This window comes from Callospermophilus lateralis, chromosome 4 (genome assembly GCF_048772815.1).
Source record: "Callospermophilus lateralis isolate mCalLat2 chromosome 4, mCalLat2.hap1, whole genome shotgun sequence".
Taxonomy (NCBI): Eukaryota; Metazoa; Chordata; class Mammalia; order Rodentia; family Sciuridae; genus Callospermophilus; species Callospermophilus lateralis.
The window spans coordinates 68,581,392-68,725,570 of record NC_135308.1 but is presented as its reverse complement, the minus strand read 5'-3'; the positions used below and the strand labels follow the sequence as shown (position 1 = coordinate 68,725,570).

Below are 144,179 nucleotides of genomic sequence, written 5' to 3'. Positions count from 1 at the left end.
AATAGCAGGGAACAATGGCACACACCTGTAATCCCAGCAGCTCAGGAGGCTGAGGTGGGAGGATTGCGAGTTCAAAGCCAGTCTCAGCAATAGTGAGGCGCTAAGCAACTCCGTGAGACCCTGTCTCTAAATAAAATACAAAATAGGGCAGGGGATGTGGATCAGTGTTCCCTGAGTTCAATCCCTAGTACCCAACCCCACCAAAACAAAATAATAGCCAGAAATATAACCCATTAAAAGTAAGAATCCACCCATCCATATATGTAAGTGAATGCATGAGGGAGAAAGAAAATAAACTCTTCCCTATGGTGGAAAGCCAATTAATTAATAGAGAAGAAATTATTGAATTAGAAAGTCACCACGTGGCAACCATCATAATAACAATTGATTTAGGTGAGGAACATCCACCGATCATAAAACTTTGAGTCATGTCAGAAATAATCTCAGAGTCTCTTCCCATAAAACACTTATTGGGGGGAAGTTGTCACTTTGCAATAGAGAAGTCTGGAAGATGTTGTCTTAACTGAGCTAACAGAGTTTACATCACCAGTGAGGAGGCAAATTGACATCCTGATGCACTTATTGATGTGAGAGGCACTAAGAACACATCAATTTTTTGTGGCGTTTCTGCCAAAGGTGCATAATCTAATCATGAGGAAACATAAAACAATCCCAACTTGAAAGATAATCTACAGAAGAGCTGGACTGTATTTGAGAACATGCCCATGGCATGAAACACAGACTGAGCAACTGTTCCAGATTCAGGGAGACTAAATTAATGCAATATGAACCTGGATTTTCTTTTGCAATAAAGGACACTGGGAAGTTGGTAAAGTTTTTATAAAGCCTGTAGTGTAAATACCAGCATTGAGGTCAATGCTTATTTCTTGTTTTTTATAGTTGTACCACAATAGTCTTACAGAACGTCTTGTTTTTAGGGAAAAAAATATGTCTAGGGGTGAAGGGACATTAGATCTGTAATTCGCTCTCACACAGTTCACACACATACAGGGAGTGTGGGGGAGAGAGAGAGAAAGAGTAAGAAAAGAATAAAGCAAAAGGGAGTGATATTTTAGCTTTGAGAAATATGGTCTAAGAGCATCTAAGTATTCTTTGAACTATTTTCACAGTTTTTTTTTTTTTTTTTGTATGTCTGAAATGGTACCTTATGTAGTTTTAGAGGAGATCTTAGAGGTGAGTTGTCAAGTCCTCTTAAGGGATGACACAGATCATTCCTGAGACTTCACTGGAGTGAGTGGTGCAGTTAGTCTGGGAGTCTCTTTCCTGTGGCATATATCCAGATAGGGCAGAATGCCTCTTGCCTGTCATTGCCAATCACTTTACAGGCTCTCTTTGAGATTTTAAGTCCTTTGTGTATAAACCAAGGAGTGGGATAGCTGGGTCAAATGAAGGTTCCATTCCAAGTTTTCTGAGGAATCACCATACCACTTTCAGAAATGGTTACACCAATTTGCTGTCCCACCAGCATTGTGTGAGCAAGGCTATTTTTACAAAGAACAATAGTACAGTAGGGATCTCTTCAAGATCCTTTCTGGATCCCTCATGGCCTTGTTTAACCTTAGATAATGTCAGCTATGACCAAAGAGGATATTTCGCAAGGTGTTTGGGATTCACATTGAGAGTTCCCAGAACCCTCCTCGATGCAGTGATTTCTGCATGCATCTGGAGTGGTGAATGTCTATTGCTTAAAGGATGGAGTTTTGAGTCCTCTCCCTGGCATTACTCTAGGCAGATTTGTGCCCTTGGGCAGAATGTTGAGTTTGTTGTCCTCAGTTTCAACACTCCAAAATGAGAACTTCCTCTCTCTCTCTCTGTTACTGGGGATTGAACCCAGGGATGCTTCAACACTGAGTCACATCTCCATCTGGTTTTAAATTTTTTTATTTTGAGACACAGTCTCACCAAGTTACTTAGGTCTTGCAGTTTCTGAGGCTGACCTCCAACTTGTAACTTTTTGAGAGTGACCATTTGTCCTCACCTCCTCCTAACTTCCACTAGCGAACCCAGACTCCTTACAAGTGGCTCATAACCCACCATCAACTGTTTCCTCTTTATGGAATGATGAAAAAATGAGAATGGAAACAGCCCCTCCCTCTCATTTTTTGTAATAACCTTTACCTATATCCACCATTCCCCTTCCAACTTGCCATCTTTAAAGTTCACTTTCTATGGAGACTTCCTGGATTAATTATGGATTAAAGCCACTTCATAATGACAACCCATATTTGAGTTCCAATTGTAATAGATTTTATATGCATAAAACAGGAGAATACTTGAAACTGTGCAGCACCAGCCTGGTATGTAACAAGTGTTCATCCCATTTTAGGATACTAGTCATGGTTTCCTAGGGAGCATCTACTGTACTATTTTATTTTTGTAAAAATAGTCTTGCTCACACAATGCTGGTGGGACAGCAAATTGGTGCAACCATTACTGAAAGCAGTATGGTGATTCCTCAGAAAACTTGGAATGGAACCACCATTTGACCCCACTATCCCACTCTTTGGTTTATACACAAAGGACTCAAAATCAGCATACTACAGTGATGTAGCCACATCAATGTGTATAGCAGCTCAATTCACAATAGCTAAACTATGGAACCAACAGTTTCCTTCAACAAATGAATGGATAAAGAAAATGTGGTATATATACACAATGGAATATTATTCAGCCTTAAAGAAAAATGAAATGATGGCATTTGCCGGTAAATGGATGGAGCTAGAGAATATCGTGCCAAGCAAAATAAGCCAATCCTAAAAAACCAAAGGCTGAATGTTTTCTAAGATATGTGGGGGCTAATTCACAATAAAGGAGGGGGCTATTAGGGAAGAATTCAAAGAATAGTGTTGAATTAGGCAGAATGATAGTAGAATGAATTAGACATTTATACCCTATGTGTGTATATGACTACACAGTGTGGTTCCGCATCATGTACAACCAGAAGAATGAGAAGTTATACTCCATTTATGTATGAAATGTCAAAGTGCAATCTCTGCCATGTGTAACTAATTAAAAGAAGCACCAAAAAAATAGTAGTCTCACTTCTTTTTGTTATTTTGTCTACCTGATTAATTGTAGAGTCAGTTTGTAAAGATGCATTAAACATTCTGTTGTAATTTTCAATGGATTTTAAAAAATTAATTTGGGAAATTGACTATAAAATAGAACTTTTTTCATCATGATTCAGATACTTCTATGCAAATCGTTTTCTTATTCTTCAGCAAAAAATGATAGTTTCAACATGTAAGTCCTCTTTCCTATTGAGTACATGACTAGGTATTTAAGGGTATTTTCTCTGTAGTAAGTGGCATTAGATTTTCTAATTGATTATTGCTGAATGATAAGGAAGCAAATGATTATTGTGTATTGATGTTTATCAAGCATTATTTGAGATCTATTGATTTTAATAATTAAAAAATGTTACCTTAGATTTTCAAGGTAGGTAATGAGGTAATCAGAACACAAAGATAGTTATGTCTTTTCCTTTCAAACAATTTTAACTCATTCATTTTGTATTCTGACCTGTCTGGACCATCCAATAAAAATTTGAATAACAGTAATCAAAGTGACCTTCATTTGTTCCTGATTTTAATGGGTAAGACTTCAGGTTTACACCATTTCTCATCAATAACCCACTTAAACTGGAGAAAATTTCCTTGTATTCTCCATTTTAACTTAGAATTTCCCCCCTTGTGGTATAAATATCTAAATCATCTTCCCAGTGTTGAATCATTTTTGCATGTCTGAGATAAATCTTATCGGTCATGAGATGTTATTCTTGTATTACATGTTTGGATTTGACTTGTTAGTGTTTTATTTAGGATTTTGCCTCTAGTTCATTTGGGAGATGGCTTATAATAATTATTTTGGTCAAATGTTGTTATTGGGATTATATTTGACTTTTAAAATGAGTTTTATATCTTTCCAAACTTTTCCTCTGCTCTGAAATAATTTCTATACCATAAGGATTATCTGTACCTTTAGGTTAGGACACATCTGGGTTTAACAACTTTTTGAAAAAATTAAATATTTTAATTCAATCATATCACACAGAGAGGTAAGCACCCAGTTTATAAGACTGTGTGGATGGATTATCTCAACATTAATACTCACATGACTACCACCCAGCCCAGGAGATAGGGCATCCTTCATACCCAAAAAGTCCTTCCTTTCTCCTCCCCGTCTACCTTCCTCCCCTAAAACAATCACAGATTCATTTTTCATAATTAAATAAGTATGGTTATTAATTAATGTTCTTTGCTTGGTAATTCTTTTTCTTAATATTGTGCTTGTGAGATCCATTTTGTAGTATGAAGTAGTATTCTGTTTGTTTTAACTATTTGACAGTATTTTATTGTGTAAAATGTGCTACAATTTATCCAATCTGCTACTGCGGAACATTTGGACAGTTTTCAGTTTTTAACTATTAGTAATCCTGCCTTGGACTTTTTAGTCTGCATCTTTTGGGCATGTGACCATGGTTCTACTAGGGGTGGGAATGTAGGCCTGGTGAGTGTGCCTATATTCATCTAAAATATGTGCATACTAACAACTACTCTGCAGAGTGATTATATAAATTCATATTCCTGAAAGCAGTGAATGAGAATTTTAGTTGTTCAATATGCTGATGCTTGGTATAATGAGTCTTTTAAAAAAAAATAAGTAATTGAATCATTTTGGCCAGTGTCTGGCATACCAATGAGTTTCAATTTGCTGCCCTTGATGATTAAGTGCATTGAATAGCCTCTCTAATGAAATGCCTGTGATATGGTTTGGGCCTTACACTACCCCAAAAGTGCATGTCCTAAAGTGCCTGCGAAATGGTAGAGCCTCTAGGAGGTGGGCCTTGTGGTAAGAAGTTAGGTCTTTAGGGACATGGATGCCCTTGAAGGAGATATTGGGACCCTGGTCCTTCCCTGTCTCTCTTTTTGCATCCTGGTCCCCATGAGGTGGGCAGCTTTGCTCTACTACATGGTCCCATCATGAAGGTCCACCTTACCACATGCCCAAAGCAACTGGGCCAAGTGACCAAGGACGGCAACCTCTGAAACCATAAGGAAAAATAAATCTTTCCTCCTTTAGATTAATTTTCTCAGGTATTTTGTCACAGGGAAAGTAAGTTAATTAACACAGCCTTTTGGGAACATTTACCTATCTCTTTTCTTTTTGGCTGTCTATTTTAGTAATGTGTAAGATTATTGATTTTCAGCTTAATTTTCTTTTTCCTCCTAATAAATTAATGTAAGACTATGTACATTTCCCACTAAGAACTATATTAGGTGCATCCCACATGTTTTAATATGTCATATTTACATTTTAGTTAAGTTTTAAAATTTCTATTATAATTTCTTCTTTGCTTATGAGCTTTTAGGAGAATACTTTTTCATTTGGAAGCATATGGGGATTTTATGTATACCTTTCTAGTTTAATCTACTATGGTCAGTGAACATATTCTGTATAATTTGAAAATATTTTGAGACTTGCTTTATGATTCAGCATTTGGTCAGTTGGGGCATATATATTTTATAATTTTCATATGCACCTGAAATGGATTCTGCAATTATTGTTTACAGTACTCTATATATGTAAATTAAGTTTGCCAATCATGCTAAATCTTTTATATTCATATTGATTTTTGTTGGCTTATTCTATTCCTAAGAGATGTTATAATTTTCCACTAAAGAGCATTATACTTATGGTATATCTTTATAAAAATTCACCAAAAATCTCCCAGGGACATTGTGGGTTCATTGATTTCTCCTTCAAGTCCTGTCAATATCTAATTTATACACTTTGAGGTTGTATTTTTGGATAAATACAAATTTATAATTTTTACATCTTTCTGATGAAATGACCTTGGTGATCACAATAAAAATGTCTAATGTTGGGTTTACTACTTAACAGCAGATTAGACACAGCTAAGAAGAGGATAATTGAATAGAAAAATTGGTTTGAAAAAAATTAAACATGAAAACAAACAGAAACAAAAGGACACACATTATCTGGAGGGAATGAGTACCAGAATGAGAGCACACTTTCTTGTATTACCTTCTTTAGAAATTGTCTTGTTTTATTTATGTTAGTTTGTTAATGCCATATTCTCTCTCTAGAATTAATCTGCAATATGTGTTCTTATTACTCTTATATCAACAAGTACTTTTGCTACTTGGTGGGTGATTCTAGGTCCTTAGAACACTTTAAATCTGCTTTTCTCTTTCTACCTTTTGCACTATTATTACTTGTAAATTCATTTATATCTATTTAAATTTAATGATTGTGTTTTTATGCAGATAGTATCTGCATAGATATTAGATATTTACACAGTAGATATTTACACCTCCCATGTATTCTCCTTTTCTATGGCTCTCATATTTCCCTAATCTCTGTACTTCCATTTGGAATCATTTTCCCACCTATTCAAAGAATTCAGTTTGTTGTTTATTTTAGTGGACATCAATTGTTAGTAAATTTTTTTAAAATTTTTTGCTTTGTCTGAAATATATTTATTTCACCTTTATTTTGGAAAGGTGTTTTGCTGAATATAGAATTACTAGGTCTTTGAGAATATCATTTAATTATTTTCTAGCTTTTATCATTTCTGTCAAGAAATATGTTATCAGTGTTGTTTTTGCTCTTTTGAAAATATTTTTTTTTCACAGTTGCAGTCAGGATTTTCTGTCCTCTTCCCCATAAGATTTACTATAATGGGCCTGAGGGGTAACTTTCTTTTGTTCATTCTGCTTAATAAAGTTTATGGCTTGATATTTTAATTCACTGGGAAATTCTCAATAATTGGGTCCTTGCACATTGTTTTTCCTGGGCAAATCTCCTGGATTCCAATAAAATGTTTAATATGTCTTTTCATCCACTCATTAGTCTTGTGTATTCTTTCATTTGTTGTTCATCCTTTCAGTACTCAACTTCATTTTGAATTTTCTTGGTCTAGTTTACAATTTACTAATTCTCTCTTTAGCTGTGTCTAAGAGCTGTTAAATCTATCCATTAAGTTCCCATTAAATTATTTTTTTGAGGGGAGAGAGAAACCAGGGATTGAGCCCAGGGGCGCTTAACCACTGAGTCACATCCCCAGTCCTTTTTATTTTCATTTTTAGATAGGGTCTTAACTAAATTACATAGAGCCTCACTAAGTTACCTGGATTTGAATTTGCCATCCTCCTGCCTCAGCCTCCCAAGTCGCTGGGATTATAGGCATGCAACATCACTCTTGGCTAAGTTTTTAATTTGTTATAGCACTTTTAAATTCCAAATTTCCATTTGAATCTCTCTTTATTAATATGTGATCTTATTTCAGTGCTGGGGATGAACCCAGGGCCTTGTGCATGCTAAGCAAGCACTCCACAACCAGGCTATACACCCCCATCTCTAATTTTTTTTTTATAACTCCAGTTCTCTGATAAAATTGACATTTTCCCTTTAATTTATTATATATATTTATACTTTAAAAATTTCTGTGTTTGAATACTCCACTATCTGAATGGCATATGGATCCTCTTCTATTTCTATAATTTCTCTTGTTTTTCACTCAATTTCTGCCCCCGCTTTTTTTGGTATGCTTGTTTATTTGTCAAGATAAAGGGGAGGAGAATACCAACTATTATGTATAAAACTTGGAGAGATTATATTATTTTCTAGATGTTATCTTCCTCCTTAGAATATTTTGTTGTTTTTACTATTGTGGTTCTTTGTAGGTAGTTAGACTAGGACTGACAAATTAATCCAATTAGAGATTTAAAGTAGGGCTTTAGTGTTTGTGAGGGAAATTTCTAGTTTTTGAAGATCCCAATTGAAAACCTGGGAGGCTAAGCAAAACATTGAGAAGTTCTGGACTTTAAAATTTGTAAAATTTGTTTCCCCAAACTTGATAGGTTGCTGAAGGTTTGAATCAGCTTCTCAGCTATCACCCTTGATCAAATACCACAATAAAAAAATGTCTAAGTTTTTAGACATTTTATTTTGAAGAATAACATCAAATATCAGAATCCCCAATTTGAACTTCTGAACATCCTTCTAGGATCTTATTCCTACAAATATTTCCAGCCCTCCTATCTCTCCAGTGTCTTTGCACAGTCTGTTTACTTTTATGTCAGTTCTTCTGGTTGTTCCAGGTATAGATTGGTCTAAAGCAAGCTGGTACACATTTCCATTGCTGGAAGTGGAAGAGTTAGAGATGCTATTTTAAGGCTGCCTCTTTCATTTCCTTTTTTATTTTTACTGTGATTTCTGCTATATTCAGATTTCCAACATCTTTTAAGTAAGTCTTCTAGAAAATCATCCATTTGATCTAGAGTTAAGGTTCAATGTTATAAATTTATATATGATATTCTCTCATAATTTCATAAGCATTAATAATGTTCTTTGGTTACACTTCCTTTTCATTCTTATTTTATTTTGGTATTAGGTATTGAACTCAGGGGCACTCACCCACTGAGCCACATCCCCAGCCCTGTTTTGTATTTTATTTAGAGACAGGGTCTCACTGAGTTGCTTAGTGAGTGACTCGACATTGCTGAGGCTGGCTTTGAACTTGTGATCTTCCTGTCTCAGCCTCCTGAGCTGCTGGGATTGCAGGCGTGTGCCACCATGCCCAGCTCATTCTTATTTTAAAGATATTTTATTTTTTTTATCAGAGTTGGCAAATGCTTACTTATTTTATTGTTATTTATAACAATCCAATTTCATGTTTCATTGAATAAATTTAATGTTTCAGACACTTTATTCTCCAGAGGATCTTAAGCCAAGTCAAGATGGTAATCTGAAAAACAACACAATAAATTTTCTTTGAAACTTCCCTTTGGTATAACAAAGAGTCAGTTTTCAGTCTTTATTCCATTGTTTTCTTTTAGACAACTTGCTTCATGGCTTTGACCTTATCTCTAAAAGGCAAACAATGAGATCTATTCTACAGGCTGTTATGAGATAATATACTAAAAAACTTACTTGTAGTGTCTGGCATGTGATTAAATACATAATAAGTGGGTGCTATTATTTTAACATATGAATAATTGAGCAATGATGTAGTTAGAATTTTCTGATTTGAATAAGTGTCCCTCAAAGCCTGACGTATTATTAAAGCCTGGTCTCCATTCAAGGTGCTATTGGGAGATGATGTAGCTTTCAGAAGCAGGGGGTGGGGTAGGTGGTGGGCGTGCGGGGTGGCTAGTAAGAAGTCAGATCATTAATGGTGATTTTGGAACTTGGGTCTTTTCTTCTTCCTCTTCCTCATTTGATCCCAGCCATGAGGTAAACAGCATGTTCTACTACATACTTCCCACCATGATGGACTGACTTACCTACCATCGGCCCAAAGCAATAGGGTAAATCAGTCATTGATTGAAACCTCCAAGGCTGTGAGCCAAAATAAACCTTTCCTCTTTATAAATTGATTATGTCAAGTATTATACAATAGTGGTGGAAACCTAACTAATAAGAATTATTATAAGGCAGATATCATAGCTGCTGACAAATATTTTAAGGGGTGGCAGGTAAAAAGATTATTTTAACATGATAGAGTATGGAAGGTAAGAGCTTAGATCTGTAATTAAACAGATTTGGTCTTGGATTCTGACTCTAACATTTAGACCTCTGTGACCTTGAAAAGGCACTTGACATCTCTGAGCCTCAGTTTTGTTATTTGCAAGATGTGGATAATAACAGGGACATTTTAGCCAGGCACAGTGGTGCACACCTGTAATCCCAGAACTTAGGAGACTAAGGCAGGAGGATTGCAAATTTCAGGTCAGCCTCAGCAACCTAGCAAGACCCTCTATCAAAATCAAAATAAAAATTTAAACAAAAAGAATTTGGGTGTAGCTAAGTTGTAGAGCAACCCTGGGTTCAATTCTAGTGCTGAAAAAAAAGGGAGGGGATCATTTGAGTTATGACTGTTAACATACACAAAGTTCTTAGTAAAGGATTTTACACATAATCTTTAATATATTTGCTATTATTATAAAATTGCAAGCTCTTGAAGACAAAACTAAGACTAACAAGTAGAATTAATAGAAATTTTGGCTTCATAGGAGAAAAAAGATGTTTCCAGAGAGTAACGCTGCTAATCATGGTAGGGTGCAGCGTTTGAAGTGACAAGTTACCTATCGTACTATGCGTTCCATCTCCAACTTGTTTTCAGCTCTGGGATTCCATGGTTCTATGAGTATCACTGGTCCAGATCCTTCTCCCTCCCCAGGTTCCTGGGCCACTTTTGCTTTTGCCGTCTCTCTCACCTGGCAATTCCTCAGCCGTGCTCTGTGCTCTTTTCATCCATTCAATCCCAACGCGGAAGCCCTGGGTCAGAGGGAGAACAGGAAGTGGGGAGCAGATGCAAGCAAGTCCCCCTCACTCTCCTGACTCCACAGTGCAGCAGGGGAGACATCAGTCCACTAAACTCACGACTGAACACCACCTGAGGGAAGCACCCCCAGTAAAAGGGAACACTGGGAACTGGATCCAGACCTACTCACAGCTTGCAGATTCCCGTAAATTCCAGTAAATGACTCATGACTTGCCATTCACACTGCGCTAGAGACTTGAAGAAGGGAGCAGGCAAGTCCTTTACTTCTGGCTCAGTCAGCTTGGATTATCTGCCTCCAGCCCTTTCCCAAGCATTGGCATGCATAGAACCATTTTACTTTTGGAGCAAATTGTCTTTGAAATGAGAAACCCATCCGAGGGGTTCTACTGAAATAGATAGAAACGCCCTCTGTCTACTCAAAAAAAATTTTTTTTGTTGTTTTTTTTTAGCATTACTTTAATTATTATTATTTTTTTAATATTTGGCTCACTCTTCCTAAAAAATAAATCCATATGGCACCACTGGGGGGCAGTATAATTGTCACGGCCATTACTATGGAGTGTTTTGCTTCATAGGTGGGATGATTTTCTGTGTGCACACACCTTCTGCTCTGAGTCATTCAAGACTTATTTTGCACCACCAATCACAAATCAACTGATGGAAGGGAGAGAGGCTTGTATTATTAGAGATGGATAAGTCAATGAAGGATGTTGAAGTCAAAGAAAATCCATCAATAGGGTGGATAATGCACTTACATCAAGGGTGTCAGGAGGCTATGGATGTAAGAGCCGACTCAGTAGGCAGTAGGGTGGGCTACTGCTTTGGAGCACTGGTTGTCAGGTGATGATCGACAACAATATGCAAAGATGATGTCTTACAGGAGGGCCAGAAGAAAGTTCCAGAAATAATCAAATGAGCAGCACACCAAAATTACTTTGTTCAGAGAAGAGAAGATGGAGAGGTCCTTGAGGATGTAGATGAGTCTAGAAGAGTGTACATCAGTGGTTACAGTGGACTCTGCAGTTTTGAGATTGCATCAACAGGGAAGTAAGTAAGACATTTCTGATCAGATTTGATGGCTGGATTCTGGTTCAGACCGGCAAAACAACTAATAGCAAGATGATCAAGCTCTATGTGGTTAGTCCACATCTTTGTTTAGAAGTACAGACATGGAGAAACCTTCAGAGAGGTTGTTCTAAACGTACCCCATCCCTCAGCCAACAAAGAGCCACCCGTGTCCTGTCCACCTGACCAACACCCATTTCCCTTTCAACTTTTCTCTGCCTGGATCTTCTGAAGGCTCTGAGGAGATGTGACCCCAGGTAGGAAGACGGGTAAGGTAGAGAACCTGTAGAAGTCAGGGTAATATTGAACTCACAAGCAAGGCAAGCCTGGGCCTTGAGTGTCCAGGATCATTCAAAAAGCCGAGAGAAGAACTGTTCCCAAGGGCAAGGTTGGAGGAGTCATGGTTTCCTGGCTCGTCTGTGGGTCCTCAGAGCCAGGGAAGAAGAGTGCTGCCGAGGAACCACTGGGTCTTAAGTCCATGCTTAGGCCTTCTTGCCCTCTGGTGGGCGTTTCTTTGTAATGAAATCTAAAGTAATCCTTTCCCAGTTTGACCAGACCATTTTGCCTCCTATCCCTTTGTCATTGCATTTCTATACAGTCAATGTTTCCTACAGGACTGGGGTAGATGTTGGAACCCAGGATGATGGAGACTGATCACTGCTAAGCTGGAGAGATCCTTAATACTGTCTCGTCTCTACCCTGCACTGCGCCCGCCCCCCCTCAAGGAAACATTAATTTTGGCCTTGAAAACTAAGAGACCATCAATCACAAAGGAGACATTTGAGATGGGTTTTGAAGGATGAATAAGAGTATTGCCAGGCATAAAGAGAAGAGAGGGGGCAGGAGTTTTAGGTAGAGGAAATAGCATGAGAAAATTCCAGATGCTTTATGATTTTGTTTTTGTAGTACTGGGGGTTGAACCCAGGGGCACTCTTACCACTGAGCTTCATCCCCAGCCATTTTTTTTAATATTTATTTTTTAGTTGTAGCCATTTTTTTAATATTTATTTTTTAGTTGTACCTCTATTTATTTATTTTTATGTGGTGCTGAGGATCAAACCCAGAGCCTTGCACATGCTAGGCAAGTGCTTTACCGCTAAGCCACAACTCCAGCCCCATTTTTTATTTTTTATGTTGAGACAGAGTCTTGCCAATTTGCCCAGCCTGGCCTCAAACTTGTGATCTTCCTACCTCATCCTCCCCAGTCATTTCGAGTATAGGCATACACTCGTGCACCTGCCAGATTCTTTAAAGAACACTCTTTGTTTGGAAATGGATAAGTAGTTCTGTAGGGCTATATCAAAGGCTAATATAAAGAAAGATGGTGGAATGAGACAGACATCATTACCCTAGATACAGGTATGAAGATATGAATGGTGTGACTACTTCATGTACAATCAGAGAAATGAAAAATTGTATTCCATTTTGTACTATGAATCGAGATGCATTCTGCTGTCATGTATAACAAATTAGAACAAATAAATAAATTAATTAAAAATTAAATCAAAGATAAAAAGGCTAATATAAAAATTAATAATGGGCTGGGGATGTGGCTCAAGCGGTAGCGCGCTCGCCTGGCATGCCTGCGGCCTGGGTTCGATCCTTAGCACCACATACAAATAAAGATGTTGTGTCCGCTGAAAACTAAAAAATAAATATAAAAAAAAAATTCTCTCTCTCTCTCACACACACTCTCTCTTTAAAAAAAATTAATAATATTTATTGAGCATGTACTAAGTATAATGTACTATTCTAAGTGCTTTAAGTACATTAAAGCAGGACTAATTCTCACAGCAACCATCTGAGTTTTATAATCCCCATTTTACAGATGAGGAAACTGAGGTATAAAGATGATCATGTGTAGAGGGAAGGTTAAGGATGGGGAGATGCAGCACAGTGGGAAACTGGAAATCTTGGGGTCAGATTGTGAAGGACTGTGTGTGTAATGCTGAGGAGTGTAATCCTGTCCCTTGGGTCAATGTTTCTTAGGCTCTGTTCTTGGGAACCCAGGTGTCCTATGCAGGTGCCTCAGGGGCTCCTGCTAGCATCCAGGAACTGGTGGATCAAGCTGTTTCTGTTACCTACTTTATTTAATGGGTTGCCACATAAATTATTTATAAAGGCAAGGACTTGTCTTTACAACTTGTCCTTACATCTTTAGATGTCCCTCTAAAGATAGAGACATCTCTAATTCCCAATCACTTATTCTGTAATGTCAATAGCTTAGGGCCAAGAAGGCTTCGGACCCATCAAAATAGACAGCATACAGGCATGCACAGAACTCACAGATACTGCTCAGGGCCCATGTGTACTTCCTGGTATACGATTCTCATGAGCCACATGCTTTATAAACTGTTTTCACATACATTATCTCACGTTGATTTTTGAGGAACTACCTTACTCTTTGGTAAGATGCTCCAGGCTCAAGTTGTGTATTTCCTGACTTAGTCCCTAGACTCAGCTACTTCTTCAGGGAGCCTGGTTCTTTTTTTTTTTTTTTTTTTTGACAATGATATCAGGAAGCAAGATCTGGGTGCAGGATGCTCACTGCTACTGGAATGGCATTGCTTCTAGGCTCTCAGACGGCAGACCAAAGAAATATGTGTGTAGAAGCCTGCATGTTCATGTCTGGGAATGAGTTCATGCTGAATATCCAACTCGAATCCATGGCCACGTAGTTTATTCTCACCTCTTCATCTTATTTATAATCTCTGACTTCACTAGTGTAAATGTGGCCCCCACACTCCATCCACTGAATTTCTCAGTTCTAATGTGAGTATACAGCACTCGTACCCCAGGGGACACCTCTCACTGGCTAGAGAACAGTGTTGATGTACAGACTCTTTTGCCTTAGGGACTCCATTCACCTCCAGAGTTACTTTGGTCAGCCTGTTCTTCCCGCCTCCCTGCAGTAAGACACTTTCATATATTTATAATCCAGTTATATTGTTTTATCACACTTAGCATTCCATCCTGACATTTACCCAGACTTTTAAATGATTTTTAAAACATTTGTATACATTAAGGTTCATTCTTTGTGCTATAAAGTTCAATATGTTTTGACAAATACTTAGGGTCAAAATTACACTGTTTCACTGGCTTAAAAAATTATGATTTATTTTCCTTCTAACCCCTGGAAGCAGCTGATGTTTTTTTAACCACTGCTACAATTTGGCCATTTCAGATAGGCTCATTTCACTTATCAGTATGTATTTACTTCATCTTTTTGCAACTTTTTAATTCCACTTTTTATTGATCACTGATTGATAATACATTGCATGGATATACCACTATTTTTAATTCATTCACCTATTACAGAACATCTTGGTGTTTCTAGGTTTGTGGATTATAAATGAAGCTGTTGCAAATATTTCTGTGCAAGTTTTTGTGTGGACATAGATTCCAAGTAAACACGCAGGAGCATAAAGTTTTGGCTGTTCTTTCTTTCTATCTTTCTCTTTCTTTCTTTCTTTCTTTCTTTCTTTCTTTCTTTCTTTCTTTCTTTCTCTCTTTCTTTCTCTCTTTCTCTCTCTCTTTCTCTCTCTTTCTCTCTCTCTCTCTTTCTTTCTTTCTTTCTTTTTTTGCTGATACTAAAGATTAAGCCAGAATGCTCTATCACCAACCTACATCCTTATCCCTTTCTATTTTATTTTGAGGCAGGTTCTCAAATTAAGAACCTGTCTTTGCTGACATGCTGAAGCTGTCCTTGAACTTGGGATCCTCCTCCCTGTAGCATTTAACTTTTTAAAGAACTGCTAGACTGTTTTCTAAGATGCCTGCACTCCTACCAGTAATGAATGACAGTTCTCCTTGCTCCACATCCTCACCAGCCATTGGAATTGTCAGATGTTAGGATCATAGACATTCAAGTAGTGCTGGTGTGTAGCGCCATCTCATAATCATGATAGCTTGTAATTCCCTAGTGACAAAGAATTTTGAGCATCTGTTCATATGCTTATTTGTCATCTGTATGTCTCCTTTGATGAGACGTCTGTTCAAATCTTTTGCCTACTTTTAATTGGGTAGTTGGTATTCTTGCATTTGGGTTTTGAGAGTTCTCTGTATATTTTAAATACAAATCCTTTATTATTTGTGGCTTTTGAAAATATATTGTCCCAATCTGTCATATGTCTTGATTCTCTCACCAATTGTCTTTTGCAGAACCAAAGTTTTTACCTTTTTTAAAATTTGTTCTTTCTAGTTATACATGGCAGAATATATTTTGACATGTTTATACAAATAGAGAAAAGCTTTTAACTTTAGTAAAGTTTGACTGTTTTTTAATGGATGATACTTTTTGTTTTTGTATTGTTTTGTGTGTTTTAAAGGATTTTTATGTAAATGTCTCTGAATAGAAATAATTTTATTATTAATGGAATTTGATCACACAAGATGCCTCATTTAAGTGGAAATTCACAGTTCTTATCCTGAGAGGCTTATTTAACTTACCATACCCTCGTGATTTATCCACATTGTAGCCTATTACAAGATTTTCTTCTTTCTCAAGGCTGAATAATATTTCATTTGTGTGTACGCTACATTTTGCTTATCCATTCATTCATCTGTAGACATTTAAGTTGTTTCTACCTCTTGGCTATTGAGAATAATGCTGCTTTGAATAAGGGAATGCAAATATTTCTTCAAAACTCTTCTTTCAATTATTTGGGATAAACATTCAAAAGCAGCATCACTGGGTCTTGTGGTTAGTTTTATTTTTAATTTCTGAGGAACTTCTATACTGTTCTTTAGTGGCTGCTCCATTTAAAATTTCTACCAATGGTGCCCAAAGGTTCTGATATCTCCATATCTTAGTCAACATTTATTTTCTTTTTTCTTTTTTTCCCTCCCTCCCTCCCTCCCTTCCTTTCTCTTTCTCTCTCCCTTCCTCTCCCTCACCTTTTCAGTGCTAGAGATCGAACTCAGTGCCTTGAGCATGCTAGACAAGTGCTCTACCACTGAGTACCCCAACCCCACACACTTATTTTTTGACAGTAACCACGTTAATGAGTATGAAGTGATATTTCACTGTGGCTTTGATGTGCATTTCTGTGATCACTGAACATCTTATAATATACCTGTTGATCATTTATATTAAATTTTCCCTTGGGAAAATTTCTATTCAAGTTTTGCCTACGTTTTCATTAGGTGATTGGTTTATTTATTTATTTGTTGATATCTGTTTGAGGAAGTTTCTGTTTTGGATATCAGTCCCTTATCACGTATATGGTTCCCTAGGTTGCCTGTTCATTGTGTTAATTGTGCTCTTTGCTGAACAGAAGTATTAGTTTGATGTAGCCCCATTTTTCTAATTTTGTTTTTGTTACCTGTGTGCTTTTGGCATCATGGTCATTGTTTTGTATTTTTTTCCTCCCGGTACCAGGGATTGAACTCAACCACTGAGCCCCATCCCCAGCCCTATTTTATATTTTATTTAGAAACAGAGTCTCACTGAGTTGCTTAGCTCCTTGCTTTTGCTGAGGCTGGCTTTGAACTCATGATCCTCCCACTTCAGCCTCCCTCTCGAGCCACTGGGATTATAGGCATGTGCCAGCGCATCCAGTTTTTTGTGGTTTTAATTGAGCATTTTGTCCCCCTTTATTTTCTTTTTTTAATTATTTTTTTAAATTTTTCCCTTCATTTTTTGTTCTTTCTTCGCCTATCAGTTATAATTTTTCCCTCACTTAGTGTTTGTACTGGAGGTTGCAGCATACATTCACCCCTACCCCAAGCCCCTCTCCATAACCCTGTCCTGCTTCCTGTACCTGAACACTCCCTCTCATTCCTGGCATCATCCTTGCCATTCACACAGATGCTCCTCGACTCTTGCTGGTGTCAGGTCTCAGGAGACCCAGCTTCCACTGAAAGTACTGTTAGTCGAAAAGGCATCTCCTACACCTCACCTACCCACCATCGTGGCCCCACCCAGCCTGCCCTCACCGAGCTCAGAAGGCTTGCATAAGCCTCCAGGTGGGCGCAGACACCAACACAAAGCCTGCTTTATATGGAAGTGTGGAATAGCCTGTGTGGTTTATTGAATACTGAGCTGAAAATGAAAACCGGGATGGCTGTAAGAGTTTGCCTTTGCACCATCATAAAATGGAAAAATAATGAGTTGAACTATCCTAAATCAGGGACCATCTGTCTAAATAAAATAAAATAAAATACATTATTATTATTATTTTGAACAAATGGCAGTCCATTAGACCAATAAGTTAGAAAAGCAAGCTTTTATTTTACCTTCACTCATTCCTTCTCTAATGCTCTTTACGTGTTTATGTAGATTCAAGTTTGTTGCAAGGAATGCTATTGGTGATAAGTGCTCTTTATGTTTTTATGATAAAGTCCTTGTTTCTTACTGGGCGTGGTGGTGTGTGCCTGTAATCTCATCGCCTCAGCGAGGATCAGGAGTTCAAAGCCAGCCTCAGAAACTCAGCAAGGCCCTAAGCAACTTAGTGAGACCCTGTCTCTAAATAAAATATAAAGAAGGGTTGGGGATGTGACTCAGTAGTTAAGTGCCCCTGGGTTCAATCCCTGGTACAAAAAAAAAAAAAAATCCTGTTTCTTCTTTATTTTTGAAGGACCCTTTCACAGGATGCAGAATTCTAGATAGGAGATTTTTTTCCTTAATACTTTAAATATTTCATTCCATTCTCCTTCCTTGCATGGTATCTGCTGAGAAGTTAGAGGTAAGTAGTTGTTCCTCTGTAGGTGAGATAGTTTTTCCTCTGGCCTCTTTCAAGGTTGTTTTTCTTACTTTTTGATTTTCTGCACTTCGAATATGATGGGTCTAAATGCAGGGGGGCAGGGAGGTTGGCACCTATCCTGCTTGTGTTCTCTGAACTCTTTGGATCTGTGGTTTGGTGTCTTACCAAATGCCAATTTGGGGAAATTCCCAGTTATTATTGCTTCAAACATTTCTTCTGTTCCTTCCTCTTTCTTCTCTTTCAGATGCCCCCATGACACAATGATATCCATTTGGTTCATGGATTTTTTTTTCCTGGTCTTTTTTTCTCTTTGCTTTTCTATTTTGGAAGTTTTTATTGCTCTCTCAAGCTCAGGGACTCTTTCCTTGGCTGTGTACAGTATAACAATGAGCCATCAAAGGTGTTCTTTATTTCTATCACAGTGCTTTTAATATCTAGCCTTTCTTTTTGGTTCTTTCTTAGAGTACCCACCCCTCTGCTTAATTGCCCATCCACTTTTGCATGCTGTCTACTTTGTCCATTGGAGCCCTTAGCATAATGATCTCTTCAAAATGTGTCTTCTAGTGTGCTTTATAGTCCTCTTGATAGGTGGACGTGATGTAGAGGGTAAAAGGAAATGTTGCAAGTAGGCTTCAGTGCGTGGTACTGAGGTGTGGGGAGAGAGAAAACATTCTGTAGTCCTATGATTAGATCTCAGTGTTTAGTGAGACTATGCCCAGGACTGTGAACTTCAAAAGTGCTTCACAGTCCCCCACCTACGCTTGGATGAGGTGGGATGAATGGGTCAGCTAAGTTCTGATAAAACCTCACTATTTTAGGCTCTGGTAAAACAGCTTCTCCTGAGGGCAAGCCTTGTTAAGAAGAACACAGTGCTCTGGTGTATTGCAGAATGGTCCCTTTCCCCCTTTTCCTGCTGGAAACACAAGGGGACTTTTCTCTGATATTCCCTCTGAGAACCTGGTAGAGATCCTGAGGTAAAACTCACAAAAGTGTGGTCATCCTGCAAGGCCTGGGCCACCCTGGAGCTTCTAACTCTCAGACATGTTCATGTTGAGCCTGCAGCAATTTGTCAGTTATAGTTTGGTTTTCCTACCCTGGCACTAGTTCCTGTGGTGGTTTGTGCTAGTGGGTTTCTGTTCCAGTAAATCATGATTCTCTATATTAGCATTTGCCTCTTAAATTTGGTGGGTAGAAGCTGATCCTGTCACCTCACTTCTCCGATGGGTCTGAGAAGAATTATTGATTTTTAACTTTGTTCATCATTTTAGTCACTGCAGTGAATAAAAGATCTAACATGAACATCTTTAAAGGAGGAAAAGTTTATTTGGGGGCTCATGGTTTCAGAGGTCTTAGTCCTTAGAAGGCCAGCTCCGTTCCTCAGGGCTCAAGGTGAGGGAGAACAACATGGTAGAAGAGTGTGGCAGAGGGAAGCAGCTCACATGATGATCAGAAAGCAGAGAGAGAGAGACTCCATTTGCCAGACACCCTAAAGCCACACCCCCAATGCCCACCTCCTCCAGCCACACCCTATCACCCACCTCCAGTCACCACTCAGTTAATCCCATCAGGGGATTAATTCACTGGTTAGATGAAGGCTCTCATAACCCAATCATTTCCTCCAAACCTTCTTGCATTGTCTCACACGTGAGCTTTTGGGGGACACCTCACATCCAAGCCATACATTCATTTTTACCAGTTAGGACCAAATGGCAACTCCCCAGCTCCTTGTATGCTATACCAGAAACCAGAAGTGTATGGTACTTTTCCCATCTTGGCATTCACAAAAGTCTGTTTCACACTCTCCTTTGATCTTTGTTGAAGTCCTTGAGCAGGTGTCTGTCATTTCTGCCATAGTTTTGGACAACAACTGAAATGTCTATGAATGTAAGCATCGTGTGCCTGCAGTCACCAGATCACGTATCAGCTTTCCTGGAGGATGTTTTCATAGATCTGTGGTAGCTCTCAACTGAGGGAGATTTTGCCCTCTAGGAAGCATTTGTGAATGTTTGGAAATGTTTTTGGTTGCCACAACTGGGAAATACCTACCGGCACTTGGTAGGTAGAGAATGCTACTAAAACCATCCCTCCTTGCTCAGGACAGCCCTCAGCAACAAAAAGTTATTCTGCCTCCAAAGGTTAATGGTGCTGATGTTAAAAAAATAAAAATAAAAAAAACCTTCCAGTTTAACCCTGAGTTTTTTTTTCCCTAGTCCCACTTTACCCTTCCCTCTATCTTCAATGTTGGTCATGCATTCTTACAACTTTGAGATTCAGTTTTGGTTTGCATCTTTTTTTTTTTTGTCTTGTTACTTCATTAGAATGCCAGTCAAGAATCAACATTCTGCTGAGTACCTACGGCTTACTTTCTCTTGTTACCTTGCCTCATTAATTCTCATCAACCGTGCATTGAGCCCTTACCATGCATCTAGTATACTCCTATACTTCACTATGGGGAACAGACTGCTATCCTTGTTTTTGTAGATGAGGGAGCTGAAGCTCAGAGAGGTTAAGTGATATGTCCCAAATTACACAGCTCATTACTGGCTTATCACATAACGAAGCCACCACTTTTCAATAGTATGTAAGCTACTGCTTGGTGTGTTCAGAGAAGCCACCATAACCTTCAGTTCTGCTGGGACTTGTGGGTGCCCAGATGTTCCAGTTGCCTGAGGTTAGCCCTGGATATCTGCCAAAGTTAGGGAAACTGATGCAGGATTGAGGAGGTGACACCACCACAGCAGAGAGAGGAATTGGAACCCCAATGTTCCAAGTCCCCACCCAGGTGCTCTGCAGGCCTCCCAGAGAGTATGAATGGGTTTTGATGGGGATAATAGTCTCTCCAAATACACTCACTGCTAGCCTTTCCTATTGAGCAATTCAGCTTTCAAATGCTTGGTACATTAGACCAAAGGATGGGTGTTTTGTCTTCTTTTTTCCCCTGCCTTTTTCTTTTTTAGGGAAAGCAATTTGCTCCTTTCTGATTTAGAATGAGATCTGGCAAGTAAGTGCTTGTTCTGCCTCCTTCCCTTGTTCCCCTACTCCCTCCCCACCCTTCAGTTAAAAAAAAGTCTTGGGGGGAGCGAGGGGGAATAAGAACACAGGATCCATGCTAAGCAAAACTATTTGCATAAGCTGTACACTTGGTTCTTAGAGCCCGGGCTGATCTAACCTATGACAAATTCCTCTGTCTCGGCTACCTGCCAGCTGCGTTTTCAGCGGGGCTGGCAAGACAACTGAAGTCTACATTCTGTACTAATTAACAACCTTCAGGGGAGAAGACCACCAATTGCAATGCCAGCACACTTCGCTTGTTAAAGGGGACAGGGGGCCTTGTTGGACAAGACCCAGGCTTTTTTTCTTTGGGTGGTGGGCGGGTAAGCAGGCCAGGAAGGGTGAGGGGTGGGCTGAGGGTGGGGGGAATGCAGTAAATAGACCAAAAAGACAAACTCCAAGTTGTAGGAAGAGTCGGGAAGGATCTCACATGCCAGAACACAGTAATGAACCCTGGGCATCTGCAAGGCAACTCTGCAGCCCTTAGGAAAGGGCTTGGGGGATGAGGGACTGTCTCCTGCTGACCTGAGGGCTGCATGTGTGTTACTAGGTAGCCCTGACCAGCGACATCAGGGCTGCCTTATCTGCTGACTTCATGGTGGGAACGGCGCTGGAGCCTGCCAGCCACACCCAGAGTGCAGATAATCATCAGCATGGGTAGCACCTTCTTCTGGGTGCAAAGAGCAGACATGCATCTGTACAAGCCACACAGGGAGAAAAGCTCCTCCACCTGGATCCCACTGATTTTGCTTTTCTTTACTGCCATGGGGTGGAGTGGAGATGATAAGAGGACATTCTTAAAGAACAATTGTGGTGGGCAAAGAGCCACCCATGATCTCATCATAGAAGCCAGCTGCTTGTTCTGTGCGCTGTTGGACCTTGGACTGTCTTGGGCCTCTTTGAATGACCTTGGTTACCCATTCTTCTTTCTTCTTTACCTAGATGGAGAAGGTCTTCAAGTAGAACACATGAGAACTTGAAGGGACTCCTAACTGTCATGTCACTGACCCTCCTGGCTCCAGGAACTGTTCAGTAGAAACTAACCCACCCACCATGGATGGTGACACAGTAGGTCTTTAGGGAGTGACATGGGTCCCCCACATCCTCCTTTTCCCAGTCCTATGTTCAAGGTGTAGGAAATCTGTCCATGGAGAGGATGCAGGCAAGGGCTCCTGGCGGATGCTCCTCCCCCAGGACCTCCTCCCACCTGCTCCACAGTGACCCTCCAGCAGGGAGAACTGAGCCTTGTGCCTTCTCTTCCCATTCAGCCCTCAGCACCCCAATCACCAGAACCCCTGGCTTGGAACGAGTGTCTTTCTTTCAGGCATATCCATTTGGACAGGGAGAGGTAAAAGGGTGGGGGGCAATGGTCCTTCCCCAAAGGAGAAGCTGGGAGTAGAAAGACGGGGTGCCCCTCTGCTCACCCCAGACCCTACAGGCCCCAGCCACCCCTGTATCACCAGCCCCATGCTTCATTAAGGGAGCACAATGTGTCCCCATGGTCGCCTGCCAGCCGGGATGTCCTGTGTGACAGCAGATGCAAAGAGAATGAACAGGCGGCTGAAAGGGCTGGGGACAAAAAGAGCACATTGTCCAGGGCTCTGAAAAGGCTGCCTGAGAGGGGACATATGCATCTGAAAAAAATACCCCAGTGGGTCTCCCCCCTGCTGGCCTCAGCCCGCCCTCACCCAAACCTTCAACTGATACTGCACAATGATGTCTCCAAGCCAGGCAGGGCCAGACCAACTCTGGGCTAAGCACAGGCATGGGACTAGTGGATGAGTGTGGAGGGAAGAGTCTCAGAGACACAGGTGCTCCCAAGGAAAATCTTTCTCCCTGTGCCTTGTCTGCTGTCAAAGAATCATGTCATTGAATTACAGGCATCCTTAGAAAGACCCAGCCAAACCCCCTTATTTAACAGGTGCAAAGACAGAGGCTCAGGATGGATGACCTGCCACAGGTGGAAAGTAGAAGCAGGCAATTCATGAACGCATAGATGCCTCACCTACAGGTCCAGGACACATTGGGGTGTCAAAGCTATATATCCAGAAGTAGATGTTGGAATTTCCAAAGGGTTTGATATTCTTGCTGGACCTCCCATCTGCTGCTCCGTCAAGGCCTGGGACCAAAACCCAAGTTGGAAAGTGATGGGTCACATCCATAAAAATCCCAAGGCTTGGTTGGATTTGCAAGGCTGGGTGCCAAGAAATTGAAAAAGGAAAAGGCGACTTATAAACAAGCTGTTATTTTCTGAGAAATGTCTGCATGCAAAAGGAAAGCACCCGGGTTTGTGAATCAAATCGAAAAGTCCAAGTTCTTTGCTCTGTTTTGTGAATTTGGGCATTTCATGAAGCCTCCCACAAACCTCAGCTCCAATAGTAGAAAATCGGGGCTAACAGCAATGCGTTGGCTAATGTCCTCGCCAATACCAATTCTGGTACTGACACTAATGTTAGCAATATCTACCCCACCATACCCACAGGGCCACTTAAGGCTTGAATGAGACACCATGGGTGAAAGAAAGCTCTTTGTACACAATGGAGCACTGTGAAAACGAGAATATTATTTTTCACACTGTCATTGCCCGTGAGCACATTCTTTTGTGAGGTATTTCCTAAATCAGCAGTTGCTTCTTGACTTTTAGGAGGAGGGGAGACAGATGTGATGGGAGTCAAGGTTCTTTTTCAAATCAACTGTAAAATTGATAATGCTTCCTTTTAACCATAATGAGCCAAGGGGTTTTCTAGAAAAGAACGTCTCTCCCGGTCCAGGAAGGAGTCAGCAGGATCACTCCCCCTTTAGCCTGTCTCCAGTGAGTTTTCTGACATGAGAAAGTTCCCCCTCCACCTGGGGCCACTTCCTCTTTCCTCCTCAGCTCCTCCCAAGGTACACTTAAGTGGACCCCACAGGCTCAGACTGCATCTCCCAGGGAAATGAGCTCACCGGCTGGGAGCCAGTAGAAGTGGGGAAATCTGTGTGGTCTCTCACAACAGCTGTTCAGAATTCCTTTCCCCTGAAAGTTTCCATTCTGTATATGGGGAGGTGGGCGGGGGTGGGGGGGTAAGCAAGTGGGCAGGCAAAGAAAGAATGTGAGCTCTCCACCCTGTTTGGAAGCTGTCCTGTTTCTTTGAGATCTCAATGTTTCAGAGACGTTGAACATGCTGGAAGATGTCATAAATGAGTTTATTTTGTTCCAGATGTATGGCACTCAGATCTCCCATCCGGATTATACACACTGTGCTGCCATGACAACACATACACACATGTGCACACACACACACACACACACACACACTCACACTCACACATACACACTAGTGTCCCTCACAGTGCTCGCCTTGGAGAGGAAAGAAGGGGGTTACAGGAAATACCTTCACAATTTCGCATTGTGAAGTTGGGTAACCCATGGGAGGTCTGATCAATGCCACTGCCTGCTGCACGGTACCCAAAGAAGGGAGATCTCCCTTTGGACTGGGCTGGCCAGAAGAGGCCTTGTGCAAGGGGTGGAACTTGAGCTGACTGAGGAACAGGATAAAACTGGCAGAAAGGCAAAGGCTGGGTATCCTAAACAGGGAGCCCTAGGGGAGTGAGAGTGGAGAAGCAGGAGCCCCTTCTTCTCATCCATGTGCATCTACATGTGTCCAGAGCAATGCTGGGGTGTCCCTGGAGCTGTGAAGGCCCACGGAGACTCAGCTCTTCTCCCCAACTCCAAACAGGATTATGACAAATGTAACCGAGGAAGATTCCAGAAACTTCCGTAAGTTACTTGGAGATTTATGACCCTAGTAACCAACAAATCTTTCCTCATATTTGCTTTTATTCCTTTTGGCAGCCTGGTGTCCACAATCTGAAAGCAAATCTTAAACTTAGGGAACTCCAGGCCCCAGTGAGTTCCTATCGGACACGAGGACCTCACCCGACAAACACTAGTGAACACGATTATGTGCCAGGCTCCCTGTCAGGCACTGAGAACCCAGAAGTAAATTAAGACACTCATGGCAAGCAATTAAAGACGAATGTGAAAAAACTTATTACAAAATATAGGCAAAAAATTCACAAGACAAAGTTGCTAATTCTTGCTTGAAGCTTGGGAAATGTTAAAGAACTTTCTTGGAGGAGCTTGTGGTTGCATGGGCTTTGAAGGACGGATAGGAGTTTGCCAGGTAGGCAAACAAGGAAATGGCATTCCAGGGACAGGAGTCAGTAGGTGGGAATGCATGAAGAGGTGATGAGCAATCCTTTATTTCCTCCAGGATCCTGCACTCACATTTAACATGGGGTCAATTAAAATATGTTCAAAGGTTAAAAAATAAAGATAGAAATGGCCCAGCTCTTCACAGAACTGTCCAGGGGGTTTAAAAATCTTGAGGGTGGCCAGCTCAGAGCATCTCAGGCTTATGATGAATGAGAAAGTTTTGAGCAGAGAGCCCAGAATATTGAGGGCATTTGGTCATTGTTAAGGTTTGGATGTGAGGTGTCCCCCAAAAGCTCATGTGTGAGATAATGCAAGAAGGTTCAGAGGAGAAATGATTGGGTTGTGAGAATATTAACCCAATCAGTGAATTAATTCCCTGATAGGGATTAACTGAGTGGTAACTGAAGTGGGAGGTTGTGGCTAGAGGAGGTGGTCATTGAGGGTATATATTTATATATTTTGTATCTGACAAATAGATATTCATTAATATTCTCTCTCTCTCTCCCCATCCCCCCCGCTTCTTCCTAATCATTATGTAAGCCACTTCCTTCCACCACACTCTTTTGCCATGATGTTCTGCCGCACCTCCAGCCCCAAGGAATAGAGCTGGCTGTCTATGGACTGAGATCTCTAAAATGGTGAGCCCCTAAATAACCTTTTCCTCCTTTACAATTGTTCTGGTCAGGTCTTCTAATCACAACAACTAAAATGCTGAATAAAGTACCTTCCATCTTTGCTATTCCCCAGATCTCAGGATAGAGTGGTGGTGTAGGTGCATAAGGCTAGCAGAGAAAAAGGGGACATTTTTCTGGGATGGTAGCAAGTATCTTATACTGTTGGATGATTGGAAAGCTGTCCTGGGAATCTCTGTGTTTTGTGTTGTCATTTTCTTTTACTGGGGGCATTATAAACTCCTCATTGACCTTTGCTTTATCCCTCTAAAACTAAAAGAAAAGATATTTTATTATGTAGAAGAGAATCTAGGGCACAGGAACAAAAATTCTTGTACCACTTATAGGACTCTGAGAACTAGGGCAGGATAAGACAGGGACTCCTATTAGACAGTTCAGTCTAACTCATCCTGAGTTCTCTCCTTGATCTAGAGTCATGTACTGTCTCTAAGGAGAGCAGGCTATTTTCTCACTGTAAGACTGTTGAGCTAATTACAGTTTCTTCCTTCTTTTATGTGATCAGACAGGAAGAGCAATAATGTGAGTAGTAGCCTTCTACTAGGTTAAATAAACAAACTTTCATTGTGTGTTAGGCCTTTCTAAAAATAAGATTTAGCTGCCACCAAATCTACTGCTTATGATTGTGCAGGGTTTATTCAGACTATCAGGCGAATGCCATCCACAGATTTGGGCAGTGCACAATCTGTGCAACTCTTCCCCACCATCCTGCCTTCAGGCAGCTCAGAGTCTAATTGGGGAGGTAGTTAAACGAACAATCCAGTCTCTTCAGCAGCATCACTCACGTACATCCAAAGAGCAGGGAGAAGAATACCAGCACCTCTTTGCTGGAGGTGGAGAAGACAACCCAAGTGCCCTTCAAGCTAAAGATTAAGCTACAGAAAGCCAGTCCCTAAGCAGAGCAGTAAAGGGCATTCTGGGCAAAGGGGCTGAGTGCATGGGGAACAGGTCACTGGTGGGAAAGCGGGCGTGAGGGGAGTGGGGTTGGTGAGTCAGCTCCTCATATTCTCAGCCCACACTGGTGATGGCTGGACAGGCGCCTCCCAGGAATCTCCTTGTCTGGGGAGTTCAGGGCTGTCCAGGAAGGAAAGGTCCCCAGAGACGGGCCTGTCCAATGCAGAAGGACATGAAGAGATTGATTGTTTTTTTAAGGCCAAGCCCCAAGCCTCAGCCCCACAGTACATCAGTGTGCAGAAGTGAGACCAACAATCCTCCGCCTGTTTGCACGGGCCGGGGACAAGAGACTTTCTGGAGGTAAGGAGAGAGCCAGGCTCTTCCCAGAGGCTCCAGTCTCTGTTTGTACAGACAGCATGGAATCTCTTCAAGCCATGATCTTGTGGCATTCGCTGTTCCCTCCAGGAAAATCCATGCCGTGTGAGGAATGGGCGGGCGTGGTCTGCCAGAGGCAAGGGCAGGCATCCAGGGGCCAGAGAGAGTCAAAGACCTTTTAGCTTAATCTCAAGCTTGAGGTAGAGACACTCCTCAGGGTGCCAAGAGGGGAGAAAGCAGTTTTGGAGACCACCCCTTTTTCAAGAAAATGCTCCCCCCAAAAAAAAAAAAAAAAAATCTCCACCATGAGCCAGATCGGTCTCCTGGGCACTTGGTTACAGAGGGGAGAATCCAGTGTGTCTGCTTAGAGTTCTTTCTCTTACCACCTTGGGGAGAAGAATGTAGAAAGTACTAATAACCTCAAGCCACAGGCCAAAGTGGCCAGCCCTCTGGGCCAGTGCCGTGTTGTTACAACTAGTATATGGTCACTGTCCCAGAAGCTCAAACTGTGCTTTGCCTGTGAGTATGATCTAAATCCTCTCTCTGTGTTAAGATTTGTCACTATCTCCTCCAGTGTCCCCAGCTCGTCACCCCTGTGGTTCGGGGCTTCCAGCCTGCAGAGCCCACGGATGCCTCCCTTCCCTGTCTAGTGAATAGGCAGCCTCCCCGACACCCATGCAGTGGGCCCCATCCCCTTCTCTCGTCTCCACATGCCTGAATATGTATAGCTTGGTCTTCTGAGTATAAATAAAATTAAATTTATAAAATAAAATACAGGGGGTTGGGCATCTTTCGGATCTCTTGGGGACAGGAACAAATCCCCCAGAGTGCATCTTGCTGTGCTTGGCGTGTCCTTTGGGTGTCTGCTGGCAGGAAGGAAAACGAGGGGCAGGAGAGGGAGATCAGGCCGGTGAGAGAAGGAGAGAGGAGAGGAGAGAAGGAGGGACAAGGTAGTTTTTTTTTTTAAAAACGATCCTGTTTAATAAGATTAGTTCCTATTCTCAGAGGCAGAGCTTACAGATACTGGCTTCTTATATGAATATGATAAATTCCATCTGAAAGAGAGACTCTGTAAGCTGGGAGCGTGCAGAGATGCATGTGCCATGGCATTATGTATTTGGGCACATGAACAATCTTAAATACTTTTAAAGAGGTTTATCATTATTTGTTTACTTACTTACTGTTGCAGTGGTGATTTCCCAAGCACCTACTGAGTCACAGGCCCTCCACTGGACATCAGGGGGAAGGAACGATTCCAACATGGAACCTGATGTGGGTTCTGTCCCCAGTATTTCAAAGTCTACCCAGAAAGGGGAGACATGAACTAAAATATCAAATCAAGGTCAGAAGCCAAAGGTGTAGTGAGAGATGAAGGAGGGAGTTTTGCCCCCCCGCCTGGAAAGTGGTAAACAGGGGGCGGGGGTGGGGGGTGGGGGTGGGGGTGGCTTCTCCACAGAGGGTTGGGGAAGAATTGCAAATCTGCTTGTGTATTACCAAGGAAGACTTGCCCTGGAAACTAGAGAGCACCTCTGACTCAGTCTAGTGAGGAAGTGTCTCTAAGTTGGATGAGGGGCACAAACAAAGGACAGATGATACCATAGACAACAGACATCCAAGGCAAGAGGTGTCACCCCATGTGTTCAGGGCTCTCTGCAAAGGAGAGGGAGCCAGGGATGCCATGATTTGGGGAGAGATTTTGGAAAGGCTTCAGTACCCATCAAAGAATTCACTGTTGATCTCATCATTGATCTAGCATATTCCAATGAATTGTCACCAATCCCCCAACTTCGGTTTCTACCTGGCCTTTGCTGTCCTCTACGGTATTCCAAGGTTGATCTTTGTGCATATTATTGATCATACTATTGCTCTTCTTACAAACTTTCAGCAGTTCCACTGAGAAAGAAAAAAACAAAATTTAGATGGGCATTCAAAGTCATGATAACTGCATTTCCCATTTCACCAAGCCATCCGAGTGATTTTGGATGCATATGAAGGTTGAGAATTATTCCCATGTGGTTTATCTCTTCTACAAAGGACGTATGGACTTCCAGGGCAAGAGCCCTTCCAAATACATCCACATCACCCCTCAGCTCAGAGTCCTGTGCATGGCAGGTGGTCAAGAAAATGTGGAAAGGTAGAATGTGCTTTCGGTTCCAAGGTTGCCTGTCAAGTGGCATGCTGGCCACCGTGGGGAATAGAGAAGTATATATGTTACTAGGTGCATTTGTTTAGAATCTATTGGGAGACAAATCAAGTCATGGGGCAAGTGACCATCACCAAGCACTAATCTGCAGGATGCAGTTGCTATAACACAACACGAAGAGCAGGGAGAAGCTCGGTAGTTTAATTTCATGTCCTTAAATGACTGGACCCTTTCTTCGTGGGTGCACGTTTTATTTTTAATCTGACTAGGAATAAAGCAGCCAGCAAATAGAAGAATGGATAACCAAATCAGCAACCTACGATTACTTATAAAATAGCTAACATATATTGAGGTCACAAGATGTGGCATGTACTAGTCAACATGTACTAAGCAACATGTATTGTTTATCCTCATGGCAACTCAAGTGATTGACAAGGAAAGACAGCAAAAAAAAAAAAAAAAAAACTGGGGGAAATCAGTTGAGAAGTTATTACAACATGCTAGGTAACCCAAAAAGAAAATGTTATCGATTAATTTTACAAAGATGGAAACTGAGACACAGAGAAGTTCGGCAGATCGTACTGCTGGGAAATGCAGGGTCAGGTTGGAATCCCTCTGTGCTCTCTGGAGGTTGAGAAAGGAGAGGTAGGACCTTGGCACCTTGAGGTGATCTGAGCAGAGCAGAATGGGGCTTTAGACCAAACAGGGAAGCTGTTGGTGGCTTCAGCAATGTCCTTACTGCTGGGTGGCTGTGGCTCCTCATTTGCCTTTTGTGAACTTTTTGGCTTCATGTTTAGCTTGCCTTCTCACCTACATGAGCAAACTCTCTTTATCCACATGGCTTTAATATTTCCACCATCTTCCTGCCCCCAGAGAAATCACTGGCACTTCTTGGGATGGTAGACTGATATCTTGTGGCCCTCTTCTCCTTAACCCTTGGCTTGATCAGCTCCCCTATTACAAGAGCATTCGTGAATCTCTCCTTCACCCTAGAACGTTCTTTTCATTTTCACCCCATAAAGCATGGAACAACTAGATCAGATCAGAGAATTTTTACCACTTGATTTTAAAGATAGACACACAGAGAATGAGTTTAATGTGATCTCACAGGATTTGTGTTGCTTTGGGGTGTCTCTCAACAGTTAAGTTGTATGCTGTCTCTGACTTACTGTGTGACCCTGGGGCCAGCCACTTGCCCTCTCTGTGTCTCAGTCTCCCGTGGTGGGGATCATAATATCTACCGCCCAGCAGTGCTTGGAGCATGAATGAATTATTATCCCGAACGCCCTCTGAGCTTCTGGGACAAAGGTGCTATGTTAATACACAGTCTCCCTCTTCTTCTTCTTCTCATTAGTATTATTCAAACCCAGATGGCATTATTATTGTTGTTGATTGACAGCCCTGCCTAGCCCCATTCACGGGTGTCAGAGAGCCAGGCGGTAGTTAACACAAGCAAAAACCATGTTTAAAACAAAGCCCAAGGAACACTCCAATAGTGTGTGCCTTGGGTCGCTATTAAAGCCAGAGCAGCTGCGGTGGCAACACGGAGGGACAGGGCAAGGAAATGCATCCCGGAGCACAAAGAGGGGAAAGTGGGTCTTGACACTGATCATATAATCGTGCTGGGCTTTTATAGACACTGGGAGGCCTCAGACAGAATAAATGCTTGAACTTTATCCACGGTTTACAGGCAGCGGCTGTAGAGGTCTTTGTTGCTGTTGCTGCCATGTTAATGACCCAGCTTGGGGTGCCGCCGCCGCCGCCCGCCGCTTCTTCCAAAGAAAACAAATCAAAGTGAGTAACTCGATGTCCGGCAATGAGTTTTCCATTATATAAAAATAAGTATAAATCTATGCAGTTGGGCAGCCACGCTGCAGTGGTGGAGGCTTGGTAAGGGGTCAAGGTGGCTAGACACTTTGAACCCCACAGACCAGCACATCAAAAAGAGGCCCCTTCGCTTAGTTGATTTCAGAATAAACAGATTAGAAAACGCATCCAAGTAGTTTTTGGCTCTGTGAATGATATCTGCAGCACGGGAGAGTGAGCAAAGAGGCAGGTGGGGAGGGAGAACCGGGGCCGGACCGGCTCTCCACTACCTTCCCCTCTGTCTACCTTGACCCTTGCCACATGGAGACCTCACCCTGCAGCCACAGGGGCATGCCTTGCAACATGAGAGGAGTTTCCTCAAAGTGGCATCGTGGTGGGCGTAACCGAGAGGCTTGGAGGTTTAGAAAACTGAGTGCCCAGGACTATTCTGATCATCATAGCAGAATGTGGTAGTTCCTGGGGGCTGCTTAAGCCGAAGAGTGGAGGCAGCTCAATTTTAGTGGGGACTTGTGCAAATGGATGAAGCAGGAACTCCTAGAATATGGAGAAATGTGAGCAATGGGGGATTGGAGCGTAGAGAGGACACAAGGAAATATGGCAAACTGGAAGTGAAGGAAGGAAGCAGGAACACTGGAGTAAGAGAGAAGGCTGGGGGAGTGTGTCCCTGGATGGGGGATGGTTTGCTGGTACATGAAGAAAGTAACAGGGACAGAGTTAGTATCACCTCTGGAGTCCAGGAAGGGAGACATGGAGGGGAAATGGTTCCTGATGGTGCTAATTATGGGGTCCCAACTCCTAAGATACAGCAAGAAAAACCCAACATGCTGCCCAGTGGATCAGGAAGCTAAGATAGGAGTATAGTAAGTTCAAAGCCAGCCTCAGCAACTTAGCAAGACCCTGTCTCAAATTTTTAAAAATTAAAAATAAATTAAAAGGGGCTGGGGTCGTGGTCAGTGGTAGAATGCTTGCCTAGTATGCACTGGGTTCAATTCTCAGCACCACATACAAATAAATAAAATAAAGGTCCATCAACAACTAAAAAATATTTTAAAAAAATAAAATAAATTTAAAAACCATGAGCTGGGGATGCGGCTCAGTGGCTAAGTATCCCTGGGTTCAATCCCTGGTACAAAAACAAAACAAAACTACAACAACAAAAAACCACAGAAGTTACCAATCCCAGCAAATGTTTTTCTTACCCAAACACTTTGATTTTTTTTAATCTATAGTTTTTCATAGTGGCTTCTTCACCAAACCTCTCCTTCTCATTGGACCCCTCCTGATTACTTTATTATTATTATTATTATTATTATTATTATTATTATTATTTATTTTGCCACCAGGTGAGCATCCACCCAGTCTCTCACTCAGTCGACAATACTGAACTCCTTTCATTCCTGTCTGGAAACTGTGCAAGCACGCTGGAGTAATTGAGCAGAAGCATGAAAACCAAAGGGAAATTACATGGTAGGGCTGGGGCTCAGTGGCAGAGCGCTCACCTAGCACATGGGAGGCTCTGGGTTCAAGCCTCAGCACCACATAAAAATAAATAAATAAAAATAAAGGTATTGTGTCCAACTACAACTAAAAAAGTATTTTAAAAAAAGAAGAAATTACCTGGTAAAAAGGAGAAAGAGTCTAATAGGAGGAAAGACCATGTTTGGAGGCACAGGAGTCAGACAGATAAAAGAGAAAGGACAGAGCAGCAGCCAGATAATGCAAAACCAGTGAGAAGCAGGGCAAGCTCCAGGAATGACAGGTGGCTGGAGAAGCTGGAGGAGAGAATGGGAGAGATATGAGGCTGTCATGCTAACAGGGACTGCTCAAAAAAGACCCGCTAAACCACCATGAGGGGTGTGGGCCCACCCTGATGACTCTGAGCATGGGGATGGGTCAGGGATAAGACTGGATTCCAGGAAGCTCACTTGGGTTGAGGGTGAAGAACAGATGTGGTGGGTTGGAGGGTGGGTGTGGGGGGTGTGGATGGAGAGACCACATGGGTGGGAGGTGATTGCTATTCCCAGGGCAGGAATGAGCAAAGATGAAAGGGAGCAAAGAAGATACATGTACCACCTAAAATGGTAGAGTTGGAAAGAGGAAGCTGTGGAAGTGCAAGGAAAGGAAGCCTTGCAAACCCCACCAGGTCTAATTTAGCTTCCCGACTCACTGTCCAGAGCTCTTCTTTAAGTATGCTCCAGAGGTCTCTCTTCCAAGCCCCACCTGTGAAGTCTCCCCAGCCCATCCTTCCTCCCACACACAAATTGCCATGGCACTAACTACTTTTCTCTCTAATATCTCCAAATTCTTTCCCCTCCAAATCTCCTATTCATCTTCCTTCTCCCCTCTGTCCAATCCCATGTTTGCTCCATCTTGACGCCACAGTGGGAGGTGGGGCTTGTTTCTTGTTACAGGTGATGAACTGGCTGGCAGAAGACTCTTGCTACAAGGGCTGCTGGGGAGGAAGAGGCAAAAGAGTATTCTGCGAGGCAGGATCAGGGAGATTTGGGCTGGGAAGGAGAGAAACCTAGAGAGATAAGATCAAGGGTAGATTTAGGGTAGAATTAAAGTTAAATTGGTCATGTTTGTTCACTGAAATTATCATTTGGGAAAAGAGTTAATGAGGACCCTGAAAAACTTCACATAGCATTGTCCTAATTTTCAGATAGATAGATAATTGATAGATGATTGATAGATACAGATGTAGATTTTGCTTTTAGTATGGAAGAGAATCTCATTTCTAAGGGGGCTAGAGGAAATCTGCCCTTCTCCCTGCTCATTCCTGTCTGCCATATTCTTTCTGGAGAGTTGAGGAATAGACTCCTTCTTGTTCCTGAACCTTCTGGAAAGTCGAAGTCTTAAGCCTGAGATTGTTCTGTGATGTGTGGAAGTTGTATGGGTTTCAGGTAGTGAAGCTGCAATTCTTATTGGGAATAAGGTACAAATTTAACCTGTGGTGGGAAGGGAGCTTCTCCATACAGGGACTGAGTAGCCATTTTGTTATCATGGTACTTTGTACTGTGGCTACCTGATGATGTAAAGGATGCTCTGCTGTTACCCTCTGCTGACTTCCAACTGGTTAGGAAAGGGTCAAGGGTGAAATGAGGATGCATATATCACACTCATGCTGTCATCCTGTGGAGTTCCATTTCTTCCCCTAGGGCTCGAGTTCTTAAGAGTGGGCCTGGACTTTCAGAAACTCTTTAACTCTTACTGTCCTTGTTTATTTTGATCTCTCTGAAGCTGTGGTGTTCAATATGGTAGCCACTGCTACATGTGGCTAGTCTGAATTAAGCTAGGCTATAAGATACACAATAGATTTTGAAGACAATATGAAAAAAAGTAAAGTATCTAATTCATTACCTTGATATTGATTGCACTGCTAAATGATATTTTAACTGCATTGGTTTAATAAAAATATTTAAATTAATTTCACCATTTGTTTTTTTAAGTGATGCTGGGAATGGAACCCAGGGCTCATACATGCTAAGCACAAATTCTACCACTGAGCCACACCCTCAACCTCACCTGCTTTGTTTTAATCAATTTTAATGTGGCTGCAGGAGACTTTAAAATCACTTAGCTGTCATGTATACATTTCTGTGGAACACAGCTGCTCCAGAACTTTACATTGTGTCCTTTGTAAAATAGATGCTCCAAAGTGTGACTTGAAAGGAAATTAAACAAAACTAAATGTGCTACATTCATGTGTCTAAGACCCATGATTGATACATTTTCTTTAAATTATATTTCTGTCTCTTACTGGTTATTTTTGTTCTCTTTTTCAAACTCCACCAGGTCTAATTTAGCTTCCCGACTCACTGTTCATACTTGTTTGGCATAAAAATATTAAGATAGTAAGCCAATGTACTTGGTCTTAGCTGCTCAGAGGGGCTGAGGAAGAAGAATTTCAAGTTCAAGGCCAGCCTGAGCATCACAATGAGACCTCTGTATCAAAAATAATGCAAAAAAATAAAAAATCTAGATATTCTAGATAGTCTTTTTTAAAAGTTGTTGATGGACCTTTATTTTATTCATTTATTTATATGTGGTTCTGAGAATCCAAACCAGCGCCTCACACATGCTAGGCAAGTGCTAAACCACTGAGCCACACACACACACACAAAAGCTGCATGTTCCCCCTTCTTCCCTTCTTTATCCCATTCTTTGGGATGTACTGCAGTCTTCAATCATGGTAAGTTGGTTGATTCTTGTTACAGTTTAGATATGAGGTTCCCCCCAAAAGCTAATGTTTGAGATAATGTAAGAATTTCCAGAGGTGCGATGGTTAGTGTAGCCTAGTTAGTATAACCACTGATATGAATTAGCTGGGTGGTAACTACAGGCAGGCAGGGCATGGCTGGAGGAGGTAGTTCTCTAGAGGCATGCCTTTGGGGTTTATGTTTTGTCCCTGGTGAGCAGAGTTCTCCCTCTGCTTCCTGATATTACACCCCTCACCCCAACACACACACATACCATGAGGGGAGCCACTTTCCTCTTCTGGGCTATTGTGTCATGATTTGCTGCTTCACCTCAGGCCCAGAACCATGGAGTCGGTGGACCATGAACTGAACCTCTGAAATCATAAGCCAAAACAACTTTTTCTCCTTTAAGTTGTTCTTATCAGGTCATTTGGTCACAGTAACCAAAACCAAACCATACCAAAACAAAACAAAACCTGACTGAAACAGTTCTACAAGGAAAATAGGCAAAGCTTTGAGCTTGAATTAGGAATGTGGCAGGGATGTCACAGTGGGAAGACGAAATCTCACCCAGCTTACATCGCAGGTTATTAGAACACTGTGACAACGATGGAATCAGGAAGTAGGCTTCTGAAGTTAAATAAGATTTGCTTTTTATTTCTCTTACCCACATTTCCCACATGTCACTTTTGCCCAACACATGTCCTGTAGAGGACAGAAGGAGCCCTTCCAGGGTGATTGCTGGACCAGCTAGGAGTGGGCTATGGGGAGGAGCCCACGGGCCAGGGCTCTGGGAGAAGAGAGGCATAGACAGGCGCCAGAAGGAGGCTGTGGTTTAGAATTTGTTTGTTAGAACGGATTTAGTTTCTGTCCCTAGCAGAGATACAGATTTGAGATGAATTTTAGACATTTTTGAGAACAAAAATACTACTCAGTTGCATTTCTGTCTTTGCCATAGCTGTGCCAGCTGAGCTGGAGGAAAAGAAAGCACAAGTAACTTCCACCAGATGAAAACCTTTTTGTTTCTCCCATGTCACAGAGCCTTCCCTGGGCTCCTGAGGAAGAAATTGTATCCTGAAGGATTCCAGGAAAGTTGGACAATCAGGCAAATAGTATTGCTCATACCACATGTAATTTGGTACCATTTCCCTTGACAAATTAATCTTCTCCTTGTCAAGAAGAGACTCAAACTGTCACTCTTCTCCTGAGAAAGAAACCCAAGCTATAGAAAGACAGACCAGGGTTTTATAGCTGGTAAAACTTTTAAGCATACTAAAGCTTGAAGTAATTAAGTTTTTTACCATCATATTTTTAACTTTTCTAAAAATAAAAAAAAAGTAGAGTTCATGTTAACATCCTCCACCACTCTTTTTCTTAAAGAGAACACAATGCCATGAAATTGAGGAAGGAAATGAGACTGTTTCCCCTGTCTTGCTTTAATAGTCATAAAAACCACACTTTTACCAAAAGTATATGGGGATATTTCAATTGCTTTTATGCAGAGTTAGCTTAAAGATAGTGATGGAAGACAAACTTCATGAAAAAAAAATGTGCTCATTGCTTTCTCCTCATTTCTAAGGATAGTAGATAAACACAATATGTCAGTGTTAATCAGAGAGTACACTTCAATAAAGAGCATTGACTGTGGAAGTGACAATACGGAAAAAAAAAAAAAAAACCCACACCACACGATCTCTGTTTCCTCTATGTCACACATCGTATGATTCATTCATTCATTCCCCTGGTACACTAGTTTCTTGGCTAACTTCTAAACATTTGAATCTGAACAGGACAATGTCTGGCTTCAGAAAACTCTAAGCCCGACTGGGAAGATAAGTACTAAAATTCACAAGTTGATGATGTACCCAGTAGAAAAAAATAGAGTATAGAGGCAATAGTGTTGCTCATACAGTTTAGTGAGCTTGATTACATTTTCCTTGACAAAATTTCTTGTAAAAAAAAAAAGGGCGGGGGGGGGGACTAAAAATATAACAATGTCTATTTATCTTATACACGAGGTGTTTAACAATACTATCTTTGCATAAAGAAGGAATAAATAACTTAACCGGTAGGATCTGGAGCCAACTGCCAATTTCCCTGTTGAAGTGATTTTTCATCAAGGTCTTGAAGCTCCAATGGTGCAGTAGGAGAGCTGCTCCCAAGCAGCTGTCAATCAGTCTCCATCCATGGGAGTGTTGTTCTGGGAGCCCCTGCAGATACCAAAATCTGTGAATGTTCAAGTCCCTTCTATAAAACCCAGTATTTAGAATTTGCAATGTGACCTATGTGCATCCTCCTACAGACTACATCATCTCTAGAGGACTTATAACATCTAATTCAATGTAATTGCTATGTAAATAGCTGCTATGCTGTGTTGCTTAGGAAATGATGATAAGAAGAAATGTCTGTCCATTTTCAGTACAGACACTGCTTTGTAAAAAAATAATATTTTCAATCTGAGGTTGGTTGAATTCGTGGAGGTGGGACCTGCGGATTTAGAAGACCAATTGTACACAGAGGAATGGAAACACATTCTGTATTCAGGTTGCAGGCGCTAACTTGATGTGAGTGGAGGGCAGGGTGCCTGGCAGTGGAGTGGGAAGTGAGTCTGAACTGCTAATGATCTTGCATGCCAGCCCTAAGGAGTTTATGTTTTAAGTTTTAGGGAAAAAAAATTATATGAAATGGATCTCTGGTCAAGTCAGTCTTCACCCTGCTTTTTCTTTTTTCCCCCTGATGTTGAAGATCAAACCTAGATCCTCACCCATGTTGGGAAAGCCCTCCACCACTAAGCTACAAACCCCAGCCCAATCCCCTTAATTTTATATTCTGCACATCCTCTGTGATTAAAGTACAAAACAATGAAAGAAGATAAGAAGGGAAAACAAAAGTAGATTACTTACAAAAGATAAACAATTGGACTGAAGTTATATATATATTTTTCATCAGTAGCAATGAATATGCTACAGCCAAACTCAAAAGCAAGAGGAAACATCTTTCTGGATCACTGCAAAGAAGTGAGTGAGGAAGGAACCATGGACTTGCAGAGCTCTGGGTCCAAACCAGGCAGTGATGGAAAGGAGTCTGGCTCCTTGAGGGTGATGGGAATCAGCGTCTATGCAAGAGATTATAGAACCAGGCTGATGACCATCACCTGGGTCTGGTTCTCTCAGGAGGTCTGGAATGAGGGAGACCTGAGACTCAGCCTTACTCCCCAGGAGCTGATGGGAAGTGCAAAACTGGATCAAAGCCAGCTCTGCGATTGACTCTGTAGTATTCCTATGTCACAGTGGAGCAGGAGCTCCAGAAAACCAGCATAAGACCTGGCTATGACAGAGGCTACAGGGTAATGAGTAAAAACATCCACAAAAACCTCTCAACTGGATGAATCAAATGTATGAAAGATGATATGTCATGAGCTTTGTAATGTTTTGAACAACCCCCCCATAAAAAAGTTAAGAAAATAAAAAAAAGAGGAAAGAAAATGGAACAGAACACAAAGCCTCCCATTCAAACAAAATCTGAGGCAAAGAAGATAATATTAATTCATAATACTTGCAATTGGATTAAAGTTAACAAGTGAAGCAGAGATTATCAAAATGAAAGATCCAACCATATGCAATGGACCAGAAAAACACACCTGAAATAAGATCATTCCAAAAAGTTGAAAATAAGAGATAGGAAAAAAAGATCATTCAAATCAAAAAGAATGCTGAGAAATAATATTAATATTTGACAAACCAGGATTTACGGCCAAAAGAACAAATAGGGAAAAAGAAAGACACTTTCCAAAATGTAGATAGAAAATGAGCACTAAGAAAGACCATCAACAACATCAATAATTCACCCCCATTGCAAATAATTTGATGAAGCAGTATGACAAAGCAAGTTTAAGATGATTAAAAACATGAAAAAGAATTATTCAATCCATGGAAAATGAAAAAAAAGATGTGAAATAAAATAGGGAGAAATCGAATAAGATAGATAGCGTACCAATTATCTTGGGTAGCATCACAAACCACCCCAAAACTTAGTTGCTTGACAAACAAGCCTGCATTAGTTTTTAGAATTGTGAGTCATCTGGAGAGTTCTGATCTGAGTTGGTTTGGCTGGAGCTGGATGGTGCAGGATGGGCTCACTCGCCTGACTGTGGCCTCAGCTGGGGCCATTGGGACAGGTAGGGTCTCTGTCTTTGTGGTCTTGTCCTCTAGGAGGCTAGTCCAGTTTCGTTTACTTGGTGGTAGATGGGTTTCCTGTACCTAAAGGAAAGGGCAAGCTCCAAAACACAAGCCCTCCACAAACCTCTGTTAGAAGTATATCTGCCAATGTCCACTGGCCTAAGAACATCACATAAACAAGACAGATTAAAGGGTAGAGAGAAAAAGACTTCCCTTCTTACGAAGAACATCAAAATCATATTCCAGAGGGTGTGCTTGAAGGTAGGGGGCAAATTTGTGGCAAACAACCACATGAGGATAGGGCAAAGTATCTATAGGAACTCTTGGAGTTTAAGAATATATTCCTGACATAGGAAACACAAGAGACAGGACAAACTCTTGACTAGGGATAGTTTAAGAGATAATTAGTAAATTAGAAGATGACTGACAAATTCACTCAGATCTAGTATAAAGAAATAAATATAACATTTAAAGGAGACTCTAACACATCTTGAACTTGAGTACCAGAAAAAGGAAAAGAGACTAATGTTGGAGGAACCATTGTTTGACAAGGTTGTAGCTTAGAATTCTCCAAAATTAGAGAAAAATATGAGAATTCATTTCAGAAATGTAATTTGAGTACCTAGCAGGATAAAGATATATCCACATCATATTGAAATGGCAGAACATCATCAGTAAAAACAAAATCCTTAAAGCTACCAAAGGGAAAAGTAGATTACTTACAAAAGATAAACAATTGGACTGAAGTTATATATATTTTTTCATCAGTAGCAATGGAAACCAAGAAGGTGATAGAGTCAGATTTTCAAAGTGCTGAGGAAAACTTATGTCACATTAACTCCCATTCAAGAACAAAGTATGAAATAACAATGTTTTAAATGTAAAAGGCAAAAATTCTTACCACCCATTCATTTTCACTATTTGTGAGAATATATATTAAGTTACATTTTGGTAAGAAAAAAAAGAAAGAAGGTAAGATGCACAAAAATTAATATTAAATATAATCATCTGTGGACTACAAAAGAATACTTTCTGTATTTATTAAAAAGCAGAAGCACAATTATAAGAAATAATGGTAAAATGAAAGATGGACACACTAGATAAGAAATAAATATGACTAGGAAGAGAATAAAAATATTGAAAACATTTAGACTTCTTTATAAAACAGAGTGTATGACTATTAAATATTTAAGAATAAGGATAGTTATTTCAAAACTAGATATGCATGTTAAGGATTTGAATTCAAGCAAAGAAAAAAGTAATTGAAAAAACTTTATTCAGAGGAAAACAACAACAAAAAAATCTGAAAAGGCAAAGAAGGTAATATTAACTCATAGTACTTATAATTGGATTAAAGTCAACAAGTTGAAGCAGAGATTATCAAAATGAATGAAAGATCCGATCATATGCAATGGACCAGAAAAACATATTTGAAATATGATCACTCCCAAAAGTTGAAAATAAGGAACAGGAAAAAAAGATCATTCAAATTCAAAAAAAATGCTGAGAAATAATATTGATATTTGACAAACCGGAATTTATGGCTAAAACTGGAATTTACTGCATACTATATATGCAAACAGAGATATGAAAAATTGTGGTATATATGTGTATTAAGAATTGTAATGCAAAAAAACCACAAAGTACATGTATAAAGGCATAAATTGGCGTGAACATACTTTATATACAGAGATATGAAAAATCATGCTCTAAATGTGTAATAAGAATTATAAAGCATTCCACTGCTGTCGTGTATCTGAAAAAAATAAAATCAATAAAAGATAAGAAGGTCTTATTTTATAACTTCCACAATAGTAAACTAATTAAACTCCTAATTTGAAAATTCAATAAATAAATAAATAAAATAAAAGAACAAATAGGGAAAAAGAGAGATACTATATAATAATAAAAGGGACCATCCTTCAAAATGATGTGGCCGTCGTGATCTTGCAGCTCCTACCATGGTTTCAAATGATATAAAAGGAAAAAACTGATAGTTTTTTATACATAGTAAGAGATTTTTAAAATTCTTCTAATAGAAAATATGAACCAAACAAATCAAAAAAACCCTATAAGAATAGTTGAAGAAAATATCTATAAATTTATTTACTAGCTTTATATAGAACCCTACCTCACACAAAAAAACTACATTTTTTAAAATGTTAAAACATTTGCAAAATTGGCCATAATATAAGGTAGATTTTAGCAAATTTCAAATAATTTGTACCTTACATAGTTTTGATCACTGTACAATTAAGTTAGGCACCTACAAGTCTAGGCAAGAGCTTTAAAAACAAGAAGTGAAACAAGGAAAGTGGAAAAACTTGCATGTATGAAAATTTAAAAATACCTTCATAGTTAACATTTGGGTTCAAGAAGAAATTGTAATGGAAAGTCCAAAATAGTTTAAACTGAGTGGAAATGAAAGGATCACATAAAACATATGATGCAGCTAAAGTGGAATTAAGAGGTATAATTAGAACTTGAGACTCTTGGATAAGGAGAGGGCTGAAAGGGAGATTGATGAACACTCCCACCAGGCAGGGAACAGAGCCACTCACTGTAGCTGCTCCTTTTGGATGCTATACCTGATGTCTTGACTAATGCAAGAAGACCAGGAAATTAAGCTGGGCGTTGTGGCACATACCTGTAATCCCAGGAGTTTGGGAGGCTAAGGCAGGAGGAGCAAGAGTTCAAAGCCAACCTCAGCAATGGCGAGGCACTAAGCAACTCAGTGAGACCCTGTCTCTAAATAAAATACAAAATAGGGTTGGGGATGTGGCTCAGTGGTGGGTGGTGAAGTGCCCCTGAGTTCAATCCCTGGTAACCACCCCCTTCTCCCCGCAAAAAGATCAGGAAAATAAATGATACATACAAGAATTTAAAAGCAAAAGGAAACTTCCTATTTCCAGATAATATGATAGTTTGTAAAGGATTTCATAAATGACTGGAATTAATCACTAAGCTGAATATTAGCCCAACAAAGAAAGCAATAGCCTATTTATTCACCAATAATGGATAATTAGAAATGTGATTTAAAAAGTCTTACAAGAATGTATAAGGTGGTTATGAAGAAAATTATGAAATATTGTCAAAGGAAATTTTAAAAAGACCTGACATATTAACTAGGACTTGTTTTTTTGTTTTTTGTTTTTATTGAACCCAGGGTCTCACACATGCTAGGCAAGAGCCCTATCACCGAGTTATATCTTCAGACTTATTGTATTTTGAGACAGGCTGTCTCTAAGTTTCCCAGGTGGCCTGTGATTACCTTGCCTCAACCTCCCAAATAGCTGGGATTATAAGAGGGCACAACAGCCCCTAGACTCAATTAAGATCCTTTTCTATGCAAGCAACATATCTAACAAGGAGAGTCTTAAATGAATATTTATAGGGCTGCCTCAGTGTTAGGATGCTCTTCTAGCATGGGTGAGATCCTGGGTTAGGTCCCCAGCACTTCAAAAATAAAATAAAGAATATTTATTATTTTATACAGCAAGAAGACTAGCCTGGGAAGGTCCAGGATTGGTTAATTCTCCAGCTCAAATATTCCTCAACACTCAGCTTCTCTACATCTTTCTGCTGATCATCTCCTCCAGGTTTCTATTTCCAGGTTCATCTTCCCAGAAGGGATATCTTAGCTTGAGTCTGTGTGTGGAGTCCTCTTCACATGATCCTACTGTGGAGGAAGTAAAAGAAGTAACTTCACATGACCATTTTAATCAGATTTTCCCTGTAAAACTTTACCTTGTATCCCGCTGCCCAGGATTGAGCCTACCAGCAAGGGAGGATAAGAAATATTTCATATCTTCAATCTCTATGGTGAGAAGCTTTCTCTGCCAATGAAAGCCAGAATGCAATGGGGTAGGCTGTGGAGGAGTAGGCAGAAAACAGGCCAGCTAAGTAAATGGATGGAAAGACTCAGCCTCATGAAGTTGTCACCTCTCCCCCAGTTATAATCTATGCATTCAATTGAATTACAATCGAAGCTGGAATGAGTTTTTGCTTTCTTCAAGGAACTTGAAAAGCTCATACTAAAATTAATATGGAAGAACAAAGTGCCCAGAATAGCTAAGACAATTTTGGAGGGGAAATAAATGTGGGGCACTTGTCCTACCAGAGATCAAGCCATTTCATAAAGCCAGATCGTAAGGCTTTGGCACAGGAAGGACAGACCCACAGAAGATGAGAGAGTTTGAGCACAGGCCCATTTGTGCTTGGAAATTTGATGTATGATGGAGGTGGCATTATTTCATCCCTTAGGCCACTGTTTCTTAAACAAAATAATAACAGAACCTATGACCCCTTAGAGAAAAATAAAAGTCTCATGCACTCTTTTATACCTTCAAAACAATGTGCTCTCAGAAAGGGTTGAGAATTATAGCATTGCCTTGTATCTCTACCAAGCGGCAAATGTATTTATGAACCAATTAATTAAAAATTTATTTTCGAATAATGGTTTGCTTCTACTTCTTAAAACCATGCTTAATTTTCCCCCACATGAAACGGGTGCCTCTCTTCTCCCCTCTGTCTTCTCTCAACTGGGTTAAGAGTCACTGTGGGAGGGATGGGGAAGCCAAGGAAGAATTTAAAACAGGGGCACTGACATGATTAGATCTGCATTTTAGAGAGATGGCTGGGCAGCCAGAGGATGGGATGTACAAGAAAAATAACACATAATCCTGCCCTGAAGGGTTTAAGACTCTAGCAGTAGAGACACCAAATACACCGAGTATAAGACAAAGAACCTTCACATGGCAGCCCATTAAAAAAAAATTAAAATTAAAAAAACAAACAAACCCACAGCAGGAACTCACTCATAGAAGAGCAACATCCATCATGGAAAGTGCCAGAAAAGGAGAGTTGGAGGACTGGTCTTTGTCACTTTAGCACATTGGTCCTCAATTTTTTTCACTTTTCAAAGTGGGATGCTGTCCATATCTACTTCACAAAACAGCTATATGAATTAAATTATAAAGTCTATATGAAAAATGCTTTGTTGACCATAAAAGGCTATCTAGACATGAGCCACTGCAGAGCACAAAGATGTATTTTATATCTTGGAGTTACAACACTTCCTTACTCTAGCAGTAAGATTAATGACATTGACTTCTTTGCTACTTACCTGCCATAAATTCTTCGTGTGAGCAAGGTCCAAGCAGGCTGTTTTAAAACTCAGAAAGAAACACAGAAACTTCCAGTTGGAAGGAATGCTGGAGGGTATTAGTGCAGTCTCCTACTCCATGTAGGAATCTTCTCTACAAATTCCTGACCCAGGTGGCTGGCTGTCTTGTCTCCACATGAATGCTTCCTATGCTTTGCAAAGCAGCTCAGTCTGTTGGTGGGCAGTAGAAGTTGTTAGAAATGGAGCTGAAACCAGATTCCCTCTGGACTCTCCCTTGTCGTAGTTGAAACTTCTAGAACAACACAAAGCTAAATGCACTCCCTTTCTCATTTGACAGCTTTTCAAGAATTTGAAGACTGCAATCAGAGCTCTCTAAGTCTACCCTTGTCAAGAGTAAAGATCCTTGGGTTTTGGAACAGTTCCTCTCTAAGATCTTTCACCAATCTGGTTGGCCTTCTGGGATTGCTTATTGCTTTGTCCATGACCACTTTAAGATCTACCTAAATGTTCAAGTGTGAAACAGAATAAAACACACTGGTATGACAGTGTAATGTGTAACTATTAAAACTGAATTTTCAAAGAATATATAATGACTCGGGGGAGGTAATTCAGGAAGTAATTCAGGATTTTTTTAAGGTAGAACATGAGTTCTACACAAACCCCTCCATGTACCTCCATGGGACACATAAAAAAGATTTGAAGGACACATACCAAAATGGTAACAGCAGTTGTCTCTAAATGGTGAAAGTGAGATCATTTTTACTTTCTTCTTTATACCTTTCTGCACTTCTAAGTTTCCAATGATGGATATATTTTGCCTTTAAATAAAAAACAAATTGCAAAGGCACACAACATTTGCAGTGCAGAAGACACTTGATGCATATGATAAGCCCTGGTGCTTGGCTATGGGCAGGCCAGGAACACTGCCAGGCCTGGCCCTGCCTGTAATACTGCCCTGCCAGCTGCCCACCAAGCATTGGTGTTTTGTTAGCCATGTCAAAAATGTTTGGTCATATAGAGTTGTTTATATCTTCAAGATTTTCTTCACACAATCTACAGCCAATAATTTGAATAACTGAGTTTTCTTTTTTTTTTTAAAGCAGAAAGAAGTTTTGTTCTCCCCCACTAAATTCTATTGTGTTTATCTTGGCTTTTTGTCCAGGCAAACCATATCCTGTTTCCATCATGCAGTATATTACTTATACTTCTTTATTTTGTGTCAATCCACACTTATATTTTGTCCTTATTTTTCATGTCATTGAAAACAGGACGGGGTCAGAAAGGCAGGCCAGTGGCATCCTGCTCTATACCTGTTCTTGGTTTGAGTGGGCTCCCTCAGTCAGTGCTTTCTGGGTACAATGGTTTTCCCAGCAAGGCCTTCACCCAGCTGTAGCTCATTCAGTCCCTATCTATTCATCTTATGAAATATTTTGTCAAGAGCGTTTTTGAAGGCTTCACTACCTCTGGGACGATGTTTTGAGTTTGGGTCATCTTTCCAAAAAGAGAAAATGTGAAATGAGGATAGTGTGACAAGGTTTGTTCTACATGGCTTGTACTGTCTCCTTGAGATTACCACTTCCTTTCTCAAAGGATTAGAATCTAACTCTTTAATAATGAAAGTTAGATTTTGCTGGGGATCAAAGTTAAATTTAACAGTTGCAAAGTTTCCCAAACCTATATATTCCACCTTTTGTCAACTCGGACAGTTACCCATCACTAATCCTTTGGCATGACTCCTGAGATTCCTGAAAGATTACTGACAAGGGCTCTGTGATTACATCTACAAGTTCTTCCAGTCCCCAGGGATGTAATTTGTCAGGGCCTAGAGACCTGAGCTTATTTAGAGAGGCCAGGTATTCATTTTCTGAGGAGCTTCACACCTAGGGCTGCAATTTCCTCTCACCATGTTTATACTATCCTTTCCTCTTTGAAGATCATTCTTGAAGATAGAGAAGATGGAAGCTAAGTAGGAGTTGAGTAACTCTGCTCTGTATCTGTCATCTGCTAGCATTACACCATCTGCCCCAAGCACTGGCCCTGGCCCTTCCCTATGTTTCCTGCTCAGAATGTACTTGTACAAAGCTCTTTTTTGCTGTTCCTGAGCATTTTTTTGCAAGTCTCAGCTCATTCTGAGTCCCAGCCTTGCTAACATGATGGCTATGTGTGACACTCTGTCTTTCTTCCCCTAGTTATGTGCCCCTCCTTCCCTTTTGTAAAGTTTCTTTGAACACCTGAGAGTGCTGGAGGGCTTCCTCTGCTGGCTCAGGGTCTTCCCTTTGCTTCCTACTCAGGATCACCAGAGTCTGGGTTGTCAGAATTTAATTTTGGAAAGAATGCTGCTTAGTACATCCTCTATGCTCGTATCCTTTGAAAAACAGAGCAGAACGACTACAACTTTTTAGACTGGTTTCATGTCATCGCTGCAAATGAGGTCTGATTAACAACTGGTACAAACAGCACTGTGCATTTTAGGCACAACATGGTAGATTTTCCTAGAAAAACATCTGACAAATGATGAGAAGTGTTGCTTAATTTGTTGTAAATAAGAATGTGAAGGAACAGTTCTTTCCAGTTGATTGTGTAACAGCAAAAGGGGAGAGGGCAGAGATTTGAGAAAGAGGGGGACTGAATATTGAGTACCAACGACATTGTTTTCTTTGATCTTGATACCAATCCTGGAAGCACTGTCCTGATTTTAGAGATGGGAAAAATGAAGCAGAGGTTAAGTAACTTGAAATAACTTTGTTCGTGATCCAGTAGGTAGAGCCAAGAGGCAAACGCATGCAGCATGACAGAACTGTTCGTGCTTTTTTCCTATAATACAGGTTGTAGGTAAGCAGCTCCCATGACTACTCGATCCAGAGATGTGGACCATATGGCATCAATTGCCAGTGTTTATAATTCAGATTACATCAAAGCCTAGATGTCCATCTTTTTTTTTTTTTTTTAATCTCCAAACCCGCGTTTCTCCGATGGTTCCCATTGGCCAAGCTGAGTAGTGGTGGTTCCCTTAGAGAAAGCATAACCTAGAGATTATGCTAATCATGCCTACTCTTCCCCCATTGCTTGGTCCTGAGTGATATTTGAATCTGCAGGGCCCAAAGCCATGTGGTAGCTCCATTGTTTTTCCTGAGTTCCAAGAGAAAGCTTTCTGCGACATGGAAAGAAAGGGAGAAGAGGTTGTGCAGATCACAGATATGTCTCTTACACCCCATTCAGTTTTGTCATTCCCCCCAAAAAGAGCTTCCCAGAAATTTAAGAGGTTCTAAAAAGAGTGGGCTTGATTTATTCAACTCATTCCCCTGTTTTCAATAGTGTACCCATGTTCTGCACTATGTTTCTCAAACTACAGACTCGGACAAGAGTATCATAGAGATTTCAAAACCTCTGTGAATGGATCCTGGCAATGCAGAGACACCAGTGCATACAGACACCTCAGAGACACCTGAGGAAACACGTTCAAAGCAAGGGGTTGTCTTTAGAATAGCAAATTAGAGGAAATCTGAAAAATCATTGTGAAGAGAGAAATTCATTCATCTGTTCATTCTGTGACTTACTGAATATCTATTTGTTATGCATCCACTATATGTCAGGCACAATTAGGTAATAGGAATTTGGGCAATTTGGTAGTTTGGGCAATGAGAAATCAGAAGTAAACAAGACAAAGATCTCTGCTTTCATAGAGCTTACATTTTAGTAAAGAGAGACAGACTAGGAAAAAACAAACAAGACAGGTGCAGTGGTGAACACCTATAAAACCAGTGGCTTTAGAGGTTGAGGCAGGAGGATAATGAGTTTACACCAGCCTCAGCATTTTAGTGAGACCCTAAGAAACTCAGTGAGACTTTGTCTCTAAATAAAATATTTTAAAAGGCTGTGGACGTGGCTCAGTGTTTAAGCACCCCTGGGTTCAATCCCTAGTACCAAAAAGAAAAGAGAAAAAAGGAAAAAAAAAAACCAAACAAGTTAATACATATAATGTTGGTTCATGAGAAGGTTGTAGGAAAAAGTCAAGCAAGGGAAGGGAGTTAGGGAGCTGGAGGCTGGGAAAGATTATTTAAATAAGGTAATCAGAGCCTCTTCTTTAAGATGGTGATCCTTGAACATAGACCTGATGAAGTGAGAGGGAGGAAGCAAGCTGTGTAAATATTTGGGGAAGAACATTCCAGGCAGTGGAAAGGGCAAATACATAGCCACTGAGGTGGGACTATGCCCAACATTTTTGAGATCCGGAAGGGCCATTGGCTGAAGAGCAGGAGGCCAGGTAAAAATGAGGCTGACAGGTAACAGGAGCTCAGACTGCAGAGGGGCTTATAGGTCATTAAACAAACTCACTCATTTTTTTCCTAATAGTCACAGAAAACAGGAAAGTGGTATCAATCAACTTCTATTTGAAGAGGATCACTCTGGGAGCTCTGTTGAAATTAGAATGTAGGTAGCAAGGTAGAAGCAGGAAAACTGGTTGGGAGGCGATTGCTTTGTGGCTGGACTAGGGAAGAAACATTGCAGTGGTGAGATGTGGTTATAGGGTCATGAATTTTGAAGGTAAGTGAACAGGGCTTGTACAGGGAAGGAAGAAGAAAGAGGGAAAAGGTAGAAGGAAGAGGGAAGGAGAGAGAGAGAGACCAAGGTTTCAAGGATGCATTAACTGAGATGGAAAAAGGCTGTGGGAGGAGCAGGTTTTGGTATCAACACAAGGAGTTTAGTTTTGGATAGATTCAGATACCTACCAGATATTCAAGTGGAGATTGTGAGTGCAATGGGTACATACATGTCAATTATAAACATGGACACCCACAAGCGTATTATCTCCAGGTAACACTAGAGACTGGATATAATCAGTAAAGAGGACAGCATAATTAGAAAAGAGGAGAAGTCCAAGGCCTTTTTCTGGATATTTTAATATTAAGAAGTAGGATAGAGCCGGATGCTGAGGCATGAGTCTGTAATCCTGGGACTCAAGAGGCTGAGACAGGAGGATCACAAGTTGGAGGCCAGGTTGGGCAACTTTGTGAGACCTTGTCTGAAAATAAAAAATAAGAAAATGGCTGAGGCTTTAGCTCAGTGGTAGAACATCCCTTGGATCAATCCCCAATACTGGAAAAAAAATAAAGAAGGAGAAAAAAAAGAAGAGTATAATATGGAACCAGCAAAGGAAGTTGAAAAGGAAATGTCCAAGAAGGAAAGAGCAAACCCAAGAAGAACGGCTTCCAAGAAGCCAAGAGAAAAAATATACATTAAAGAAGTATAGTGGGGCTGGGGATGTGGCTCAAGCGGTAGCGCGCTCACCTGGCATGCGTGCGGCCCGGGTTCGATCCTCAGCACCACATACAAACAAAGATGTTGTGCCTGCCAAAAAACTAAAAAATAAATATTAAAAAAAAAATCTCTCTCACTCTCTCTCTCTCCACTCTCTCTTTAAAAAAAAAAAAAAAAAGTAGTATAGAATGGTCAACAGTGTCAAATGCTGCTTGAGGGGACCAATATGCTCAGGGATTTCAAATGACCAGAGGAATTAGTGTTGAAGAAGTTATTGGTTACCTTGTTAAGAACGGTTTTGGTATTTATAGTATGTGAACCCAGGAAAGAGTGAGAGGGTTAGCACTGTGGAATCCCCAATAGAATGACTTCAATGGAGAGTGTGGGAGAAAAGAGACCAGAGATGATGGGTATCAACAATTATTTAACAGAGCTCTGTTGTGCAGAGAAAGAGAATAGGGATGGGAACTGGAGGAGAAAGAGGAGTTAAAACGTGATTGCCTGTTTATTTTAAAGACCAGCTCATGTCTGAATGTTCATGGGACAGATCCCAATCAGAGAGGAGAATCCATGACTTGGGAGAGAGGAAAGAGTTGCTAGGACAATGCCTAGATGAATTTGAGGGGTAGGATGGGAAGCGGGTCTTTGCAAGGAAGAGGCCCAGTTTACCCAGAGTAATGGTATAAAACACAGTAATGTTTTATAGCATTACAGACAGGTCATTGAGTGATCTATGTAAGATACCTACTGTTGGGGACCTGCGGGGGGCGGAATTGGAGTAGAGGAAACAGCAAAGACAGAGCATAGCTTTATGAATTCCAACTCTACTGTTTTCCACAAAGAAATGAAGACAGCTGAGCCCTCAAGAAATTACAGGATGTAGAATACTTCCTGAGGAGAAGACCCATTGCTGGATCACCTGTCTCAGAGAAGTCAGTGGAGAGTCTTAGAAATAGCACCAGGTTTGGAAAGAAGAAGGTCGTTGGCTTTTGAGAAAGCATGTAGAAGAGTTGGTCAGATGCCCAGTCACAGGGACTTAAGATGTGATTAAAGGAAGTGGAGACTGATTACACATTGCAACAGTATTCCTAAAACACCAAACAAACGCAGGAAGGATCCAGAAAACACTCCTGAGGGAGTTCAAGGATGCCATTAGGAGGGACCCTTGGAGAAGGTGAGATCACAGAGAGGAAGTGACAAGAGACCCAGAGGCTGGATGGGCATATGTAGTTCTGATCTGTTGAGGCTCTTCTTGTGGCTCAGCCGGAAGCTCCACATGGCAGGTAGAAGGATATTTCTAGACCTCTCATTTGTCCCACAGCATCTTGGAAAGACTACACACAAGAAAAGGGAAAATCAGAGGGATTGTGTCTGAAAATCCCCACATCTTCATACCTGTCAGGGTGGGAGCTTTCCTGGCTTGCAAGAGACTGAAGCACAACGTACAGATGCAGAATTTTCGGTTGTTTTCCTTATTCCCTTTCTGATTTACTTTCTCTACATGTTTCCCAAGTCTGGATGCAACTGTGTGTCTCTGAGAGTTGTGCCAACGTGGTTCTAGTCAGTGCAAGACTCTAGGTCTCCTCTCTGGGCTGGTGGCTTCAGGGCTGGACCCTGAAGCATTTGGGGCATCATAGAGCATTGGGCTCCGCACTTTAAAACACCCCCCTAGTGCCATCTGATAAAAGCCTTTATGAACAACAAGAACCCAAAACTATGCACAGTAGAAAAAAAATGGCTTCATGCCCTCATTCCTACTATTTATTCCTCTTATATTCTTAGATAAGGTCATATGAAGCCTTCAAAGCTAAAGTGCCAGTGAAAATTTTTACTCTGGAAAGAACTTCATTTTTTATTTTATATTTTAAGGGTATGTTATTTATTAATACATTAACAGATATATTATTAATAGATGAATTATTATTAATGGATGAATTTGAGGAGTGGAATAGAAAGGAGGGCTTTGCAATCTATTATTAATAGATTTATTAATGTGTTAATAAAGCCTTAAGGCTCACAAAATAAGGTTTTTTAAAAAAAATCACCTCTCCACATAAGGAAGGCAAAAGTCATTGTAGAGTTCCTGAAATATAGCAGTCATTGAGCCACATGCTTAACAAGAATTATCAGATTTAATCTCCAAAACGAATTGATAAAATGAGTGTCTGGATTTTATAGACACAGATAGGAAGCATTTGTGATCTAAGACCAAGACCTGAAAAGTGGCCAAGCCCGAGTCTCATTCCTTACTTGCTCTCTTAAATCCATGTTGCTCTACAATTGAAATTACCTGATGATATTTAATAAACATCTGTTTTATTTTTTAAACCATAGCTGCTCAGCTTTCCATCATTATAACCAATACCAGAGACAATCAACTTAGAAAGAGGAAACGTTTATTTTGGGTCACAGTCTTAGAGGTTTTGGTACATGATGGATTGGCCCCTGTTGCTTTGGGCCTGTGAAGATACATCATAACAAGAGCACATAGCAGAGCAAAATTCTCACTTCATTGATAGGGAGTAAAAAAGAGAAAGAAGAAGAGACTGAGGTCCCACAATCTCCCTCAGTGACCTGAAGACCTCCCACGAGGTCTCACCTCTTAAAGATTTCACCACCTCTGTGGGCCACGTCTTGAACACATGGACTTTAAAGGATACTTAAGGTCCAAACTATTAGCACTACCTAATTGTCACAGTCATGATAAGGTATATCCCAGCCTGAGAAAAACCCATAAGCAGCACTCTAATCCCTCCCTTTCTGCCTGCACTAATTACACATCAATCCAGGGAATCTTGAACCACTTTTGAAATCCTCCAGCTTTACTGAGAACTTCTGTGGATGGAAGGAAGCTGAGGTGGAGAAATTGAGGCTCAGCTCTGACTGCATGTAGGGAGCAATTCTGAGACTAAGAAAGTAGATCTGAGCCCTGCTTCTGAACCCGAGTCCTACCAGGCCCTTTCTGAGAAGTGTGACCTTGGACAAGTGACAACATTTTTGTGGGCCTCAACTCCTGAGGTTAAAAAAGGGGTGGTCCCACCTCTGCTGCCCAGCCTCATGGGAATCATAACCCTGAGGGATTCAGCTGGCAAGTGAGAAAGAAGACTCTCCCCATCTTCTGGAGGTGACAAAGTAGAAGGAGAAGAGAAGAGTTTGGTGGGGAAACCATGGTCCAGTCATGGGCTGGCCAGGCACTGATAACCAGAGCAAGGCTGGGTGTCATGGGTTCAGGCATGTGAAAGATGTGGTTGGCTTCCAAGCGATAAAATTTCCCAGGGAAATTACTTTCCTTGACAAGGTTAGACAGTGCTCTTTGGGGAGGTATGGTTTAGGTGTTATAATTTCTGGATGATTGATACTTAAGATGGGGCTGGGGGTTGGGAGCTGATATTCCCATTCCTGATGATGGGTGTGGCAGTCTAGGTGGCTGGGCTGTTTCTTCACACACTTTTACAAATTCCAGTGTTATCATGACATTTAACAGTTATAAACACTCCTATTTGTTCGGAGCGTACTAAACACCAGCTTTATTTATATTTGCCTGGGAAATTTGTGCTTATCACCTCCAACCAGTGTAATGAAAGGTCCAAATACACACCACTGTATAGACCTTGGACTAACCTGGTGGTTTTCAGTTTCTCACTATAATGTCCACATCTTTGGCCTTTTGGCCTCTTTTCATGGCGATTGATAACTGCCTCAAAGGCAGAGGTAGTGACCACAAAATAAGTCAGTGTGTCTCTTTTGGGGAAGTATCCAGAATAGGAAGAAGGATGAGTATTTGCAAATGCCATGTAGGGCCCGCCCCACAGGAGCAGATATGCTTATGTCCCCCTGGCCACAGTGGACACACAGATCACCATGATAGCATTTCTGTTATCACAGAGTGTTATCCATTTATTTGTTTTTATCCCAACTGAACATTTTGTAAGCAAGACCCATGTATCTTTTATAAATCTCCACTGCATAAGAGATGCTCAGCACATGTGAAACAAATGAAAGGTTTTACTGTCTCAGCTGTTTCTGACATACTTCGAAATCTTATACGCAACTGATTTCTGGAAAGACTTTATTTTTCTTGTGTTAAAGTCTTATCACAAGTCTTTTCTAATGCCCTAGTACTGTTATGACACTGAAGTAATTCTAAGTGTTAAGATTATTTAATACAACTTAAAATTTCACGGATGTTTGGAGGGAGGACTAATTCTCCCTTTCTATTCACTAACATTTTTGTACAATTTGTGTTTGCTGGGAGGTATGCCCGGTATGATGTAGGGTACACAAAAGTAGTTTTCCCATTGCTAATAAATGTAACTATTCCTCTTACTAGTAAAATACAAATCTGGCTTCAATCCAAAGATTTAGACTGCTTTGGGACTAGGGTTATAACTCAGTCATGGAGCATTTGCTTATAATGCATGAGGCCCTGTGATCCTTAACCAGCACTGCCCCAAAAAAGAACCAAAGGAAGGAGAAGAAGGAGAAGGAGAAGGAGAAGGAAAGGGTTTAAGTTTCTTTGGCCAATATAGGAAAAGTTAGGTTAGAATAGGCACCAATGAGTTGAACTTGATCCTGAACATACTAGCAATTTTGCATATTCTACAACTTTCTTCAGATCCCACATCAATTGTATAATAGAATTTTTGTCTTGTCTTCAAAGGAAATGTTATTTTAGTATAAAGTTACCTGAGCAATGACTTAACTTTTATGAATCCTAAGATGAAAAAGAAACTTCCGTGTATTAGATAATTACTCAAATGTTCTGATTAGGGAAGAAACTGATAATAACTTCAAATCCATGTCATTTTCTTTGAAAGTTTATTGAGCATCCCAGAACAGTGCTCAACATGCAGAAGGTAACAGGGTAGGGAGGAGCGTCCCAAGCATTAAATCAATAGCAATACAATCCAACAGCACACTCACAACCAAATGCCACAAGGCATTCTTGTTATTTAAGTATCAAATGATCTGCAGGGAATGCATGGGAAATTTAGAAAAAGGAGGATCCTGCCACATGAAATGGTTACAAAACAACTTTAGAGAGGAAAATTTGTAACTTGATGGGGTCTGGAAGGGGAAGTGGAGTGTGACTGAAAGATGTTTGGGCAGATTCTCCACTTCAGGTAGAAGATGACTTAGTAAAAAGCCAGAGGAGCATTCAGGAATAAAAACATAGGATCAACTAGTTTTGTACCCTGATTGCCATTGTAAGGTGTTTGGATTCTAAATAAAAACATATGTTCAAAATTTTAAAAGATAAAATTTTATGATGAGAATACTGAAAGCTGGGATAAAGGAGAAAAGTCAGCAGGAAAATATTCAATTATATGAGACATTGAGCAGAGGCTGTCCATCAAACCTTGAAGTGACCTTCAATTTCATCTGATCCAAATGTCTTATTTCACAGATGGGGAAATTCAGGCTAAAATAAGACCCAAATCTGCCCATGCTCCCTCTGCTAGTAAATGGCAAAGCCAGAGCTAGAAACCAGAGTGGTGCTCTTTTCACCCCCCTTAATAAATTCAAATTTCCAGACTTAGACAAATCACGTCCCAGGTTTGCTCAAAGAACTCCCAGAACCATTGTCAATAATCTTTGAAAAAGCATGGAGAATAGGAGAACTGTTAACAGACAAGAGAAGGACAAAGTTGTCCCCATTTTCAAAAGAGGGGAAAGGGGCATATTATAAAAACTATAAGCCAGTCAGCTTGACAATTATCCCTGGCAGAATTCTAGAACAGAATTTTAAAAAGCTATTTACTCCACAAACATTATTATAATAATAGAAACGAAGGGGGAAATAACCCACAATTTCGCCACTTTAGCCCATCAACTGAACAGATTATTAAGTAGACTCTTTGTACGTCTTTAGAAAAGCAGAGATCACTCAGAGCCAACCCCAAATCTGAGAAACAAAACATGTCTTCATTTATTCCTTTTTTGATAGGGATATGAGATTGGTGGAAAGAAGAAGCATCAAAACCATCCTTGCTTTCAGCATGAGCTTTGAGGAGATCTGTCATAATTACTCTGTGATAAGACCCACTGGCTGGTGGCCCATGGGGACAATCAGGACTGGGGTAAGAATTACACCTACAGAGGGAGATTTAATGTGCAGATCTGTCTGAAGAAAAGCTGTGGAGGTGAACCATGGAGAACTCCCTCGTACCCTTTCAGATTAGTGTCTAAGACTGTGTTAGAAAAGATGTTTGTCAGATTTTCCTATGACACAGACAAAGAGGGACAGTTAGTATAAAGGATGCTAGGCTTTTAATAATAGAAACAAACACTTACTGAGCACTTACTGAGTGCCATGAATTGTTTAATATACTTTTCCCACAAAATTATACCATTGAACTTGAACCACCCGGTGGAAGAGTAATAGTATCTCCATTTTAGTGATGAGGAAATTGATATTTTAATAAATCTAATGTTTTGCCTAAGATGACACATGCTGCTTGTGAGGGGAGGAAAAGAATTCTGGACCCACATGTATCTGGCATCAGAGCCAGACTAAAAGATTCTAAGTAATTTTGACAAAAACAGCTTAAATTCTTTTGATCTCATAGGGTTTACACCTGAATTTTAATTCTAAAAATCAATTGCATATATGAAGATGTGGAAGATCTTGGAGATCACACCTATGCCCTGGAAGCTTTAGTTGGCCACAAGCTCCAAAGAGAAAGCAGTGTGTGACACAATTGTATGTATAGTGAACCAAATTTTTGCTCCAAATTTTTGGATTTTGTTTTTGTTTTGCTGTGCAGGAGATTAAACCGAGGATTTTCACATCTAAGCACACATGCTCCACCACTGAGCTGCATCCCCAGCCCTAAGCATTTTGTTTAAAGCAAGGCAACTAACAGAGGCCGGTTGGCTCTGTGATCAGAACATGTTTTATGATAAAATTACCACACTGTGGCTCTAAGGAAGAATAGTCTATCTCTTGAAACTACCCCATATGCTTCTCTAAGTCATGTTTCTGTTACTTTAAGAGTTTAAACAGACCAGATCACCCCCTGTAATGTGAAGGAGATTACTTTGGGAGCAGAGAGGAAGTTAGAAGCCTTGTAAGCGTTCCAAATCCCAAATTTTTAGATGTTAGCTTATCAGAACTGGGTTGGTGGTTATAGTTCAAATAGTGAATATCTCATCAAACGACTCATCAAATAATCCTCAAATAATTCTACAAACATTAAAACAATCATCTTGTTAGGAAGTATGAAATTGACTTAACTGTAAGCTACCTGAATCCAACTTGGCATTAATTGGCAAAGACCATCCCATATCATAATAAGAATTTAAAACTTATTAAATTTAAAACTTATTATCTTTTATTACAGCACTTAGTAAAGTTTCCTGATCTCTTATTTCTGCTTTGGACACTGCTGAGTTAAGGGACTGATAGTTCCTGTTAAATATCTTTACTCTAAAATAGGCATTACACCACTTTCATTAAGCCTTGATCGTTCGGTTAATTGAGGCTAGAGTGGCACAATTGGATGACTGCTGGGACAGAAAGCCCTTCCAAATTGTGCTTAACAAAAGCTGGTCTTGCTCATCTGGAAACAAAGGAATTCTCTGGCTTATTAGAAACTTTGTGCTCATGGTTTGTTTTTATTTATGTTTTGTTTTTAATTTTAATCAGAGCGGTTGCCTGTGCAACACCGCCATCTTGTGTTGGAAATGATTGCACTGTCCAGTCATGGAGGGGAAAAAAAAATTGTAGTTTGGGACAATGCAAGGGACCACTCCTCCTTTCTGCATCCTGTAATATTTAGAATGGAAGAAATCCCCACAGATCAAATTCTGAATGCCCCTGTGTCGCCTAGGCAAGATTTCTCTAAGATCCCTCTGAGAGGTAGAGATTGTTCGTCCCCAGAACAAGCGTAAACCTAGAAGACTAGGTGGATTAAATATATAAATAAAAGAGATTCTCCCAGGACACATGAAAATGAAAGACACAGAAAGAAGCTATACCCCTTCTATTTTATTTTACTTTAACTTTTTAAGAACCCCTGGCATGTTAAGGCTGGCAAAACATGTGACTGGAGAACTGGAGATACTTAGAAGTTGCTTCAGGGAGTAAAATGAAAGGATGAGATCAGAAAATGCATTAAATGCCCACAACACAAGATGAAAAACTTAATTTTTTAGGGCAATGCCTTTTGAGAAATGGTTATCACGCAAATCTTGTTCAACCCTGTACCATGATAAGACTTGGACTTAAAGTCATTCCATATATAATCCACTGGGTTTTGAAGAGTAGGATATTATGTACATTCCTGTTCCAGATACAGGATTATTTAGGATTTGAGATAATGTTAACAATCTTCTACCAAATAAAAATATTATAAGCTTGAGACAAGCATTATCTCAAGTTTTCCCTGTAGACAAAGGTATTTGGATTGGATGATTGCTAAGATCATTTCTTTTCTTTTTCTCCGAGTTCTTACTCTGTTACTTGGGTCCATCCACAGTATCCACAAGGAGTGCCTCTGGTTCAGGGTGATCTGGCCCTAAGAGCCCAGGGGTTAGCAGAGTAAGAACCTCCATCTCACTTTAGTTGCACCAAAGCAAGGAATCTGGTCATTCATTTTTTTGAGCTCCTTCTTACACCTAGGGTTCTTCAGATGGCTTGTGTATTTATTCTATATTATTCTTAAGTTCTACATGTAGGATAGTTTAATCTCATTCAGGATATGGAAAATTTCTCAAAGACAGGGACTGGATCTTTTGCTTCCCACCTCTCAGGGCATCTTGGTGCAGATGTATCTGAGTTTTGCATCTGATTGTATCTCAATATGATATTAACTTATGGGCTTCAAGAGATGGCAGCAAACTTAGAGAAAACCTGATCCAATTATCTCACTTTTTAAAGATGGGAAATTGGGTATACAAAATGGGATGAGATTTATTCAATATCATGCAGCTAATTATGGCCAGAAACTCCTGGGGTTCCTGTTTTAACCATGAACAGTGTGTTTTAGCCTCTCTCTCCTCACTGTGGCAGAGAATATGTGTCCTCCTCACTCTAACCTAAAGCATCTAGCCACCTGCTTTAAAAATCTTATGTAAGTGAAGTCTTTGTACTCCATAATAAACATATTTGTTTTAACATAAAAACAATGTTAGAATTTTTTTACTTTTTATCTTTTTTTTTCTTTTTGCTACTGGGAACTGAGCACAGGAGTGCTCTACTGCTGAACTACATCCCCATTCCTTTTTATTTTTTATTATAACAGGGTCTCGCTGAGTTACTGAGGCTGGCCTCAATATTGCCTCAGTTGCCAAGTAGCTGGGATTATAGGTGTGTAACCACCACGCCCAGAGAAAACTTTTTTTCTAATATGGAAAATGGGTACTGAAGGTATAATGGGAAAGAGTCATTTATTTTTCTTGGCATAACGGTGTAATCCTGCAGTCAATAAAAGATAATTCTGGGTGGAGCACTTGGGGCTTAGCAAACATGAACATCTTTCAGAGTATAGTTCTGCACCCCCTGAAGCTATGTGAAGGAGGATAGGGGTCAGAGGCAGGGCAAATAGGGCAGGAGAAAGTCAAGATTCTTTTTTAAAAAATAAATTGTCTTAACAGCTTCAATGAGGTAAAATTCACATACCTTCCAATGCATCCATTTAAAGTATGCAGTTCACTGGTTTTCAGTATAAACATGCAGTGTCTTAAGAAAACAAGTTAGAGAACATAAAGAGTTGTTACAAAGACCCCCCACCACTTAATATCTTCTGGATTGGAAGAAATGGCAATACCTACTTTTAAAATTCAACTGATGTGAACTAAGTGATCTGTAGAGCATTATTAATTCACAGAAACACCTCCCAACCCCACAAACTGAACCAAAGCTCTGCCTGTGGACCTTAGCTTGGTTTGCTAGGCCGAAGCAATGGACTCCAGAAATTAAGCTGCAGAAAAGAGAAGTTCTTGAGTTGGGGGTTGGGGAAAGGAAGAAAAGGCCAGGGAAAGGGTCATAGGTGATTTTTAAAAAACACTATAAATTTGGGCTCAGTTGGTAGAGTGCTTGCCCTGGGTTCAGTCCCTAGAACTACACACATACACACTCAAACAAAAAACAAAAAAAAAAAAAACACCACAAAACAAAACAAAAAAACCCACCAGAAATTTATCCTAGGAGGGCACCTCAGTCTAAATGAGGTTGAGCAATCAGGGCTGGTATCAGAAGTATATGACACTGAGAGATAACACAAGGTGGCAGCCACCAAAGGCTCCTTCACCTTAGGTGAGATGATTTCTCTCTCTGTGCCTCAGTTCCTTTACCTGTAAAATGGGGTTAATAAAGAGTAGTTACCTTATAGGATGTTTGGGAGAATTATATTTGTTAATATGTATGCATACATGTGTATATATGTGTGTGTGTGTGTGTGGTGTGTGTACACACTTACAACAGTATCAGGCACATACTTAGCACCATGTATTTGCTAATGCTAGCATGTAATTTTCATTATAACAAGGATTTTTAAATCTGTTTTGTTCAATGACCTATTCAAGAGACAAGAAACAGTGTCTGGAATGTAGAGATTGCTTGCTAAATATTTGTTCAATGAAGAATTGAAGAACAATTCATATTAGATAATCTGCTGTAATTTCTTGACATCACTGGGTGTGCTCATTAGGAAAGGCTAACTCTCCAAATGCCTGGAATGCCCTAAGCCCAGGCAGTACACCCTCTGGCTGCCCTTTTCACCTACCAAGACTTTTATTTACCTCCCTCTTCTCCTAATTTTTAAAATATTTCTTATGTTTTCCTGCTTTCTGCTTTTAACATCAAAACTTCTAACACTCTTTTCTAAGTCCTGTCTATTGTCCCCTGCCGGATCATTCCTATTAAGTCCTTTTTTTACAACGTGATGACCAAAACCCTAATGTGGCATTCCTGGAAGGAAAGCCCCAGCCAGGAATGTCACAGCTCCAGAGTCTTTTCAGAATTCTCCATCCTCTAATTAGGATGGCCACACATCTCAGCTGCTGCTTTTGACTGCTGCTGTGAGCTGAATGTTGATGCCCATCTTTGTGCTTAGATAATTTCCCTGAGCAGCTAAAACTAATAATCAGTGGTATTTTCAATAGGGCCTTTCCATTTAGTGTGGCTGAGTTATTTTGCACTTCATTTTTTTTTAGGTTGAATTTAATTCCTTGTCATGTTTCCTAATTAAGAAGATTTGTGAGATTCATTTTGATTTTTTGAAAAATTCCTTCCCAGGAATGCTTATCTTCGCTTCAGTCAGTGTTTCATCTGCTTATTCTACCTCTTAATTCCTGCTGGGGTTGTTAACGTGTCAGACTTCAACAGCAGGGTTGGTTCTGGGGCCGCCTCATTGTTGGCTCTTTTTCAGACGGAGGCTGAGTCTTTATATTCAAGGCTGATGGGCACAAATGCAGCTTTCTCTCCACTACTCCTTCACCCTCTTTTGGCCCCTAGTCTCTCTTTTTGCGCCTTCTTGCAGGTTCCTGTTTCTTCTTTCTGCCTAACACAGCCTGTCTCTCATATCCATTCCTAGTGCTCCCCAAACGCTGGCTGCAACTGTGATCTCCTAAAACAAAAACAATCATGATCATAACATTAAAATAATAGTTAATATTGTATCTTGTGTCTCACCACTTCTTTTCTTTTGTTTTCTTCTATCGTCTTAGGGGTGACTGATCCCCCTCTCCCCTAAGTTCAACTTGCCCTGCTTTTCGTTCGTCAACCTGTTTTCTCCATTAGATTATTTTCATGTTTGCCAATGAGATGTCCCCTCTGCTCTTTTTCTTCTCCTCTCTCCTTTCCCCTAAGGCATTTTCTCCTAACCCTCTTGACATTGGAAGATCTATAAAATACTTAGAATCATTCAAGAATCCCTCTGCTGGGTTTAGCAAGGCTTAAGATATCTCCACCCAGAACACACAGAGAAAATGTGAAAGATAAAGCCAAATGTCTGACCTTCCTGAGAAAACCAGTGACCATGGTCAGTATACATAGTTTCCACTATTGTGGCATCCTGCCTGGAACAATGATGCAGAGGGAAATGTTCCTGTGCTAGGCACTATGTAACAGGGGGAATGGCAGGCATGACACACAGAAAGTAATCTTCTGAAAGACTGTGAGAGGTTGGACTCAAACGATGAGGCCATCCTTGAGAAAGCTGTGGGAGAGTGTGAGCCAAGTCATTTTCTATGAGGATATTTGGCAAAGTCCTAGATCCATTACATTTCCTCAGCCAAATGGGGTGAATCCATCACTGGTTGCAAACTAATATACCTAAAATGGACCAGGCAGGTAATGAGAGAGATAACCCATTTCTAGTGTAAAATGGTCAGAGTGGCTCCATCCAGCTGTTGGCACAGGGGAATACAGTTCCAAGGTGAAACTGGAGTTGCATATAGTAAAGGGTGAAATTTCCCAGTTTTAAAATCATAGCCATTTTTTTTATCAAAAAATTTAAATATTCTCTGTCCATTCATTAAATCTCACCAATCTGTGAACCTAGTACTAAGTAATCATTTGCACAATTCTTTCCCATAATTAACTCTTAAACTCATTAGTTCTAAATCAGTAATAATAAGAAAAAATTAACACTAAAATTTGTACAGCTATTTTTAGTTCCCTTCATGTTACTTTGGTATATAGCAGTAAATTTTAAAGGTTTATCCACCTAATATATATTAATATTCATTGCATTCTCTCTATCCCGTTCTCCTATCACTAGCCAGACAACACCAACATCAAGTCTTCAAGGAAATGAAATATAACTGAGAGAGAGAGAGAGAGAGAGAGAGAGAGAGAGAGAGAAACACAGAGTTGAAGAAAAGATTGAGAACCTGGTTCTAATCTTCCTAGTCTTACTTTATAAAAATCCACTGCACCTTTAAGAAAAAGCTAATTTCTAAATTAATTAAACTGCTGCTATTTACTAGCATTATTCTGATGCCAAAACTTGTTAAAGATAATAACAAAAATGACAGTAGTGATGGAAGATTTTCATTCATTTTAAGTATTTTTTTTTCAGTGTTAGGGATTGAATCCCTCCTGTGTATGCTTAGTACATGCTCTGCCACTAAACTACACCCCCCAAACCAATTACAAGTACAATTTAATCCTAAATAAGAGAGGAACAAACTGAATCAAGCATGATATTCAAGATATAATTTAACAAAACAGAGGATGAAATGTAAGGATGTAATGGAATGTAAGGATGGTCTGAACATTAGATATATTAGTGTAATTCATTATATTTACTTAGAGTAAAAATAGGAATATAGTAATAGAGTCTAAGAGACAGTTGATAACAATTAATATCCTTTTCCAATTAGAAGCTTAGAGTAAACTAGTAATAGAAAGAATTTTTTAAAAGATAATAATGTATTTAAAGAATATATATCATCATTTAGGAGCACAAACTTGTTCTATTGCATTACAACTGAGTGCCAATTATCTAGTTCTACATTATTCAAAAATTTCCTGGTATATTGGAGAGTGCAATAAGGAAAAAGAAAACTAAATTACTTGCTGGTGATATAATTATCTATATACATTTAAGAGAAAAGCTTATAAACTATTGGAATTAATTAGGTATTTTCACAGTTGAAAATGATAATTACACAAAACTCAATGGTTTTTCTAAATTGCAGCAGTGAAAAATATCTCATTCACAAAAACTGTAAAATATTTACAAACAAACTTCACAATAATTGTGCAAACTTACATGAAAGATATTTTAAAAATACATTTAATGATATAAAAGACCTAGGGTTGAGGTATATACAGCTCAGTGGTAGAGCATGTGCTTGGACATTTGGGACTCTAGGTTCAATTCCAAGCACTGAAACAAACAAAGAAACAAACAAACAAAACACCACCTAATATGTTTAGTGATGTGTTCCTGAATGAGAAGACTCATGATTTTGAAAACTCTAAAAGAAAAAAAGGTCAGGAAAGGAGTTATTTATGAAAGAGCAAATATATTACTAAGCTATAACAGACATGGCATAGGAAAAAGCATGTATTTAATAGAATAAATAATAAAAATGTTTACACATGTATGTATATATACATATATATGCAAATTTTACTTGTGATTAAGAATGGCTCTCCTAGCTGGGTATGGTGGTGCATGCCTGTAATACCAGCAGCTCTGGAGGCTGAGTCAGGAGGATCAAAAGTTCAAAGCCAGCCTCAGCACCAGGGAGGCAGTTAACAAATCAGTGAGACACTGTCTCTAAATAAAATACAAAAATAGGGCTGGGGATGTGGCTCAGTGGTTGAGTGCCTGAGTTCAATCCCCAGTACCAAAAAAAAAAAAAAAAAAGAATGGCTCTTCTAAGTAGTGGGAAAGGAATGAATTTTTGATACAACTGATTAACCACTGGCAAAATTTCTGTAATCTTTTATTGAACAATTTCATTTCTGAGAATTAATTCTAAGGAGGTTAATGGACAAATGTGAAAAAAATGCCTGAATGTTTATTGCAGCATATTTTTAAGAGTAAAAAACTGAAAACCACTTAAATATCTATCCACAGTAGATTATTACAAATATGTGGGTACATACCAACTATGGAATGCCATCAGTCTACTTGGAATGGAAATCATAAAAAAAATCACTAAATTATGTTAGTTACATGTACTGATATGTAACAATGAAGCCCAATATTATGTACAATTATAGTGCACCAAAAACTGATATTTAAATAAAGGAAAATCAGTCCTTAAATCTATAGGTATTCTTTGATCACTTGAAATATGTGAAAGCATAAACATGTCCAGAAGAATATATAACAAGGTGTTATTTTTCATTTTCTATAGGTAAATACTACTTCTTTGCCTTTCTCTTAGCTCTCTTTACCCAGTAACTAAAGTAGGAGTACATATTGTGCTCATAACTTCAACTTCTTGCAGGAGCTTTGAGACACTCTACCCTAGATAAGAATTACTCTCATAGAACCCTATACTTGCTACACTACTTATGAGCCATATTGTACCTTTTTGCTGCTTCTCTAGATTCCAAAATCCATGAAGGCAGTGACTGTGTATTGATCAGTGTCATTTGAGAACCTAGTAATGCCTATTAACTGTCACTTTTAAAACTTTACTATATGCCAAACAGTGTGCTATCTATACTCATCTTCCAAATAGCCGCCCCCCGTCAAGCTGTGATCAATTTTCAAGCCTGTGTGATTCCTGGCCACTACACTCACTAAAAGGTGCTCAATAAATATCGGTTTTACAGGAAAGAAACACAACTAGCCACAGCTCGGTGGGGTGTAGCAGTGGAGATCTAGCGCTGGAGGACGATGGTTGGACTAGAAGTCTTTAAACTCCTTCACAGGCCAGGTATTCCCAAGCCCCGCCCACGAAGACCCACCCTTGGAAGCCCGGAAGGGAGCGACGGGGGCAGAGCTAGCTTCCGGGAGTGGGGCGGGGCCATCGCTGATTGGCTGGTTTCGAGCGGAAGTCGGGATGTTAGGTGGTCTGAAGACGCTAGCTTGTGACAGGGAGGGGGAGAAGGAAGGCCTGCGTAAACTGTGCCTCTCGGTCCCTACGCTCCCGGGGACCCTTGGAAAAATCACAACACCCCGGCCCCCGCAGCTAGCTCCTTCCCCCAGGCTCTCTCCGCTCGATTTCGCCACCGTTATGTGGGAAGCGAATCCAGTGAGTAGCCGGGCGGGACGGGGCGGACCCAGTGGGCGGGGTTGATGGGAGAGGGGCGGGAGGGGGTTCCCGGGAACTGCCCCCCTCACCCCAGTCAGGCTGGGTGTTTTGAGTTCCGATGGCGCCAAGGTCCCAGACTTTGTGGAGGGGCTTTTGCCATCTTCAGTCCCTGCCTTTTTTAGTGGTAGAGATAGCTCCGTGGGTTCTTCAACGCGTTTTTTGCTTTCCTTTTCGAGTTATTTATTTTACTTTCGTTGGTTTCTCCACCTTCCTTTCTTCACGGGTCTTTACTTTTTGAAACTTTGTATTTTGCTTTCTAATTGGAATTGCTGGTCGTGGTACCTGTTCTCCCTTTTCCTCAGGAGTACCTTTCAGCCCCACCCCACTAAAGCGAGGGAATTCAACCCCTATGGTTTGAACAGACCCAGGGAGAACAATCAGTACCCCTTTTCCCTTCTTGGTGGAAACCATTTAACACTCTAGGATCAACTGTTTTTTCCCTAAACTTCTGGATGGTGAAGTTTTTAGATGTTTTCTTTCAAGTTAGACCGATGATCTGGAACGTTTTCAACTGCAATTCTGTCTCCTTCCTTGTTTGACTCGGATATTTGCATTATTCCTGCATGTGTTTTGTCTACTTTGCTTTTATCCATTTATTTTTTTAAGGTGCAGCCCTCAAGCAATGGTATCTGTTTGCCAAGAGTATTCCGTTTTTCTCTTGTTACCGTTGAAACCACCTAGTATTATGGCACCTATACACTTTACAACTTAGGAGTTGACTGGGAAAATAACAGAATCATATTTCAAGTTTCTGGACTCAATATGTGAAACTAAGCCATATGCTGAGATAACTGCCAAAATTTACTCTTAAACCCCTCAATATCGATACTTGAATTAATTTACTACAAATAGTACGCCTCTCTTCTTATTTCTGGAATGTATTTCCAGAGAAGTTAGCTTATCAATACATTCCTTTATGTTTTCATCCAGTAGAAACTAGTGTTTTGGTCAGGATTTGATAGTTGCCTGTTGTGGTTCCATCCCAATCCATCATATAAAAGTAGTCTTCATTGAAGTTTATTTTTTGATTCATACATATAATATTGTAATCAGGTCATATTAAAGGAAAATAATTGCTTGTATTTGACTTTAGTAAAAATAATTTGGAATTATGAGAATATGTTCATATATACTTATATTCAGTTTCACTGTTATCAATAATCTTCATTTTATATGTTATCTGCACATTTCTATATATATGTGTATATTATAGACATTCAGTTTTTATGAGCAGTCTGTTTTGATTCTTCATAACAACTTCTTTAGTCATCTTTATATTTGTCTTGCTCAAGGTTACATGTTCTAAATTCTTCACTGTATTGTAAGCTCCAGAGGAGCATGAATTTTTTTTATGCTTACTGTAGTATCTTCATCTAGAGAATAGATGCTGGTGCATATAATGGTGATTGGATCAGTACTGTACTAGGGTTCTTTGCTTTTTATGTTCATTTTCTTCCTGTATCACACATACATCAGAATTTACAGATCATTTGTTTGTGAGAATTATAAATGCATTTGTGAATGTTTCACATTTGGTTTGTAAAATTATAATCCTGTTTCTTTGTAAGAAATGTTCAGTTTTCTCTGAAATTACTTTGATGATTTTTTAAAAAAATTTCAGCAGAACAGGCTGATTTTTGGTTAATAGTAATGAACCTTCCATATTTTCTTCTTTTGAACTTTATGGCACCCTCATATGGCTTAATGCTTCTGTGTTTTATTACTTACCAATAATGTTTTTTTGTGTGAGCATAGGAATGCTGTGAACAAACGAAGTTTACTTTTATTAGCTTAAATTTTTTAAAGATAAATATTCTACTGGGCTTTCTCTAGTAATTTGTTAATTTCTTTTAGTAGAAGGGGTTTTTGGATAGTCTAAATGTGTTCATGGAATAAAAATTAATGGTACCCTAAGTCATATACAACTGGGAAGATTTCAAAATGCCACTAAACAAAAACCATAGTGGATAAATGCAGATGACTTTTGCATTACAAATCAATGTAAGTCACTGTTTATCATTCTTTCCATTGAATGAAATAAATGATGTTTTGTGAAGGAAGGCTATTGTTAACTGCTTTAATTGAAGAATTTTATTTAGTTTCTTTCTGTATATTCTGGTAGCATCCATGACCTTAATATACCACCTATGGCCTGCAAATATACCTCCTGTTGCTCCTATTGCAACTATACTTATTTTGTGATATTGCATTCCACTCACAAGTATTCTGATAAAATATTACACTGACCCTGGCCATGTTTCTAATCAGAATCAGCCTCCCCTTCCCTGTGAAAAGTTTTCAGGAAATGGTTTGAGTGTGGAAAATCACCACTGACCTTTCAACATTTCCTTTGGCATGGTGGAGACCTAAAACAAGGGAACCAAGGAATAAAATAAATTTTATACCTGTCTTCAAATATAAAATTGTGAACTCAGATAATATTTGAAGACAGATATAAGGTCTATGATGATGTCTTTCACTGACCAGGAACTATGAGGTAAGCATAAAGTTCTTGCCAAGGTAGGTCAGATTGACAGAAGCAGGAGGCAGTTCTCATATGTGCTCTTGGCATTTCTCTACCCACCTGGGGGAGGGAGCCCATGACTAACATCTTCCAGTTTAGGAAAGTGGTGTAGACTGTGGGATGAAGTTGGATGGGTTGCCATCACTGTTTTGACTTTATGTACCCTGATTTTATCCTGCTTCTCTCTTTCTCTTTTCTTCCTTGTCTTCTGTCTCTTTGCTGGGATTGGAATCCCTGGAATTAAACTAGATAGAAGTTAATTTTAGCTTTTTGTTATTACACTGATGAAGAGAATTATGAACTTACAAACATTTGTTCATGAGTATAAACTGTCAATTTCAAAAATAGTATCTTTCTTCATAGAAAGTACTCTTCCAAAATTGTTTTTCATTTATTAACTCATTATTAGAATAATTTGATATGTTAGTTGAGAGAGAAGAAAATGGTTTTCCCAAGATCATGGAGCAAGTAAGCAGTGTGTCAATACCCAAGTCATCTTTCCACTGCATTCTGACTCTGCTGGTAACAATGATAACATTTGTTTATAGTGTGATGCTTTTTCCTGCAGAGCCAACATCTTCCCTGTTATTTTACATTCATGGCTGTTTCTCACCTACCATTCAATATCTTCTTTTTCTGTTAAACTGCTTGAAAAAATAATCTTACGCTTTTGTCATTCTTACCCATACCTCAGCTCCTTCAGTCTAACTTCTTCCCCTAACACTTGTCAAAAGGTCACCAAGAACTTTGAATCACTACATAAAACAGCAACTTACTTTTATCTTTTAGTAACTTTGATGCAATCACAGGTTTTCCTCAAAACTTTTCATTTTTGGTGTCCTTGGAATTGTACTCCTTTGGGTTTCTTCTTTTTATGATTTGTCCTTGAATTATAATCCCCACGTGGCTGCATGGCTTTCTGCCCCCGAAATGTCCTACCTTTTATCTTATTTTTTTTTTCAGCATATCATTTTTTGGTGAGCTCCAAGGCTTTAAAATATTACTATAATAAATATTCCTGCCAGGTGTACATCTTTAGTCCTAAGTTCATCTGAGCAAGGTGGTGGACAACTCTATTGGATGTCCTCTAATAGTACAAACTTAGAATGTATGAACCAAAATGACTCAGACATTAATTCATTTATTCATTTCACTCAGCAAATAATGTAAGTATCTAACACATGAGAAAGAAACACTATTTTAGATATTAGGGATGGGGGATATAAACATGGATCAAATCAGAACCTACTCCTGAGGGGGCTTGCTGTATAGTTTTGGGAGAGAAAGTGATATCTGGGTACTTCAAGTGTTCATTGAAATGATTTATATTTAAGCTAGCTCTTTAAATTATAGAAGTGGTCTTATGGGAATATCAAAGGAAGCAAAATAACCAAAGCCTATGAAAGTAAAAGAGAATGGCAAGTACAGTTTGGATAAAGGAATGAAGTGGAGAAAGTACAGATCTCATGATTAATTTCTCAGTATGGGCATTATTAGAGAATGAAGATGGAAAGGTATGGGCAGTGGTAACTAACATGGAATTTTTCTTTTGAGTCTGGCAGTATATTATACAGAGATACTTACAGACTGAGTTGAGAACGGAGGTAGGATGTGTTTCTGGAAATAACAGTTTTTTAGGAAACATAGTATCTATGAAGATGTGTTCCTGACAGTGTAATTTATTACAGGACCAATCAACAATTCCTTTAATCATATCTTTGTTTTTTTGGAATTCTTTGTAACTGTTCTAACAGTGATTAGCTAAGCTTAAAGTATGACCTATATCTATCTGAGGCTCAAAACAAATTATTTTCTGGGAAACAGAAATCCTTTACCTGGGAGATAAGATATTAATGACAAAGTATCCACACAAGAGTGGACTTTTTGGGGTCTGGGGCAGTGCTAAGTAAGGTATGTCTTTACCTGAATCATCTAATACTTCTATTTTGAGGAAATTATTAAATTATTTTTTAGTGATGATACCAAGGTTCAAACTTTGGTGAACTTTATGAATTTAAGGGATCCAGGTTTTAAACATAGAACTTTCCACTTCTAGCATACATACTTCCTAGTCTAACAAAGGATATAAGATATGTGGTGAGTAGAAAAGGATCTTTGAGGATAATCACAGGGAGTCAGGGATTAAAAGAAAATTCTTAAACTTCAAGAAATACTTGGCTTTAACGTGGCACCAGTGTCCATGTTTTTGGAACATTTTTTTCTAATGGTGCAGCACATGAACAAGAGTGGCAAGGATTGGTATGGCAGGTTCAGTGCAAGGTAAAGGAAATGAATCTAATAATTTTCAATCAAGTAAGATAACAGAATTTGGTATATAGGCTGAAGGCTCAGGTTTGTAAAAGGGGTTTGAGAGTGTGTGTGGTAGAGGGTAATGAAAAGACTGGCTGAGTGTGACCCACTGGACCTGAAATGCTGAAGCACATTGAGGTCTTTGGCTTATGAAGTTCACCCTCCAAGAGTTATACTTGCTTTTGAAATAACATTGTTGGCACTCATTTAGTTATTGAGCATCTATCTACTGCAAGCCCATTGGTGCTAAGTCCTGGAATTTATTGTGGTGAACAAAACAGATTAGGCCTCAGCCCTCATGGGTGTACTTTTTGATGCAGGCAGGCAGATATTACACAATAATTACTTAATTAAATTCATCTGCAACTGTGATAAAAGCAGGAAGGTAAAAGTGCAATGACAATGTAGAAGGAGCTAGTATAGACTGGAAATTCAGGGAAGACCACCATGTGAAAGTAACTTTTAACAGAGATCTGGAGGATCAGTCAAAAGTTAGTCAGATAATGATTGCATGGGAAGTGGGAAGATTGTCCAGACAGCAGAAGTAGAGTGAGCAAAGACCTTGAGGCCAAAAGGAGGTTGATGTGTGAGAACCAAGAGAAGCCTGTGTGGTTGGAGCACAGTGAACCAGGAGAAGAGCATAGGAAATGGGAACCAGGCCATGCTTGGCTCTATGGCAAAAGAGAATTGAACAACTAATCAGCTTACTATAAAATAGGGAGATTATTTTTTATTATCTGGAGGGTTAGAGGGGACCAGTCTAATCATAAGGGTCCTTAAAAGTAGAAAATGAGGGCAAAGAGATGTGACTGTGGATGAATGTTCAAAGAGGTAGTGTTGCTGCTTTGAAAGGAGGGGTCCAACAAGCTTCTAGAAGTTTGAAAATTTGTGTTGTTTTAAGCCACTAATTTTGTGGTAATCTGTTCCAGAAGCATTTAAAAAAAACAAAACAAAACAAAAAAAAAAAACACAACTATTTAGAGGCATGTAAAAGATTCTGAAAAGACCAGTGAGGAGGCTATAGCTTAGTCCAAGGTAAAGATGAAGAAGATTGGACTGAGTGGGAAGAGAGAAAGAAGTAGATCAATTCTAGCTGCACTTTGGATGATGAATGCCAGGTTTTGGGCACAGGCAACCAGAAACTGAGATGTATTTTCATTGATATGAGAAAACCTAGAAAGGGGAAAGATGGGAGGATATCAAGAATTTGGTTTTGGGCCCATTAGGTTCAGTGTGCTCATATGATTTGGATATGGTCTAATTGTATCCACCAAAGGCACATGTGTTAAAGGCTTGGTCCCCAGGATGGCACTGTTGGGTCATTTAAGAGATGGGACCTAGTGAGAGGCCCTTACGTCAGTGGGGCATAAGGAGTTCTTATAACCCCTTAAGTTTCTGTAAGAAGGTAGTTATGAAAGGAGAAAGCATGGCCCATTTCATCCCCTTTGTTCCTAGTTTGGGATATATTCCTTGCTCTTGAGTGCTCCCTCCATTGCCATCTACCATCCACCATTGGTGAAGAGGCCCTCACCAGATCTGAACTGGTACTGGTGCCTTGCTCTTGAACCTTTAAAACTGTAAACTTTTTTAGGTTGAAGTATATTGTAACAGTGATGAAAAGCTGACTTATTTGTGCACCTCTGAAACATCAAGTATTGAAGTGAGGAAGGCAGTTGAATAGGTAGGTAAATGGAGAAGACTAGACTATTGAAATTTAGGCCTCAGCTTTTATAGATAGCCTTTAAAATCATCAGAGTATATGAGATCTCTAGGAAGGTGTTTTTCAAATGTTCAGCACCCATGCAGACTACTAAATAATAAAGCAGTATTTAAAAAAACTGACTTTTTTATTATCATTGAAAATGGCCATTTTTTGTAGCCCTTCATGAAGTAACTATGTCTAATTTGATTATAGGTAGCTTAAAATGTAGGTTAGACTCAGATGTTTTGATTTTTTTACCCTATATTTCTACTAGATTAGGAAATCTCATTTCACAATTATAAATTATCAATATTTATAACTTGTGTTTCCTGGCTTTGAGATGTTTTGAACTATCAAGCTCAAACAGAGCCTGAGAAGGTGAAGGATTTCTCCCTGAAGACGATTTCTAGTGCTCTGTCAGTTGCCAAACTGACACTTATAATGTTAAACAATAGGTATGAATGTTTTAACCAGGCTGAATATTTGGAAAATAGGAGCAAATGGATTCTTAAGTCATTTTTTGACTCCATCATTTTCTACAAAGTATTTCCTCATGTTTTATTGTAACATTTGAATGTATTCTTTATATATTCACAATAATGTTACTAGCCTCAGTCCTCCATGAGTGAAGAAAACCATTAGATTTGGAGAAGGAATCAGACTGGAGCAGTGGAAAAATTTGTACCATAGTTTGGTGACTTCGAAATCTGATCTCTTATTCTCAGCATTGAAAATTGGGGTGTTTTGACCCTGAAATAGTAGTTTCAGGTTATTTACAATTTTAAATCTATCTCCACTCTCCTCCATGTAAGCAAGTCTCTAAAAATCATAGGATGACTTTGTTGTTATTAATCAGCATTATGAAAAAATTTATCTGATTCCTCATTTCAGAAACTCATGTCAGCACTTTTGTCTTTGGCAGTTAGCAAATTCAAGTAGGAAGGAGAGTAATCTTGCAAACATTGCCATTTCTTTCCACATCTGAGAGTACAAACCATTGTCAAGATTTGATGATATTCAATTTCCATTATTTCCTTCAACACTCACTTATAATCAGAAGGCATATTTTTGTCTCCTAACTGTTCCATATGTTTAAAGGATCTTTTAGTTATAGCAGCACATTTTCTTGCTATCTGTATAGCTCATGCTCTGTTAGTTTTGAATGTTAGACCTGTTTCAGCCTGTGCCACAGCTCATAAAAATGTTATTGTCTAAATGAAAACTATCTTCCCTATACTATGGATTTTCACTGATAATCAGAACAAAAAGTTGTTGAGTACTTTTACCTTAATACATATTGTACATATGTCAAGGACTAATTCATATTTTCTCCACAAATAGTTGGTTCAATTATTAAACAGAATATACACGGAAACCCTCATGTGGTAGTAATTGCTTTCCATATCATTTGTCATTGACAGTATATGATATCCAACAGAATCATTTAGTAAAGAAATTTTTCCAGTTATTTTCCCCAGGCATAAAATTTGAATTTACAAGCTTCTCAGAAGTATCAAGATTTTATCTGTTTAAGCTGAGGAGGAGCCCTTTTATCTTGATCGGGGGTTTTTTTGTCCTTGCTAACAAAGCAAGTGGATTTTGTGCTTTGTGTGCAAAAGATGTGAAAGATAACTTGGTTTTATTCCCCCATATTTAGTGACTACTAGGTGATATGAACCAACCAAAAAGACCAAACATAATAAAATTTTACAGTGAGTAATAGCTTTAAAGAAAGTAGATTTTCATGAAAGTCTTCATTAATTTTAAATTTTTACTGTATGAAGTGTATATGAACAAATTTGTTTCATTACTTTTGTATCCAAAAATGCCCTTGAACTTTCTTATAATTCTTGAGGAATTTCTTTTGGTAATTAGCACATTATAGTTTTTGGTAAATAAATAATAATTTATAATAAATAAATAAGTATTTGGTAAATAAATAACAGTTTAACCCATGGGCCAATAAAAAGAGGAAATATTATGAAAACATAGCCTATAAGTTTGTAAAATGCTGTGAAAACAGTTGAGAGGGAAATTTATAGCTAAAAGAAGAAATGTCACAAATCAAATGACCACAGCTTCCTTTTGAAGGAACAAGAAAAAAACTCAAGTAAGAGCAAGGAACTGAAAGGTTAGAGTAGAAATCATCAAAACTGAAAACAGTAGTGAAAATTAATGAAATCAAAAGCTGGTTATTTGTGAGCATCAGTACTATTGATGAACTTCTAGACAGACATCAGGAGAAAAAAGAAAACAGAAATTACTATATTGAGAGTAAGAGAAGTCACATTTCACATACTCTAAAGACATTGAAAGAATAATAAGGATACATTAAAAACAACTTTATAGTCAGTCAATATGACAACTTGGATGAACTGGATACACTCCTACAAAGACATGAACTACCAAAGCTTGTTTAAGAAGTAGTTCACATTATTTAAAGAATTCCAATTTGTAGAAAAAACCTACTTTCAAAGAAAACTCCAGGCCCGGGAAGTTTGACTGACTAATTCTACCAAGTTTTTAAGGAAGAAGTAATACTAACTCTATACACAGTTATGGAAAATTAAGGTGTAGGTAATATTTTTTAATGGAGTACAATATATCAAAACCAGTTAAAGAAAACTACAAACACAAATGCAAAAATTCTAAGAAGAAATTTGGCAAAATGAATATAACAGTATAGAGAAGAATTAATACATCATGACCCAGATGTTGAAAAATGCAAGGTTGTTTTAATATTTGAGCAACAATTGTGTAATCACCATATAAAATAAAGTAAATGATTGTTTCAATACATGCAGGAAAAAATATTTGACAAAATTTATTTATTTATTTATTTTGGTGCTATGGATTGAATCCAGACATACTCTACTAATAAGCTATATCTGCAGCTCTTTTTACTTTTTGTTTTGAGACAGGGTGTCACTAGTTGCCTATACTGGCTTTGAACTTGCTATCCTCCTGCCTCAGCCTTCCCAGTAGCTGGGATAATAAGTGTGTGCCATTGGCAATTGGTCAGCAGTATGTGAAGTTTTTCATTGTAATGACTTGCACATCTTCTGTTAAATTATACCTAAATATTCTGTTCTTTTGGTGTTTCAAGTAGAATTTAAATTTTTTTGAATATTCCTTGTTAATGTATGTGTATATGATTGAGACAGATCTTGTGTGTTGATGAACTTGTTTAATGGTTCTGTTTTTTAACTGTATTCTGAAGAAGTATCTACACAAAATTATGCCATCTGCCAAGAGATAGTTTTACTCTTTCCTTTCCAATCTTGGTGCATTTTATTTCTTTTTCTTGGATAATTGCCCTGGTTAGCACTTTCAGTACAATGTTAAATAGAGGAGGTTGTTATGCTCGAATTCGGGACCCCCAAAAGACCACCAGAGACCAAGATCGATGTAAACAGCAAAGAGGTATTTATTGGGAGCTAGCTCGGTCCTCCGCACACACACAGCAACTGGTGACACTGAGAGGCCCCAAGCCCAGGGTTTGCAGCAGTTTTATACACTCTTTGGAGAAGGCAGGGACCCCCACATACATCAGAGTATCTCTTAGCAAATCATCACACACCATGGGAAAATCAAACAACAACTCTAAAACATGATTAGCACATTTACTGGCGGGAACAGGTTGGGTAGGGGTGATTGGCTACTACAAGAGGGGGATTCATTTGAACTGATTGGTTTAAGCCAAGAGGGGTGTTCCTGCTGAACTACATGGTTTCCCATCACCATAAACTACTGGGAGGGTCATCTGGCATCCCAGGTATTTCCCTTTCTCATGCTGATTGGTGGCTGCTAGGGAGTTGCTATGGGTCCCCACCTAGCCTGACTGAGTCAGGGATACCTGACTCAGCAGATCTCTCCTGTTATTTGTAGATAAATGACTTAGCAGGGTAGGAATGTGCCTAGGAGTGCTCTGTGGGTCTTTTCAAGGACAAAGGTCATGTCCCTTCCTTGGACAGGCTTTGCTCTGAGGTAGAGGCTGGTTTTTCAGAGGTAAGAGCAAACATTCTTGTTTCTACTTTTAGGGGAAATATATTGTTTTTAATAGCAAGCTTTAGCTCTGGATTCTTGTAAATGCTGTCTATCAAGTTGGGGAAATTTCATTCTGTTTCTAGTTTGTTGATTATTTTCATTGGATTTTGTTGAATTATTTTTGTCTGCATTGAGATGATGTTAATTTTTTTTGTTCCATTAATATGCATATATCTTAGCCTGCTCAGTGATCATAACAGAATACCATAGACTGGGGGCTTATCAACTTCAGAAATTTATTTCTTATAATTCTATAAGCTGTGAAATGAAAAATCAAATTTGTATATGCTGGGGACCTTTTATTCTGGTTCATACATGGTTGTCTTTTAGTGTTCTTATGTACCAGAAGGGACAGGGAGGGAAGTTCTCTCTGGGGTGTTTGTGTGTGTGTGTGTGTGTGTGTGTGTATGTGTGTGTGTGGTGTTTTGTACTGGCCACTCTATCACTTGCCTATATCCCCAGACCTTTTTATTTTTTATTTTAAGACAGGGTCTAAGTTGCCTATACTAGCTTTCAAATCTTCCTGCCTCAACCTCCCTAGTCACTGATATCACAAGCCTGTGTTTTGTATGGTCATTAATCCCATCCACGAGGGCTCTGCCCTCTTACTTAATCATTTCCTAAAGGCCTTACCTCCAAATATCATTGTGGTTAAAATTGGGATTAAAATTTGAAATTATAAATGTTTGGGGAGACATAGATATTCAGTCTGTAGCATTCTGCCCCTCGCCTCCCCAAACTTCAAGTCACTCTTACATGCAAAATGCATTCTCTTCATCCCATTTACCCCCCAAAGTCTTAACTCATTCTAAAAAGCTTAAAGTTTGACTTCTCATCTCAATATCTTCTAAATCAGATATGGGTGAGGAGTGAGACTCAAGGTATGATTCTTGAGGCAAATTCTCCTCCAGTTAGTACTCTCTGAAACCAAATATTATGTGTTGCCAAGTTGCAGTAGTATGATAGGATAGACATTCCCTTTATAGGTATAGGATAGGCATACCCATTCTAAAAGGGAGATAAAAGAAAGAAGAACGAGGTCTCAAGAAAGCTCAGAGATCTTAAGACTGATGAATAATTCTCTTTGGCTTGATGCTGTGCGTTTTAGGCCCACTGAGCTTTGGTTAGTCCTGCCCTTGTGACTTTGGGGAGAGGCCATCTGATTTTTTTAAAAGTAAGATGATGGTTTCCCTTGTGAAAGGAGGAAGCCAGCCCTGATCCTTGAATGACCTCCAGGGTCATTCTTTGCTAATCTTGAAGGATTGCACATATTTGAAGCTGAATAGCTTTAGGGTTCCATCCTGTAAAATCGGAGAAGACTAACAGCCCTTCCTTCATTCCTTCTTGTCTTTCTTCCTCAGTTCAAACTGGCAATTTTCCTTTGTGGTGGCTTATTAAATCTGCTATGACACACACGCCCATACTAATCTTTTCAAACGGACATTTGGCGACACACTTAATGTGGTCTTCTGAACAGGTTTTCTCAATTATTTTCTATGTGGATATATATTTAGAAAATTCTTAACCTATGTGGATAGGTTAAGAATTTTCTAAATAACCAACAGCTCCCTTTCACTTAACAGTTCTTTCAGTTAGTGCAGGCTCTTTTGAGCATGCACCTCTAAACTCTGATAGCTTCTACCTGTTTCCCAGCATCAGAGTTAATTTTACATTTTTAGGTATTTGTTTCAGTAGCATCTCATTTCTGGTACCAGTTTCTCTCTTAGCCATTTGAGCTGGTATAACCATAGACTGGGTGGTTTATAAATAACGATTTAGTGTTCACTGTTGTAGAGCTCTGGCATATTCAGTGTGTTGTGAAGACCTTTTTCCTGATTTATAGATGGCCATACATCCTTGTTACTGCTGTTGACCGGTGATGAGTCCTTGCTTCCCCAATGTTGAAGAATAACACCAGAGAAGCATGCCGAGGCAAGGTCAGAGTGGAAAATAGAAGTTTATTAAAGGACAGCAGAAAAGACTTCTCCCGGAGGAAGAAGGGGACCCAAGAGATGGAATCCATGGAAGTGCGGTTGTTTCCCCTTTTTATAGTTCTTTCAGTGATGGGATGTAGGTGGGAAGGCCCAAGGGGTGGGACACAGGTGGGCCAAAGAAATAATCTGGTCTGGAAGGACTTCTGAGCACCTTCAGGTTTGTTGGGGGCTGTTCATTAACACTTCTTTGGGATGGGCTCTGGCCTTGGGCTTTTTGGGGACTTCATTAACATTCCAAGAGTTGTTCAACTTTTCCCGGAATTCATTCTAAACATGGCCTCCATTTTGGATCTTACTTGATATTAGACCCGATTTACCTAACTACACTGACTACCTAACTTTAAATCTGGCTTCATCCTCACCTGGTAAAAGGATCAAAGTGTACCCCAGAGTGTACTGATCCCATTCATGAGGACAAGCCCTTGTGACCTAATCACCTCTCAAAGGCCCCATCTAAATACCATCAATTGGGGCTAGGATCTTAGCATATGAATTCTGGGAAACACAACTTATAGTAATATATTATTTATTTGTTTATTTATTTATGGGGGAAGGAGTAATGTAAACCAGCCTTGCCAATCTCATTTGTAATATATATTCCAATTTATATGTTGCTGTGTTGCCAAAAGCTCAGTCCTTGTCTCTGTTGCCAATTTAATAATGAGGACATGATTTTGAGAAAAAGGAAAAGGTTTTATTGCTTTGCTAGCAAGAAACTCAAGTCCCAAAGGCTCTGTTCTGCCCTTCAGCAGGAACAGGGAGCTTTTAAAAAGGTGACTCAAAGGTTGTATTCCATGTATTCTCTGTCTGGAGTTGTAATTCACTTGTTAATTTGGGAGATAGTCATTTCTGAGATCCTCTGGTACTATCCCCAAAGTCTGGATTACTTTGTTCCTATGGTGAGTATGTACTGGGGACAAATAACTTTGCCTCCATCCAAAAGAAAGGCAATCCTGTTTCCCCTTAGGGAGTGAGTGGGAGAGATTAGGGAGGAGTAGGGAGAGAGAAAGAGAAAGAAATGTCTATTTTAAAAATAAGTTTCAGTGGCAGATCAACAAGGGTTATATTCGAAACATAAAGTGAACCACTGTTACAGCTGGATTTCTTTTGTTGAGGACCCTCTTGCCCCCAATATTCATAAGAGATAATAGTGTCTAGTTTTGTTGTATTGTGATGTCTTTTTCTGGTTTTGTGTCAGGGTGCTATCAACCTTATAGAATGAGTTGAGAAGTGGTCCTTTCTGTACTGTTTTTTGGGAGACTTTATGAAGCATTTGTATTGATTTTTTTTATGAAATATTTGACAGATTTTACCAGTGAAGCCATCTAGGACTAGACTTTTCATTTTCTTTATGTATTGTTTTTAGATATACATGATATAGAGGGTATTTTGACATATTATACATACATGGATAACTTATTAGGATTCCATTCTTGTTGTTGAACATGCTATGGAGTTACGTTGGTAGTGTATTCATATATGCACATAGGAAAGTTATGTTCGATTCATTCTACTCTTTCCTATTCCCATCTCCCTCCCTTCCCTTCATTCCCCTTTGTCTAATTCACTGAACCTCTATACTTCCCCTCCTTATCCTCCCTTGTTATAGGTTAGCATCCACATATCAGAGAGAACATTTGACCTTTGACTGTTCTTTGTGGAAAAATTTAAACAACTAATTTGATCTCTTTATTTTCTGTAAACCTATTCAAATTTTCTTTTATAAATCAGTTTCAATTGTAGTGTTCATCCACAAATTTGCTGTTTTATGTGAGTTATTGGCTTTATAATACAACTATTCTTAGTTGTTCATTGTATTCTTTTATATTCTTTTTATTTCTCTCCGATCATTAGTAATTTCCTCTCTTTTTGTTCCTTATTTGAGTCTTCTTTTTTGTTTCTGTATAGTGTAGCCAAAGTGTCATATTTTTTTCAAATAAAGAAACTTTGGGATTTGTTGATTTTTCTATTTTCTACTCTCTATTTTTTCTCCTAGCTCTAAAACTTACCATTTCTTCCTTTGGATTTAGTTTGCTCATCTTTTTCTAGTTTAATGTAGACTGTTGTTAGGTTGTTGATTTGAAATTTTTCTTCTGTAGATTGTTCACCTCGTTCGTTAAGTTGATTCCCAAGTATTTTATTTTATTTTTTGTGTGTGGGCATTGTAAATGGGGTAGTTTTCCTCATTTCCCTTTCAGAGGATTTGTCACTGATATACAGAAATGTCTTTGATTTCTGTGTGTTGATTTTTGTATCCTGCCACTTTGCTAAATTCATTTACTAATTCTAGAAGTTTTCTGGTGGAACTTTTAGGGACTTTTAGGTATAGAGTCATATCATCAGCAAATAGTGCTAGTTTAAGTTCTTCTTTTCCTATGCATATCCCTTTAATTTATTTCATCTGTCTAATTGCTCTGGCCAGTATTTTAAGAACTATGTTAAATAGAAGTGGTGAAAGAAGGACATTGCTGTCTTGTTCCAGTTTTTAGAGGAAATGCCTTAAAGTTTTCTTCATTTAGAATGATGTTGACCCAGGGCTTAGTGTAGATAGCCTTCGCGATGTTAAGATATGTTCCTACTATCCCTAGTTTTTCTAGTGTTTTGAACATGAAGAGGTGCTGTATTTTGTCAAGTGCTTTTTCTGTGTCTATTGAGATGATCATATGATTCTTATCTTTAAGTCTGTGTTGCTGTGATGAATTACATTTATTGATTTCTGTATGTTGAACCAACCTAGCATCCCTGGGATGAATCCTACTTGATCGTGGTGCAGGATCTTTTTGATATGTTTTTGTATTTGATTTGCCAGAATTTTATTGAGAATTTTTGCATGTATGTTCATTAGAGACATTGGTCTGAAGTTTTCTTTCTTTGATGTGTCTTTGCCTGATTTTTGAATCAGGATGAAATTGGCCTCATAGACTAGGAAGTGCTGCCTCTTTTTCTATTTCCTGAAATAAACTGAAGAGTATTGGTATTAGTTCTTCTTTAAAGGTCTTGTAGAACTCAGCTGTGTATCCATCTGGTCCTGGGCTTTTCTTGGTTGGTAAGCTTCTGATGGCATCTTCTATTTCATTGCTTGATATTGCTCTGTTTAAATTGTGTATATCATCCTGATTCAATTTGGGCAAATCATATGACTTAAGAAAATTGTCGATGCCTTCAATATTTTTTGTTTTATTGGAGTACAAGTTTTCATAATAATTTCTAATTATCTTCTGTATTTCTGGAGTGTCTTGTGATATTTCCTTTTTTTTTAATCACCTATCTTAGTAATTGGATTTTTCTCTCTCCTTTTCTTCATTACTGTAACTAAGGGTTTGTCAATTTTATTCATTTTTCAAAGAAGCAACTTTTTGTTTTGTCAATTTTTTCAATTGTCTCTTTGTTTCAATTTCATTGGTTACAGCTCTGATTTTAATTATTTCCTGTCTTCTGCTATTGGTGTTGATTTGTTCTTCTTTTTCTAGGGCTTTGAGATGTACTGTTAGGTCATATATTTCTTGACTTTTTCTTCTTTTAAGGAATGAACTTTCCTCTTAGTACTGCCTTCATAGTGTCCCAGAGATTTCCATATGTTGTATCTGTGTTCTCATTCATTTCTAAGAATCCTTTAATCTCCTCCTTGATGTCTTTTGCAACCCATTATTCATTCAGTAGCATATTGTTTGGTCTCCAGGTGTTGGAGTAATTTTTATTTTTATTTTGTCATTGATTTTTTTTCCTTATTTATTTATTTATTTAATTTTTATGGGGGGCAGAACATCAAATTCAGTGCCTCATACTTGCTAGCCAAGTGCTCTTCCTCTGAGCCACAACCCCAGCTCCAAGTATTTTTAAATTTACCTTTGACCCTCTGATTTTTGGAATAAAGAATTATTTTGTCATTGATTTCTAATTTCATTCCATTATGATTTGTTAAAATGCAGGGTAATATCTCTACTTTTTTGTATTTGCTAAGCATTGCTTTGTGGCATATTATATGGTCTATTTTAGAGAAGGATCCATGTGCTGCTGAGAAGAAAGTATATTCACTTGATGAAGGCTGAAATATTCTATGTATGTCAGTTAAGTCAAAGTTATTGATTGTATTATTGAGATCTATAGTTTCTTTATTCAACTTTTGTTTGGAAGATCTATCCAGTGGTGAGAGAGGTGTGTTAATGTCACCCAAGATTATTGTGTTGTGGTCAATTTAACTCTTGAACTTGAGAAGAATTTGTTTTATGAACACAGTTGCTCCATTGTTTGGGGCATATATATTTATAATTGTTATGTCTTGTTGGTCTATGGTTCCTTTGAGCAGTATGAAGTGATCTCCTTTATCCCTTTTGATTAACTTTGGCTTGAAGTCTACTTTATTTGATATGAGGATGGAAACCTCTGCTTGCTTCCGTAGTTGATGTGAGTGGTATGCTTTTTCTCAACCTTTCCTCTTCAGTCTGTGTGTGTGTTTTCCTATCAGATGAGTCTCCTGGAGGCAGCATATTGTTGGGTCTTTTTTTAAAATCCAATCTGCTATCCTATATCTTTTGATTGGTGAGTTTAGACCATTAACATTTAGGGTTATTATTGAGACATGATCTGTATTCCTATCCATATTCCTTTATTTTTGCTATTTAACTTGACTTATTTTCTTCTTTGATTAGTTTTTCTTTAGGGTATTACCTCCCTTTGTTGGTTTTCATTATTGTCTTTTTGTTTCCTCTTCATGGAATATTTTTCTAAGAATATTTTGTAATGCTGGTTTTCTAGCTGTAAACTCTTTTAACTTTTGTTTATCATGGAAGGTTTTTTTTTTTTTCCATCATTAAATGTAAAGCTATTTTTGCTGGATACAAGATTCTTGGTTGGCATCCATTTTCTTTCAGAGCTTGATATATGTTGTTCCAGGATCTTCTCACTTTCAGGGTCTGGGTTGAAAAATCTGCCATTATCCTAATTGTTTTTCCCCCTATATGTAATTTGATTCCTTTCTCTCATGGCTTTTAATATTCTCTCCTTATTCTGTATGTTGAATATTTTCATTATAATGTGCCTTGGTGTGGATCTGTTGTGATTTTGTACATTCAGCATCCTGTAGGCTTCTTGAATTTGGTTTTCCAATTCATTCTTCATGTTTGGAAATTTTTCTGATATTATTTAATTGAATGGATTGTTCATTCCTTTGGTTTGGACCTCTATGCCTTTCTCTATCCCAATAACTCTTAAATTTGGTCTTTTTATGCTATCCCATATTTCTTGAATGTTCTGCTCATGGTTTCTTCACTGTGTGGTCTACATTCTTTTCAAGATTGTGAATTTTATCTTCATTGTCTGATGTCCTGTCTTCCAAGTGGTCTACTCTGTTGGTGATGCTTTCAGTTGAACTTTTAATTTGATTTATTGTTTCTTTCATTTCATGGATTTCTGTTTTTTTTTTTGAACCTCTATCTCCCTGTTGAGGTGATCTTTTGTTTCTTGTATTTGTTTATGTACCTCTTTGTCAAAATGATGTTTTGCTGCCTGAGAGTGACAGAGGACCTCTATACAGCTGTTTCGCACAGAAATCACCAGTACTGTGCCCCCTCACAGAGCTCTGGGCCTCAGCATTCCAGAAGTACTCCCAGCTCCTGACACCCACTCCTGAAGTTCCTCTTATATCTTCCTTCATTTCACAGAACATTTTAATCATGGACATCCTGAACTCCTCTGTTATTTCTTCTGCTATGGTTGCCATGGATTCTAATAATGTGGTATCTTGATTTGTTTGGGGCACTTTCTTCCCTTGTCTTTTCATGTTGCTTGTATGTCTTCCCTTCTAGCTCTGTGGGTCTGGGGTATTATTGTTTTTACCCTGTAGGTTTGTAGTGCTCCTATAGGGTTCCAAAACCTCTCCTTTGTGGGAAAGGAAAGTTAACAGATCAACAATATAAACAATATAATACCTATGAACAAATTATTGCTATTAAAACATTTATGGTTTGGTCCCAATGTACAGAAATGTTGGATTCAATTATTATCTATAACATAATCAGTAGGCTTTTAAAAAGGTTTACACTTTCTAATTGTGGACAATGAACGGCGGGTGAGGCATAGGATGATATGCTGAGGAGGTAAGATGTGAGGATATAGAGTTAATATAACTTAGGAAGTGTGAAAGAAAAATCTAATGAAGAAGGTTAGTAGCAAGAGAATAGACAAGAAGTAGTTTGGGTAGACAAGTACGTGCGAAGACAGTAGAGTCCATAAAACAAAAACAAATATGTATTTAGAAAAATAAAGGATGTTAAAATAGTAAAAATTGGAAGGGAAAAGAAAAATAAAAGAAGAGGAAAAAATACAGCTTACACAATACCTCTATATTATATTATTAAGATGTCCCAGTCTTCAACATCCTAATTCATGCAGAGTTCTTGGTTTCACATATGTTGGGGATGTGAGGGCAGGAGGATAGAGAGAGAGAAGGAAAAAAAAATTCTTGAAGGACAAAACTAGGATTGTTGCTAATTTTAGAGATCCATATTTTTTCTGCTTCCCTTCTCATCCAGTAGGTGGAGTTGTCTGTTGTTAGCTGGTGTCTCTGCCCTCAGGATGGTGAAGGTAACTAGGGTGGGAAGGCTGGTCCTGGTGCAAGGTGCCTGGAAGTGAGGAGTAGCACCTGCCAGTTCTTGCAAGGAGAATGCACCTCAAGGGTCTCTTTTAGGGTCTGCTAATAGGACTTGAGCACCCGGTCCTATCTCCCTATCTTGCCTGAAGATTTCCTGGTTCCTGGTCTCTCTGTTAGTCTCCAAACTTTTGCCCCATTTCCCTCTCCCTTAGCAGTTCCCAATTGAAGGACCTCTCTCCCCAGGGCTACATATCCTGGTCGCACTGTGCACCTGTCCCACTAAGAGCTGTTTTGTATTGGGAAGCTGCTCTTCCTGGATTACCACCACTGGGAGAGGGGGGTGTTAGAAACCAGGTACCTGGCCAGCTGAAGTACCAATTTGGGAGCTGCCCCCACCAAATATGTCAAGGAAGGTGAGCCAAGATGGAGGCAGTCTGCTTCCAGAACCGTGGTGTTGGGTAGGGTGGGGGAAGCTGTTTGATGGTGTTGTGCTGAGGATAGGTAATAGCTGAGTGACCTGTGTGGAAGTGGAGCAACGCTGAGAGTTCTGCAGCAGTGCTGATAAATGATCCTGCTAATATACTGGTGAGCCCTGTGTTGGCTAGAACTTCAGGAGTTGGGTGTCAGGAGCCAGGAGTACTGCTGCAATGCAGAGGTCCAGAGCCCTGTGCGGGGGCACAGCGCTGGTGATTTATGGGTGAGAGCAGCTATATAGGGGTCCTCTGTCACTGTCAGAGATGCAGAATTCCCACTAGGTGAGATCTGGGTCATGAAGTGACACAGAATGCTGCTTTCCCTCTGGCCCGCCATCTTAGATTCCTCCCAATTTCTTTTTGTTATGAATTTGTAATTGAATTCCATTTGGTTAGAAAACATTTTATATGATTTAATTCCTTTTAAATATATTAACACTTATTTTTTGGCATAGTGTATGTTTTAACATGGAGAATGTTCCATGTGCAATGAATAAGAATTTGTATTCTGCCATGTGTATTGCCGAAAGCTCAGACCTTGGCTGCAGTGCCAATCTAATAAAAGAATACGGTTTTGAGAAAAAGGAAAAAGAAGGTTTATTGCTTTGCTGGCAAAGGAGAAACACAAGGGACTCCTGTTCCAAAGGCTGTGATCCTGCCCATCAGCAGGAATAGAGGGCTTTTATAGAGGTGATTCAGAGAAAATGAGATTAAGGAGGAGAGATTAGGAAGGAGAAGATCAGGAAAAAGAAGATCAGACAAGATCAGAGAAAAGGTTAGGGAAAAGAAAATCAGGAAGGAGAAGATTAGGAAAATATTAGGAAGGAGAAGATCTTTCAGAAGAAGGTTGGGAAAAAGAAAAAAAAAACAGTTTCAAAGCCACAAGGGATGTAGTCAGAGCATCAAGTGATCCCTGTTACAGTGCCCCACTGTCAATTTCTAGCTTCCATTTCTATGGAAAGTTGGTGATGACATCTCTAAGCTAGTACTTGCCGAGAGGGGGTGAAATTTAGGGAAGTAACCCCAAATTACCTATTCTCTATCGGGTAGGGCATGGGCAGTTAAGGGCATTCAGTATTAGAGCAGTCCAGAGGCCCATAGTGGAAGATGGCAGGTGACTGGACAAAGCATAAGAGCATGGCTCATGTTAACACAACAATAAATGCAGCAAAGCATTACTTTTTTGTAAAAAATTAGCACAAAACAATTGTATTTCAGCTAGTCTTTGAAAACCATGAGGACAGTAACTTACAATCTTATCAGTTAAAAACAAATCAAGTTCATCAATGTAGGAGGTTAGGAAGATTTGTATGTCTATAAAATCACACTCAAATTAACTCAGGACAAATTTGCATCTCTTGTGATTTTGTGTGTGTATTATATATATATTTGATATTTGTATATTGTATATATTATATGTATAATATATATAATATACATATATATATATATATATACACATATATATATATGTATGTATGAATGATGGACCTTTATTTATTTATATGTGGTACTGAGAATCAAACCCAGTGCTTTACACATGCCAGGCAAGTGTGCTACTGCTGAGCCCCAGCTCCAGCCCTGTGATTATTATTTTTAGGCACTCTGACACAAGAACCCTTCCTTTATACCCTCCAGCCTTACTTACTTTTGGCAGAGCTGACACAAATGTACATCTTAAGTTAAATTAAAAACAATCATTGTTTTTCCTTTTAAATGCCCATGTAGGCTGTGCTTAGTCTGTACTCTCCTGCCAGGTATCTAAAACAATGTGGTCAAAACTGACCTGTTCCTATCTATTCTTAAGAGTCAGCTGAGATTCCTCAGAGATCACTCTTGGGGACATGTGCGGAGCCTCCTGGCTCCTCTAGCTTTCTTTTACAGTGGTGCCACTTGCCAGGATGGGTTGGGGCCATATGTGGCCTCTCTTGGAAGCATCGGGGACATTTCTGTCTCCAATGACCCTCCTCTTTGTAGAATGTGCACTGGTGGGCTTCCTGTTCTCAAGGATCCTTTCGATCTCCTTGATGAGACTCCTTGCAGGGCCCAGAGTAGAGTCCCTTCTTTCTCTGCATCCTGGCTGAACTTAGAGGGCAAGGGCCAAAGTGTTGGCTGCTTTTTTCTTGGCCTTTTTACATTCTTGACTTTGCTCTCCAAGTTTTTGGTTTTAAACAGCCAGCAGGCCAGTTTCACCAGTTTTAAAGAGGGACTAACAAGTTATAATTTAAATCTATAATTTTACAGATATCCCTTTTGTTTAATTAGGATTAGTATTACTACTGGAAGTCAGCATTTTATACAATCTGTATATATAATTATATAATAGGTAATGGCTTATTATCTCAAAATAACCAAGGTTTTTTTTTTTTTTTTTTTTTTTTTTCCAGGAAGCAGTCTCTCCCAAAACAGTAACAGGCAACAATTGTAAAATTTACAAGGAACATGCAAAGTTTAATTAGCAGAGCAAAAACATATTCAGTTTGTGTAATCTTGAACCTTTACTTATGTTATATATTACATTCCCTGTTTGAGATCACAGTAATCCTTACAACAAAAATGAATCTTTTGAACACAACTTTAAATGAGCTGAAGTCTAGCCTATTTTGAAGCCATTCTAATAAGGAATAAGGGGGAAACAGAGCCTTATCTCAGGTAAGGCAGGGCTCTTCACAAATAAGCAATACAACATTACATCTGATATAAAGAAAGGCTAAGAGAGCTTTTAACTTTCTTTTAATGGAAAGAGTGGCAGAATGCTTCCATGTTTTACAATGTCACCTTTAAATAGATCACACTCTCCTTAATACCTTCCAAAATACATTCAAATTCCATTTTCAGTGTGAAGAGTAACACAAAATTGTATGTATAACTTATTGACAACAGGTTACTTTATTCAGTTATAAGACATCACATTCATGAATAAATACCAATCAAATTTGTTATTTGCATACAAACCCAAGACTTCTGCTACACCTAATTTTAGTTTGGAGAACACCAACTTGGCAAAGTGCTCTCTGAAGTTTTACATTTAACTAAGTTTAACTTCTAAAGTACAATTTAGAATTCATAATGTATGGTAATGACAATCACAGGTCTGTAAGGGTTAACCAAAATCAAAGAATAACTTTAAATATCTTATACATTTAGGAAACAATGTTAATGATCAGAAATTGACTTAGTCAAAGCAAACAGATATAAGACAGGTCTTCAATGACAGAGTGACCCTTTACTTCAGATAAAATATATAAAAGAGAGCACTTATTGGTTATCTTACTTTTAAACTTACATAAACTTTCATTTTATAAGCTTTTACATAATACTTAGACAAGGGTTAGTGAGATAGAGTTCTCAGATGCATACATATACCTAGTCAAGTATATTTAGGGTATCAACCGTATTGGTATAACCTAAGTAACAGTTGATTTTTAACCAGTTACAAAGTAGTCATTTATGACTTTAAAACAGGTGCAGGGCTGGGGATGTGGCTGAAGCGGTAGCGCGCTCGCCTGGCATGCTTGCGGCCCGGGTTCGATCCTCGGCACCACATGCAAACAAGGATGTTGTGTCCGCCGAGAACTGAAAAAATAAATAGATATTGAAATTCTCTCTCTCTCTCCCTCTCTGTCTCTCTCTCACTCTCTCTTTAAAAAAAAAAAAACAAAAACAAAAACAGGTGCAAACCCAATTCCTTTAAGACTTGGTTTCTCCAAGTTATAAAACCTAACAGGTACAAGAAAATTATCTCAACAGATAAGAGCAGATCAATGTTTCAGATGTTGCTTCATATCAATACATTAAAGTCAAGTAACTTTGTGCTAATTATAGCCAATTTAATCACAAACACAAACTTTTTGAGATTTACCTTCTACAAACCTTCTGCAACATATTTAGACATTCACAACTTTACATCCTTAGTTTTGTCCTTTTCATCTTGGAATTTAGCCCAAGAATATTACTTCACCAGACATATTAGCCCAAGAATATTACTTCACTTTCTCATCTAGAAACATTTCTTCTAATTTTCCATACTAAAATATATTTCCATGCCTATAACTTTCTTTTATCTTTTCGAGTTTTGGACACTTTCTTAAATTTATATTCTGAAATAGACCTTATAAATGTTATCTATGCATTTAATTTACACAGCAGATTTTATCCCAGGAGAGGGTTGGATAATCCAGCATATGCAAACACACACACACAAAAAACAACAACAACAACAACAACAACAACAATAAAAAACAACTGTGCCTTAATCTTTTTTCTCCAAGGTTGCATTCCAGGGGTTGGAGTATGGGATATTTTTGAGCCTGACCTGTCTCCATTATCATTATCACAATGCCATCAACTTTAAGTGAGTTCCTCATTGTCACTTGAACCCAGAGGCTTCTTTTGGGCCCTTTTCTTATACTAAGCATACTAATATGCAGTGGAGGAGGCTCATTCCATCCTTTTCATTAGGTTTTCTTGAGATCCTTTTGCAGAAGCTGCCTACAAAACAAAGGTTGGCTTAGTTTCTGTCTTATATTTTTTCTGGGTGCAGTTATTTATTCTGCCAGTTTCCCCAGGCATTTAGTTTGATGGGATACTGTTATAGCAAGAATTGCTTTGTCCCAGTGATGACTATCCCCTGGACGAATGGGGTATTGGGGTGTTCTGTCAGATCTTAAAAGGGGAGACTATTCCTATCCCCAAGTCATAAGCTATGATAGTGCTAGAACCTACTACCACATACTTTGTGTCCAGCAGCTTCCACCTCCCCACCCCCAGGGGTAAAGGGGGCTGAAAGGTAGGACAGAGGCCAGGTTCTCTTTGGCATTTTTCTGTAGCCCAGGCAGCTTTTCTGAGATTTTTTCTCCCCCAGTTTAGGGCTGGTGTCCTTGACCCACAGTGAGATGATCTGTGGCTGTCTGAGGCTAGGCTGAGAAACAGTGCTGGAGTGCCAGCACTGGGTTTAAAAGATTGACATCTTTTTTTTTTTTTTTTTTTTTTTTTTTGAGAGAGAGAGAGAGAGAGAGAGAATTTTATTATTTATTTTTTTAGTTATTGGCGGACACAACATCTTTGTTTGTATGTGGTGCTGAGGATCGAACCCGGGCCGCACACATGCCAGGCGAACATGCTACCGCTTGAGCCACATCCCCAGCCCCAGATTGAAATCTTTTTAACCCTTTCTTCTACTAGTATCTTGCTACCTTACACACCAGAGGTACTTCCTTTTGGCACCTTCAACTTAGTTCCTGACAGTTCAGACCCCTTATCATGCAACTGCATAAATGCCTGTACATCCAGAATCTCTTTCATATACTTTACCCCCGACAGACCAACTTCAACTTGAAGACTGTATAATAATCTAGAAAAACCATTCAAAGTCCAGATTGTGTTACATACAGTAAACCATCTTTCTCTTAGACAGGCTTATCACTATAAGTGGCCCACACAGCCAAGATCTCTCTGTTTAGGAGCCTACCAGTAAGATAAAAGCAGCTTGGGCCAGTAAAATACAAAAACAAACAAACAAACAAACAAACAAAAAACAGACGAGAGGATCACTGAAACCAGCACTGACAGACAGGAACCTTTAAAACAGACCTGAATGTACAAATTTCTTCCACGTACTTTACCTTTGACAGAACAACTCCAGCTGCAAGATTATACAATAATCTTGAAAGCTATTTAAAAGCCAAGTTGTTATAGTAAATCATTATCTTAGACTTATAGTTGGCCCTTCAACTCACTTTACCTCTGACAGATGAACTCCAATTGCAAGATTGTACAAAAAGAAACAGAGACAACCAGAGAGGAGTCTCAAAACCATGGATGACAGATGGGAACCTTTAAATTGACCAGCTAAGATCTTTTCCAAGAGACTACCCAGTGAATCAGTGAGGTACTGTCCATGTCTTAAAAGGGGCAGTAGCAGATTCAAACAAAACAGGCAACCAGAAGGAATTCCCAAACCATGGCCAAAAGATGGGATCCTTTAAAACAGACCAGATAGGGGAAAATCCCAAGTTCCCAACTCTCACTTAACTGTGAATTCTACCTCAGTGGAACCATAGATGTCCCCATGAAGAGGGACCAGTTGTTCCCACAAAGGGGAACCAGATGTGTAGAATCAAGTGTCTCAGTATGCACACCAGGGGAGCTTACTGAATGGCTAAAGTTGTCATGACTTTAACTAGTTTAGTTTCCTTTTTCTCAAAGTGGACATGATGGAGCAATCTGTACTGTTCAAGGAGAGAAGGTGGGAGTTTCCTGAAGCAAAAGGAGCTTTGGCAGCTGCTAGGGAGGTCCCTTAGTCCCTCCCTTTACTAACAGGATCAGCTCTTCTGGTTTGACCCGAGGCTGACTCACCTGTCTCCTAACACTCCTACAGTTGGCCCTCACAAGTTCACCAGCACCATGAATCCTCCACCAATAATCATGCAACTACATAAATGATGAGGACATGGTTTTGAGAAAAGGAAAACAAAGGTTTATTGCTTTGCTAGCAAAGAGAAACACAGGGGACTCCTGTCCCAAAGACTGTGATCCTGCCCATGAGCAGGAACAGAGGACTTTTATAGAGGTGATTCAGAGAAAATGAGATTAGGGAGGAGAGATTTAGGAAGGAGAAGATTAGGACAAAGAAGATCAGAGAGAAGATCAGGGAGAAGAAGGTTGGGAACAAGAAGAAAAAACATGTAAATTTCAAAGCCATGAGAGATTTAGTCAAAGCATCAAGTGAACCCCTATTACATGTGTAGTATTCCATATATGTCTGTACATCTAATTGGTTTATAGGGCCTTTTTCCCCCAAGTCTCCTAATCTTGATAATCTCTTACCTAGTTTTTCTATCCAGTGAAAACTGGGTATTGGTCTTCCGCCTTGGGCCCGGAAGGGTGATGTGGCTGGGGCATCGCTGGCCTCACTTTGTCTGCCATTTTCAATTTTCAGAGTCTGTTGACTGTAATCTTGCTGCTTATATGTACCTGTGTTTATATCCGGTCCTTGGCACCCAGCCTCCTGGACAGAAATAAAACTGGACTATTGGGAATATTTTGGAAGTGTGCCAGAATTGGTGAACGAAAGAGTCCTTATGTTGCAGTATGCTGTGTAGTGATGGCCTTCAGCATCCTTTTTATACAGTAGCTTGGAAAAATGCCAGAATTTAATTGCCATCATACTTCAGTGTGAACAAGGACTTATCTGCGGAAAATAATGGAAAGAATGGTTAACCCTTTTATCTCTGAACATTGAATGAGAGAAATTTCCAGATGGTGTTCTCTTTTTTTATGTTATTGGACCAATGTTCTGTATAAATAACTAAGATACAACCATTTGATACACAGAGTTTAATAGTCTGTAACAATCAACCTCAGTACTGTTGCTACAATATTACATTTTGTGCAAATGTCATTCTGTTGTGTCTGATATCAGTTTTTAGTAGGGTATTTTTAAGGCACATAGTAGAAAACAAAATTGGTGAATTACTCAAGTTCCTTTCACTGTGATATGGAAATGATAAGTCTTTACAGAATGAGACCTTTTGGGATTAGCTTTTTAATTGAGAAATGGTTCAATCTTGTGTTGGTGAGGATTGCATTCATATTCAATAATGCTTGCTTTTCCTCTGGCCACACGAGTTTGACCATTAACCAGAGTGCCTCTACTCTTAACAAATTTTGTAGATTATTACAGGTGTATAAAATATTTAAAACAAGCCCATGCAGTTCTTAAGGAATCAGATAAATGGGATGTGACTTAAAAGCAGTACTAGGAAAATGTTTATATTTAATATAAGAGGGTTTAGACTAGCCTGGTTGACTATGGATATGTCTTAAGCATGAGTTTGACCAGCTAGCTGTTGTTCTCTGAAAAAGATAACATTCTTAGAATGAAAAGAACAAAACAGAATGATTTGTAGGATGATAATTCAGTGATTTTTATTCTTTTTAGTGTTGACTTTTCAAAATGTTCATTTATTTTAGTTGCCCCCCAAATGAACTGAATTTTTGTTTTATTATTTTAATACAGCATTTTCAATCTAGTTTATGTTCTGCCAACTTGAACTAGAATCTCTCATAACTTTTTGTATGATAAACAGATCTCATATCTACCATCTACACTAATGGCACAAATATCTTTCTTTGAGCTTTTATATCGAAGGAAGACTAATTTTTAGTCGATAAAACAAATATTGGTAATATGACTTACAGATCTCACAAGAGGACAGTTATAAATTTATTGTTAACATTTCTTTAGGTCAAGCTAAAATTTACATACTATTTCAAAGCTAAGAGGAGCTTAAATCTTACCAAAAATTTCCCCATTGTAGGTAGTGTTTATTAATTAGATGTTATTTTTAATCTATTAGTATCTGCTTCTTAGAAACAGTATAGAATTTGAAACTATCAGTTTTTAAAGGCCACTTTAAACTACTTGGAATGAATCCTGGGAAACATCTAGTACAGCTTATGTATTGCCCTGTCTATGGTTGGTTATCAGTTTAAAGGCCACTTTAAACTACTTGGAATGAATTCTAGGAAACATCTAGTACAGCTAATGTATTGCCCTGTCTATGGTTGGTTAAAAGTGGCATTTTATTTTGGACAAGCAATCTGGTTATTATAATTTTTAATATTTATTTTTTAGTTATCGGCGGGCACAACATCTTTGTTTGTATGTGGTGCTGAGGATTGAACCCGGGCCGCACGCATGCCAGGCGAGCGCGCTACCACTTGAGCCACATCCCCAGCCCCCTGGTTATTATAATTGTTTCTACTCTGAACTACATCTTGGGCTTTGCATTAGGTCAAGGATCTTCAGGCTACCCCCAAAATAGAACACTTGTCAGCATACCCATGCAAAGAAGTCACCTTTCTAGGTCTAATTTCTGGGTGGCCATCAGTTGTCCAACTCTGCTGCCAACTAGACTTTCCACAAAAGCTTTGTCAGCTTTTTTTTTTTTTTTTTTAATGATAACACAAATCTAGTATGAAAAAGGAATGAGGATTCTAGAAATCAGTTCTAAGATATTTTAATTTGGCATTTTCAAGAAGGAGGTGGAAAGAAAAGGAAAAAATTATTTTATTGAGAAAATTTTTGGTACCCAGAGCGGTAGTGCATGCCTGTAATCCCAGCAGCTTGGGAGGCTGAGGCAGTAGGATCTCAAGTTCAAAGCCAGCCTCAACTATAGTGAGGTGCTATACAACTCAGTGAGACCCTGTCTCTAAATAAAATACAAAACAGGATTGGAGATGTGGCTCAGTAAATTCAAAAAGGAAAAAAATCTTGTGGTAACGTAAAATTTTACTGTGTATAGGTGTTGAACAGAGTGGGAGGCAGCTTATTCCTAACCCAAAACATTCTGACCTTTTGAAACACAAGCTCTTTGGGAGGTGGGGAAAAGACACAAGATCTATGAAGAAAAGCAATTAGCATTTTCTTTAATGTATGTTTTTCAAGGAGTTACCATTGAATCTTGTTTTCTAACCCAAGGGCAGTGTAGATGGTTTTAAGCCCACAGAATATTCAGATATTTGCCTACTAGTAGGTGGAAGGTGGTGGGATGTAAAAGAGGATTAAAGATTGGCCTAAGCATCAAATGCTCTCCTTTACATCTGTCACATAGACTTGCCACAGAACTTGAAGTTAGGATGCATGCAGAAGTTCGTAGCATGCTAGGTTCAGATGCTCTTCCTAGCTTCATTTCATGCTTTTGCTTCTTTTTTTTATTTTTATTTTTTTCATCTTTCATACATTTGATTCAAGTGAGTTATGCATTTCCATTTTTACCCCAAATACAAATTGCAGAATCACATCAGGTACACATTCACAATGTTTACATAATGCCATATTAGTGACTGTTGTATTCTGCTGTCCTTCCTATCCCCTACTATCCCCCCTCCTCTCCCCTCCCATCGTCCCTCTCTACCTCATCTGTTGTTGTTCTGTTCTCTCCCTCCCCCCCCCTTTCCCCTCACAACCTCATATATGTGATTTCGTATAACGATGAGGGTTTCCTTCCGTTTCCATGCAATTTCCCTTCTCTCTCCCTTTCCCTCCATCACTCGTCTCAGTTTAATGTTAATCTTTTCCTCATGCTCTTTCCCCCTGTTCAGTTCTTAGTTGCTCTCCTTAAATCAAAGAAGACATTTGGCATTTGTTTTTTAAGGATTGGCTAGCTTCACTTAGCATAATCTGCTCTAATGCCATCCATTTCCCTGCAAATTCCATGATTTTGTCATTTTTTAGAGCTGCATAATACTCTATTGTGTATAGATGCCACATTTTTTTTATCCATTCATCTATTGAAGGGCATCTAGGTTGGTTCCACAGTCTAGCTATTGTGAATTGTGCTGCTATGATCATTGATGTGGCAGTATCCCTATGGACTGCAAATTGGTGCGGCCAATATGGAAAGCAGTATGGAGATTCCTGGGAAAGCTGGGAATGGAACCACCATTTGACCCAGCTATCGCCCTCCTTGGACTATTCCCTGAGGACCTTTTGCTTCTTTTAATTCCATCTCTCTGAGATTTTGTTTTGTGCTTACACTTAGTTCCTGGTTAGCTTCAGCTGTGCTAGCAACAGGGGTAGGTCTCCTTTCTGGGCAGTCTTAAAAGAGGGTCAATCAAAAAGCCAGAGTCTATAGAATTCCCCCATAAGCTTAAAAGTTGAGATTCAAGTCCAAAAGTGTCTTGTTAAAGCTTGTACTACTGTTCCAGGCACTCGCCTGAATGTTCTTACATGTTCACATTCAAAATGGTTTTTCATGCTGGGAAAAATAGCAAAATGTAATTTGTAATAGACTTCTTCATCTTAGTAATAAGATGATTCGTCTAGTTTTACCTTAGGACAAAACAGGTTTGAATGAAATAAGTTTTCCAAGTTTACAAAGTAAAAAACGAACAGATCTCTGCCTCCTTTTGTGAAAAAGATTTAACACTTGTAAATAAAATATTCATGTGTCAAAAAGCAAAAAAAAAAAAAAAAACAAAACAAAAAACTGGGTATTGGAGTCTTCAACCTGTTTTGGAGGGAAAGGTAAGAGTCCCTCAAAATTAAGCAAACATGGTTTTAATAAGAGGTATATTTATGGAAACAGAAGAAAAACAAAATAATAATTAGAGCTGTCTGTAAACTGGTTGAGTCTGAAAGGCAGTCAGCTAAAAAGATTTTTTGATTTTCAGTTTGAAGCATCTTCAATTGCAGTGGTACAAGGTGGTGGAAGTAGGGGAGATTTTCCTGGATGCAGTTTGTAGTGATTTCTCTGGAGTCTAGATTTATTATCAGCCTCAACTTGTAGGGCTTTAGGATAAGCAGTTTTAATTTCAATGAATCCAAGTCAGAAAATTTGAAGAAAAATTTGACATATTAGTTTTACAGCTAGGAAAGAAATCACTATGCAACCCAAATTGCAGGAAAATCATGATTAAAAATGCAGGACTAGAAAATAGTAATAAATACAATGAAACATAATTTTCCTTTCTCCAGACCCTTAATCCAATTTTACCAGAAATAACCACAGAAAGATCAATTTGTAAAATAAGTTTAGTCTCATTATGGGAGATTTATTTTCATAAAGTACAGCAAGAAATGATTGACTATGAGGCGCTTCTGAAATTTGCTTTACTGGAACTTTTAATAAATCTTAGATTAGAATCTCAGACTTTTCAAGAAGCCTCTCAAGAGTAGGAAGCCAAGGCAAGAGCTTGTCATTAGTTTTAACACATAGTATCTAAATGAATTCTTTTCCTCAAGTTCTTGGTGTATCAGAAGTAACTTTTTTTTTTTTTTCAAGACCGCGTCTTGCTAGATTGCACAGGCTCTTCTTGGGTCTTGAACTCCTATATTCAAATGATGTCCCCTGCCTCAGCCACCCGAGAGCTAGAACTATAGACTCTTGTGACACTGTCCAGCTGAAATGACATTATTTAAAGAAAAGTCATGAAGCCTGTAGGGGAAAAGATTCAGGTCATTTTTTCCTGGGGGCTCCTGTTGGCTTTATAATACAACTGTGATTTACAGATTGTTTATTTCTTCCTTTAATTCTGTCAGTTTTTAGTTTTACTTGTTTTGTTTCTCTGTTAGGTATATATCTGTTTATAATTGTTATATATTTATGGTGGATTGACACTTTTATGATATCACTGTTTATTTCTAGTAACTCTTTTAGAATCTATTTTGTCTGACTTCAGTACTTACACTGTAGTTCTTTTATGATTGGTGTTTACATGGTGTATAAACTTTCCACATTTTCTACCTATTTGTATCTTTGTATCTAAAGTGTATTCCTGGAGATGGCTTTTAGTTGAATCTTTTTAAAAAATGTACCTGAACTCTGTCTTTGAATTAGATTGTTTAATTCACTCACATTTAATTCTATTGTTTATTTCCACATTATATTATTATTTACTTGTGCCATTTGCTTTTGGTTTTTCATATTTTTATGTCATTTGTTCCTCCATTTCTCCTTTATTTCCTTTTTTATATTCAATAGATATATTCTGGTGTAACATTTTGATTTCTTTTTATTAATTTGAAAGTAATATTTGGAAGCATTTTCTTAGTGGTTACTCTAGGACTTAAAATCTTCATCTTAACTTATTGGAATATTCTTTAGACTTACACTGACTTTAAGTAAAATATAGGAATTGTACTCATAATACTTCCATTCCTTCTCTCCCTTTTTAATGCTGTTACTTCTGTATATATTACAGTCTTATGTGGTATAATGATTTTTAGTCAACAGTGGACCACAAAGATGACAGTGAACCCATAAGATTATAATGAATCTGAAAGTTCCTGTCACCTACTTATAACCATTATAACATGATAGCATAAAAACATCACTCATGTGTTTGTTGTAATGCTGGTATAAACAAACCTGCTTCACTTGGGCAGTAATATAAAAGTATAGCAATAAAATTATGTAGAGTACATAATAATTGATAAGTGACTATATTTCTGTTTTATTTATTTACTATCAATAGTTTTATCATTATTTTAGAGTGTATTCCTACTTATAAAAAGAGTTAACTATAAAGCAGTATTCCCCATTACACCAGCAGCAACCTCAAACATCTCATGTTTAGTGTCTTTCTTAATTGCATCAAGAGGCCACATCAAGTGACTGACCTATACTATCTAGATGTGTGTAAGTATACTCTATGGATGTTTGCACAGCTACAAAATCACTTAATGACTTTCTCAGAATGTATCTGTGTCATTAAGAAATGCATAACTGTATATATGTGACATAGTACCTATTGATGTCTTTTAAGTGTGCCGCCTCCTTTTGAGAGCTCCAATCTAGTATTGAGCCTCTTTGGTGATATTTTTATATTGGCTATTGTATTTCCCAACTCCATAATTTTTAAAAATTTTTTTTATTTAGTTAGTTTTTGTTCTGATTACTTATACATGACAGTAGAATACATTTTGACACAGCATACATAAATGGAGTATAAGCTTCTCATTCCTCTGGTTGTATATGATATAGAGTCATAACAGTTGTGTAATCATATATGCACATAGGGTAATAATGTCCAATTTATTCTACTATCATCCCTCTCCCCATTTTTCCCTCCCCTTCTTTCACTCCCCTCTGTCTAATCCAAAGTATCTCTATTCTTCCTACCGCCCCCCTCCTTATTGTGAATTAGCATCCCTGCATATCAGAGAAAATATTCAGCCTTTGGTCTCCAGAATTTTTTTGGTAGTATTTAATAATTTATTTCTCTTTATTGATATTCTCTATATGCTCAAACATTGATATCATTCATTTCCCTTAATCCTTGAAGCATGCTTTTACTTAATCCTTTGAACATATTTGTGATAACTTCTTTAAAGTTTTTGCTAAGTCCACCATCTGGGCAGCTTCTAGCTACTTTTATCTCAGCTTATTGGTCATATTTTCATTGTTTTTTTTCTTTTTGTATGTCTCCTTTTTTTTTTTTTGAAAATTGAGTATTTTAGAAAAAATACTTCCACAGTTGGGGAGGTGGAGGGAGAGGAATTACATATGCCAGAGGTAATAGAGCTGGTGGAATGAAGGAGTGGTGCAAATCATACATAACTCAGATGTCACAGGTGTTCACCTATTGTGAGATTGAGCCAGTTTTTTTGAGTGGATATTTCTCCATTTGTTACATGTCCTTAGGACAATTCCATAGAGTCCAAATGTTTGTTTTTCAAAATAATTTTCACCAGTTAAAAATAGATTTGCTGGAGAGGGGGTCCATAGCACTCCTTACTTTGTTATTCTGGGAATTCCACCCCATTTTTCATCTTTTAATATCAGATTTTGGATCTTTATTTATATAGAGACGAACGAGGTCTTTTTTTAGTACCAATTACGATTTCCTCAAGGTAGTCTGTGTATGCTCTCAGAATAAGTTAAACTTAGTTGTCAAAATCTTTTCAGAAACTTTTAGTCCGTCAGGAAAGCAGCATTATTTTTCTTATACAAACCAGCATTTTGACTTTAAGCTAATTTTCCACATAATTTTTCAATTCAATGATTCTGACTGGTTGTTTCCAGGTTTTATAAATAAAGTTTCTTCTTAGAATAGATATCATTATAGACAGATTCTACCAGCATACCCCTTGTATCTGAAAATGCTTTGCCAATTTATATTAGCTTTTTTTTTTTTTTCTTTTCTTCACAGCTGCTGTACAGAAAGTGTCAGTACCTTCCAGTTAAATGCAGGGAAATCAGGCAGAATATGATATTGTAACTGAAGTAACTCATTCATTTAGCATTTATTCGATGCCTACTCTATGACTGATAACTTGCATATGTTCTTTTTGTTACAAATATTTTCCAACTAGAGCCACTATTACATTATGGTTACATTATTTAACATTTATTAAATAAACCTGAATTTCTCTTTGAATCTAATTTTACAAAATAGCCATTCATTTGGAGAGAAAACTTATTGTAGAAAATTATAAGGTTTTATATTATGAAATGATTTTTTTTTGGCGGGGGGGAACCAGTCTATCTGTGAAGCTAAGCAATTAAAATAAGTTTGGCAGAAGAGAGATAAAGTATCTATCAGTCTTTGAAAAAGGCTTGTTAATTTAGGAAAAAAGCAGTGTTTAGGAAGCCTTGTGTGTTTCTTTAATCTTCTTGGTACTGCTATTTGTGATTATAGATAAAATAATTATATTACTCTCTGCTTTACTTTCTTTCTTGACTTTTAATTGGAAAATAATAACTTCTCTTGAAGATTGGGTTGTGGAGGAAAGAAATAGTATAAATTGACAAAGAATTTTATGAAAAGTGCTTTACAAATGTTTGATATTATGGTACCTGTTTATAGGTACATTTTTCTACAGTAGAGATAAATATAAGATACCTGGCCTGGCTAACAGGAGGTTCAGAAAGGCCTTTGTTCAAACTCATTTTTTTTAATATATTTATTTACTTATTTTGTTTGTGTGAGAAGAAGTTTTACTATGTTGCCCAGGCTGGCCTCAAACTCATGGTCTTAAGTTATCCTCCTGCTTCTTGAATATTTGGAACTATAGGCATGCACTATTGCACATAACTTGTTAAAACACTTCCAGTTGTAACCTGGGCTAAGGTGAGATCATAAGTATAATGTATGTACCAGAACACTGATATTACATCGTATGCCATATAAAGGATAATTTCCTATTTTTCATTCCCTTTTCTAATAGAGAAAAGATGGAACTCTTAAGCCAAATATTTATGTTAACTATTAGCTTAAAGCTCATCTTTCCAAATTTTCTGATTACTTTCAGAAGAAAAACTACATTTAGGTTACTCTCACTTTTCTCCTTCTCTCATGATGAAATGGCCATAGAGGGAATGGAATAGAAGGAAGAACCAGGAATTGTAAACTGGGAGAGTAGCTCAGTAGTGGAGCACTTGCCTAGCATGCTAGAATTCCTGGGTTCTAACCCTATCACTGGAAAAAAAAATCATGAAAGCAGTTAACTGTATAGTTGAGCTTAAACTTTAAATCATTGTCTTTATTTCTTGGTTAAAATATTTAAGGTAAATAGTGAGTTCTAAGCCTGAAGCTCTTGATCCTAGGGTCTTCTGTTTTTCGTTTCCTAGCAGCCAATCAACTTTAAAACATGAAGGAATAAAAACCAGGAAATAATCATAAAGCATTCCTTGGAGAGAGTTTCCAAACATGAATAAAAAATCAAAACTAACGAGCCCCCTTCACTGAGCTCAGGTACTGTATTGGTACTTTACTACATTATCATTATTGTTCTGACAACACCTAATGAGGAAGGAGCCTTGAATTTTATACTTTGTCAGAGGAAACTGGGGCCTAGACAAATAATGGAAACTTACCCTGGATTGCACAGCTCCTAGAAACAGGATGAACATGTTTTAGTTTATCCTGTAGTATATATTTATAGAAAAAATTCAAGATGTGGGAAAACAAATTTTTAACAAATCAGTAATAACTATATATGTTTGCATATGTATCTGTGATCATACAAAAAGCCCTCACACCGATCTGAAAAATACATAGTAAATTGATATCATTTGGTAAGCCTGAAGAAGAAAAGTAATGTACCAGGAATGGAGTTGGTGTTCAAATAAGTCTTTATTTTGAATTTTTTGATTTTTAAAAAGGGAATGCATTCCTGTTTTAGTTTGCAAATTTAAATAATTTATAAATTCTCATAAAATGAGGATAGAAAGCCGAATTCCAGATAATTTAAGATTTTTTGACCAGCCTTTTTGTCCCCTTTCTAGTAATTTCTTCTTCATCACAATATCCACCCAAGAATATTTAATAAAACTTTTATAATAATGTGTACATGAGTTAATTGGTATGGTTAACATTATAAAATCATTTATAGTGAAGTATAAGGCAGTATTACATGGTGGTTAACTATGGTAATGGTCAAACCATGGTGGTTTGACCCTGGACTGGAGCCAGACTGCCTCAGTTTGAATCTTAATTTTCCTATGGTATGAATTCTCTGCTTTGATTGTTATTAGGTCTAAATGAGGTATTATCTTCACAGTTCTTGGCAAATAGTAAGAACAATTTAAGAGTTAACTGTTATCACATCATCATCATCTTAACACTTAGAAGAAACTAGGACAAGTTATATTTATGTTTGTGTGCACATACACATACATATATATGCATGACTTCATGTGGTTAAATAAAGACTTTTTTAATTAAAATTAGATCGTAATATTTCTGAGTTTTATAACCTTCTTTTGTATCCAACACCATATCTTAGAAATACCTTTCCATGCCATTAGATGAAATCATGAGTGTTTAAAACAAAAATCAGATGGATTTGGTCTTAAGTAGTTGTGATGGTCTGGATCCTTTTGACCAGACATATGAACATATAAAAAAATATGTTTAACAAATCAGGCACTTTGGGGCTTTGGACCTTTGGATGAAAATTTGCAACTTCTCCTCTAAGATTTTCCAACCTATAAAAAGTTGTTGCGGGGCTGGGGATGTGGCTCAAACGGTAGCGCGCTCGCCTGGCATGTGAGCGGCCTGGGTTCGATCCTCAGCACCACATACAAACAAAGATGTTGTGTCCACTGAAAACTAAAAAATAAAAAATATTAAAATTCAAAAAAAAAAAAGCCGTTGGGGGTTGGGGGTGGGTGGGAGTGGGGTTGTGGCTCAGCGGTAGAGCAATCGCCTCGCATGTGTGAGGCCTGGGTTCGATCCCCAGCACCACATTAAATAAATAAATAAATAAATAAAATAAAGATATTATGTCCAAGTACAACTAAAAATAAATATTAAAAAATGCTGTTACCATATTTAGCAATGTCATAAAATGTAATGAAAATATATGACAGAAATAACATTTCTTTGTCATTTATAACTGGACAAGTAGAAATAAAAATACCCTCAAAGGGAAAAGGCTCTATACTATATAATAGTATGATTTAGAAAAGTCCACAATAACATCAGTTTTTCCCAATTAAATAAAAACTGTAGTCTAACTGATTAGAATTATTAGTGAAAAAATGATTTTTCTGAAATCTTTACTATCAAATTTAGTGTTTACAGGTCTGTTTGAGGTAACTTTAAAAAAGTTTTGATTGCATTCCTTAAGATGAAAAACTGTTAAGCACCTCCTATGGCAATAAAATGATGAATGCTGAATCCAAAAAAAACAACAACAAAAAAAAAAAACCAAAAACTTTGGGGCTATACTGAAAACCTGAGGTGCTCATAGATGTTGATGTGGCTTATTTAAAGGGTTCAGTGGACCCTGCTATATCCCACCTCACATGAGGATTATTTGCCTGATTTGTTAAGCAATAATATACAACATTTTAAAATGCTTTTCTTCAGAGTCAATCTGCAAGATAGAATGCAGTTTTAAAGTACCACTCTGGGAAAGACATTGAAATACCATTCTTTTAAGTAAAATGATCCATACAAAAGGACATTGTTTATTAATAGAATTATTTCTTTCTTTACTTCTTCCTGGCTTTTCAGGAGATGTTTCATAAAGCAGAAGAATTCTTATCCAAAACGACGGATAGTGAAATGGATGACATGGACACATCAGATACCCAGTGGGGCTGGTTTTATCTGGCAGAATGTGGGAAGTGGCATATGTTTCAGGTATCTCCCATCTTTGAATTTTAGCAGAAGGGGTTTGATTCACTTATAGCATCATCTTGCTGATGTATAAATGAGCATGAATGCAAAACTTGAAAGAAATCAAACCCTAAGGAAATCAAATAGCTTAAATAATAGAAAACTTAGAAATTCTCCCAGTTCTTTTCCTTTTCTTCCCCCAGGTTTTCACAATAATTTATTTAGAAGAAACAGTATGTTTACAGTATGTTCAGAGTGTCAGTGTTACTAGAGTTGGATGATATCTGACATCTGAGCCAGTTCCAAGATTAACTTGGTAGACAAAGAGAGAGAGAGGGCAGAGCAAGTTTACATTAAACACCTTTTGTATGCCAGTATTATGTTAGGTGCTGTACACATATTTTTTTCTCTTATGCTCATAACAACTCTAAAGCAGATATTAAAACTCTTGTCTTCTAGTCAAAAAAAGTGAAACTCAGAAAAGTTAACACAATGTGTCTAGAGTCACAGAGGATTAAACTGAGATTTGAACCTGTTCTCAAGCCTGTGTGTGTGTGTGTGTGTGTTTCCTCACCAAGCTGTTTAAAGTTAAAGATTAAAAATTTGAACCACTTAGAAAGTACAGTTAGTGTAATTATTAGAATAATTTGTGAAGAATGTAATAATTTGTAAAAAGGAACATTTACCCAGGTGTTGAAGGGGACCATAACCTGTTGTTGTTTCTTTGCTGGACATCTTTAAACCATTTTCAGTATGAGGATTTAGTTGAGATCTTCCCTGTGTGTTGGGAGATAGAACAGATGGTTAGTAAGTTTCCCTCATTCTTCCATTTTCTTTTGCTATGACCATAGTATCACTTCTCTGGCCAACCCCTAATATGAACAACTGATAAATGAGACTTTCTGATTTATCTTAAAGCCGGATACCAACATTCAATGTTCAGTTAGTAGTGAAGATATCGAAAAGAGCTTCAGAACAAACCCTTGTGGCTCCATTTCTTTTACTACTTCCAAATTCAGCTACAAGATAGACTTCGCAGGTATGTTTTTTTTTTCCCCTAATGGTTATGTTTTTAGTATATTGATAGAGTAATCTATAGCTCTGAAGATCAGGATTAGTTGTTACATTTACAAACAGTGAAATAGCGAAGTAAATATTTTTTGTGGCACATGAAAATTGCCCCATAAATAGTCAAGACTTAAATCTTCTTGAGAAACATTGCCTTTAATAAAGGCATGTTTATATGCATATATATATATATATATATATATATATATATATATATATATATATATATATATACACTTGTGAAAATTTTCATATATTTTGAGTTCATGTCATACTTGTTTTCTAAAATACACGAAGTATTTTATAGATCTATAGTATTTTATAGATTTTTTTGTTTGTTTGTTGGTTTGTTTTTGAGATGGAGGTCTTGTTGTTGCCCAGGCTGGCCTCAAACCCTGGGCTTAAGTGATTCTCCTGCCTCAGCCTCCTGAATAGTTAGGATTACAGGTAAATGCCACCACTTATAGCTCTTGTTTTATTCATCATCCAATCCATCTAGAAATAAGTATGAAACAGTTAGAAACTGTTTAATTTTAAAGGTCAACCATATGTTAAGTGAGAAATTCATAATTAGCTAATGATAGTTTCAAGACCAAAGTTTAGCTGAATGATCCTTCTCTTGGTGTCTTGGCCAGAAAACTAGTTCTTTAATGGAAATTGCCTTCTGCCATTTCTGATTTCATTAGCCCTTCCATAGATTAACCAGCTAATCTGGAAATCTGCCACACTTTTTATTTCATCTATGATTTGTGGTCATGTTTTTAGGTAAACCATGAAAAACCTGTTGGAATCGGAAAGATCAGTAGCAGGAAGGGAGCAGGGAGTGGGGAGGAAAGGAGAATATGAGGTACTGGATACTGAATTAGAATAAGATATATTTCGTGCTTTTATAATTATGTTAAAAAGGATTCTACTGTCATGTATAACTAAAAAGAACCGATAATTTTTAGAAAGTCCCTTAAATTTTAAGTTGTTGGTATCCACTCTTTTTTTTTAAATATTTATTTTTTAGTTGTAGTTGAACTCAATATTTTTATGTGGTGCTGAGGATCGATCCCAGGGCCTCGCACGTACTAGGCGAGCGCTCTACTGCTGAGCCACAACCCCAGCCCTAGTATCCACTCTTTACTACTTAGAGGCAAACAAGACCTAGATGGGGAGGCTTTCTTAACAAAAGTACATTTTGATTGCTGTACAGCTTAGTCTTCTATCTTTTCTTTCCCAATTTCTGGGAGTAGTATTTTTCTGACTGTGTTAGTAGTGTGCTGTAGTTAGGGTGCTAAAACGTTTGAAATTCCTTTGGATGAGCCAATGCCTAGAAATGGTGAAGGAGTTTTGTCCAGGTAGAGGTTGATGCAAACAAATATCTAATAATTACTTTCCTCACCAAAATTGTTTTTCTTGCTTTTTTTTCATTATCATGAGTTAAAACTTAGATTCCCAGTCCTGAATAATCATAACTTCTTTTTAGTGACATTAGGCAAATAAACTGCTTTTTAGAGGATCCTGACATTTGACTTTCTGCTACAGTATAGGCAAATAGTGTGTGGTAGACATTTCTAGACTTTTTTTGAAGCAGTAGTAAAATAGAATGATATATACAGGCTTCAGGCTTCAGGCTTCATGAAGAGGATGAGGTTTATTAAAGCATTCAGTAGATAATTTAGCAAGCCACATTGATCCTAAAAGAATATTTGCTAGTAAAGTACATATTTTGAAAGCTTTCTGTCAGAAAATTAAGTTTATCAAAAAATATCTTGCCAGGTGTGATGGTACGTATCTATAATCCCAGCAACTTTGGAGACTGAGGCAGGAAGATTTCAAATTTATGGCCAACCCGGGCAATTTAGTGAGACCCTGTCACAAAAATAAAAAGGGCTAGGGTTATAGCTCAGTGTTACACTCCTGGGTTCAATCTCCAGTATCACAAAAAGTAAATATCTTTATCAAACAAATCGAGTTACATATACTAATAACTCAAGTTCCCTAACCCTCTATATAGTGATATTACTTCAAAGATAGTTATTAGTACTTAACATACACTATTTCAAAGGTATTAGCCCCAACCATTCTGCTACTAGTCAACTCAGCTTCTCTCTATAAACTGAGAAAAGTAAACTCAAAATGAGATGGTTTAAGAAGATGGCACCACAGGTTTTGCACTATGTGCTGAGAAGATCTTTCTTTTTCCCTTGAACTGTAATGATGACAGGAGAATACAGAAAGCCAGGATAAACTTTACACTAGCACTTGCCTGGGTGGGTGAATTCTTTGTTTAGGAATGAAATGCTGTGAAGTAGACAAGATAACCTGGCTAGAATTTTGAATTAAGACTTATGTGGGAATGAAGACATGGATCTGGTAAATATTGCCAAGGCTGAAATATAGATGAAAGAAGAAAATGATACGTTTAGTTATTAATTAATATTTTATCACTAGAATTGATTATATAAGTATGTGTTGGGTCTCGCCAGGTTTTCTATTTTTTTTGGTTTAGGTATACAATTTAAAGAGAAGGCAAGAAATATACAAATTTTTGAAATTCTGTGAGTTGTGCAAGTTTTATAATGGTAATGTATCTCTTTTCTCATCAAAGTATATTTTTCCATTTAATAAGCCAAACAGAAGGTTTAATATGATAATTTCTTTCTTTTTCTAGTACTCTTAACTTTCCTAAACTTAGAACTCTTGTATTTTATTGTCGGTATAACCTAAGCACAGTACAGAAAGGAATAGACCCTGCATACTGAGCAGTATATAAAATTAGCATCTTTATGTATGAGCTTAGGTCAGGCAATGAAGCTGTGCTCCCCTGAAGAGCACCTTTATGACAAGATGTATAGATGCATGGTAAAGTATATACTCTGCTTGTCAGCTGCTCCCATATCTCCATGATTCCTGGTCATCATGTAGTGTGACTACTAATCTTCGTGACATTTTATAGCACAGTATGTTTCTATGGCTTATCTAATATCTTTGTCTTTGTGTACAGAAATGAAGCAAATGAATCTCACCACTGGAAAGCAGCGCTTAATAAAAAGGGCTCCTTTTTCTATCAGTGCTTTCAGGTATTGTAAAGAGAATGGGGCAGAAAGGGTATTTTACCATTTGATAGAGAAACACATAGACTAACAATGTTTTAGTGAGTCAATAAATGACTTTTTATATATTAAAATGACTTTTTAAATATTAAGTCTCTCATTTGTTGATAAAATAACCAATCATCTTCTGTCATCATTTCTTCTATTCTTTCCCCCTTTTGTTGTTTATTTATTGTTTTCAATTCTTGAGAATAGTGTGCACAGTAGTTACAAAATGTCTTATGGCCTTTGTAATAAACCCTTAAAATAATACACTGGTAAGTTTGAATTTTAACTAAAGATATTCTCAACAGAACCAGATGAGTCATAAGTCCTGGGTAATTGCTCACTTTGTATCTCCACTGATTTCTACTAGGCAACCCTTAGAAGTAATTTCAAGTCTTTAGTAACTAAAAGAGACCTAAGGAAAATGTTTGCACAACGGGGCAACAGGACAGCTCCCTGGATCTACACTGAAGATTTTCTTTTGCTCTCTCTGACTGTACATAGTCTGAAAAAAGAGGTGTACATGCAGACTTAAATATTTGTTATTCATATGAATGTAGTTGAAGGGAAAACCTTAGAGCATGTCTCCTTTTTTTAAATGATTCCTTAAGCAAATACTGAAATTCTTTTTTTTTTTCAAATAAAACTTCTCTTCCAAGGAGAATTTTGAAAGGATTTGAGCAAAAGAAAGAAATTGAAATAATTAGGGCAAAGGAATAAATATTTTAAGTTTCTATCAGTTCATTTCTCAATATTTGTGACTTATAATTTGCATTATGATTTAAAAGTTATTCAGATATTTATATGATAAATGTGCTAATACATCTATGGAATATAGAGAATATTTTTCTTCCAGCTACATCATGGTCACATTCTTTAGTACTAGGAATACAAAAAGAAATTGCTTATCTTCAAAGAGCATGTAATCTGGAAGAAAAATGAGACATTAAAATGGAAAATGTTATTGGATGTGTTTTTTATCTGGTATGCCTTTGATGGGGGTAAGAAGCACAAGTTGGGGTCAAATACTGTTCTATCCACACTGTACAAATAATATAACAACAGCAGAAGCACAAGTTGGGGTCAAATACTGTTCTATCCACACTGTACAAATAATATAACAACAGCAGGAGAGGGAGAGAATTAAACAGAATGGAGGACAGCATGCAAGATAATAATAAAAGGGGAGGGTTAATTAAAGAGGAAAAATAGAGTGATGAAGGTCAGGTGCTGACATAGAAATGTTCATTGAAGACTATTAAACATTTATTTCAGGCAAAGCAAATAATTTATACCTCCTATTGACAAGGAATTAATTCAGGCTTTGGGCTATAAAATTTTGTCTGTTTTTACAATAGCTAAAAGATACTTAGACATTTAGGAAAAATTTTTTGCTTGTTATAGTGAAAGAACTAATTCAGAATTATTTTAGAATTCTCTAAGACCAACATGGATGAAGAATTTGAACATTCACACAGCTGCAAAAGAGAAATACAAATCAATATCAGGCTTAAAAAAAAAAACTTCACCTTTTTGGAGAGGTTTTTGGAAAATAGGCTTTCTCTATATTTCTTGTGAGAATGTTAATAAGGTGGCATTTGCACAGTATCTGTCAAAATCATGAATAAATATATACTATGACCAAAAATTTAATATCAAAGTGTTATTCTTCAGATAGACCAGTGGACATGTAAAGTGATAAATAGACAAACTTGTTCTTTGTGGAGTTCTTAATACAGTAGCAAAAAGTGAAAGACAAGCTGAGTATCATCAATAGGAGTCTGGATAAATAAACCACACACACACACACATTCATACAGTGGAATGCTGGGCATCTGAAAAATATTTGGAGTACTTTTATTTATTCAACCAGTATTTATTGAGTGTCTACCATATGCCAAACTCTGTTGTTGGCACTGGGAATGAGAATACTTTCTATGTGTTGATATGGAAAGATCTCAGATTAAGTGGATAAAAAGATGCAGAAATGTAGGCTATTTATGCTGCCATTTGTGTGAAAGAAAAGTTTGGCTTATATTTACCTAAAGAGATTCCAAAAGAACAAACAATTAAAAACAGTAATTACTTGGAGTAAGCAAGAAGAAAGAATTGGATAGAACAAGGACTGGAGTTGGAGGGACACTTCCCACTGCATTCTTCTTTATGTACAGTCATTTTTAATGATGTTGTTTTTTCCTAAAATTAAAATGAGTTTGAAAAAATAAACTAAGGATAGGTTTGAAACTAATTTTTCCCATTAAAATTTTTTCTATTTTTCAATCACCAGAGAGGATTGGAGTGTTAGCTTTTACTATTAAACACCCCATCATCACTATCTTTCTTTGCTCACATCCAGTGGTTTGGACACTTTAGTTTTAAAAAGATTTCTGACTGCAGTAAGCGAATTAATGTGAATCACGAAAGAGAATTTTAGATTTGACTCAGATCTTGGAGTACATAAATGGCTGATAGAGTTTCACTTTTATTCAGTAGGCAATATAAATAAGAGCTTGGGCTTTTTTTTTTTTTCCTTAGAAATACCTTTTCTCTAATCTTCCTTACATTTTAAAGAAATTTTAGAAACTTAAAAGAAAATAAGACAGAACTATATAATTATTTTTGAAATTTATTGGTGTGTAAGATTGGATATTTTTCATCAAAGTTTACAATTCAGTACCTGAAAAACAGCACACAGTAAGCATTCAATAAATATTTTTAAATAAAGAAACAAAGGGTTGCACTTACTGCATTTGTCATCATACCATGAACATGAAAATTTAGCTTCGGAGAAAATACTAAATTCCTGGCAGTAATTATGATCAGCTTCTAATATTTTGTTTTATTTTTTGCTGTTTTAAGTTATATCTGTGAAAATGAGGCTATCCCTATGCCACCACACTGGGAGAATGTGAATACTGAAGTACCATATCAGGTAAGAGCAGGTCTGACTATCTATCCCTTGAAGAAATTAGAAAGGAGTGTAACAAAACCATGTACTCTTTTCTTCCCAGCTTATTTCTCTGCACAATCAAACACATGAATATAACGAAGTTGCCAGTCTGTTTGGGAAAACAATGGATCGTAACCGAATTAAAAGAATTCAGAGAATTCAAAATTTAGACCTATGGGAATTCTTTTGCAGGTAAGATGATCTCTGATCTGAACCTTCCTATCTGTAAAACTTATATAGTCTTAAGAGATAGTTAAACATCAGTGTTTAATTGTATTAATTTTTACTGATGTCGACATGCTGATTTTATTTTGGCATATTTCTACCTGGCCTCTCAGTGCACTTCTTTAGCATTCCTGGAGGAGTAAAAGAGAGCTACTCTTCAAGTGAATCCCTGGCATTATAACTCGAAAAGCTTTCCCTGGGGGCTTAAAGATGTGTATCTTGACTGAAATGGACATTATAAGTCTCAGGAGCTGCTCAGCTTTGTTGATGTGATTTTGTTTGGCTCAGCTTTTTATGTCAAATTAGAAACATTGTTGACTTTTGTTTTTAATAATTATACTTAACACTATATTTTTGGGGGGATGGGGGCACCAGGGATTGAACTCAGGGGCACTTGACCTCTGAGCCACATCCCCAGCCCTATTTTATATTTTATTTAGAGACGGGGTCTCACTGTTTTGCTTGCACCTTGCTTTTGCTGAGGCTGGCTTGTGATCCTCCTGCCCCAGCCTTCTGAGCCACTAGGATTACAGGCCTTTGCCACTGTGCCCAGCTACTTACACTATCTTACATAAAACTAGTTATTTGCTTGTTTTGATTTAAAGAACAATCTAAAGCATACCTTCAAAATTCTTACTTAGCGGGCTGGGGATGTGGCTCAAGCGGTAGCCCACTTGCCTGGCATGCGTGCGGCCCGGGTTCGATTCTCAGCACCACATACAAACAGAGATGTTGTGTCCGCCGAGAACTAAAAAATAAATATTAAAAAATTCTCTCTCTCTCTCTCCCTCTCTCTCTCTCTCATTCTCTCTTTAAAAAAAAAAAAATTCTTACTTACCTTAGAGTTTATGTAGGTTTAAAATTTCAATTTAATTTTAGATTTAAGTTAAAAATGACCTCTTAGATTGCTCATTGTGCACAAAACCTAAAAATAAATCCCATTACAGAAAACTTGGAGGTATTGTTCAGATTAACCTGTTGTGCTGTATTTTTATAACAAATATTACTTAAAGTAAGTGGCTCTCTGAAATATTTTAGTTAACATTTGTAGATGAGATTGGCTTCTAATATTTTTACTCTGACTTTGAATTTTTTTTCAGAAAAATTTCAAACAAAAAAGTAGAGAGTCTAATATAAGGAAACCCATGTGCTCATCATCCTGCTTCAATATTTATCAAGATTTACCTCACATAGTCTATCTCCTTTTTGTTATTGTTGTTGGTGAAGTATTTCAAAGTAAATCCCAGACTGTAACTCATTTCATTTCCATATACTGGACATTTAAACGACTTTTGTTTGGTAATGGTACATGGAATTCTTTCTTGGTTCTAACTGATTAGTTAAATGTGGCCCAAGTACATTCCAGGTATAATTCTCATAGTTGTTTATAGTAAAATAAGCTGTGTTCAGCTTGTGTTTTTATAGTTTTGACTCTTTGTACCAAACCATCTTTTATTTCTGACAAAAACTGTGTCTGACTTTGGAACATTTTTTTGGTTCTTGTTTGGAGGATTCTGTTTATAGAGGAAGATAGAAAAAAGCCTTTGCCCCCTTTGATTTTATTACCTCAGTGACTGTTTTTCTGAAATGGGTTGTTGAAAACTTGATTTTTTATTTTTAATCAGACCTCTGAAGTAGAGCTCATATTGATCTCCATAATTTGAGTTCCAAATAAAACCTACTGTAAAAAACCATCCCATTGGGGATGTGGTGCAAGCGGTAGTGTGCTCGCCTGGCATGCGTGGGGCCCGGGTTCGATGCTCAGCACCACATACAAACAAAGATGTTGTGTCTGCCGAAAGCTAAAAAATAAATATTAAAAATTCTCTCTCTCTCTCTCTCTCTCTCTCTCTCTCTCTCTCTCTCTCTCTCAAAAACAAAACAAAAAACCAAACAAACCATCCCATTGAATTCCTAAAACATTTGATACTAAGAATTTCACTGCATACAGTCTTATGTGGAGATGCCATGATTTTTTTGTATTGTCAGCCTATAGAAATCTGTGATGGTAAGTGAACTTGTCACCTGCTGTAGCATTGCAAAAATAATTAGATCTCAATGCAGGGGCAGCCTGTCATTCTGACATCTCCCTGTAAAACTAAAATAACTTAGTCAATCTCATTATCACATAACCTATGACTCACCATATAGACAGTCAGGCCCACAAGAGTCCATCAGGGATCAGTTTATATGTCACTTGGGCCTTTCTTACTTCCCTCCCTTCTTTTGACAAATATGTTTTCAGCACCTGATTTGTGACAAGCACTGTTCTTGGTACTTGAGATATAATGATGTACGGAACTATAGATTAGATGAAAAGGCAGGCCTCTGCTACCCAGAAATATAGGGATGAGCACAGGGCATCATGGGAGCACAAAGGGAGGGTTTCTATCCACCCTTGCTGACAAAAGTAGGGTGTGTATTATGGAATGGGGTATATTAGATAACACCTCCTAAGGCAGGTGTCAGTTAAGCTAGACACAGGTAGAATAGAGAAAGGACATCCTAGGCTTTGGGAACAGCATGGGCCAAAGTCTGGATATAAGAAAGAATATAGAAAGTTGAGAGAATTTCAGATTGAATAGAAAATTACCATGAATGGTGAGACAGGAGGCTAAAAAAGTAGTCAATAGGGAGAGCTTGCAGGAGTTTATATCAGAACCACTGGGTGGTTTATTCAGTAACCTTAGTTGAATTCAATTGATCCAGAGAGTTTGCAGGTACCAGACTTTATAAGGGCTTTATAAGCTAAACTAAAAGATTTTCTTTCCCTGGAATGGTAGAAAATCCTTGTAAGACTTTAAGCAAGAGGGTGATGGATCTGATTTTAATTTTAGAAAAATAATTCATCAAGCCATACTGTGGGGAAGGTTTCGAAGCAGTGGTTCTCAACTGGAGTGATTTTGCCTACCAGGAAACATTTAATAATGACTGGAGAAATTTTTGATTGTCACATGGTGGGTTGGAAGGTGCAAATGTCATCTATTAGATAGAGACTATGGATACTAAACATCCAATATATAGGACTGCCACAACAAAGAGTTATCCAACCCCAAATATCAATAACATCAAGGCTGAGAAACTCTTATTTAAAGGAATCACAGTTTGAAGCATGGAGATCAAGTTAGAAAATTATTTCAGTAATTAAACTGAGACACAGTGGGTGGCCTAAACCAAAGTGATATCTGTTGTATACAGGCAAAGGGGACAGTTTTGAGATATTGAGTATGTAAAATGGTGGGACTTGGTGCTTGAATTAATGTGTGTGATGGGGTAGGTAAATGAGACAGAAAAGGTAACTCCCACATTTCTGGACTATTTGTTTTAGTTGATTAAAGGATATGGGTAGAAACAGGCCTTGGTCTTTATAGGGACAATGGAAGGTTCCCTGGTGGTTGATGTACAGCATTTGATATACAAGTCAAGAGCTTAGGCAAGTAGTTTAGAGACAAAGGCTTTGGAGTTTTTAGAAAATATGGGGCAATATAAACTATAGGGATGAGTAAAGATGACCAGGAAATGTGTATAGATTAAGAACAATTAACCAAACTCTGGAAGGAATGAACAGAGAAAGAGAAAACCTAAAGAGGAAAGGAAGAAGTATCAACCATGGAAGGTAAAAGAAAACCAAAAGAATGTGGAGTTGCAGAAGCTGAATGAAGAAAGTAGTTTATCCAAATAGACATCATCTGCCAGCCCCCATACTGAGGAAATGCCAAGAAAGATAAATATTAAAAATGTCCTTTGGGCTTTGTAACCTAAAGATCATTGGTAACCTTGATCAAAGCATTGGTAGATGCTATATTGTGTGTACAAGCAAATGTCAACAACTCTTAAGAAGCTTGGCAATGATAAGGATGAGAAATGTGAGAAGATAGAGAAAATGTTTAAGGAAAAGTGTTTTTGTTATGTTGTGTTGTTTTAATTTAATGATGAGTGAGATCTGAGCTTTGTGATTGGAAAGAACTATAAAGAAGAGTTTAGAGACATGAGAAAAAGGGGGAAGCATAATTGATTGATTAAGACTCACAAAGAGTCATGACAGAATGGAATTCAGAGAACACATGTTAGAAAGGAGGGAGAGAGAGTGTCCAGTTAGATTGGTAGGTAAAAAGAGATAGAGGATGAGGAGAAGAGCTAGGTTAGAGTCTCATGCCTTCAGTTTCTATGTGAAATAAGAAATGAAGTCACCTACATAGAATGAATTGTTGTTAGGAAGGTGTGGATAAAGAGGGAAAAGGAATAGGGATAGGAAAGATTTGAAATGGACACTGTGGAAAATGGGAGAGAAAGAGCTAACTTGGGAACCATTGGATTTCTATCAGTGTTGAGGGTTTAGCTGAGATTGGAATATGTGAATTTCCAGTGGAAATCATCTGTGATTCACATCAGCAGTATAAATAGAGAAGATAGGAGAGATGATGAGATTGATCCAGAGTTGGGAAGTATAAGACAGCTAGGAAATAAGATCTGTGAAAACTTCTGTCTCCTTAAGAATGTAGATATTGATAGATCAGATATTCTCAAAACTGACTGCATATCAGAGTCTCCGTGGAGCTCTTTAGCAAATAGAGATGCCTGACACTTGTCCTAGATTCAGCAAATCAGAACCTTTGGGTTTTGAAAATTTCCTCTCTTAAAAGGTCTATAGGTGTTTCTGATGTTCATCCAGAAGGGAAGACCACTGATCTAAACCTAGGTAAACTTCATTGCAGCACATGAAGACATTCCTGCTCCAGTGCAGAACATGTGACATACACAATTTAGCTTTTCTGGCACTCTGGTCCCTAAGATGGAGGGTAATATTGAGATGTCTTTGAGAAAGGGTGCCACAGTACTTTTAGTAAGTTCAGAAGTAATTGTGGGTTTGGACACAGTTTGGCAGGGCTGTGAAGAATTTAGTGTAGTCCTGTGTCTTTCCTTGCAGGTTTAATCGAAGTTCAAGAGGCCCTGAAACTCAACTCTATCCTTTCTGGAACCCTAAAGATATAGTCTGTGAGTGTCCACATTTCTTGTGTGCCTTCATCATGGACACTTAAATAAATAAAACTTGCTGTGGGGATATGGAGCTTTAACCACCTGCCCAGCTCTGCCTCCAGCAGAGATGTTTGCTCCATCCAATCCAGTAACCAGTTTATCATTGCCTGCTGATGGCCACACTCCAGGCTGTTTAGGCCACAGTTTATTTATAATATCTAAGATACACTGGAGTAAATTTTCAAACCAAGATTCATTTTAATCTGTGCCTGAAATATAGTGACAAGTGAACATCCTGATTTTTTAGAGTGAATTCTAGTCATCATAGCTCATGGAACTTGACCTTAGAGGGATGTGTTTTAAACACATTTTTACTTTAAAAAATGGTATGAATTCATGAATGCCAAACTAATAGGATTGCCATAGTGGTAATTTGGAAAGTTCCTTACAGTCTAACTTGATTTTTATGAAGTAGTGGAGAAAGTTTCTTATGTTGAAGACATGGTATGCCAGGTCATAGTACAAAGAGAAAAATTAGTAGAAGTCATGCAAAGAGTAACTTGAATGGTATGCATGCTTTCTTCTTCAACATTTTTATCAGGAACTTAGATGAAAATGTAGAAGACTTGCTTATCATTCTTGTGAAAGATTCAAAACTAGAAGGGGTAGTTTATTTGTTTCGTGAGTGAATCAGTAGTCAGAAAGACCTTAGAAGGTTGTAAGTAGGTCAAAACATACACTACTTTTTTATAACTATTTTTCTTTGTTAAAAAAGGAACAGACGTACATTATAAGAAAAAAAAAGTGAGACATAAAGTTCTAAAACAGAAAGTTGGTATGTATAATTTGTTCTTGTAAAAACCTGTGTTTTTGTGAAATAAATAATTGCTTAGTGCATATCCCTCTAATGTCAGGCTCAATGGTCTGGAAAGATTGTTGCAGTAGATCAAAGCATATGCATTTAATTTTGATACATATTGTTGAATGACTTGAGAAAGATCATAGACATTTTAATTTCTGTCATTTAAATGAATGTATACATTTCTCCACATATTCACTGAGCTTCATGTTGATAAAATTTGTTGACTTGAGGGATGGATAAATTTGTTGTTTAATTTTTACTTTTAAAATTACTGTATCAAGTTTAAAGCTTAACTGCAAGAAGTCTACAGATTAGGTTGTACAAATTCATCAAGCTCAGAGGTCTGGTTTGAAAAGTCTTGGGAGTTTTAATTGACTGCACACATTAGATAAGCAGTTTTATGCCTCTGCTACAAAACTGAATTCAGTGGTTTTGGTGAAGTCAGTGCTGTCTGATGATACCTGAACTCTATTTCTATTTCTATTTCTTACCAACAGTTATTAACTAGAAGGTATCTAGCAGATTTATGTTAGCTAAAGAAGGTCCCGTAAAGAGAAAGACCTGGAAACATTGCTGTGTGAAGACTAATTGAAGGAACAGTATATGTTTAACCTACAGAAGAAAGCCCAATGAGATGTTCATACTTATGTGGGGGTATTTATAGAGTTGTTTTAAAAGAGTGATTCAAATTGTTCTGTGTTCAGAAGAGAACAATGAGAACTAATCAGTAGAAATAATGGGAAGGCAGATTTTGGTTCAGTGTTGGGTGAGAGTACTTGTTGAGAGCCACAGCCGAAGGGGCCCCAGCAAACTTCCAGCTGCCAGCTGATAATTGGCTTACAGCAGCCCTAGCAAACTTCTAGCTGCCAGCTGATTGGCTCCTCTGTGGTGATGCTCATTGGGTTGTTTCGCTGCCCTTTCAGACCTCAGAGCTGCTCATTGGGGGACTTTTTTTTGGCTCTCTTAACAATTACAGCTGATCATAAATAGAATGAATGTTCTGTCTTGCAAAGCAGTAAGTCCTTGATGCTGGAATGAACTTAAACAGGCATTAAATAGTTAGCTATCACAGGTGTAAAGGGGAGGGATTATTTTTAAAATGTCTTTTTAATGAAATATTTCAAAAGTGAAATGCAGCAGATAAATTTTCAGACACCTGTGTGCCTACCAGATTTAACGCTTTAATACTTGCCCCACTTTCTTCATCTTTGCATATTGTTTTTTTAAAAGTATAAAACATTACATATACAACTGAAATATTTACACTATCCTCTTCTGGTCTTCTTCTTTACTTTTCTATAATGCCTTCTTGTTTATATTTTCATAGTTTTTTATTACATACATATCTCTATTTACAATATACAGTATTATTTTGAGAAATATGTGTATATTTGCAACATTCTTTTTACATCTAAGATTATTTTTCAAATCTACTGTTAATGCACGTCAGTTTAGTTTATTACTCTTAACTTTGATATGTAAATATATAATTATATATTCATTTTTCTGTGAAAGAATTCGGGGCTTTTAGTTTTTGTCTTTTCAGTTACAATTCGTTCTACATTGAATGTCTTCTTATGTGTTAAAAGAGATGTGCCTGTTGGAAGAGCTGGGTGTGGTGGTACATGTCTACAATCCCAAGGACAGGGATGGGCAGGTGAGACTGAGGCAGCAAGATCACAAATTTGAGGCCAGACCCAGCAATTTACTGAGACTGTGCCTTAAAATAAAATACAAAAAAGGCTAGGCATGTAGCTCAGTGGTAGAGCACCCTGGGTTCAATCCCCAGTACAAAAAAAAAAAAAAAAAAAAAAGAAAGAAAGAAAAGAAAGATGTGTCTGTTTGAAAGAAAGTTAAACTTGATGACTTAATGTTCCTTCCATCCATAATATCCCAAATTCACATCAATTCAACTAATAAATTCTAATCTCTGGAGATAGAAAGATGTGGCCCCAGCTCAAAGAATTCGCTGTCTAATGACCCTGTGAGCTTTGTATTTAATTATTTATAATCTCATTTATAGGCATCTGTAAAGCTTAGCTGATTTAAGCCATCAATTACCTTTACTGTGATGAGGCATAGTCTAGATATCTATATTTTTGGGGAAATTTTTTTTAAAATTTTTTCTTGGTTTTTTGGTAGTGGGCCAGGGAAAGGGAATGCTGGGATCAAACTCAGGGTTCTGCATGTGCTAGGTGAGCATTCTAACACTGCACTACGTCTCCAGCCGCTTTTGGTATAATTTTCAATCTTTAGGCTCAATTTAATTAAATTTTTGAGGAGATGATTTAAGTGTCCAGGAGCATTGGAAATTATGTCTTTTCCAAAACTGCTTTGTCTACTTAGGATTTATATTAAAGATGTATTCTTTTTGTCTTAGCCTTTCTATTGAACATTGTTCTTTAAAAAATTACTAAATGCTACTTATGGTCTGTTTCTGTGTGTGCTTTTGTGTCCTTATGTGTATTGTGTTTTTAGGAAAAAGGCTCAGCTCAAGAAAAAAAGAGGTGTCCCTCAGATTAATGAACAAATGCTATTTCATGGTACCAGCAATGAATTTGTGGAAGCAATTTGCATTCATAATTTTGATTGGAGAATAAATGGTATACATGGTGCTCTCTTTGGGAAAGGTAATTATCAGAATTCCAGGTCCAAATTTAGTTCTAGGATTCTCTCTCTTCTTTAGAGATAATTGACAGTTATGTAATTCAGTAGTAGTTAAAAGTTACTGTCCTGGGTTTCAGGCACATCCTCAGAGTTTCTGAGCTGCAGATAAGTCAATTCTTACGTGCACAGGATGAAGTAAGACTCTTACACTTCTGTCAAATTAAATAACTCCCCAAGTTCCAGTTATTCATATGGGGCATCATGTCCATGTTGAAGAATTTTTGCATTATATGTAATATCCAGGTATAGTCTTTTATATGTATAAGCCTACACACTAAATTGCTTTATGGAAAAGATAGATAGATAGATAGATAGATAGATAGATAGATAGATAGATAGATAGATAGAGTGATAAAATAAGTTAATTATATTATGCACCAGTATAGGTACTAGTGATTTTATTTTTATTTTATTTTACTTTTTACAAAATAATAGGTGAGAATATTAACAGGCAATAAGGAGTAATTGGGGGAAACTTTATCTTATTTCTAATGTTATGAAAGTCTAAATTCTCTAGTTTATGCCCACAACTCAAGCAAATTAAGGAGAGATGAGAGGAAAAGGTCAGGGATGGATATTTATTTTTCTAGTCTTTACTCTGTACCTTACTTCAGCAAAAGAATTACGATGTAGGATCAGGATATGTTACATTTTGAAAAAGTAAATTAATTTAAAAAACCTACAGAAAAGGCCATCTCATTTATTGAACTGTAAGAGGATCAGAAAAATCTTAACACAAATCCATTGATATTGAGTAAATATGACACTTCGTAATTCCAAAAACGTTTAGAGTAAGTATTGCCTTAATGATAATTTTTACTATCTACCATTTCTAAAGAGTCAGCTTCTGTTGAGTTTTCATGTTTAGAAATTGAACTGGTCAAATTGTTATAAAATATTCTGACAGGAACAGCTATGTTAGTCAGCTTTATGTTACTATAACAAAATACCTGAGACAACTTAAAAAGAGGAAAGGTGTTTTGGCTTATACTTTCACAGTTCCCTTTGAGATTATTCCCTCAGTGACCTAAGACCTCCCACTAAGTTCTACCTCTTTGCATCAAGCTGGGAACTAAGCCTTCAACACATTGCCTTTGGGGAACTTTTAATATCGAAACCATAGCAATAGCTTTGTACTCTCAGAAATCTTTTTCTGGACATAAAGTTCTGTTATTTTCAGAATTGTTATTGGATTATAACCATGTATTAGAAGTATGGTTTCTTGGGGTTTGAACTCATCTCTGTTACTTGAAGTTTTCTATGTCATCTCCAGAGCTTAGCTGAGGGAGGAGTCTTAGTAGAAGGAAATAAAAGTGGGAAGAAGGTCCACATGATAAAAATTCACGTCCTGCCACACTTTTAATCACAGAACAGTTTTATTTACTGGGCTTCTTTACAAGACTTTTTGAAAACAGAAGTCTGGTATCTGCAGTTTAGTGGGAGTGGAGGAGGGTATTGGCAAGGTCTGGTGTATACCAATAAATCTATGCCTCTGGCAGTCTGCACTGCAGCTGTCCCCAACAGATGGATTTCTATTCTTTCCTTAAGGATCTGCAGATGAGGAAATTCCACATCTATTTTTGTTATACAATTCCATGAGTCTATTCTCCTGACAATTAAAATGTTTTTGTTTATGTTTAGTATATTCTTAGGAGTAATCTTGGCTCTTTTTGGTCCTTTTTGTTCAAGGAACCTATTTTGCTAGAGATGCTGCTTACTCCAGTCGCTTCTGCAAAGATGACATAAAGCATGGAAACACATTCCAAATTCATGGTGTCAGCTTGCAACAGCGGCATCTATTTAGAACATATAAATCTATGTTTCTTGCTCGAGTGCTAGTTGGAGATTACATAAACGGAGACTCCAAATACATGCGACCTCCTTCCAAAGACGGGAGCTATGTGAATTTATATGACAGCTGTGTGGATGATACCTGGAATCCAAAGATCTTTGTGGTTTTTGATGCCAACCAAATCTATCCTGAGTACTTGATAGACTTTCATTGATTTCACTTCCAAATCTCAGTGGTCAAGAAGTTTTGTTCTTTCTTGCAGGAAGATTTGCTCTCCTGTCATCTAGCCACTAAATGTTAAATATCTGATACTTTTGAAACAGATATGAAAAAAAAAAAGTGGCCTCCATGTAAAAAGACATACTGACTATAAGGTTGGTTTTTTGTTGTGTTGTTTTTGTCTGTTACCCATAGTCTTGTTAAAAATTAATACCATTGCCATTTTAACGCACAGAATGAGAGATACCATTCCAGATTGAATTAGCTGAGTCTCAGTTACCATGGTCATGCAGTCTTTAAAGTTTACATATGTGTGATCAGGATAAATGATTTTAGTACAGATGGACTTATTCATCTATGTTCAAAAAATAAAAATATAGACATATATGTCCCTGTAGAGGAACTGATCCTTTATAAATTGAATTTTGGTATTACTATTTAGCAATTGACACGTTGGTTTTTTGGAATTCTGAAGGGGATAATTAAAATCCTGAAACAGTCTGGGCACTTTGATAGAAATAAGAAACAAAACATTATTTGCAGTGTTATCAGACAAGCCAGAAGGAGAAAACCAAGACAGTGCTCTGCTTCTAGTTACCTTAGGATACAGGCTGCAGTCTCTGACTTACTCATGTTATTTTCTTCTGTCTCCTGCACATGAATTGACAATTGGTGCAGATCGTAATCAGCCTGCAGTTCATCCACCAGGGCTCTTGAGTTCTTGAACCAAGACTTGCTATACAAGGTTTTTACCACATCTTCAAAGTGCAGCTTTTACTTATTGTTTAAAACATTTCTTTCCCCTTTGTGTTACAGTTCCTCCAGTGATCACCTCTAAGATGTTTTTATCGACCCTACTACAACACACATAGCTTTTCAACAGTGATTCCTAAAATTCACATTTCTAAGTGGTATCTCCATTTTGAATGATTGCAGAAGTGGGATGCTTGGAAAAAAATCTAGTTTATCCTTTTGAATAGCACTTGACAACCTCCTAACCCTCTTGAACAGTTAGATACAATTAATGATTGTTATTTAATGGTAGTTGGTTTACCTGTTCCATCTATTTTGCTGTTCTGTTGTAAGGAAGAATATGTAGTATTGGATCAGCTTCCTTCCTGTCCGTGTTCTAGCAGAAGCTAGACGACAACTTGGCAGGATGTCGTGCAGTTCAAGTATAGGATGAGGAATTGCCCATTGATTGTTGAGAGTCTTTCCAACATTGATTTTTCCATGATTCTTCCTGAAAAGGAGAACAGCTGTGCCAAGCCTTTCCCGGAAAATCTTTTTCTAACTTCATAATACTGAATTCTCTCTCCATTATCCTCACCCAGTGAGGCTAAGTGTTTCTGAACTCAACTTAACTTTCAGTAAGTATCCATGCCTGTATTTTTCTCTCTAATCATTTTAATTGGGGGGCCATCTAGAAATAATAAAAGTAGAATATATGATTAGGGATGGTAATTCTTTAAGTGCAATATATCAGCAGATTTTCATTAGAGCTCAGAATATATAATTGCGCAGTGGTAAGAAAATAAGTAGTGCACAGGAAATTGTGTACATAGTACTTTGAAACAAAGCAGCAACAAAGATTTCCTGACTCAAATATGCACGTTTGCTGCTGGTTTAGATGAAGTGCCGTGAATATATAGAAAGAACCCATTTTAAAAACATGCAAAGAGCATCATGGAAGTCACTGGAGATAAAGCCACTAAGCTGCCATGGAGAGGTAGCCCACCATGTCTCTAGACTAATCCAGAAAAAACAATGTCAGAGATATTAGAAATTCAGATTTTCAAAATCTTTCTATTCTGTTTATTTATTTACTTATAAAAAATGTTGAAACATTTTCAACATGGCCATCTCTCCTCTCCCCACCCAACTTAACATGCATACCTGTCTCTGCACTTGAATAACTGCTAAAGTATTGGGGAGTTATTTTTCTTTTAGACATGTGTAGATCTTATCTCGGAGTGACTAAGAGCCTAGAGTTAAGTATTTTCAAGCATACTTGTGCGAACTTTGAGCCTGCTTGGTTTATGTGAGGTAAGTATAATGTACACTGCAGCAACCATTATAAGAAAGTACTGTACTATTCTCATCTGAGAATGTGCTGCCAACTCCCTTTTTATTAAAAAAAACCCCTGATTTTGATATGTATTTTAAAATATGATAAAGTTCATCGAAGTTAAAATTTTATTTCTTTGTTTTAGTCATTAAGTGAAGATGAAAGTCATATGATTGGTGTAGAAATCAGGCTGGACATATTTGTTTGCCATCATTTCCTCTGGTCATTACATAGTGTGGGTTAGGAGAGTAAGGAGAAGCTATTCCAAGTTAATGACAAAAGGTTTTTAAAACTCTTCATTGTATAAATTCCAGCTAGTAGTGACTTTCCTGTTTTTCACTTTGGTGATACCAGCCTCAGGGTACAAATAAATGTGTTTATATAAAAAAAAAATTCCATGAATCTTTTAGTTAACAAACAGGAAGGTTTTGTATTAGTACATCATTTCATTTCTGGACTGTTGATAGTGATGATTTGAACCATTTTAAATATATGGATGTTATTTTTACATTTGGTGATTAAAGCTTTCTGTAGTAGGTTTTGGTTGTCTGTGTATGTCATATATTTGTTTCTTCAATCTCTGTTTCTCATCTCCACCTTGCATTATTTAAGCACAAGTTTTCAGCTCTAACTTAATGGAACTCCCAAGGAGTTTTTTGCCTGTAGGCTCCTACGTACCACAATTGCTGAAGGGGAATGTCCCTCGTTCTTAGTTTGAAATACCATGAGCCACAGTTAATCAATAACCTGTGGAGAAAATAATTTACTCAATCTATGCTGTTGAGAATTCCAAAACAGATCAAGGCTGGGAACCAGTAGCTGTCCTTTCCTTTGTGGGTGCTCTCCTTGCTCAGAGGAGCGGTTCTGGGGGTGGGGTGCCTGTAGTCATCCAAGGAGTACACTTCCTACAGCCCTTCTAACCTCCAACCACTCCCAGTATGTCCGTGACAAAAGTAAAAACATTCCATTTAATCTGTAAGCTTTGATTGGCAAAAAAGGAAGATATCAAAGGATATCCTCATTTTAGAGCTGAGAGAAATGAGGACAGAATGATTGAGGTTTGCCAGTGGACACAGTCTAGTTTTCCACTTGCTAAATATCATGTCTCAAATGTGCATAAATTTGAACTAGTTACTAAGACTCATTGGATGAAAAGTTACTCAAGCTTTGATTGATGGCGAAAAGTATGACATCTTTACAAATTTGTTGCTAGTACATTCAGGTAGTTGAGGTCACCTCCCAAGTTGCCAGGAATAACATAAGAAACAATCCTCTAATAACCCCAACCATTTTAGCTCCCACATTTTTCTCTCTTGTTGGGGAAGGATTTTCTGTTTTGTTTTCTTTTCCTGTACACATTTTTTTATTGGTAATTGTAGTTGTACATAATGGTGGGTTTGTTGTTACATATTAGTACATACACATACACATAAATATAATATGACAATATAATTTGGCCAGTCATTTCTTTTCTCTTTTTTTAGAGAGAGAGAGAGAGAGAGAGAGAGAATTTTTTTTAATATTTATTTTTCAGTTTTTTGGTGGACACAATATCTTTATTTTATTTTTATGTGGTGCTGAGGATCGAACCCAGTGCCCACGCATGCCAGGTGAGCGCGTTACCGCTTGAGCCACATCCCCAGCCCATTTCATTTCTTTTTAAGTATACATATTTTCTTTTGCTTAAAACAAAAAGTCAGTTCTTGATGAAATTTATTTTCTTTTTATGGTAAAAGAGAAAAATAAAAGATATGAAAAATAGCAAAGAAAGGAGAAGCAAAAGTATTGGCATATCCAAGTGTGCTGGTTCATGCCTATAATCCTGGCTACTCTGGAGTCTGAGGCAGGATAATCATAAGTTTGAGGCCAGCCCATAGGTCAGTGGTACAGTGCTTGCCCAGTGCATATGAGGCCTTGCATTCAATTCCCATTATGTGGGGAGGGGAACCAGAGAGAGAGGGAGAACGAAAGATGGGGTCTCACTATGTTGCCCAGGCTGACCTCAAACTCCTGGGCTTAAGTGATTTCCCATCTCATCTTTCAAGTGACTGGGACTACAGGTGTACACCACCACACCAGGCAAAAAAAAAATATCATTAGAAACTTGAATAAAGTCATTTAACTTACTTTTATCCCTTGCACTATATGCAGAAAGAGTTTTGATGAAGTAGCCTGCCTCACTTCCCTATATCTTTGACTTAAAACCCATGTTCCTATCTCATGAGAAGCCATTTAAAAATGAATAAGGCCAATGCTGAGTTCTTAGATACATCGCCACATGGCAAAAAAGCTCAACTGAAAGCTCAATTTTATGATGTTGCTTGGTGTAACATGATAGAAGAAATGAACATTTCAAGCAAGTATGAAGTACACAATTACTTGGGGACTGCCTAGTTTCTATGAGTCATTTATACAAGAAGAGGTGAGCCCTAAATATCTGGGGAAAAATTCATCTTTTCACCTTCACCTTTTCCAAAGTAGTTTATGTCTCATATCTTTAGACACTGAGATGAAAGTGGTTTTGAGAGCTCATGTAGTCTGTCACTTTCCCCTGCCCCTTCCTATACTGAACTGTGCTTGATCCATCACAGGTAAAAAGATGCCTAGTTATTCCTAACACCCAGGCAGTGAGTTCCTTCCTATCGCTGATCTAAGTTTCCTGCTGTAAGGTTACATAATCCATTTTCTCAACTTTAATTGCTTGGCTGTCATTCTTCAGTACTGCAGGCTAAGAACTTGGCTTTCAGTTGAACTCTTTCGCTGTGTGGCTACGCATCTAAGAACTTAGCATTGGTCTTATTCATTTTTAAATGGCTTCTCATGAGATTGGAACATGGGTTTTATGCCAGAGACATTAGTGTTTCCTGCAGCTTCTTAGCTTTGCTGTACCCTCTCCCAAGAGTTTAGACACTAGGCTACTATTTACTCTGTGGCTTAAACAGACTTCACTGTCAAACCACAGTACAAAATCTAATTAAAATGATTTTGCCATATCAATTATATATCCAGACTAGTTCTGTTTAAAACATACATTTTTTTTTTTTTTTCCCTGAAAGGCTCCTTATGCTGTGAAGTGTCTCAGATAACATGGTAGCTTCAGGTATTACAAACATGCAGCAGTTTTTTGTTTAATTTTGTTTTCTTCTGATATGAAGTCTCACTATGTTGCCAGGCTGGCCTCAAACTGTGGACTCAAGTGATCCTCCTGCCCCAGCCTCCCAAGTATCTGGGACTACTGCAGGCATGTGCCACCACGTGAGCTATAAACCTGTGTTTGATGAACACTCTTAGAAAATCAGTGTTCAGGCATGTTTCCTCCACAAGCACCAATTTTAGAACCAAATAATCTGAATTTTATTTGGTTTTGGGTACCAGAGATTGAATCCAGGGGTGCTTAATCACTGAGCAACATCTCCAGCCCTTTTTATTTTTGAAACAGGGTCTCACTAAATTTCTCAGAGCCTCACTAAGTTGCTGAGGCTGGCTTTGAACTTGCAGTCCTCTTGCCTCAGCCTCCTGAGCCTCTGGAATTACAGTCATGCACCACTGTGCCTGGCCTCTAAATTTTATTTCTGACTTTGCTATTTGACTCAGTGTGACCTTGGACAGCTCACCAGAGGAGGGAAGGTGAAATTCATTGAAGACCACACTCTTGTTAAAAAGACCTGATAGAGCACAATTAGATTTTCCTAAGTAACATCTGACCCGACTGAGGGTGACTTTTGAGTTTGGGTCAGGAAAATGTATTAAGAAAGAAATAATGGCTTGGAGTAGAAAGGAAAGGGGATTGACCTGACTCTCCTTGAAACTTTGCCACTAATTAGCACCTCTACTCCCCTTTGAGTTCACTACTCTGGGTTCCTGTACATGCTGCTTCAGGCAGTGAACAAGTCAAATATGGCCTCTACTCTTATGGGACTTCCAAGTCTAGTGGGGAGGACCTACTGGTAAGAAAGTGACAAGCTTTATCAAAGGGAAGTTCACAAGAGCCTGAGGCAAAGGGATTTAGCCTACCCTAGGGAACTAGGGAAGACTCCCTCATGAAGTGACATTTGAATGTGGAGAGGAAGAGTCCTGGGTGTTAATTAGATGAAGGATGGTTTATCCCCTTGGCCACACCCATCTGCCATGTCAGGCTTTGGGATGATAAGAGAAACAACCTATTGGTAAAGGCAGGTTGGAGCATTTTTGTCATTACAACTTAGGACTGCAGTCAAAGCCATCAAAATGTCTTGCCCTGAACCCCTGCACCTGGTCCTAGGGGGTTAGCTTTAAGGCATCCATGTGTGGCGAGGAGAAGGGTGTGAAGACCTGTGCAACTTATAAGAGAATCGGGTGCTTGTTAGGTCCAGGGGTTCATTTTGTCTGTCTTTGCTCATCCCTTTCAACCCTCCCAACCCCAGGACACACACTCCCTTCTTCCTTGAAAATGCCATTTATTGAAGCATGGCTGTGCAGTCAGAGATGTCCAGGTTGATCCCTGGCTTCACCACTTACCAGATTTCTGACTTTGGGGAAGTTACTGAATCTCTTGGTGCGTCTGTAAAGTTGGGATGATAGTAATAGCACCTACTCAGAGGGTTGTGTGAGAATGAGGTAAAGTACTGTCTGGAAATGTTTAGGAGAATACCTGGACGGCCTCCATTAAGATTTGCGGTATTAACATGTTCGGACCCTCCTCTTTCAGGAAGCATTCCATTTCTAAAACAACCCTCACAAAGCTAGGATTCACATAGGATTCATATTGTGCTTTGAATAGGGGCATACTTCCCCCCTCCTTAGCATTTACTTGGTCAATGCATTTCGACTAAAGGAGCAACTCTGAGTTAAGTTCTTGTTCACTGCAGCAAAGAAGAACACAGTATGGGTGAGCTGTGGGGAGTGTTCCAGAAAAAGGGTATTAGAACTTCTGGTAGGATTTGAGCTTTGGTTTTGTGTTTGGAGGGGAAGTCTGAAGAATCAGGATTTCACTCTAGATTGGATGCTGTCAGAAAACAGGAGCAGTTCTGTGGTTTGGTTTGTCTATAAATCTTATCTGTAGGGAAAGAAGGCTAGATGAGGATAGACTATGATTGGTAAGGGAAAAGCAGTCATTCATTTTGGCTGAGAAAAGGGGTGTTCGGTGCTTTGTCACTGGCACAGTGACTTTATTTTTATTTGTGTTTAGACAAATTATGAAGTGGCTTTGCTTTGTCTCATTTTCTTGTGGTCTTAAGAGTAACCTTGTTTGGGGTTTATTTTTAATGAGAGTTTGTATTCAATAGAAAAACATGGCCTACCTGTGTTTATCTAGTTTCTAAATGTCAGGGCTATTCTTTCTTTCCCTCTTTGTCTAACTTATTTGGTTTAGTTTTCTTCCTCTACAGAAATTGTAAGTGAACATATTCATTGAAAATACTGTTAATATCTGCTATGTACCAGACCATGCTAAACATAGGACACACAAGAACCCTGCCTTCAAGGAACTCAAAGTCTAGGATGATAGACTTAGAGATTGTCTTTTACAGTTATCCATTTTCCTTCTTTAAATGCCACCTTCAACTTTTTTACAACGTACTCTAGCCTATATATGGATGCTTCCAATGACAGGAAACTCCTGCCTGTGTGGACAATGTTGAGTGTTAGAAAATGGATTTGTATGTGGATCTGTAATCTCCCTCCCTCCCTGTACATTCTAGCACTTGGACCTAAACCTACCCATTAAAGCACACAGATCAAGTTCTCTGTGGTGCCTCTATGTGGTGGTTGACCCATGGATGGTATAGGCAAACTCTGATTCTCACATTTCAGTGCTGTACTACCTACTTTTATATTATTCTCAAAAGAATACTTTAGTTCAATACATAAATTAATGTCAATTGCAAACTGAGTGGCTTTACTGTTTGGGTCTACTTGGTCCAAGGACAAAGACAAATACATTATTGAGGAATTTTCCTAGTAAGGTCAGTGACTAGGCAGTTAAATGTTATTGTGGCAGAGTAACCACTAGATGGTAGCATCTCATCTCTACTGGCACCACAAAAATCTGGAAGCTCTGAGTTCATATCTCAGTTTTGGAGAACAGGGTCAAAGAACCCTCCAGAAATTATTTAGTCAATTCTCCTGCCATTAAATGTGAGATCCCCTGGTCAGATCTATCTAGGTACGTATTTATCCCATTTATAATAATTGCTAGAGAAGCTAGTCTCTTCCCAACGGTAACATAGTCTAATGTGTTAAAATCTTGCCTGTTGAAAGTTCTTCCTAAACAACCACATAACATACTAACAGCTAATTTTCTTTTTTTTCCCCCTAGTGTGAGATTGGATTTAATTCAGAAAAAAAATGTTGGGCACTTTCTGAATCTATAAACACAAAGCCCTTTAACAGTGAGTCACCCTTTAAACCTTACTTCTTCACCCTCGCTTCCCCCCAAATCTGTGGTCCTCTAGCGTCCTCCTTAGCATCTTCCCCAACTCTTTACCTACATTGCTGCCTCCTGGCTATGATGTTTGCCATTCCCAAGTTATAGAGCTTCCAATTTTCACCTTTTCTTTAGTGCAAACAAGGTAATCAAGTTGTCACAATTACAAAGTTAATACCTGAGAACACCATGGGCTCTCAGAGATGCTATATTCTACACTCTACAAAATGTGTTGGAAAAGATGGGCCCAAAACAAGTTTAATAAACTTGTCAACATCACATATTTCTAAATACGTCTCTCAAGGTCTGAGGTATTGAACTTGGTATACTACAAAAATTTAAATGTGTAATTTTTATATCATTCCTACAAAGTTTAGGTGAGAGCAGATAATTTGCTCACATGGAGGCTAAGCAGTACTGAGCCTGAGGTCATGTTTCAATGCCAACACTAGGCATAGACCCAATGTTATTTTGTGATTCCTATTTCAGTGGTCTCTTTCACTGTTACTTTGTTGCACTGTGGACATACATCTTAGCACTGATACCTTTTCATTTTAAAAGTACACATATCATGGGGTTTGCAGTTTAAAAAGACACATGTTATAGGATTTGTGGTTGAAAGCAGTGTATTTAATGAAAACAGAGGGTTTAGAGTCAGACCATCTTGGTTACAGATTTGCTGCTTTCTAGCCCTGTAGCCACTGTTTCCTCATCTTTTAATGGTGTTATGAGGATTACCTGAGACTATTTAAGTGAAGCACTTTGACACAGTGTCTGACAAAAACTAATTGTCCAAAATTTATGTATAACAATTATTGCTAGCAGGGTTTGTTCTGAGAGAAAGCCCAGATGGTCTGGGAGAAGTCATTTCATGCTGCTGTGGTATCAGATCTCACTACCATCCCTCACCTCTCAAGAAACATAAGAAACTTGGGATTCAGGGGAGAAAAATCTAACCAGAGAAAGGCCAAGCTTATAAACCAGAACAGATCTGTTGATTTAGAATCTTTAATGTCCATTCCCCTAGTTTCCAGACTGATCTGTATCTAATCCATTCCAGACTACTGTCAATGGGCTGGGAGGCAGGCAGGGCTATAGAAAAGGAGAGTGGGATTTTGGAAATTCCTTGGACATTTTTATTACCAGTGTCAGCAGAAGCAAAAAATAGCTACCTAGTACTTTTGCAATATCTAGATCGACATAGATTTCGGGTAGCTATTCTGCCATCATTGCTTGGTAAATTATTCACACGCTTTTTCTGGTGGTACCTATACTAAGTGTTTCCAATATCCACATTTATATCTGTTGGTTTTATAAATAATTAGGTCAACCTTCTTCCAACTTTGTATGTCACCTTCTCCTCCTGGGCCTTGGTTCCACATCTGTAAGATGAGGGGATAGTCTCAAGGTCTCTTCTAGCTCTAATTTCCTGTGTGTATAGCTTCTGGTCCCCCTTTACTCTCTCAGTAATTCCCAATTTTACAAAGAAACTTATGTTCATAGGCCTTCCAGTTTAGGATCAGATTTGGATCACAAAATTAAGAGTAGACAAAAAACTAAACAGTGTGCAAAAATAATGGATGAAGTGGCAGAGGTAGAGGGTATTTTGAGAGCAGCCTGAGTTGTTTTAGAGAAAGTTGGTCTTCTCTCTTGTCAAATGAAAATCTAATCCATTCTAATAAGAAAATTGACACTGGAAGGGTCCATAGGATCCAAAGTTCACTTCTCAGTTGTTCTCCCCTACTAGATGATATCCACAGTCAGAAAACATTCTCATAGGTATATTTGGAATTTGAGGAATTGCTCCCAAATATGTGGGGCAGTGTAGCACAAGTTGTAGTTGACACAACTTGATGGAAAAAATCAACTATAGCAGAGATAATAGTCTGGGCTTGTAGGAGGCAGGTAGGTGAACTTCATTGCCCATGTGAGCATGCAGATTGGAGAGAATGAAATGGGGACAATCTTGAATAAACTTTTATGTATCTATAAGTTATATCACTCATAAATGAAGGTTCTTTGGTAAATAATTATTTATTATAAACCCCATAATGGTTTGGGATCTTTGCTCTTGAAATCTACCAATCTTGGGAGAAGACTAATGACTAACATATTCAAATACTGTAGTCTAACATGTGGCTTTCTCTATAGATATGTTGTTCATTCATCTGCTGGTGATATAGTGGACATTTTCAAACCTAGGGAAGAAAAAAATTCTATCTACATTTTGTACTAACATGGCAAGGGAAAAAAGTATGTGTCAATACCAAGTAGTGAATGCTGCAATAACATTAGATAAAACTGAAGTATTTTAAATGAACATAAACCAAATTAACATTCATTATCCTTTAATCCACTCTCATTTGTGAAAGGAAGGAAGGAAAGAGGCTTAGTTTTATGAATATGTGGTTTTAGTTATTAAAGTACCAAATTAATCTTAAAAGTTAGAAAATTTTAATTGTTGCTCTAGTCATTAAACATTTAGTGACCAGTCTCTGTGTGCCAGTAATTACATGCCAGGCACGTGTGCTAGTAATAACTTCAAGGACGAATAAAGTGCAGTCCTTGCCCTCAACACCTTTTCCTAGTGAAAAGATGGTTATGTAAAAATGAAATGATAATTCTATGTGATAAAGTCTAGTCAGAGATAAGAATTCAGCATCATGGAAAACACAAAGGGTCAAGAGATCCAGTGTTCCTGGATAATAGGGTAGGCTTAACCTAAGAATAGGGCCCAATTCTACATAAATCTTGAAGGAAAATGCCAGATTATTAAAGCCAAAAGGGAGAATCCAGCCTCAACAGAGAATGTTCATGACAATATGTAGAGCTTGGAAAAGGGTCTGTGTGTCTGAAGACTGGTAGCAGCTGCAGCAAGAATATATGTTTGTGAGGGAGGGCAGGGGGTGCAGATGGCACCAAAGGATTTGAGGCAACAAGGCTAGGAAGAGGATTGGGGCCCAGTCAAGAAGGACTCTGTATTCTAAAACTGAGGTGTCTAGGATTTGTTTGGGACTGATCAAATTTTTAAGAAGCTGGGACACAGTTTGGTAAGAGTAGGTAAGTAGAGATGTTATCAGTGGAAATAAAGAATACGGAAGCTATAGCATTATTGTAGTGTGGGCAATACCATAGCACCATTTCCCATTGCTATTCACAGTTTCAGTTATCTGTGGTTCATTTTGGTCTGACAATATTAAATTGAAAATTTTTGAAATAAATAATTGATAGATTTTAAATTGAACATCATGCTGAGTAGCATGAAAAAATTTTATACCATCATATTCTGTCCTGCTGGGAACATGACTGGAAAAGCAAATAAACTCTCATGTCTCATATAAGGGCATGAATCCCATTTGTGAGGGCTCTACATTCATGACCTAATTACCTCCTACAGGTCTTACCTTCAGATACCATCTCACTGAGGCTTAGGATTTCAACATGGATGAATTTTGGGAAGACACAAGCATTCGGTTCGTAACAAATCTCAATGCCCAGAGTTCCCATTGGTTGACTGGAAGTTAAAAGACCTGAATTCATTTAGTGCCTCAATGTGACTTAACCAGGACAGATTACCCAAACTCTTGTTTTCACGTCTGCAAATTAGCATTTGCTTTCTGCGAATATCCTTATATTGGTCTGGTCTCAGAAGACAAGTTGTAATGCAAGCAAGATATGCTTGGATTCTGCTGCAAGAGAAGAAAAGTAGATTAGAACAAAAGGTCTTTCATCTTAAATATTAGGTTCCTGGAAAGAACTTTAGATGGGAATCAAGGAGCCCTGGTGTCACAAGGTGGAAAATAAGAAAGCAAAAGAGGTAGAAATACTTTTTTGTTGTTGTTGTTAACTGCCACATCCCCAGTTTTTTTCAAATATATTTTATTTGGAGACCAAGTCTTGCTGAGTTGCTTAGGGCCTTGGTAAGTTGCTGAGGCAAGCTTTGAACTCATAATCCTCGTGCCTCAGGCTGCTGAGCCTCTGGAATTACAGGCGTGTGCTACCATCCTCAACTGGAAGGTGGAAATCTGGAAAAAACATTGAGATGCATGTCTATAGATACTTTTTATTGTTTCTTTTTTCATTTTTATTCTAATTTGTTATAGTGACAACAGAATATATTACAATTCATATTACATATATAGAGCACAATTTTTTATATCTCTGCTTGTATATAAAGTATATTCACACCATTCGTGACTTCATACATGTACGTAGGGTAATGAAGTCCATATCATTCCACCATCTTTTTTACACCCCTTGCCCCCTCACTTCTCCTCCCTCCCCTTTGCCCTATCTAGAATTCCTCTAATCTTCCCATGTTCCCCCTCCCAACACCACTGTGAATCAGCTTCCTTATATCCGAGAAAACATTCGGCATTTGGTTTTTGGGATTGACTAATTTCACTTTATATTATATTCTCCAACTCCACCCATTTACCTGCAAATGTCATGATTTTATTCTCTTTTATTGTTGAATAATATTCCATTGTGTAAGTATACTGCCTTTTCTTTATCCATTCATCTACTGATGGGCATCTAGGTTGGTTCCACAGTGTAGCTATTGTGAATTGTGCTGCTGTAACCATTGATATGGCTGGGTCCCTGTAGTATGCTCTTTTTAAGTCCTTTGGATATAGACCGAGGAGAGGGATAGCTGGGTCAAATAGTGGTTTCATTCCCAGTTTTCCAAGGAATCTCCTTACTGCTTTCCATATTGGATGCATCAATTTACAGTCCCACCAGCAATGTTACCTTTTTCCCATGTCCTTGCCAGCACTTGTTGTTTATCTTCATAATAGCTGCCATTCTAACAGGAGTAAGGTGAAATCTTAGAGTAGTTTTGATTTGCATTTCTCTAATTGCTAGAGATGATGAACATTTTTTCATGTATTTGTTAATTGATTGTGTATCATCTTCTGAGATGTGTCTGTTTAGTTCCTTGGCCCATTTATTGATTGAGTTATTTGGTTTTTTGGTGCTTAGCTTTTTGAGTTCTTTATATACCCTAGAGATTAGTGCTCTATCTGATGTGTGAGGGGTAAAAATTTGCTCCCAAGATGTAGGCTCTCTGTTCACCTCACTGACTGTTTCTTTTGCTGAGAAGAAACGTTTTAGTTTGAATCCATCCCATTTATTAATCTTGATTTTAATTCTTGAGTTATAGGAGTCTTATTAAGGAAGTAGAGGCCTAACCCAATATAATGGAGATTTAGACCTAGTTTTTTTTTCTATTAGACGTAGGATCTCTGGTTTAATTCCTAGGTCCTTGATCCACTTTGAATTGAGTTTTGTGCATGGTGAGAGATAGGGGTTTAATTTCATTTTGTTGGATATGGATTTCCAGTTTTCCCAGCATTTGTTGAAGAAGCTATCTTTTCTCCAACGTATGTTTTTGGTACCCTTGTCTAATATAACAGTAATTATATGGGTTAGTCTCTGTGTCCTCTATTCTGTATCATTGGTCTACCAGTCTATTTTGGTGGTAATACCATGCTGTTTTTGTTACTCTTGATCTGTGGTATAGTTTAAGCCCTGGCTTTATAAGAATAAAGCCCTGCTTTATTCTTCCTGCTAAGGATTGCTTTAGCTATTCTGGATCTCTTATTTTTTCCAGATGAATTTCATGATTGCTTTTTCTATTTCTCTGAGGAATGCCATTGGGATTTTGATCAGAATTGCATTAAATCAGTATAATGCTTTTGGTAGTATGGTCATTTTGACAATATTAATTCTGCCTATCCAAGAACAGGATAGATCTTTCCATCTTCTAAGGTCTTTTTTGATTTCTTTATTTAGCGTCCTGTAGTTTTTGTTGTATAGATTGTTCACCTCTTTCAAGAGTTAAGTTGATTCCCAAGTATTTTTTTGTTGTTGTTGTTGTTGTGGCTATTGTAAATGGGGTGTTTTCCTCATTTCCCTTTCAGAGGATTTGTCACTGATATACAGAAATGTCTTTGATTTTTGTGTGTTGATTTTGTATCCTGCCACTTTGCTAAATTTATTTACTAATTCTAGAACTTTTCTGGTGGAACTTTTTGGGTCTTCTAGGTATAGAATCATATCGTCAGCAAATAGTGCTAATTTAAGTTCTTCTTTTCCTATGCATATCCCTTTAATTTCTTTTATCTGTCTAATTGCTCTGGCTAGTGTTTTAAGAACTATGTTAAATAGAAGTGGTGAAAGAAGGGCATTGCTGTCTTGTTCCAGTTTTTAGAGGGAATGCCTTAAAGTTTTCTCCATTTAGAATGATGTTGACTCGGGGCTTAGTGTAGATAAGCCTTTACAATGTTGAGATATGTTCCTACTCTCCCTAGTTTTTCTAGTGTTTTGAACATGAAGGGATGCCCTATTTTGTCAAATGCTTTTTCTGCGTCTGTTGAGATGATCATATGATTCTTATTTATAAGTCTATATTGATGTGATGAATTACATTTATTGATTTCTGTATATTGAACCAACCTTGCATCCCAGGATGAATCCCACTTGATCATGGTGCAGGATCTTTTTGGTATATTTTTATATTCGATTTGCCTGAATTTTATTGAGAATTTTTGCATGTATGTTCATTAGAGACATTGATCTGAAGTTTTCTTTCTTTGATGTGTCTTTGCCTGGTTTTGAAATCAGGGTGAAATTGGCCTCATAGAATAGGTTTGGAAGTGCTGCCTCTTTTTCTATTTCCTGAAATAAACTGAAGAGTATTGGTATTAGTTCTTCTTTAAAGAATTGTAGAACTCAGCTGTGTATCCATCTGGTCCTGGGCTTTTCTTGGTTGGTAAGCTTCTGATGGCATCTTCTATTTCATTGCTTGATATTGCCCTGTTTAAATTGTGTATATCATCCTGATTCAATTTGGGCAAATCATATGATTTAAGAAAATTGTCGATGCCTTCAATATCTTCTATTTTATCAGAGTACAAGTTTTTATACAATTTCTAATTATCTTCTGTTCTTCTGGAGTATCTGTTGTGATATTTCCTTTTTTATCACAAATGTTATTAAATGGAATTTTCTCTCTTCTCTTCATTAATGTAATTAAAGGTTTGTCAATTTTATTCATTTTTTTCAAAGAAGCAACTTTTTGTTTTGTCAGTTTTTTCAATGGTTTCTTTTGTTTCAGTTTCACTGGTTACAGCTCTGATTTTAATTATTTCCTGTCTTCTGCTTTTGGTGTTGATATGTTCTTCTTTTTCTAGGGCTTTGAGATGTACTGTTAGATCATATATTTGTTTAAGGAATGAACTCCATGCAATGAACTTTTCTCTTAGTACTGCCTTCATAGTGTCCCAGAGATTTCCATATGTTGTATCTGTGTTCTCATTCATCGCTAAGAATCTTTAATCTCCTCCTTGATGTCTTTTGCAACCCATTGTTCATTCAGTAGCATATTGTTTGGTCTCCAGGTGTTGGAGTAATTTTTATTTTTGTCATTGATTTCTAATTTCATTCCATTATGATCTGATAAAATGCAGGGTAGTATCTCTACTTTTTGTATTTGCTAAACGTTGCTTTGTGGCATATTATATGGTCTATTTTAGAGAAGGATCCATGTGCTGCTGAGAAGAAAGTATATTCACTTGATGAAGGATGAAATATTCTGTATATGTCAGCTAAGGCTAATTTAATGATTCCATTATTGAGCTCTATAGTTTCTTTGTAGAGCTTTTGTTTGGACAGTCTATCCAGTGGTGAAAGAGGTGTGTTAAAGTCATCCAAAATTATTGTGTTGTGGTCTGTTTGACTCTTGAACCTGAGAAAAGTTTGTTTGATGAACATAGACACTCCATAGTTTGGGGCATATAAATTTTTTATTGTTATGTCTTGTTAATGAATTATTCCCTTAAGCGATATGAAATATCCTTCTTTATCCCTTTTGATTAATTTTGTCTTGAAGTCTACTTAATTGATATGAGGATGGAAACCTCTGCTTGCTTCCGCAGTCCATGTGAATGATACGATTTTTCCCAACCTTTCACCTTCAGTCTCTGGATGTCTTTTTCTATGAGATGAATTTCTTGGAGGCAGCATATTGTTTGTTGTTTTTAAAATTTAATCTGCCAGTCTATGTCTTTTGATTGGTGAGTTTAGGCCATTAATATTCAGGGTTATTATTAAGACATGATTTGTATTCCCAGCCATTTTTGTTCATTTTTGGTATTTATCTTGACTTGGTTACTCTTTTGATTAGTTTTTCCTTTAGTGTAATACTTCCTTTTGCTGATTTTCACTGATGTTTTTCAGTTCCTCTTCATAGAATATTTTGCCAAGGATGTTCTGTAGTACAGGCTTTCGAGTTGTAAAATCTTTTAACTTTTGTTTATCATGGAACATTTTTATTTCATCATCAAATCTAAAGTTTAATTTTTCTGGATATAAGATTCTTGGTTGGCATCCATTTTCTTTCAGAACTTGATATATGTTGTTCTAGGATCTTCTAGCTTTCAGAGTCTGGGTAGAAAAATCTGCACATATTCTATTTGGTTCCCCCAATATGTAATCTGATTCCTTTCTCTCATGACTTTTAATATTTTCTCCTTATTCTGTATATTATGCATTTTCATTATAATGTATCTTGGTGTGGATCTGTTGTGCTTTTGTACATTTTGCATCCATAAGCCTCTTGAATTTGGTTTTTCAATTCATTCTTCATGTTTGGAAATTTTTCTGATATTATTTCATTGAATAGATTGCTCATTCCTTTGGTTTTGAACTCTATTCCTTCCTCTATCTAAATAACTCTTAAATTTGGTCTTTTTATTCTATCCCATATTTCTTGAATGTTCTGCTCATAGTTTTTTACCATTTTCACTGTGTGGTTGGTCTACATTCTTCTCAAGATTATATATTTGTCTTCATTATCTGAGGTCCTGTCTTCTAAGTGGTCTAATCTGTTGGTGATGCTTTCAATTGAACTTTTAATTTGGTTTATTGTTTCTTTCATTTCAAAGATTTCTGTTTTTTTTTAAGAATGTCTATCTCAAAAGATTGAAGTAATCTTTTGCTTCCTATATTTGTTTTTATAGCTCTTTGTCAAAATGATCTTTTGCTGCCTGTATTTGGTCTCTTATATCATCCTTTAATTTGCAGAACATTTTATTATGTACATCCTGAACTTTCTTCTGTGCTGGCCATGGATTCTAATAATGTGGTATCTTGATTTGTTTGGGGCACTTTCTTCCCTTGTCTTTTCATATTGCTTATGTGTCTTCCCTTCTAGCTCTGTGGATCCTAGGCATTACTGTTTTTACCTTATAGGTTTGTAGTGCTCCTGTAGGGTTCTAAAACCTCTCCTTTGAGGTGAAGGGCAATGTTATAAGATCCCAATATAAATAATATACACCCTAAAAACAAATGTTTGCTAATAAGACATTTACAATTTGGTCACAATGTACAGAAGTGGTGAATTCAATTATTATCTACATTATACTCAGTATGTTTGTAAAGGGGTTTACATTTTATTATGGTGGATAAAAAAAACAGGGGTGAGGAACAGGATGATATGCTGAGGAGGTAGGAGGTGAGGATTTAGAGTTGTTATATCTTAGGAAATGTGAAAGAGAAATCTAAAGTGGAAGATTAATAGCAAAAGAAGAGAGAGGAAGTAATTTGGGGTAGACTAGTAAGTGGGAAGACAGTAGAGTACATAAAACAAACACACATATACATCAAGAAAAATTGAAACTGTTAAAATAGTAGAAATTGAAGGGGGATAAAAAGGAAAAATGTAGAATACAACTGTAATATACCATTCAGACGTCCCAGTCCTCAAAATCCTAATTCATGCAAAGCACATGGTTTCACGTATGTTGGGGATATAAGAGCGAGAGAAAGGAGAGGGAGAGGAAAAAAAAAATCTTGAAGGAAGACACAGGGCTTGTTTTGGTTGGACATCAAAATTTGGTTGGAAAAGTATAACCAAATCTAATCTTTCCTGCTTCCCTTCTCATCCAATTGGTGGGGTCATCTGTTAGCTGGTATCTCTACCCTCAGGATGGTGAAGGTAACCAGAGTGTCACTGTGCTTAGTTTATCAGCTGCTGGGGAGAGGGGGGGAGTTAGCTGGGTACCTGGAAGATGGTGATGAAGGTGACCTAAGGTGGAGGTTCCTGCTCTCAGCAGTGGGGTGTGTAAGATCGGGTTGGGGGAACCGAGATGGCATTGGTCGATGCAATTCAGAGACAAGCTCTGTGCCTTGCATTGTTAGCTGCCTTCAGAGCCTGTGTGATGTTCCTGAGTGCAGGCAGGTACTGTGCATAGAGGACTATCTCTGCTGCTGCAGAGTCCCAAGATGGCGGTGAACAGGGGAGCCCCATATTGGTAGATGGGGGTCTACATAGGAGTGATGGCCGGAGTTCCTGAGTGTGGGAAGCTTCCAGGTGTCCTGTGTGGGAGCGGTGTAGTGATTTCTGCTCGGGTGGGTGGCAGAAAGTTTTGCACCTGTGTTGATGGTCCTGCTTAGGTACCTGGTAGTCCTGTGTGGGCAAATAGTTGGGAGACCTACTCTGACACTGAGGTCTGGAGCCCTGGATGGGCATGGTGGATGTGATTCTCACATGGGAGCAGGAATATCTGCCGCAGTCTGGCTGGGCACAATTCAGGAGCCACTTGTCAAAAGAAACTAACTTTATTTTTAGAATCACACACACCAAACAAAACAGCTCCTCAGGAAAACCCCTCAGAGCCCAACTGCCACCACCGGCTTCCCACAAGCCTTTCCCCCCACCACCAGCCTCTCCACCTCCCACAATCCTCCTGCTCTTGAGGCCGATTGGCTGGGTCGCGTTGGCGGAGCCAAAAAAGTCCCCCAATGAGTAGCTCCATGGCCTGAAAGGGCAGGGAAACAGCCCAATGAGCATCACCGCACAGGAGTCAATCAGCTAGATGTTGCTGGGGCCACTGTGAGCCAATCATCAGCTGGCAGTCTAAAAGTTTGCTGGGGCCCCTTCGGCTGTGGCTCTCAACATCTCCCCCTCTCTGTTTAAACAACAAGCATGTGGCTTAGGGACCATGCCTGTCTTAGGTTGTCCAATAGTACATATGGTCCTTACCCGTTATCGGATGAGCTGACCTCAAGGCGTCAGCCTCCTGTCTTAGGTTGGTACCATTGCAATTGGATCTTACTCGTCACTGACTACCGGTCCAGTATACAGTCACACCTGTGGAGAGGTCTTTGTACCAGCAGGGGGGTGAGGTTCTTTGACTCACCTCTGTTGGCCCCCAAATTTTAGCTGAACGATCATGACAAGCAGAAGGGAGGAAGATACACCAAGCCAATTGACGGCTCCTTTTGGAAAAATTGTACCACCGATGACATCATCAGCAAAAATACCCCAACACTACCACAAGTCGCTGCATCAACAGATAGTTCACAGTGCATACAGGTGAGTTCACAATGCATACAAGTGATACATAGTCCAGGCAAGTTCTGCAAGCAGTTCAGTGATGGCTATTGCAGAAGCTTTAGATTGGTTTTATCTGTCTTCACCAGCACTGGGATGAAGATAGGAATTCTGGCAATAATGGCTAAAGAAAAAATTAATGTAACATTCCAGAAGACACTAAAAGAAAACAATTTTCTTAACAATTTACATTATCTTGAAGAGAATTATTAAATATAATGAAAAGGAAAGGTGAAAGTAAACAAACAGATCTCTTAACCTCCTTTTTTGTTCACATATTAAAACAATCCTCAACAGTTGTTTACCCAATTTAAATTAAACCATTTAAATCACGTGAAATAAAAAAAAAATTGGATCCATTTTTTCATGAGCGCTCATCATATATGATATATGGACATACGTACATTCAAACATATAACACAAAACACAAGTGTGCACACATAATATAATACAACACATAACATAATAGTAAAGGCCTTATAACTTTTTACAGGTGAAATCTCCATTGCAATGTTTAAAAACTCTATGGTCAAAAAAATAGAACTGATCAGCAAAACATTAACCTAGGTCTGTATGAGCTCAAAAAACAAAATAGAACTTCATGATATGGAAAAGGGCAATAATAAAATAGATATTGAAAAAAGCATCCTGGTTCTGTCGCAGATGTAAGAATAGCCAAACTGGAGTTCTGGATATCAGCTGTTATGGATTTGAGCCAAATCATCTTCTTTTTGGTCTGTAGAAATCGCTTTAGTTAATCTTTCTGGAATCCAATTCGGCTGCTGTTCTCCCTGTGGAAACGCATAAACAGACCCCCAACTCCAGACAATTACTGGGTCAGGACCTTTCCATTGTCCTGTTAGAATATCCTTCCAAAGTACCTTGGGCTTATGTACGTTTTTTGGACACATATGCCTTTCCGCAGCACTAAGCCCTGATGAATCCAAATTTAAAAAGTTTTAGAGTAAAAAGGGTTATTTTAAGTTTATCTTTGGGGAATATATACCCCTTCCCAATTCCTTCTTTTTGCTTTAATAAGTACATTTTAATAGTTTGATGAGCTCTTTCAACTATGCCTTGTCCCTGTGGATTGTATGGGATTCCTGTTATATGAGTAGTGCCAAATGATGAGCAAAATTGTTTAAAAGAGGTAGAAGTATAACCAGGGGCGTTATCTGTTTTTAACTGTTTTGGAACGCCCACAGTGGCAAAATTTTGTAAGCAATGAGCCATAACATCTTTAGTTTTTTCTCCGGCATGAAGGGAGCCCATCAAAAATCCAGAAGAAGTATCAACTGTAACATGCAAATATTTTAATTTTCCAAATTCTGGCAAGTGTATGATGTCCATCTGCCAAATATGGTTAGGTATCAATCCTCTAGGATTGATTCCAAGATTAACTTGTGGTAAAAGGGTCACACAATTTTGACATTGTTTTATTATTTGTCTAGCTTGTTCCTTAGTTATTTTAAAACGCTTTTGTAAAGTGTTAGCATTGACATGGAACTTTTTATGAAAATTTGTAGCTTCTTCTAGTGTAGAGAAAATATGTATGTCATGTGTAGTTTTATCTGCTAAATCATTGCCCAAACTAAGGGCTCCAGGCAATCCTGTATGTGCCCTGATATGTCCTATAAAGAATGGATCTTTTCTGTCCCAGATTAGACTTTGTATAGAGGAAAGCAAAGAGAAAACAGTAGAGGAAGGGGAAATCCTACCAGCATCTTCAAGGGATACTATAGCATTAACTATATACTGACTATCGGAAAATAAATTAAATACAGAATCTTTAAACATCACCAAAGCTTGTAATACTGCATTAAGCTCTACCTTTTGAGCTGATTGTTTGGGTACTAAAAATGTAAAAGTTTGATCAGGTGTAACTATTGCTGCTGTACCATTATTTGATCCAACAGTGAGTATATTTGGAGCATTCACGATAGGTGTTTTTCTTGTCATGTTTGGAAAAATTACAGGATGCGATGACCAAAAAGACAATAAAGGATTAGATGGAAAGTGGTTATCAAATGAAACATTAGATTTGCACATGATTATTGCCCAAGTATTTAACTCATCAGCTAACTCATCAATTTGATTCACAGTATATGGTTAATAATTTTATTGGGAGAAATTCCAAACACTCCCTTTGCTGCTTTTATTCCTTTGAGTATTAATTGTCCTACAGCCTCAGGATACCTAGTAAGAATAGTTTTAGGAGAATAAGATAAATGTATCCATAATAATGGACCTTCTTGCCAAAATACTCCTGTAGGAATATTTTTTGTTGGTAGTACAATAAATAATAAAGACAAACATATCAATTCTATCCAAATGCATATTTTCCATATATGTTTCAATGATTTTTAATGCCTTTCTTGCTTCAGGCGTTAACATTCGGGGTGAATTTGGATCTCATGGACCTTTTAGGACATCAGATAAAGGTCCTAACTCTCCTGTTGGTATACCTAGATAAGGCCTTATCCAAT

General features: G+C 38.1%; 2 protein-coding genes across 2 annotated transcripts; both read left to right on the top strand.

The window, feature by feature from the left end:
* The first annotated feature begins 65,511 nt into the window (after positions 1–65,511).
* LOC143393768 (uncharacterized) lies at positions 65,512–92,804 on the top strand. Its single transcript, XM_077109253.1, has 2 exons — positions 65,512–65,703; positions 92,292–92,804. The coding sequence occupies exons 1-2, from the start codon at positions 65,512–65,514 to the stop codon at positions 92,535–92,537; spliced, it is 438 nt and encodes a 145-aa protein (XP_076965368.1). The 3' UTR covers positions 92,538–92,804.
* Parp11 (poly(ADP-ribose) polymerase family member 11) lies at positions 65,529–124,361 on the top strand. The gene is given in 12 exon segments (XM_076852553.1): positions 65,529–65,703; positions 78,190–78,373; positions 101,482–101,605; positions 103,874–104,002; positions 104,897–105,017; positions 107,544–107,590; positions 107,592–107,616; positions 108,039–108,114; positions 110,992–111,064; positions 111,144–111,274; positions 119,625–119,776; positions 121,503–124,361. Coding segments are annotated over 9 exon segments (1,068 nt in total). The 5' UTR covers positions 65,529–65,703; positions 78,190–78,373; positions 101,482–101,605; positions 103,874–103,876; the 3' UTR covers positions 121,820–124,361.
* Positions 124,362–144,179: the final 19,818 nt, after the last annotated feature.

Bases quoted from the DNA above. Each gene is read 5' to 3' on its own strand.
- LOC143393768 (XM_077109253.1), top strand. From the start codon at position 65,512: ATGTTAGGTGGTCTGAAGACGCTAGCTTGTGACAGGGAGGGGGAGAAG. The intron at 65,704-92,291 runs GTGAGTAGCCGG...CCGGAAGGGTGA, and splicing joins TTATGTGGGAAGCGAATCCA to TGTGGCTGGGGCATCGCTGG.